Raw genomic sequence first — 144,179 nt, 5'->3', positions numbered from 1 at the left:
TAGAGTGCTGTGTGCTCAGTGGGCAGAGAGCTGTGTGCCTAGTGCGTAGAGGTTGTGTGCTCAGTGGGCAGAGTGCTGGGGTCTCAGTGAACAGAGTGCTGTGTGCTCAATGGGCAGAGTGCTGTGTGCTCAGTGGACAGAATGATATACGCCCAGTGGTTGAGTGCTGTGTGCCCAGTGGTTAGAGTGCTGTGTGCCCAGTGGGTCGAGTGCTGTGTGCTCAGTTGGCAGAGTCCTGGGGGCTCAGTGAGTAGAGTACTGTGTGCTCTGTGTTCATAGTGCTGTGTGCTCAGTGGACAGAGTGCTGTGTGCCCAGTTGGCAGAGTGCTGTATCCTCAGTGGACAGAGTGCTGTGTGCTCAGTGGGTAGAGTTTTGTGTGCTCAGTGTGCAGAGTGCTCGGGGCTCAGTAGGTACAATGCTGTGTCCCCAGTGGGCAGAGTGCAGTGTGCCCAGTGGGCAGAGTGCTGGGGGCTCATTGGGCAGAGTGATGTGTGCCCAGTGGGTAGAGTGCTGTATGCCCAGTGTTCAGAGTGCTGTGTGCCCAGTAAACAGAGTGCTGTGTGCTCAGTGGACAGAATGATGTGTGCCCAGTGGGTAGAGTGCTGGGGGCTCAGTGGGCAGAGTGCTGTGTGCCAAGTGCCACAGTGCTGTGTGCCCAGTGGTTAGAGTGCTGTGTGCCCAGTGTTCAGAGTGCTGTGTGCCCAGTGGGCAGAGTGCTGTGTGCCCAGTGTGCAGAGTGCTGTGTTCCCTGTGGGTAGAGTTTAGTGTGCTCAGTGGGCAGAGTGCTGTGTGCCCTGTCGGCAGAGTGCTGTGTGCCCAGTGTTCACAGTTTGTGTGCCCAGTGGGCAGAGTGCTGTGTGCTCAGTGTTCAGAGTGCTGGAGGCTCAGTGTTCAGAGTGCTGGAGCTTCAGTGGGCAGAGTCCTGTGTGCTCAGTGGACTGAGTGCTGTGTGCTCAGTGGGTAGAGTGCTGTGTGCTCAGTGTTAAGAGTGCTGTGTTCTCAGTGGGTAGAGTGCTGTGTGCTCAGTGGAATGAGTGCTGTGTGCACAGTGGGTAGAGTGCTGTGTGCTCAGTGGGCAGAGTGCTGTGTGCCCAGTGGGCAGAGTGCTGTGGGCTCAGTGGGCAGAGTGCTGAGTTCTCAGTGGGCAGAGTGCTGTGTGCCCAGTGGGCAGAGTGCTGGGTGCTCAGTGGGCAGAGTGCTGTGTCCTCAGTGGGCAGAGTTCTGTGTGCCCAGTTGGCAGAGTGATGTGTGCCCTGTGGGCACAGTGCTGTGTGCTCAGTGGGCAGAGTGATGTGTGCTCAGTGTTCAGAGTGATGTGTGCTCAGTGTTCAGAGTGCTGTGTGCTAAGTGGTTAGAGTGCTGTGTGCTAAGTGGGCAGAGTGCTGTGTGCTCAGTGGGCAGAGTGCTGTGTGCTCTGTGGACAGAGTGCTGTGTGCTCAGTGTTCAGAGTGCTGTGTGCTCAGTGTTCAGAGTGCTGGAGGCTCAGTGGGCAGAGTGCTGCGGGCTTAGTGGACAGAGTGCTATGTGCTCAGTGGGCAGAGTGCTGTGTGGCCAGTGGGTAGAGTGCTGTGTGCCCAGTGTTCACAGTGCTGTGTGCCCAATGGGCAGAGTGCTCAGGGCTCATTGGGCAGAGTGCTGTGTGCTCAGTGTTCAGAGTGCGGCGTATTCAGTGAGACGAGTGCTGTGTGCTTAGTGGCCTGAGTGCTGGGGGCTCAGTGGGCCGAGTGCTGTGTGCTCAGTGTTCAAAGTGCTATGTGCTCAGTGGACAGAGTGCTGTGTGCCCAGTGTTCAGAGTGCTGTGTGCCCAGTGTTCAGAGTGCAGTGTGTCTAGTGGGCAGAGTGCTGAGTTCTCAGTGGGCCGAGTGCTGTGTGCCCAGTGGGCAGAGTCCTGTGTGCTCAGTGGGCAGAGTGCTGGGGGCTCATTGGGCAGAGTGCTGTGTGCTCAGTGTTCAGAGTGCAGTGCGCTCAGTGGGAAGAGTCCTTTATGCCCAGTGGGAAGAGTGCTGGGTGCTTAGTGGCCAGAGTGCTGGGGGCTCAGTGGGAAGAGTGCTGTGTGCCCAGTAGGTAGAGTGCTGTGTGCTTAGTGGCCAGAGTGCTGGGGGCGAATTGGGCAGAGTGCTGTGTGCTCAGTGGACAGAATGATATACGCCCAGTGGTTGAGTGCTGTGTGCCCAGTGGTTAGAGTGCTGTGTGCCCAGTGGGTCGAGTGCTGTGTGCTCAGTTGGCAGAGTCCTGGGGGCTCAGTGAGTAGAGTGCTGTGTGCTCTGTGTTCATAGTGCTGTGTGCTCAGTGGACAGAGTGCTGTGTGCCCAGTTGGCAGAGTGCTGTATCCTCAGTGGACAGAGTGCTGTGTGCTCAGTGGGTAGAGTTTTGTGTGCTCAGTGTGCAGAGTGCTCGGGGCTCAGTAGGTACAATGCTGTGTCCCCAGTGGGCAGAGTGCAGTGTGCCCAGTGGGCAGAGTGCTGGGGGCTCATTGGGCAGAGTGATGTGTGCCCAGTGGGTAGAGTGCTGGGGGCTCAGTGGGCAGAGTGCTGTGTGCCAAGTGGCCACAGTGCTGTGTGCCCAGTGGTTAGAGTGCTGTGTGCCCAGTGTTCAGAGTGCTGTGTGCCCAGTGGGCAGAGTGCTGTGTGCTCAGTGGGCAGAGTGCTGTGTGCCCAGTGTTCACAGTTTGTGTGCCCAGTGGGCAGAGTGCTGTGTGCTCAGTGTTCAGAGTGCTGGAGGCTCAGTGTTCAGAGTGCTGGAGCTTCAGTGGGCAGAGTCCTGTGTGCTCAGTGGACTGAGTGCTGTGTGCTCAGTGGGTAGAGTGCTGTGTTCTCAGTGGGAAGAGTGCTGTGTGCTCAGTGGGCAGAGTGATGCATGCTCAGTGTTAAGAGTGCTGTGTTCTCAGTGGGTAGAGTGCTGTGTGCTCAGTGGAATGAGTGCTGTGTGCACAGTGGGTAGAGTGCTGTGTGCTCAGTGGGCAGAGTGCTGTGTGCCCAGTGGGCAGAGTGCTGTGGGCTCAGTGGGCAGAGTGCTGAGTTCTCAGTGGGCAGAGTGCTGTGTGCCCAGTGGGCAGAGTGCTGGGTGCTCAGTGGGCAGAGTGCTGTGTCCTCAGTGGGCAGAGTTCTGTGTGCCCAGTTGGCAGAGTGATGTGTGCCCTGTGGGCACAGTGCTGTGTGCTCAGTGGGCAGAGTGATGTGTGCTCAGTGTTCAGAGTGATGTGTGCTCAGTGTTCAGAGTGCTGTGTGCATAGTGGTTAGAGTGCTGTGTGCTAAGTGGGCAGAGTGCTGTGTGCTCAGTGGGCAGAGTGCTGTGTGCTCTGTGGACAGAGTGCTGTGTGCTCAGTGTTCAGAGTGCTGTGTGCTCAGTGTTCAGAGTGCTGGAGGCTCAGTGGGCAGAGTGCTGCGGGCTTAGTGGACAGAGTGCTATGTGCTCAGTGGGCAGAGTGCTGTGTGGCCAGTGGGTAGAGTGCTGTGTGCCCAGTGTTCACAGTGCTGTGTGCCCAGTGGGCAGAGTGCTCAGGGCTCATTGGGCAGAGTGCTGTGTGCTCAGTGTTCAGAGTGCGGCGTATTCAGTGAGACGAGTGCTGTGTGCTTAGTGGCCTGAGTGCTGGGGGCTCAGTGGGCCGAGTGCTGTGTGCTCAGTGTTCAGAGTGCTATGTGCTCAGTGGACAGAGTGCTGTGTGCCCAGTGGGTAGAGTGCTGTGTGCCCAGTGTTCAGAGTGCTGTGTGCCCAGTGTTCAGAGTGCAGTGTGTCTAGTGGGCAGAGTGCTGAGTTCTCAGTGGGCAGAGTGCTGTGTGCCCAGTGGGCAGAGTGCTGGGGGATCAGTGCACAGAGTGCTATGTGCCCAGTGGGCAGAGTGCTGTGTGCTCATTTTTAAGAATGGGGTGTGCTCAGTGGAAAGAGTACTGTGTGCTTAGTGGCCCCAGTGCTGGGGGCTCAGTTGGCAGATGCTGGGGGCTCAGTGGGCAGAGTGCTGAGTCCTCAGTGGGCAGAGTGCTGAATGCCCAGTAGGCAGAGTGATGTGTGCCCAGTGGGTAGAGTGCTGTGTGCCCAGTGGACAGAGTGCTGTGTGCCCAGTGGGCAGAGTGCTGTGTGCTCAGTGGGCAGAGTGCTGTGTGCCCAGTGGGCAGAGTGCTGTGTGCCCAGTGGGCAGAGTGATGGGGGATCAGTGTTCAGAGTGCTGTGTGGTCAATGGGTAGAGTGCTGTGTGGTCAATGGGTAGAGTTTTGTCTGCTCAGTGGGCCGAGTGCTGTGTGCTCATTGGGCAGAGTGCTGTGCCCAGTGGGTAGAGTTCTGTGTGCTCAGTGAAAAGAGTGCTGTGTCCTTAGTGGGCAGAGCACTGTGTGCTCAATGAGCAGAGTGCTGGGGGCTTAGTGGACAAAGTGCTGTGTGCTCAGTGGGCAGAGTGCTGTGTGCTCATTGGACAGAATGATGTGTGCCCAGTTGTTAGAGTGCTGTGTGCTCAGTGGGCAGAGTGCTGTGTGCCCAGTGGGCGGTGTGCTGAGGGCTCATTGGGCAGAGTGCTGTATGCTCATTGTTTAGATTGCTGTGTGCCCAGTGTGTAGAGTGCTGTGTGCTCAGTGGGCAGAGAGCTGTGTGCCTAGTGCGTAGAGGTTGTGTGCTCAGTGGGCAGAGTGCTGGGGTCTCAGTGAACAGAGTGCTGTGTGCTCAATGGGCAGAGTGCTGTGTGCTCAGTGGACAGAATGATATACGCCCAGTGGTTGAGTGCTGTGTGCCCAGTGGTTAGAGTGCTGTGTGCCCAGTGGGTCGAGTGCTGTGTGCTCAGTTGGCAGAGTCCTGGGGGCTCAGTGAGTAGAGTACTGTGTGCTCTGTGTTCATAGTGCTGTGTGCTCAGTGGACAGAGTGCTGTGTGCCCAGTTGGCAGAGTGCTGTATCCTCAGTGGACAGAGTGCTGTGTGCTCAGTGGGTAGAGTTTTGTGTGCTCAGTGTGCAGAGTGCTCGGGGCTCAGTAGGTACAATGCTGTGTCCCCAGTGGGCAGAGTGCAGTGTGCCCAGTGGGCAGAGTGCTGGGGGCTCATTGGGCAGAGTGATGTGTGCCCAGTGGGTAGAGTGCTGTATGCCCAGTGTTCAGAGTGCTGTGTGCCCAGTAAACAGAGTGCTGTGTGCTCAGTGGACAGAATGATGTGTGCCCAGTGGGTAGAGTGCTGGGGGCTCAGTGGGCAGAGTGCTGTGTGCCAAGTGCCACAGTGCTGTGTGCCCAGTGGTTAGAGTGCTGTGTGCCCAGTGTTCAGAGTGCTGTGTGCCCAGTGGGCAGAGTGCTGTGTGCCCAGTGTGCAGAGTGCTGTGTTCCCTGTGGGTAGAGTTTAGTGTGCTCAGTGGGCAGAGTGCTGTGTGCCCTGTCGGCAGAGTGCTGTGTGCCCAGTGTTCACAGTTTGTGTGCCCAGTGGGCAGAGTGCTGTGTGCTCAGTGTTCAGAGTGCTGGAGGCTCAGTGTTCAGAGTGCTGGAGCTTCAGTGGGCAGAGTCCTGTGTGCTCAGTGGACTGAGTGCTGTGTGCTCAGTGGGTAGAGTGCTGTGTGCTCAGTGTTAAGAGTGCTGTGTTCTCAGTGGGTAGAGTGCTGTGTGCTCAGTGGAATGAGTGCTGTGTGCACAGTGGGTAGAGTGCTGTGTGCTCAGTGGGCAGAGTGCTGTGTGCCCAGTGGGCAGAGTGCTGTGGGCTCAGTGGGCAGAGTGCTGAGTTCTCAGTGGGCAGAGTGCTGTGTGCCCAGTGGGCAGAGTGCTGGGTGCTCAGTGGGCAGAGTGCTGTGTCCTCAGTGGGCAGAGTTCTGTGTGCCCAGTTGGCAGAGTGATGTGTGCCCTGTGGGCACAGTGCTGTGTGCTCAGTGGGCAGAGTGATGTGTGCTCAGTGTTCAGAGTGATGTGTGCTCAGTGTTCAGAGTGCTGTGTGCTAAGTGGTTAGAGTGCTGTGTGCTAAGTGGGCAGAGTGCTGTGTGCTCAGTGGGCAGAGTGCTGTGTGCTCTGTGGACAGAGTGCTGTGTGCTCAGTGTTCAGAGTGCTGTGTGCTCAGTGTTCAGAGTGCTGGAGGCTCAGTGGGCAGAGTGCTGCGGGCTTAGTGGACAGAGTGCTATGTGCTCAGTGGGCAGAGTGCTGTGTGGCCAGTGGGTAGAGTGCTGTGTGCCCAGTGTTCACAGTGCTGTGTGCCCAATGGGCAGAGTGCTCAGGGCTCATTGGGCAGAGTGCTGTGTGCTCAGTGTTCAGAGTGCGGCGTATTCAGTGAGACGAGTGCTGTGTGCTTAGTGGCCTGAGTGCTGGGGGCTCAGTGGGCCGAGTGCTGTGTGCTCAGTGTTCAAAGTGCTATGTGCTCAGTGGACAGAGTGCTGTGTGCCCAGTGTTCAGAGTGCTGTGTGCCCAGTGTTCAGAGTGCAGTGTGTCTAGTGGGCAGAGTGCTGAGTTCTCAGTGGGCCGAGTGCTGTGTGCCCAGTGGGCAGAGTCCTGTGTGCTCAGTGGGCAGAGTGCTGGGGGCTCATTGGGCAGAGTGCTGTGTGCTCAGTGTTCAGAGTGCAGTGCGCTCAGTGGGAAGAGTCCTTTATGCCCAGTGGGAAGAGTGCTGGGTGCTTAGTGGCCAGAGTGCTGGGGGCTCAGTGGGAAGAGTGCTGTGTGCCCAGTAGGTAGAGTGCTGTGTGCTTAGTGGCCAGAGTGCTGGGGGCGAATTGGGCAGAGTGCTGTGTGCTCAGTGTTCAGAGTGCGGTGTGATTAGTGGACAGGGTGCTGTGTGCTTAGTGGCCAGAGTGCTGGGGGCTCATTGAGCCGAGTGCTGTGTGCTCAGTGGGAAGAGTGCTGTCCGCTTAGTGGCCACAGTACCGGGGGCTCAGTGGCTAGAGTGCTGTGTTCTCAATGGGCAGAGTGCTATTTGCCCAGTGTGCAGAGTGCTGGGGGCTCAGTGTTCAGAGTGCTGGAGGTTCAGTGGGCAGAGTGCTGTGTGCTCAGTGTTCAGAGTGCTGTTTGCTCAGTGGGCAGAGTGATGCGTGCTCAGTGTTCAGAGTGCTGTGTTCTCAGTGGGTAGAGTGCTGTGTGCTAAGTGGGCAGAGTGCTGTGTGCTCAGTGGACTGAGTGCTGTGTGCTCAGTGGGCAGAGTGCTGTGTGCTCATTGGGTAGAGTGCCGTGTGCTCAGTGGGCAGAGTTTTGTGTGCTCAGTGGCCAGAGTGCTGTGTGCTCAGTGGGTAGAGTTTTGTGTGCTCAGTGGGCAGAGTGCTGTGTGCTCAGTGGGCAGAGTGATGTGAGCTCAGTGTTCAGAGTGCTGTGTTCTCAGTGGGTAGAGTGCTGTGTGCTAAGTGGGCAGAGTCCTGTGTGCTCAGTGGACTGAGTACTGTGTGCTCAGTGGGCAGAGTGCTGTGTTCTCAGTGGGTAGAGTGCTGTGTGCTCAGTGTTCAGAGTGCTGTGTTCTCAGTGAGTAGAGTGCTCTGTGCTAAGTGGGCAGAGTGCTGTGTGCTCAGTGGACTGAGTGCTGTGTGCTCAGTGGGCAGAGTGCTGTGTGCTCAGTGTTCAGAGTGCAGTGTGCTCAGTGGATAGGGTGCTATGTACTTAGTGGCCACAGTGCTGGGGGCTCAGTGGGCAGAGTGTTGGAGGCTCAGTGTGCAGAGTGCTGTGTCCACAATGGGCAGAGTGCTGGAGTCTCAGTGGGCAGAGTGCTGTGTCCTCAGTGTTCAGAGTGATGTGTGCCCAGTGGGCAGAGTGATGTGTGCCCAGTGGGCAGAGTGCTGTGTGCTCAGTGGGCAGAGTGATGTGTGCCCAGTGGGCAGAGTGCTGTGTGCTCAGTGGGCAGAGTGCTGTGTGCTCAGGGTTCAGAGTGCTGGAGGCTCAGTGTTCAGAGTGCTGGAGGTTCAGTGGGCAGAGTGCTGTGTGCTCAGTGGGCAGAGTGATGTGTGCTCAGTTTTCAGAGTGCTGTTTGCTCAGTGGGCGGAGTGATGTTTTCTCAGTGTTCAGAGTGCTGTGTTCTCAGTGGGTAGAGTGCTGTGTGCACAGTGGGCAGAGTGATGTGTGCTCAGTGTTCAGAGTGCTGTGTTCTCAGTGGGTAGAGTGCTGTGTGCTAAGTGGGCAGAGTCCTGTGTTCTCAGTGGGTAGAGTGCTGTGTGCTAAGTGGGCAGAGTGCTGTGTGCTCAGTGGACTGAGTGCTGTGTGCTCAGTGGGCAGAGTGCTGTGTGCTCAGTGGGCAGAGTGATGTGTGCTCAGTGTTCAGAGTGCTGTGTTCTTAGTGGGTAGAATGCTGTGTGCTAAGTGGGCAGAGTCCTGTGTGCTCAGTGGACTGAGTGCTGTGTGCTCAGTGGGCAGAGTGCTGTGTGCCCAGTGGGCAGAGTGCTGTGTGCTCAGTGGGCAGAGTGATGTGTGCCCAGTGGGCATAGTGCTGTGTGCTCAGTGTTCCGAGTGCTGTAGGCTCAGTGGGCAGAGTGCCGGTGGCCCAGTGGGCAGAGTGCTGTGTGCTCAGTGGGCAGAGTGCTGTGTGCTCAGTTGGCAGAGTGCTGTGTGCTCAGTGGGTAGAGTTTTGTGTGCTCAGTGGGCAGAGTGCTCGGGCCTCAGTAGACAGAGTGCTGTGTGCTCAGTGGGTAGAGTTTTGTGTGCCCAGAAGGCAGAGTGCTATGTGCACAATTGGCAGAGTCCTGTGCCCAGGGGGAAGAGTGCTGTGGGCTCAGTGGGCAGAGTGCTGAGTTCTCAGGGGGCAGAGTGCTTGTGCCCAATAGGCAGAGTGATGCGTGTTCAGTGTTCAGAGTGATGTGTGCTCAGTGTTCAGAGTGCTGTGTGCTCAGTAGGTAGAGTGCTGTGTGGTCAGTGGGTAGAGTTTTGTGTACTCAGTGGGCACAGTGCTGTGTGCACAGTTGGCAGAGTCCTGTGTGCCCAGTGGGCAGAGTTGTGTGGGCTCATTGGGCAGAGTGCTGAGTTCTCAGTGGGCAGAGTGCTTGTGCCCATCTGGCAGAGTGATGTGTGTTCAGTGTTCAGAGTGCTGTGTGCCCAGTAGGCAGAGTGCTGTGTGCCCAGTGGGCAGAGTGCTTTGTGCTCAGTGTTCAGAGTGCTGGAGGCTCAGTGTTCAGAGTGCTGGAGGTTCAGTGGGCAGAGTCCTGTGTGCTCAGTGGTCTGAGTGCTGTGTGCTCAGTGGGTAGAGTGCTGTGTTCTCAGTGGGTAGAGTGCTGTGTGCTCAGTGGGCAGAGTGATGCGTGCTCAGTGGGCAGAGTGCTGTGTGCTCAGTGTTCAGAGTGCTGGAGGCTCAGTGTTCAGAGTGCTGGAGGTTCACTGGGCAGAGTGCTGTGTGCTCAGTGGGCAGAGTGATGCGTGCTCAGTGTTCAGAGTGCTGTGTTTTCAGTGGGCAGAGTGCCGTGTGCTCAGTGTTCAGAGTGCAGTGTGCTCAGTGGATAGGGTGCTATGTACTTAGTTGCCACAGTGCTGGGGGCTCAGTGGGCAGAGTTTTGGAGGCTAAGTGTACAGAGTGCTGTGTCCTCAATGGGCAGAGTGCTGGAGTCTCAGTGGGCAGAGTGCTGTGTCCTCAGTGTTCTGAGTGATGTGTGCCCAGTGGGCAGAGTGATGTGTGCCCAGTGGGCAGAGTGCTGTGTGCTCAGTGTTCCGAGTGCTGTAGGCTCAGTGGGCAGAGTGCCGGGGGCCTAGTGGGCAGAGTGCTGTGTGCTCAGTGGGCAGAGTGCTGTGTGCTCAGTGTTCAGAGTGCTGGAGGCTCAGTGTTCAGAGTGCTGGAGGTTCAGTGGGCAGAGTGCTGTGTGCTCAGTGGGCAGAGTGATGTGTGCTCAGTGTTCAGAGTGCTGTTTGCTCAGTGGGCGGAGTGATGTTTGCTCAGTGTTCAGAGTGCTGTGTTCTCAGTGGGTATAGTGCTGTGTGCTCAGTGGGCAAAGTGATGTTTGCTCAGTGTTCAGAGTGCTGTGTGCTAAGTGGGCAGAGTGCTGTGTGCTCAGTGGACTGAGTGCTGTGTGCTCAGTGGACAGAGTGCTGTGTTCTCAGTGGGTAGAGTGCTGTGTGCTCAGTGGGCAGAGTGATGCGTGCTCAGTGTTCAGAGTGCTGTGTGCTCAGTGGGTAGAATGCTGTGTGCTAAGTGGGCAGAGTGCTGTGTGCTCAGTGGACTGAGTGCTGTGTGCTCAGTGGGCAGAGTGCTGTGTGCACAGTGGGTAGAGTGCTGTGTGCCCAGTGTTCAGAGTGCTCTGTGCCCAGTGTTCAGAGTGCAGTGTGCTCAGTGGATAGGGTGCTATGTACTTAGTGGCCACAGTGCTGGGGGCAGTGGGCAGAGTGTTGGAGGCTAAGTGTACAGAGTGCTATGTCCTCAATGGGCAGAGTGCTGGAGTCTCAGTGGGCAGAGTGCTGTGTCCTCAGTGTTCTGAGTGATGTGTGCCCAGTGGGCAGAGTGATGTGTGCCCAGTGGGCAGAGTGCTGTGTGCTCAGTGTTCCGAGTGCTGTAGGCTCAGTGGGCAGAGTGCCGGGGGCCTAGTGGGCAGAGTGCTGTGTGCTCAGTGGGCAGAGTGCTGTGTGCTCAGTGTTCAGAGTGCTGGAGGCTCAGTGTTCAGAGTGCTGGAGGTTCAGTGGGCAGAGTGCTGTGTGCTCAGTGGGCAGAGTGATGTGTGCTCAGTGTTCAGAGTGCTGTTTGCTCAGTGGGCGGAGTGATGTTTGCTCAGTGTTCAGAGTGCTGTGTTCTCAGTGGGTAGAGTGCTGTGTGCTCAGTGGGCAGAGTGATGTGTGCTCAGTGTTCTGAGTGCTGTGTTTTCAGTGGGTAGAGTGCTGTGTGCTAAGTGGGCAGAGTGCTGTGTGCTCAGTGGGCAGTGTGCTGTGCGTTCAGTGGGAAGAGTGTTGTGTCCTCAGTGGGCAGAGTGCTCTGTGCCCAGTGGACAGAGTGCTGTGTGCTCAGTGGGCAGTGTGCTGTGCGTTCAGTGGGAAGAGTGTTGTGTCCTCAGTGGGCAGAGTGCTGTGTTCTCAGTGGGTAGAGTGCTGTGTGCCCAGTAGGCAGAGTGATGTGTGCCCAGTGAGCAGAGTGCTGTGTGCTCAGTGTTCAGAGTGCTGGAGGCTCAGTGTTCAGAGTGCTGGAGGTTCAGTGGGCAGAGTGCTGTGTGCTCAGTGGGCAGAGTGATGTGTGCTCAGTGTTCAGAGTGCTGTTTGCTCAGAGGGCGGAGTGATGTTTGCTCAGTGTTCAGAGTGCTGTGTTCTCAGTAGGTAGAGTGCTGTGTGCTCAGTGGGCAGAGTGATGTGTGCTCAGTGGGTAGAGTGCTGTGTGCTCAGTGGGTAGAGTGCTGTGTGCTAAGTTGGCAGAGTCCTGTGTGCTCAGTGGACTGAGTGCTGTGTGCTCAGTGGGCAGAGTGCTGTATTCTCAGTGGGTAGAGTGCTGTGTGCTAAGTGGGGAGAGTGCTGTGTGCTCAGTGGACTGAGTGCTGTGTGCTCAGTGGGCAGAGTGCTGTGTGCTCATTGGGTAGAGTGCCGTGTGCTCAGTGGGCAGAGTTTTGTGTGCTCAGTGGCCAGAGTGCTGTGTGCTCAGTGGGCAGAGTGATGTGTGCTCAGTGTTCAGAGTGCTGTGTGCTCAGTGGGCGGAGTGATGTTTTCTCAGTGTTCAGAGTGCTGTGTTCTCAGTGGGTAGAGTGCTGTGTGCACAGTGGGCAGAGTGATCTGTGCTCAGTGTTCAGAGTGCTGTGTTCTCAGTGGACTGAGTGCTGTGTGCTAAGTGGGCAGAGTCCTGTGTTCTCAGTGGGTAGAGTGCTGTGTGCTAAGTGGGCAGAGTGCTGTGTGCTCAGTGGACTGAGTGCTGTGTGCTCAGTGGGCAGAGTGCTGTGTGCTCATTGGGTACAGTGCTGTGTGTTCAGTGGGTAGAGTTTTGTGTGCTCAGTGGGCAGAGTGCTGTGTGCTCAGTGGGCAGAGTGCTGTGTGCTCAGTGTTCAGAGTGCTGTGTTCTTAGTGGGTAGAGTGCTGTGTGCTAAGTGGGCAGAGTCCTGTGTGCTCAGTGGACTGAGTGCTGTGTGCTCAGTGGGCAGAGTGCTGTGTTCTCAGTGGGTAGAGTGCTGTGTGCTCAGTGGGCAGAGTGATGCGTGCTCAGTGTTCAGAGTGCTGTGTTCTCAGTGAGTAGAGTGCTGTGTGCTAAGTGGGCAGAGTGCTGTGTGCTCAGAGGACTGAGTGCTGTGTGCTCAGTGGGCAGAGTGCTGTGTGCTCATTGGGTAGAGTGCCGTGTGCTCAGTGGGCAGAGTGCTGGGGGCGAATTGGTCAGAGTGCTGTGTGCTCAGTGTTCAGAGTGCAGTGTGCTCAGTGGATACGGTGCTATGTACTTAGTGGCCACAGTGCTGGGGGCTCAGTGGGCAGAGTGCTGTGCGCTCAGGGGGAAAAGTGCTGTGTGCCCAGTAGGTAGAGTGCTGTGTGCTTAGTGGCCAGAGTGCTGGGGGCTCAGTGGGCAGAGTGCTGGGGGCGAATTGGGCAGAGTGCTGTGTGCTCAGTGTTCAGAGTGCGGTGTGCTCAGTGGGCAGAGTGATGTGTGCTCAGTGTTCAGAGTGCTGTGTTCTCAGTGGGTAGAGTGCTGTGTGCTAAGTGTGCAGAGTCCTGTGTGCTCAGTGGACTGAGTGCTGTGTGCTCATGTTCAGAGTGCTGTGTTCTCAGTGAGTAAAGTGCTGTGTGCTAAGTGGGCAGAGTGCTGTGTGCTCAGTGGACTGAGTGCTGTGTGCTCAGTGGGCAGAGTGCTGTGTGCTCATTGGGTAGAGTGCCGTGTGCTCAGTGGGCAGAGTTTTGTGTGCTCAGTGTTCAGAGTGCTGTGTTCTCAGTGGGTAGAGTGCTGTGTGCTCAGTGGGCAGAGTGATGTGTGCTCAGTGTTCAGAGTGCTGTGTGCTCAGTGGGCAGAGTGCTGTGTTCTCAGTGGGTAGAGTGCTGTGTGCTCAGTGGGCAGAGTGATGTGTGCTCAGTGTTCAGAGTGCTGTGTGCTCAGTGGGCAGAGTGCTGTGTTCTCAGTGGGTAGAGTGCTGTGTGCCCAGTAGGCAGAGTGATGTGTGCCCAGTGAGCAGAGTGCTGTGTGCTCAGTGTTCAGAGTGCTGGAGGCTCAGTGTTCAGAGTGCTGGAGGTTCAGTGGGCAGAGTGCTGTGTGCTCAGTGGGCAGAGTGATGTGTGCTCAGTGTTCAGAGTGCTGTTTGCTCAGAGGGCGGAGTGATGTTTGCTCAGTGTTCAGAGTGCTGTGTTCTCAGTAGGTAGAGTGCTGTGTGCTCAGTGGGTAGAGTGCTGTGTGCTAAGTTGGCAGAGTCCTGTGTGCTCAGTGGACTGAGTGCTGTGTGCTCAGTGGGCAGAGTGCTGTATTCTCAGTGGGTAGAGTGCTGTGTGCTAAGTGGGGAGAGTGCTGTGTGCTCAGTGGACTGAGTGCTGTGTGCTCAGTGGGCAGAGTGCTGTGTGCTCATTGGGTAGAGTGCCGTGTGCTCAGTGGGCAGAGTTTTGTGTGCTCAGTGGCCAGAGTGCTGTGTGCTCAGTGGGTAGAGTTTTGTGTGCTCAGTGGGCAGAGTGCTGTGTGCTCAGTGTTCAGAGTGCTGTGTTCTCAGTGGGTAGAGTGCTGTGTGCTCAGTGGGCAGAGTGATGTGTGCTCAGTGTTCAGAGTGCTGTGTGCTCAGTGGGCGGAGTGATGTTTTCTCAGTGTTCAGAGTGCTGTGTTCTCAGTGGGTAGAGTGCTGTGTACACAGTGGGCAGAGTGATGTGTGCTCAGTGTTCAGAGTGCTGTGTTCTCAGTGGACTGAGTGCTGTGTGCTAAGTGGGCAGAGTCCTGTGTTCTCAGTGGGTAGAGTGCTGTGTGCTAAGTGGGCAGAGTGCTGTGTGCTCAGTGGACTGAGTGCTGTGTGCTCAGTGGGCAGAGTGCTGTGTGCTCATTGGGTACAGTGCCGTGTGTTCAGTGGGTAGAGTTTTGTGTGCTCAGTGGGCAGAGTGCTGTGTGCTCAGTGGGCAGAGTGATGTGTGCTCAGTGTTCAGAGTGCTGTGTTCTTAGTGGGTAGAGTGCTGTGTGCTAAGTGGGCAGAGTCCTGTGTGCTCAGTGGACTGAGTGCTGTGTGCTCAGTGTGCAGAGTGCTGTGTTCTCAGTGGGTAGAGTGCTGTGTGCTCAGTGGGCAGAGTGATGCGTGCTCAGTGTTCAGAGTGCTGTGTTCTCAGTGAGTAGAGTGTTGTGTGCTAAGTGGGCAGAGTGCTGTGTGCTCAGTGGACTGAGTGCTGTGTGCTCAGTGGGCAGAGTGCTGTGTGCTCATTGGGTAGAGTGCCGTGTGCTCAGTGGGCAGAGTGCTGGGGGCGAATTGGTCAGAGTGCTGTGTGCTCAGTGTTCAGAGTGCAGTGTGCTCAGTGGATACGGTGCTATGTACTTAGTGGCCACAGTGCTGGGGGCTCAGTGGGCAGAGTGCTGTGTCCTCAGTGTTCAGAGTGATGTGTGCCCAGTGGGCAGAGTGCTGTGTGCCCAGTGGCAGAGTGCTGGGGGCTCATTGGGCAGAGTGCTGTGCGCTCAGGGGGAAAAGTGCTGTGTGCCCAGTAGGTAGAGTGCTGTGTGCTTAGTGGCCAGAGTGCTGGGGGCTCAGTGGGCAGAGTGCTGGGGGCGAATTGGGCAGAGTGCTGTGTGCTCAGTGTTCAGAGTGCGGTGTGCTCAGTGGGCAGAGTGCTGTGTGCTCAGTGGGCAGAGTGATGTGTGCTCAGTGTTCAGAGTGCTGTGTTCTCAGTGGGTAGAGTGCTGTGTGCTCAGTGGGCAGAGTGCTGTGTTCTCAGTGGGTAGAGTGCTGTGTGCTCATGTTCAGAGTGCTGTGTTCTCAGTGAGTAAAGTGCTGTGTGCTAAGTGGGCAGAGTGCTGTGTGCTCAGTGGACTGAGTGCTGTGTGCTCAGTGGGCAGAGTGCTGTGTGCTCATTGGGTAGAGTGCCGTGTGCTCAGTGTTCAGAGTGCAGTGTGCTCAGTGGATAGGGTGCTATGTACTTAGTGGCCACAGTGCTGGGGGCTCAGTGGGCAGAGTGTTGGAGGCTAAGTGTACAGAGTGCTGTGTCCTCAATGGGCAGAGTGCTGGAGTCTCAGTGGGCAGAGTGCTGTGTCCTCAGTGTTCTGAGTGATGTGTGCCCAGTGGACAGGGTGCTGTGTGCTTAGTGGCCAGAGTGCTGGGGGCTCATTGGGCCGAGTGCTGTGTGCTCAGTGGGAAGAGTGCTGTGTGCCCAGTGTGCAGAGTGCTGTGTGCTCAGTGGGTAGAGTGCTGTGTGCTAAGTGGGCAGAGTCCTGTGTGCTCAGTGGACTGAGTGCTGTGTGCTCAGTGGGCAGAGTGCTGTGTTCTCAGTGGGTAGAGTGCTGTGTGCTCAGTGGGCAGAGTGATGCGTGCTCAGTGTTCAGAGTGCTGTATTCTCAGTGGGTAGAGTGCTGTGTGCTAAGTGGGCAGAGTGCTGTGTGCTCAGTGGACTGAGTGCTGTGTGCTCAGTGGGCAGAGTGCTGTGTTCTCAGTGGGTAGAGTGCTGTGTGCTCAGTGGGCAGAGTGATGCGTGCTCAGTGTTCAGAGTGCTGTATTCTCAGTGGGTAGAGTGCTGTGTGCTCAGTGGGCAGAGTGCTGTGTGCTCATTGGGTAGAGTGCCGTGTGCTCAATGGGCAGAGTGCTGGGGGCGAATTGGTCAGAGTGCTGTGTGCTCAGTGTTCAGAGTGCAGTGTGCTCAGTGGATACGGTGCTATGTACTTAGTGGCCACAGTGCTGGGGGCTCATTGGGCAGAGTGCTGTGTTCTCAGTGTTCAGAGTGCTGTGTGCCCAGTGGGAAGAGTGCTAGGTGCTTAGTGGCCAGAGTGCTGGGGGCTCAGTGGGCCGAGTGCTGTGCGCTCAGGGGGAAAAGTGCTGTGTGCCCAGTAGGTAGAGTGCTGTATGCTTAGTGGGCAGAGTGCTGGGGGCTCAGTGGGCAGAGTGCTGGGGGCGAATTGGGCAGAGTGCTGTGTGCTCAGTGTTCAGAGTGCGGTGTGCTCATTGTTCAGAGTGCTGTGTTCTCAGTGGGCAGAGTCCTGTGTGCTCAGTGGACTGAGTGCTGTGTGCTCAGTGGGCAGAGTGCTGTGTGCTCATTGGGTAGAGTGCCGTGTGCTCAGTGTTCAGAGTGCAGTGTGCTCAGTGGATAGGGTGCTATGTACTTAGTGGCCACAGTGCTGGGGGCTCAGTGGGCAGAGTGTTGGAGGCTAAGTGTACAGAGTGCTGTGTCCTCAATGGGCAGAGTGCTGGAGTCTCAGTGGGCAGAGTGCTGTGTCCTCAGTGTTCTGAGTGATGTGTGCCCAGTGGACAGGGTGCTGTGTGCTTAGTGGCCAGAGTGCTGGGGGCTCATTGGGCCGAGTGCTGTGTGCTCAGTGGGAAGAGTGCTGTGTGCCCAGTGTGCAGAGTGCTGTGTGCCCAGTAGGCAGAGTGATGTGTGCCCAGTGAGCAGAGTGCTGTGTGCTCAGTGTTCAGACTGCTGGAGGCTCAGTGTTCAGAGTGCTGTGTTCTCAGTGTTCAGAGTGCTGTGTGCTCAGTGGGCAGAGTGATGTGTGCTCATTGTTCAGAGTGCTGTTTGCTCAGTGGGCGGAGTGATGTTTGCTAAGTGTTCAGAGTGCTGTGTTCTCAGTGGGTAGAGTGCTGTGTGCTCAGTGGGCAGAGTGATGTGTGCTCAGTGTTCAGAGTGCTGTGTGCTCAGTGGGTAGAGTGCTGTGTGCTAAGTGGGCAGAGTCCTGTGTGCTCAGTGGACTGAGTGCTGTGTTCTCAGTGGGTAGAGTTTTGTGTGCTCAGTGGGCAGAGTGCTGTGTGCTCAGTGGGCAGAGTGATGTGTGCTCAGTTTTCAGAGTGCTGTGTGCTCAGTGTTCAGAGTGCTGTGTTCTCAGTGGGTAGAGTGCTGTGTGCTCAGTGGGCAGAGTGATGTGTGCTCAGTGTTCAGAGTGCTGTGTGCTCAGTGGGCCGAGTGCTGTGTTCTCAGTGGGTAGAGTGCTGTGTGCTCAGTGGGCAGAGTGATGAGTGCTCAGTGTTCAGAGTGCTGTGTGCTCAGTGGGTAGAGTGCTGTAGGCTCAGTGTTCAGAGTGCTGTGTGCTCAGTGGGTAGAGTGCTGTGTGCTCAGTTGGCAGAGTGCTGTGTGCTCAGTGGGCGGAGTGATGTTTTCTCAGTGTTCAGAGTGCTGTGTTCTCAGTGGGTAGAGTGCTGTGTGCACAGTGGGCAGAGTGATGTGTGCTCAGTGGACTGAGTGCTGTGTGCTCAGTGGGCAGAGTGCTGTGTGCTAAGTGGGCAGAGTCCTGTGTTCTCAGTGGGTAGAGTGCTGTGTGCTAAGTGGGCAGAGTGCTGTGTTATCAGTGGGCAGAGTGCTGTGTGCTCAGTTGGCAGAGTGCTGTGTGCTCAGTGGGCGGAGTGATGTTTTCTCAGTGTTCAGAGTGCTGTGTTCTCAGTGGGTAGAGTGCTGTGTGCACAGTGGGCAGAGTGATGTGTGCTCAGTGGACTGAGTGCTGTGTGCTCAGTGGGCAGAGTGCTGTGTTCTTAGTGGCCAGAGTGCTGGGGGCTCATTGGGCCGAGTGTTGTGTGCTCAGTGGGAAGAGTGCTGTGTGCCCAGTGTTTAGAGTGCTGTGTGCCCAGTGTGCAGAGTGCTGTCTGCTTAGTTGCCACAGTGCCAGGGGCTCAGTGGGCAGAGTGCTGAGTCCTCAGTGTTCAGAGTGATGTGTGCCCAGTAGGCAGAGTGATTGGTGCCCAATGGGCAGAGTAATGTGTGCTCAGTGTTCCGAGTGCTGTGTGCACAGTGGGCAGAGTGCTGTGTGCCCAGTAGGCAGAGTGCTGTGTGCTCAGTGTTCAGAGTGCTGGAGGCTCAGTGTTCAGAGTGCTGGAGGTTCAGTGGGCAGAGGGCTGTGTGCTCAGTGGGCAGAGTGATGTGTGCTCAGTGTTCAGAGTGCTGTTTGCTCAGTGGGCGGAGTGATGTTTGCTCAGTGTTCAGAGTGCTGTGTTCTCAGTGGGTAGAGTGCTGTGTGCTCAGTGTTCAGAGTGCTGTGTGCTCAGTGGACTGAGTGCTGTGTGCTCAGTGGGCAGAGTGCTGTGTGCTCAGTGGGCAGAGTGCTGTGTGCTCAGTGGGCAGAGTTTTGTGTGCTCAGTGGGCAGAGTGCTGTGTGTCCAGTGGGCAGAGTGCTGTGTGCTCAGTGGGCAGAGTGATGTGTGCCCAGTGGGCAGAGTGCTGTGTGCTCAGTGGGCAGAGTGCTGTGTGCTCAGTGTTCAGAGTGCTGGAGGCTCAGTGTTCAGAGTGCTGGAGGTTCAGTGGGCAGAGTGCTGTGTGCTCAGTGGGCAGAGTGATGTGTGCTCAGTGGACTGAGTGCTGTGTGCTCAGTGGACAGAGTGCTCTGTGCTCAGTGGCCAGAGTGCTGTGTGGTCAGTGGGTAGAGTTTTGTGTGCTCAGTGGGCAGAGTGCTGTGTGCCCAGTGGGCAGAGTGCTGTGTGCTCAGTGGGCAGAGTGCTGTGTCCTCAGTGGGCAGAGTGCTGTGTGCCCAGTAGGCAGAGTGATGTGTGCCCTGTGGGCAGAGTGCTGTGTGCTCAGTGGGCAGAGTGATGTGTGCTCAGTGTTCAGAGTGATGTGTGCTCAGTGTTCAGAGTGCTGTGTGCATAGTGGTTAGAGTGCTGTGTGCTCAGTGGGCAGAGTGATGTGTGCTCAGTGGGCAGAGTGTTGTGTGCTCTGTGGGCCGAGTGCTGTGTGCTCAGTGTTCAGAGTGCTATGTGCTCAGTGGACAGAGTGCTGTGTGCCCAGTGGGTAGAGTGCTGTGTGCCCAGTGTTCAGAGTGCAGTGTGCTCAGTGGGCAGAGTGCCGTGTGCTCAGTGGGCAGAGTGCTGTGTGCCCAGTGTACAGAGTGCTGTCTGCTTAGTTGCCACTGTGCCGGGGGCTCAGTGGGCAGAGTGCTGAGTTCTCAGTGTTCAGAGTGATTTGTGCCCAGTGGGCAGAGTAATGTGTGCTCAGTGTTCCGAGTGCTGTGTGCCCAGTGGGCAGAGTGCTGTGTGCCCAGTAGGCAGAGTGATGTGTGCCCAGTGGGCAGAGTGCTGTGTGCTCAGTGTTCAGAGTGCTGGAGGCTCAGTGTTCAGAGTGCTGCAGGTTCAGTGGGCAGAGTGCTGTGTGCTCAGTGGGCAGAGTGATGTGTGCTCAGTGTTCAGAGTGCTGTTTGCTCAGTGGACGGAGTGATGTTTGCTCAGTGTTCAGAGTGCTGTGTGCTCAGTGGGTAGAGTGCTGTGTGCTCAGTGTTCAGAGTGCTGTGTTCTCAGTGGGTAGAGTGCTGTGTGCTCAGTGTTCAGAGTGCTGTGTTCTCAGTGAGTAGAGTGCTGTGTGCTCAGTGGACTGAGTGCTGTGTGCTCAGAGGGCAGAGTGCTGTGTGCTCAGTGGGCAGAGTGCTGTGTGCTCAGTGGGCAGAGTTTTGTGTGCTCAGTGGGCAGAGTGCTGTGTGCTCAGTTGCCAGAGTGCTGTGTGCTCAGTGGGCAGAGTGCTGTGTGCTCAGTGGGTAGAGTTTTGTGTGCTCAGTGGGCAGAGTCCTGTGTGCTCAGTGGACTGAGTGCTGTTTGCTCAGTGGGTAGAGTGCTGTGTGCTCAGTGTTCAGAGTGCTGTGTTCTAGGTGGGTAGAGTGCTGTGTGCTAAGTGGGCAGAGTCCTGTGTGCTCAGTGGACTGAGTGCTATGTGCTCAGTGGGCAGAGTGCTGTGTTCTCAGTGGGTAGAGTGCTGTGTCCTCAATGGGCAGAGTGCTGGAGTCTCAGTGGGCAGAGTGCTGTGTGCCCAGTGGGCAGAGTGCTGTGCTCAGTGGGCAGAGTGATGTGTGCCCAGTGGGCAGAGTGCTGTGTGCTCAGTGTTCAGAGTGCTGGAGGCTCAGTGTTCAGAGTGCTGGAGGTTCAGTGGGCAGAGTCCTGTGTGCTCAGTGGACTGAGTGCTGTGTGCTCAGTGGGCAGAGTGCTGTGTTCTCAGTGGGCAGAGTGCTGTGTGCTCAGTGGGCAGAGTGATGTGTGCTCAGTTTTCAGAGTGCTGTGTGCTCAGTGGGCGGAGTGATGTTTTCTCAGTGTTCAGAGTGCTGTGTGCTAAGTGGGCAGAGTCCGGTGTTCTCAGTGGGTAGAGTGCTGTGTGCTAAGTGGGCAGAGTGCTGTGTTCTCAGTGGGTAGAGTGCAGTGTGCTCAGTGGGCAGAGTGATGCGTGCTCAGTGTTCAGAGTGCTGTGTTCTCAGTGGGCAGAGTGATGCGTGCTCAGTGTTCAGAGTGCTGTGTGCTCAGTAGGTAGAGTGCTGTGTGGTCAGTGGGTAGAGTTTTGTGTACTCAGTGGGCACAGTGCTGTGTGCACAGTTGGCAGAGTGGTGTGGGCTCATTGGGCAGAGTGCTGAGTTCTCAGTGGGCAGAGTGCTTGTGCCCATCTGGCAGAGTGCTGTGTGCCCAGTGGGCAGAGTGCTGTGTGCCCAGTGGGCAGAGTGCTGTGTGCTCAGTGTTCAGAGTGCTGGAGGCTCAGTGTTCAGAGTGCTGGAGGTTCAGTGGGCAGAGTCCTGTGTGCTCAGTGGACTGAGTGCTGTGTGCTCAGTGGGTAGAGTGCTGTGTTCTCAGTGGGTAGAGTGCTGTGTGCTCAGTGGGCAGAGTGATGCGTGCTCAGTGTTCAGAGTGCTGTGTTCTCAGTGGGTAGAGTGCTTTGTGCTCAGTGGGCAGAGTGATGCGTGCTCAGTGTTCAGAGTGCTGTGTTCTCAGTGGGTAGAGTGCTATGTGCTAAGAGGGCAGAGTGCTGTGTGCTCAGTGGACTGAGTGCCGTGTCTCAGTGGGCAGAGTGCTGTGTGCTCAGTGGCCAGAGTGCTGTGTGCTCAGTGGGTAGAGTTTTGTGTGCTCAATGGGCAGAGTGCTCCGGGCTTAGTGGGTACAGTGCTGTGTCCCCAGTGGGCAGAGTGCTGTGTGCACAGTGGGTAGAGTGCTCTGTGCTCAGTGGGCAGAGTGCTGTGTGCCCAGTGGGCAGAGTGCTGTGGGCTCAGTGGGCAGAGTGCTGAGTTCTCAGTGGGCAGAGTGCTGTGTGCTCAGTGTTCAGAGTGATGTGTGCTCAGTGTTCAGAGTGCTGTGTGCATCGTGGTTAGAGTGCTGTGTGCTCAGTGGGCAGAGTGCTGTGTGCTCAGTGGGCAGAGTGCTGTGTGCTCTGTGAACCGAGTACTGTGTGCTCAGTGTTCTGAGTGCTGTTTGCCCAGTGGGCAGAGTGCTGTGTGCCCAGTGGCAGATTGCTGGGGGCTCATTGGGCAGAGTGCTGTGTTCTCAGTGTTCAGAGTGCTGTGCGCTCAGTGGGAAGAGTGCTGTATGCCCAGTGGGAAGAGTGCTAGGTGCTTAGTGGCCAGAGTGCTGGGGGCTCAGTGGGCCGAGTGCTGTGTGCTCAGTGGGAAGGGTGCTGTGTGCCCAGTAGGTAGAGTGCTGTGTGCTTAGTGGCCAGAGTGCTGGGGGCTCAGTGGGCAGAGTGCTGGGGGCGAATTGGGCAGAGTGCTGTGTGCTCAGTGTTCAGAGTGCGGTGTGCTCATTGTTCAGAGTGCTGTGTTCTCAGTGGGTAGAGTGCTGTGTGCTAAGTGGGCAGAGTCCTGTGTGCTCAGTGGACTGAGTGCTGTGTGCTCAGTGGGCAGAGTGCTGTGTGCTCAGTGGGCAGAGTGATTTGTGCCCAATGGGCAGAGTAATGTGTGTTCAGTGTTCCGAGTGCTGTGTGCCCCGTGGGCAGAGTGCTGTGTGCCCAGTAGGCAGAGTGCTGTGTGCTCAGTGGGCAGAGTGATGTGTGCTCAGTGTTCAGAGTGCTGTTTGCTCAGTGGGCGGAGTGATGTTTGCTCAGTGTTCAGAGTGCTGTGTTCTCAGTAGGTAGAGTGCTGTGTGCTCAGTGGGCAGAGTGATGTGTGCTCAGTGTTCAGAGTGCTGTGTGCTCAGTGGGTAGAGTGCTGTGTGCTAAGTGGGCAGAGTCCTGTGTGCTCAGTGGACTGAGTGCTGTGTGCTCAGTGGGCAGAGTGCTGTGTGCTCAGTGGGTAGAGTGCTGTGTGCTCAGTGGGCAGAGTGATGCTTGCTCAGTGTTCAGAGTGCTGTATTCTCAGTGGGTAGAGTGCTGTGTGCTAAGTGGGCAGAGTGCTGTGTGCTCAGTGGACTGAGTGCTGTGTGCTCATTGGGTAGAGTGCCGTGTGCTCAGTGTTCAGAGTGCAGTGTGCTCAGTGGATAGGGTGCTATGTACTTAGTGGCCACAGTGCTGGGGGCTCAGTGGGCAGAGTGCTGGAGTCTCAGTGGGCAGAGTGCTGAGTTCTCAGTGGGCAGAGTGCTGTGTCCTCAGTGTTCAGAGTGATGTGTGCCCAGTGGGCAGAGTGCTGTGTGCCCAGTGGGCAGAGTGATGTGTGCTCAGTGTTCAGAGTGCTGTGTGCCCAGTAGGCAGAGTGATGTGTGCCCAGTGGGCAGAGTGCTGTGTGCTCAGTGTTCAGAGTGCTGGAGGCTCAGTGTTCAGAGTGCTGTGTTCTCAGTGGGTAGAGTGCTGTGTGCTAAGTGGGCAGAGTCCTGTGTGCTCAGTGGACTGAGTGCTGTGTGCTCAGTGGGCAGAGTGCTGTGTGCTCAGTGGGCAGAGTGATGCGTGCTCAGTGTTCAGAGTGCTGTGTTCTCAGTGGGTAGAGTGCTGTGTGCTAAGTGGGCAGAGTCCTGTGTGCTCAGCGGACTGAGTGCTGTGTGCTCAGTGGGCAGAGGGCTGTGTGCTCAGTGGGTAGAGTTTTGTGTGCTCAGTGGGCAGAGTGCTCGGGGTTTAGTGGGTACAGTGCTGTGTCCCCAGTGGGCAGAGTGCTGTGTGCACAGTGGGTAGAGTGCTGTGTGCTCAGTGGGCAGAGTGCTGTGTGCCCAGTGGGCAGAGTGCTGTGTGCTCAGTGGGCAGAGTGCTGTGTGCCCAGTAGGCAGAGTGATGTGTGCCCTGTGTGCAGAGTGCTGTGTGCTCAGTGTTCAGAGTGATGTGTGCTCAGTGTTCAGAGTGCTGTGTGCCCAGTGGGCAGAGTGCTGTGTGCTCAGTGGGCAGAGTGCTGTGTGCTCAGTGGGCAGAGTGTTGTGTGCTCTGTGGACCGAGTGCTGTGTGCTCAGTGTTTAGAGTGCTGTGTGCTCAGTGTTCAGAGTGCTGGAGGCTCAGTGGGCCGAGTGCTGTGTGCTCAGTGTTCAGAGTGCTATGTGCTCAGTGGACAGAGTGCTGTGTGCCCAGTGGGTAGAGTGCTGTGTGCCCAGTAGGCAGAGTGATGTGTGCCCAGTGGGCAGAGTGCTGTGTGCTCAGTGTTCAGAGTGCTGGAGGCTCAGTGTTCAGAGTGCTGGAGGTTCAGTGGGCAGAGTGCTGTGTGCTCAGTGGGCAGAGTGATGTGTGCTCAGTGTTCAGAGTGCTGTTTGCTCAGTGGACGGAGTGATGTTTGCTCAGTGTTCAGAGTGCTGTGTTCTCAGTGGGTAGAGTGCTGTGTGCTCAGTGGGCAGAATGATGTGTGCTCAGTGTTCAGAGTGCTGTGTTCTCAGTGGGTAGAGTGCTGTGTGCTCAGTGTTCAGAGTGCTGTGTTCTCAGTGAGTAGAGTGCTGTGTGCTCAGTGGACTGAGTGCTGTGTGCTCAGTGGGCAGAGTGCTGTGTGCTCAGTGGGCAGAGTGCTGTGTCCTCAGTGGGTAGAGTTTTGTGTGCTCAGTGGGCAGAGTCCTGTGTGCTCAGTGGACTGAGTGCTGTTTGCTCAGTGGGTTGAGTGCTGTGTGCTCAGTGTTCAGAGTGCTGTGTTCTCAGTGGGTAGAGTGCTGTGTGCTAAGTGGGCAGAGTCCTGTGTGCTCAGTGGACTGAGTGCTGTGTGCTCAGTGTTCAGAGTGCTGTGTGCCCAGTGGGCAGAGTGCTGTGTGCTCAGTGGGCAGAGTGCTGTGTGCTCAGTGGGCAGAGTGCTGTGTGCTCAGTGTTCAGAGTGCTGTGTGCCCAGTGGCCAGAGTGCTGTGTGCTCAGTGGGCAGAGTGCTGTGTGCTCAGTGGGCAGAGTGCTGTGTGCTCAGTGGGCAGAGTGCTGTGTGCTCAGTGGGCAGAGTGCATTTGGTCAGTGGGCAGAGTGCTGTGTTCTCAGTACTGTTGGATGATGACTGCCCATCCTCTGGCTTCACTCATCCAGGTGGCCTCATCCCTGTCAGTATCCCCTGGCATGACCTAGAGAGCATGGAGGTCAAGTGGGAACCTGCCCACCACTAGGGGCCTGGTGGTGAGTGATGTGCAGTTGGCTCCACCCCTCCCGTGACTCCCCGCCCCCACCGTGGTGCCCCTACCACTCCCATGGTCTCACCTGTCAGTTAACCCTTGTGATTGACAGCTCTCCCCGCCTCCCGCTGTGAAGCCCGCCCCCAGGGGAATGCTGTGACTGACAGGTCTCTGCTCTGCAGGGGAGCCCTGCACCCAGGGCATGTGGTGACTGCCAGTTGTCTCCTGCCCACAGTGAATGCTGCCCCTGCAGGAAACATGGAGTTTGACAGTTCTGCCCTCACGCAGTGACGCCCCGCCCCTAGGGAACACTGGTTGACAGCTCTCTCCCATCCACAGGGAAGCCCCGCCCCCAGAGAATGCAGTGATGGGCAACTCTGGATTCCTGTCCCCTGGGAACCTGACCTAACATTGGCTGGAGGACACTGTCCAGGTCACATGTGGTGGTTGGCATCATTCCCAGCATGCCTTGGGAGAGGAGTGGGTGACATTACCAGGATTGCAGCATGCCCTCAGAGGGAGTGGGTGATGTCAGCAGTTCCCAGCATGCCCTGGGAGGGCAGTGGGTGATGTCACCAGGTTCCGAGCGTGCCCTGGGCCCAGACCCTAGGCCCCCGTACCCTGTACCCCTACTTCCAAATAGGCCCAGGGCACCCCACACGCTGGGGTTACTTCCAGGTGGGCCTGGAGTGACTCAGGGCACCATCACGTGACTGTCTGACCATAGACCCCTCAGTGACCTCCTGTGACCTCATGGTGGGTGGGGTCCACCCCCGGAGCTGCTAGGACGTGGGGGCCCAGCCAGGGGATGCTGCCAAGCCACTGGACCCACGTGGTCCACTGAAGGGTGGGGTGGTGCGTAGGTGATGTCACGTAGAGGGAGGGGCCATGATGAAAAGGGGTAGGCTGTCACTGGAGAGGCCAGGGGTGACACTGGAGGGTCAGGGGACACAGTAGAGGTCAGAGATCGCAGGAGTGGTTCAGAGGTCATGGGAGACAAGGTCAGGGGTCATGGGTGTGGGTTAGGGGTTCACTCTCGAGGTCAAGAGTCACAGGAGAGAAGGTCCGGGTCACAGGAGAGGTCAAGGTTCACAGAAGAAGTCAGTCATTCACCGGAGAGGTCAGGGATCCTGGAGCAGGTGACCAGCAGGCAGTAGATGGTTGACAGGCAGGTAGACAGAGGGATGACAGACAGACACACAGACTCTTAGTGGGCTGCAGCTGTGACCCCATGACCCCCATGCCCTCCCTCCCCCCAGAGAGTCCTGCCAGGAGCGCTGCTCCTGTCATTCCCATAGCTCCTGGCGGCATGTGGCCTCCTCATGCTGCTGATGTCACTGCTACTGCTGCTGTTGCTGTGGAGGCTATGGAGGTCAGGGGGTGGGGCCACGGGATAGGGGTGGGGCCACAACAGGGGTGTGGTCACAGGGTGGAGCAGGACCAAGTGTGCGCATGGTCACAGGGTGGGAGCAGGGCCAGTGGCAGGGGGCGTGGTCACAGGGTGGGTGGGGTCACATGGTGAATGTGGTCATGGGTGGGGTGTGCCCCAGGGCAGGAGGTGTGGCCAGGGTGAGGGGCTGGGGCCACAGCTACTGAGGGTGACATCACCACTGACCCCCAACCTCTGACCACGCCCCCTCAGGGTCAAGAACATCTTCAAGTCCTGTGTGCCCATCCCCAAGGGCACCTTCCTCGGGCTGTTTGAGACTTCCAGGTCTGACTTCCGACCCCTGCCTCCCCCCCATGATCATTCATTCCCTGCATCCTACTTCCCGTCACTCCCTTCCGTGATCCTTCACTCTCCCTCCTACTACCAGTTCCCGGTGACTGATGTGTCATGTGGCCCTTCCCTTTCCATGATGCTCTGCTCCCCCTCCCATGATCGTTCACTTCCTTCCAACGCCCTTTCCCTTCCATGACCCTTCACTCTCCTCCGCCACTTCTAGGCACTCCCTCCCATGATCCTTCACTCTCTAACCCACTCCCAGGCACTCCCTCCCATAACCCTTCACCCACCCTCCCACTTCTGGTTCCTGGGTGACAGGTGTTACCATACGGTACCGCCCCTCCCGTGATGCTCTGCTCACTGTTCCATGATGCCTTGCTGCCCAGGAATGCATCGTCATGTACATGTAGCTTGTGGCCCTGATGGCGAAGGTGAACGTTGGGAACATGGTGGGGCAGGCTCCTGTCATGGAGCCTCCTGGGAAGCAGGTGGAGCATCACAGGAAGGGGGAGGCTGACTCAGCTGCCAGGTCTCCCAGCCTCCCACTTGAGGGCCCAAGGGACAGAGGCCTCCTATCTGCGGGCAGTTCACATTCATGATGGACAACAGAGTATACATGATCTCGGACCCCCACATGACGCTGGGAGCCCTGATGGGTTCAGGGTCAAGGTGAGTGTCTACCTGTCAGTCATCCCTCAGAATGTGCCCACAGCCCTCCTGTGTCAGTCTTCCCTCCCCAAGACACGCCCACAGTCTTCCTGTGTCAGTCATTCCCCCCTCAAAACACACATACAGCCCTCCTATTGGTCATCCCTCAGGACACACCCTCAGCACTCCTGTGTCAGTCATCTCTCAGGACACGCCCACAACATTCCTGAGTCTGTCATCCCTCCTCAAAACAGACATACAGCCCTTGTGTGTCTGTCATCGCTCAGGACACACCCTCAGCACTCCTGTTAAGTTACACCTCAGGATATGTCCACAGCCCTCCTGGGTCAGGCATCCCTCAGGAAGCAGGACAAGAAGGGGAGGGCATGGGCAGTTAGCCTAGGACAAAGAAGGAGAGCCACACAACAGAAGATAGTGACTTGGGCGGTTAATGGAGGACTATGCAGGAGTGTAACCAGGAGCAGTTAATGGAGGACGGCACAGGAGAGGGTGTGGGCAGTTAGTGGAGGACCAAACAGGAAAGTGTGGTGGAGGATGGTCTCCCTGTAGGATGTAGCAATCCTGTCCCTCACCTAAACAAAGCTGAGCTGCGTTCTCTTCTCCTAAGGGAATGTCCTGGCAGAGTTAACAGCTTCTTCGGCCCTTCATCAGCTACAGTTTGCTGGAGGGGAAGCCCCTACAGATATGTAGTCATGTCCTCTGGGTATAGCAAAAGTTGTTACTTATGTCTGCTACAGCCTTGCTCAGTCCCTAAGAGAATGTCCCAGAAAGTTGTTCTGTTCTTCTGAGCCTTGCGCAGTCTGTCCCATAAGGGACTATCCCTTATATTCTGTGCAAGTTCTTATATTCTGTGCTGGGAAATGCAGATCTTCCCAGACTCCGTTGATAAAGAGATTTATTAGGTAAGGAAGAGTCCAGGAGAGTGGCTGCCTCTGCCAGGGTGGAGAAGGACAGACAGCTACGGACCGGGATTCTTAGGAATGGAGTTTTCCCAGAGAGAGGTTTTTCTGCTGAAGGGTTGGTTAGTTTTCCTGTTGATGGATTGGTTGATTTTGTGTCACTGGCCAAGTTGGCTGTGATTCTAGGGACAAAGTGTATTTCTTTGGCTCTGGTTTGAGAGTCTGGGTGTGTTTCTTAGAGTCTAGGTTCAGTGATAAAAAGTGTTTCTTTCACTGACTCTGGGTTCAGAGCTCGAGTGGTTTTAACAGTTCTGGCTGTCTTGAAACTCACTTTGTAGATTGTGCTGCCTGAAGTCACTGAGTGTGCCTCTCAAATGGTAACATTAAAGGTGTGTGTGACCTCCACCCAGCATGGATTCAGTCTTTTTTGGAGACTTCAGAGATCACATTAAGTCAGATTATTTCTTTTCTTGGCAATTTTTTTCCAGGTAGTTCTCCCTTCCTCTTTGGATGCTTATTTGTCCAAAGGTCTTAAATTCTTCAAGATGGTTGTTTCCATTTTCCTGAAAAAAAAAAAAAAACACTTTGCCAACCCTAAATTTGTAGCGGTTCCTAATCTAATCCTTATCAGTTTGGTCTACAGATTCTGGTTTTTTATTTGAGCTTGTAAAGCCCTCCTTTCATCCAGAACAATGGGTGTTCTTTCAATAGGCATTAGGTTATTTAAGTGTTCTGGGAAGGAGTTTCATCCACAATGGCAGGAAACAAATGAGCCCATTTTGGCTTAGGGGCTTTCAGTAGATCCCTCGAGGCATTTCTTTGCTACAGAGGAAGGACACCATCACCAGAAGTGACAGGAAATCAGGTGCCAAGACATCTTTTAAGATGGGAAAGACTTGTTCAGTAGTCAGTTTCCACTTTGCCTTAGCCTGCTAGCAAATAAGTGAATAAAAAATACAAGCCACCACATACCATTCTCATCATGATGACTGTGAAGAGGACAAGCTACTGATGCTATAAGCAGCACATTGGACCTGCTGATGGGACTGCAGTCCTGGACAGCTCCCTGACCTTGCTTGCTTGAACCCAATTTAGATTTTGTTATTGGGACCATATATTCATATAAAATAAATTAATAATGTATTTAATATTACCTACTTACTGAGCCATTCCCACAACCTAGGGCAGTAACAGCATCATTATCTAAACCTTGTAAGGTTATATATAATAAAAGTAGCAATGCTTATCAGTGATGAGGGTGACATTTGGAATTCAACAATTCTCAACAAGATAATTAACAACTATTACAAAAAAAAGTGGTCAAATTTATTCTCCAAATTTACATCCTAGTCTCAAGTTTATTGCTAACTTTTATAACATCAATTCAGCTCTGAGTATATGGGCTTTCTAAAGGCAACTCAGACAGACTGAAGCTATTTTTCAGTATGTCGGGAAAACACAAAGGAACAGATACTTGAAGTCCAAGATGGTCACCACAGATACTTAGCTGAGCATAAGCTGAAGACCTGAAATGAACACTCATTGATACATTAACAATGGAACAAGCCAATCTGACATTTTCCTTTATAGGAGCTGTTGACTGCTATAAATCCTGAGATGTGGGCTTTGGGAGGCTGGCTACAGGCTGTTTTTGTATGTCCACCCAGGAGCCGATGTGTTTTCTTTTTTGTTTTTCTTTTTTATTTTTTGTATATTTGAATTACAAATAAGATTGAATTACATGACGATCCCAGTTCCCTTCTCCCTCCCTTCCTCCTCTACCATGACCCCCCCCCCAACTAAGTGTTTTCAACCTGAGTCCTCAGGTTCCTGAATCAGAGCATCACCCTGCCTTATGTGATTTCCTGATTCTTCTCACTACTGCCCTATACATGTTAAAAAGAAACATGGAAAAAAAAGAAAAATTATCAAAGTACACTGGTGCATACCTGTGATCTCAGTCTGAGGCAGAAGAATTACACACTACAGGCCAGTTTGCACAGTAAGACCCTCTTAGAAGGAAAGAAATGGTGTGAGCATTTGGTAATTTACTAGTTGAGCAGCTACTGTGGAGTTGAGTATTTCAGATACTTCATGCTCACTATCCACTCAGCACTCAGAACTTGCCACGTTACATATTATTTTGTTATACACAAAACAGGCTGCAAGCATCTTGCTTCAGGTGTCAGATCGAGGAACTGGCAGAGCGGACATCCAAGCTGGTGCCAGCTAGCCTTCAATTCAGCTCTCTTTGCTCTGCTCTGCAGCCACCCCATCTGCACTTTCAAATGGAAGATAATGGTAATTCTTCAAGTAAATTTCAGGACTTCTTTTGATATCCTGTTTGCTGCCAGAGCTATGTTTTATTGTGACTCAGAGTTCTTACGAATTCTTTTCCAGCAGCATAGTATTTTACTTGTTAAAGAATATACTGAATTTTCTATTAAGAGTTCTGAGGTTTTTTAGGCAGGCAGGCTGAATGTAACAGTGTATACTTGTATTTTCAGCACTTGGTCTGAATGCAAGAAGATCAGGAGTTCAAGGCCAGTTCACTACATAGCAAACTTGAGGCTAGTCTGGGCTATGTGAATCTCTATGCCAAAACAAAAAGCCAACCGAATTAAAATAGCAAGTTAAAAAGCATCAAAAGGAGACAAAGGTGCCCGTGCTTTGACTGGACTCATCTTCCATTTCAGGGGTATCTCAAAACCCTAATATTTAGATGATTCTAAGAGATTATGTCCATTCACTGTTGAAAGCAAAGCTCAATTCTAGAACAATTACCACTAAGAAAGGGGAATTGAGAAAAAGAAAATACTATAGTCAGACTACTGATAAAGACACATAATCTGTATTTATGTGTATAGATTCTTACTGGCACACAACCTGTGTAATGAAGATGTTATATCTACCAATAAGCACACCAGAAAACACTCCGTGCCCTGCAGGACAAGATTTTTAGCATGGACAGCCCAAGACCACCACCCACCCATGGCCTCAGGCTCTGAATTCCTATGAGCTGTAGGGAGTACCACAAGCAAGGAGTTGTGCTGGCTGCCTGCAGTGTCTCCTATGGATCCTGTCTTAGTGGCTGATGCAGTCATGGTATATCATCGCTCATGGAGAAAGCTTAACTCCAGTGCTCAAGAGGACCAGAAACATCAACCAGCATGTTTCTAAGCCACCAGGAAAAAGACAGCAGCAGAGTCCTGACAAACGTGGGCTGACAAGCGTGCACAAAACACCTGTTCCCCATCTCTGTGCCTCCCACAGGCTCACAAGCCTCGAAGCAGCTTGTTTTCCCCTTTTGTAGAAGACCAGAAACTCACAGAACTTAATTCTGTGTCATATCCTTACTCTTACTGCAGTTCTGGGCTCACAGTGGTCAAATGTTTGCTCAAATGTGTGTAGCTAATTGTTCCCCATTAGAATCTTAACATATTATTCAAATAATTGTTGAACAAGTTGTCAAGCATAATATTACAGATGCTCTGTTTCTCCCTGTAGTGCATTTCCTGATGCAGCATGAGCTCCCTGATGTAGGAACACTCCCTCATGGATGATAAATAGCAGAAAGAATTCCAGTCCATTAAGCATAACTTTCAGGCAAAGTCTTACAGACATGCCACCTATCAGTTAGCTACGCTTTGCCTAACAACAGCCTTCAGAGGTAATGTAACCTTATGCCAGAGCATTTCCTTCCAGGCAGAAAATTCACTTTAGTGTTTTACAAATGTCCTGAATATGTCAGACAATTGCATTCCCCCTGTACTCAATTTAAGAAGCTGGACAGATGAGATTTTAATTGTAATAAAATGTGGTGAATTTGTAGAACAGAGCACTCCTTTGTGTGCAGAGGCTTATGCAAATATGTATGCTATTTTAAAACATGAGTTTAAAATACAGTACAAGATATGGTACATTGTGGTGATGATATCTTGCTTGTAGAAATAAAGCCTGTCTGAGGGTCAGAGAATGGAGCTTGCCACTAACTAACCATAGAGATCTGGAGGTCTGTACAGACAGACAGAAAGTGAGGTAGCTGGGCAGAAACAGGATATAAGCAGGAAGGAAACAGGAAACACCCTCTTATTTGCTGAGATGCCAAGGAGGAAGGTGTGGCAGTATGTTGCTCCTTCTCTCTGATCTCTCAGCATTTTCCTCTATATCTGACATGGGATTTTTATTACTTACACCAATTAAGAACTCTATTTATGACATGAGGGAGCAAGAAGATTGAGTTGGGGAAAGAATAGAAGAGAGCAAGAAAAGAGATACCTTAATAGAGGGAGCCATTATAGGTTTAAAGAGAAATCTGACACTACAGAGATATACAAGGATGACTCCAACTAAGAATTTAAGCAATAGTCGAGAGGCTATCGTAAATGCCCTTCCCTTATAATGAGATTGATGACTACCTTATATGCCATCCTAGAGCCTTCACCCAGTAGCTGATGGAAACAGAACCAGACACCCACAGCTAAGCACTCAGCAGAATTGGAATCCAGCTGCAGACAGGGAGGAGTGATGAGCAAAGGGGTCAAGACAAGGCTGAGGAAACCCATAGAAACAGCTGACCTGAACAAGGGGGAGCTCATGTGCCCCAGACTGATAGCTGGGAAACCAGCATAGGACTGAACCAGGCCCCCTGAAAGAGAATGTCAATTAGGAGGCCTGGGCAGTCTATGGGGCCTCTGGTGGTGGATCAGTATTTATACCTAGTATATGAATGGACTTTGGGAGCTCATTCCCCATAGAGGGATACTCTCTCAGCCTAGATACACAGGGGAGGGCCTAGGCCCTGCCCCAAATGATGTGACTTTTGATGATTCCCCCCAAGGAAGGCCTCACCCTCCCTGAGGAGCAGAAGGGCAATGGGATGGGGGTTTGGTGGGAGGATGGGAGGGAAAGGGAACTGGGATTGATATGTAAAATAAGATTGTTTCTAATTTAAATTAAAAAATCTAGGGGAAAAAAGGTAAAAAAGAAAGGAAGGAAGAAAGAAAGAAAAGAAACTCTATTTACAGTACATGCCTGTAATCCTTGCACTCAGGAAAATGATGCAGTAAGATCTTGAGTTAAAGGCCAGCCTTCTCTGTGCTATATATCAAGATCCTGTCACACATGCTCACACAGAGGGGAAAAAAAAAAAAAAAACCTTTTTAAGCAGTACTGTATAATTATGGAGGTGATGGCTGTATTCCAAACCTGTAACCATATGCCTGAGAATATCAAACTATACAAAGGTAATATTGAAGGATGTGGTGGCAAAAGCCTTTAAGCAATGCTCTAGAGATATACTCAAGCAGATCTCTGCAAGTTCAATGCCAGCCAAAGTTATATAGAGAGATGTATTGTCTTAAAAATTACTTTGCTTAAATTTTGTGTTCAAAGAAGGTTACTGCTGACTTTAAGTTTTGGTTTCAGATGTTCAGTCTGTGGTTTTATGGTCCCTGCTTTTGGCCTATGATGGCATAGTACATCATGGCTTTGGACATATGGCAGAAGAGGATAGCCCACTGTAGTTTGTGGTTTCAGCAACCTACTTCTTCCTACTAAGTTCCACGTCTAAGGTCTCCACCAGCTGTCTCTACTGACAGCTTCATCAGTGGTGACCAACCTTCAGCATGTGGGCCTGGAGGGACATTTAATATCCAAACTATAGCAAAAATATAGATAAAGCTTCTTGGATGAAAGTGTCAGGGGAGTTTCTTACATAAATATTGGAGGGACTCTAGCTAGCCTAAGCATGACAGGCCTTGCCCTTCTCCCCCATTCCCTCTGCCTTGCTTTAAATCATTAGATTGCATTCCTAGAGCTAGACACCAAGGCCTATTATCTTATTTGGCCACTTCCTCCTCCCAAGGCTGACTACCAAAGTCCAGGTATCAAAGTATTGAATGGCAATCAAAAGAACCTTTTAGCTCACCTAATTAACATGCCCAATTAAAATTAACACAAGGTTTTCCCTTTTCTCTTAATAAACTGTCTTTTGCCTATGGGCCACATCAGCCTCCTCTCTATCCAGAGGCCACTGCCAAATATCCCTTCCCCCTCTCCCTTTTTCCCTTCACTTTCTTCCCTTGTCCTCTATCTCCTGTCTTTGGCTCTTAGTCACTGACCTTTGTCTCACTAAGGCAAATGAATCTCTTTTGTGCTGCAAACTTGATCTTGAGGGTCCTGAGCCAATACTGGGGTCCCTACACGTAGAGTTGAGCTGGAGATGACCTGGGGTTTGACTCCAGTTTTTTTTTTTTTTTTTTTTTTTGCTAATAGAAGAGTTCCTAAGTGAGCAGTTGGCACTTAGAACTGTCTGGTCCCAGGTAGCTCTGCACATCCCCAACACTAAGCAATAAAGTGCTTTATTATATATGAAGTGTGCACAGCCAGTATATTCCTGGAAACTGCTGAAAATCTTTTTAGGTTGCTGAATCCAATAAGACTTAATGCCTTTTCTAATAGAAAGTGAAGTGTTTTGGAATAGTTGTCCTGAGGCAATGAACAGAGAATGGAAATTGAATAGTTTACCCTGGATGTGGAGAGCTGCGATGCGCCTCGCCAGAAGATGGTGACGGTTTCCGCCTTCCACCATCCCGAAGGTGAGCGCTCTCTGGAATAAACAACTCCTTATTTGGCTTGGTCTAAGATTCAAACTTACATCAGCAAATGCGAGCCTATCCGCCTTAGCCACGTGGCGTTCTGGGTCTGGCTGGCAAGAGTGCTTTTAAGCTGTGGGGGTTCTTTCCCCGGAGTCAGAAGATTGTTTCAGTTTCATGAATAAACTGCTTAAGGAAGAGTCTCAGTGGTGTTGCGTCTTCCTTGCTGGTCGAGGCGGTAGTGACAAGTGGTGGCCCGTATGGGGAATTCCTCCTCTGAAGAGACTCAGAACCTTCTGCATCCAGGGCAGTGCACTGGTAAGTCCCAGGTAAGAGGGATAAAATTAAGGGCCCGTGAAGAGGGTAGGAAATCTACGGACCACGACTAGAAGGGTGATAAAGTTTTCCTTTCTCTGTAGGTAAAGAGAAAGGGGGAAAAAAAATCTACAGACCGAGACTAGAGTGGTGACAAAGTTTTCCTTTCTCCGTAGGTAAAGAGAAAGGAAGAAAGAAAAATAAAATAAAATAATAAATAAATAAATAAATAAAATAAAATAAATCTACGGACCGCGACTAGAGCGGTGATAAAGTTTTCCTTTCTCCGTAGATAAAGAGAAGGGGGGGGGGTTATGTTGTGCTAAATATGGGCGCGTCGATCTCGCACCCAATTTTTGTGGCCCTAAATGAGTTGCTTCGCTCAAAGGGCTTAAAACTAAAACAAAGCACCTTAGATAATTGTTTAGAGCAGGTGGATAGCTCAGTTGATACTTTTGCCTAGCCTGCATGAGCATTTTGCTGCACAAGATTTGATGGAGATATAGACAATCATTATCCTAAACATCCATTATTGGGGTTTTTTAGGGAACATCCCGTGATATTTCCAAGGATAACCTCATCTCAACCAATTGTGGAAGCCCCGAATGTGTTTACTGATGGTTCTAAGACAGGTTGTAGAGCCTATATGATTAAGGGGCATAAGCCTGTGTTACACCAATTTCAACCTGGCTCCCCTCAGATTATGGAATTTAAAATAGTATTAGAAGTTTTTAAGACCTGTCCTTTTGCCTTTAGTTTACTCTCAGATTCAGCTTATGTTTTTAATGCTGTTAAGACATTGGAAGTGGCTGGGCCTATAAAGAGTGCCAGTCCAGTTTGCCTTTTATTTCAACAACTTCAAAATTTAATTTGGCAAAGGAAAGCTTGTTTCTTTGTGCAACATATAAGAGCTCATACAGGTCTGCCAGGACCATTAAGTGAAGGTAATGATAAGGTCGATCAGTGGACCAGAATGGAATGTATATTTTTAAGCTCCAACTTGGAAAAGGCAAGAGATTTTCATAGGACCTTTCATGTGAACGCTAGGGCACTACAACAGAAAGTTCATCTCTCTCGAGCTGATGTTCGGCAAGTGGTTCTAGATTGCCCTCAATGTGTAATTTTTCAACATCCACCCAATGTAGGAGTGAATCCAAGAGGTCTACTCCCTTTGAGAGTGTGGCAAATGGATGTGACACATATATATGAATTTGGAAGTCAAAAATATGTACATGTGTCTGTGGACACCTGTTCAGGCGTCATGCACGCCACGCCTCTAACAGGAGAAAAGGCACGTAATGTTGTCACTCATTGCCTGGAAGCTTGGGCTGCTTGGGGTAAACCTCAACAGTTAAAAACTGATAATGGGCCAGCTTATACGGCTCAGACTTTTGCTTCATTCTGTCAGCGCATTGAGGTGCAACTTCTCCATGGATTGCCGTATAATCCTCAAGGCCAAGGCATTGTTGAACGTGCCCATTGCATGTTAAAGGAATGTCTGCAAAAACAAAAAGGAGGAATAGGCCATGGCCATACTCCTAAAGAGAGGCTATCTCTCGCCCTATTTACTATTAATTTCTTAAATTTGGATGCTCAAGGCCGTTCTGCGGCTGATAGATATCAGGATCCACATGGCCCTGCTAAAGGGATGGTTAAATGGAAAGATAATTCTGACAGGCCTCTGGCAAGGGCCTGATCCCGTGCTGACATGGGCACGAGGTTCTGTTTGTGTTTTTCCACAGGACCAACAGGATCCGGTGTGGGTGCCAGAACGATTGATCAGGAAAATCCAACATGAGGAACCATGAGTGTCAACGTGATGATGCTTCTGCTCCTTCCCATGATGAGTCAACTGGGGATGGTGAAGCAGAGATGGGGGATACTGTCAGTGTTCCCAAGACCTATGCCGGTGATGTATAATGCAGGGGTTTCCCCACGCCTTTTTACCACCAATCGAAGTTTAAAAGATTATCTCAGTTTCTATTATAGAATTGGTCATCCGAGTTTGAAGACACCATGAGAGAACTCAGGATGGCTATCGTGCATGTGAATTCCACCCAAATAGACCTATCCCTTGCGAGCGACCTGACTTCCTGGTTGAACTCTGCCATGGATCATTTGAAAGAGTGGGCGGGCATGGGAGCGTTAGCAGGCCTCTTGCTTATGGTCTCCCTGGTCTGCCTGTGGTGTATATGCAGGATTAGGGCTACGCAAAAGCTCGATGTAGCTATGATTATTCAAGCATTTACTGCCATAGAGGCAGGGCAGTCCCCCCAGGCCTGGTTGGCCACTATTAAGAACTAAAATGCTCTCTTAAGCGGGGTGCGAGGCTAAGCACTGCACGAGGGTTTGCTTGTATGCGGCTAGGCTGCCCTCGGAAGACAAGCCCGATTGCATGAAGGTTGTACCCAAGATCCTTCCCCTGGGAAAATAGGTACGGGATGGGTTTGGGTCACTGCAGGCGTAGAGTTTGTGGGTGTCACCAATACATTATCCCATGTTTGCACACTGGGGATCAGGCCTCTATCTTCACCCGCTCTGTTTTTTTAATAAAGAAGGGGGAACTGTGGAGAGCTGCGATGCGCCTCGCCAGAAGATGGCGCCAGTTTCCGCCTTCCACCCTCCCGAGGGTGAGCGCTCTCTGGAATAAATAACTCCTTATTTGGCTTAGTCTAAGATTCAAACTTGCATCAGCAAATGCGAGCCTATCTGCCTTAGCCACGTGCCGTTCTGGGTCTGGCTGGCAAGAGTGCTTTTAAGCTGTGGGGGGTCTTTCCCCGGAGTCAGAAGATTGTTTCAGTTTCCTGAGTAAACTGCTTAAGGAAGAGTCTCAGTGGTGTTGCGTCTTCCTTGCTGGTCGAGGCGGTAGTGACACCTGGATTATGTTTTTCTTAGCCTGCTAGAATGTTCAAACTATTAAAACTATATGGAATCAGTAGCCAAAAACACAGCACAGGATATTCTGAACTCCCATGTGTTACACTAACTGAAACCCACGGAAATAGCCCTAGTGTCCTAGATATGAGATAAGTACAAGAAAAACGAACATTTCTCTGGGAGTAGAGAAATGAAATGTGATACACATCTAGATTTGGTTCAAAAGAGTCTATGAGGCAGGAAGAAATTCCATAGGCTGTAAGAATTCTGAGGCAAAGTGATTTGATTGGCAGAGAATCCTGTCTGTGAAGTAGCTGTTTTAGGGAAACTAGAAACAGTTCCTTGGGAAGGCAGTGGTGACATGGACTAGACACACTGTAAATGAACAGTGTGCAAATTATGAGCCTTAAGTAATTTTGACACACCTGCTTGTCTTTATGTGCACCTTTTGGCCTGTGGAAGCCGAAAGAAGGTAATAGATCTCCTGGAACTGGAGTCGTGGGCAGTTCATGGGCTGTACAGCACTGGTGCTGGGAAATGAACCACAGTTCTATGCAAGAGCAGCAACTGCCCATCTCTAGCCTGGGACTACATACTTGAGATCTCAAAGTAGTGACATGGCACTCCATCTTTCCTGGAAGATGCATGGATTGTGTTTAAGTATTTTCTTTCTCTTAGTACATTAGTTTAGAAAACATGTAAATTACCAGTCACTTGTTAACAATATCAATAGTGACGTAATGCAAGTGCTGGGAACCCTCTGTTCTACAGCTCTTTGATTAATGAACTGGGAGGCCCTGTGAGACCAAATCTTTTTTCTGTTTTCTTTTTTTCCAAGGCAGGGTTTCTCTGTGTAGCCCTGGCTGTCCTGGAACTTGCTCTGTAGGCCAGGATGGCCTCAAATATAGAGAATCACCTGCCTCTGCCTCCCAAGGCTGGGATTAAAGGCATATGCAACCACCATGAGACCAAATCTTTAAGAAGCTCCTTTTTTTTTTTTAAAGTAAGAAGTACCCACTGTTATAAATAATTCTGCAATTTCTGTCAGCTCTTGAGAAGGCATTTCAATGAGACATCACTTCAGTATTTATTCATGTGTGAAAATTTCATGTAAAACTACCCAAGAACCAAACTGCACATGTTACCAATCAGAATGTAATGTCTTCTTGACAAATTGTGTTTTTTGTTGTTTCTATGAATTCATAGCAGAATGGGATGTGATCTTATTTGTAGATTGTGTATGCTTTGTTCATAATTGTTCTAAAGACCTTATAAAAAAAAAAACATTGTAGTAGGAAAATAATCCAGGGGCCTTTTGACTATGGAAAGCATTAAATATAAAACAAGACAGGCCGGCAGTGCTTTTGAAGTGCCCATCTTATCAGCATCCTTCATCTTTTTATATATTGGAGTCCCTCCTAATTGCCTCAATATTATATGAGAACAAATAAAATTCACATGTAATAATAAAAGACAAAGACACATACAATAAGTAGTATCTGATAGAGATGTACCTTTTAGAAAGCAAAGAAATTCTTCTAAGCAGGTACAAACCACCATTCTGCATTGCCCTCCCCACCCCACAATGCTACTGTAATTTCAGAGCAGAGGCTGAAACAAGTAGAAAAACTAATATGCTGCAGTATCTAAAACAACAGAAAAGATAAAATGACTTATATAGTTGCTCTATTGCAGCAAGGCTTATATTGCTACTAAGATTTAAATAGTGTTTATCTTTTCTTGTTAAAATAATGCAAGTGCAAATACAATGCAGTGTTGCTATCATCACAAAAGCATAAAGGATCAACCAATATACATTTCAAACATTAATTTCTATATCTTCCTATGGTAGTTTAAATGCAAATGCCCCCCATACACTCATAGGGAGTTGTACTATTAGGAGATGTGTTGTTGTTGGATAGTTGTAGCTTGTTGGAGGAAGTGTGTCACTGTGGGGGTAGGCTTTGAGGTCTCCTATGTTCAAGTTATACCCAGTGTGGACACAGACTTCTGCCGCCTGTGATCAAGATGTAGAACCCTCAGCCCCTTTTCCAGCACCATGTCTGCCTGGATACTACCATATCCCACCATGATGATAATGGACTGAATCTCTGAACTGTAAGTGAGCCACCCCAATTAAATGTTTTTCTTTGTAAGAGTTGCTGTGGTCATGGTGTCTCTTCACAGCAATGGAAACCCTAACTAAGACACTTCCTGTCAGGCAAACTATGCCAGATGAGAACCATCTAGAGCACTGGTGGAGCTGACAATTTTAGATGGAGCCAGCTGCTTCTAGCTTGCACTTGAGCACTCTGATTCATGCTCCTTTCAAATTCAGTATCTACTGACTGGCAATATAATGCTAGCCATTACTAGCAACCAAAGGCGTAGTTTGCCTGACAGGAAGTATCTATCAAGGAAAGGTTAGACCAGTGTGTGTAAAAACTATCAACTACAGCTTGGTCCTCAGGGACAACTGCAACCTGAGACCTGCTCTCCCCCAGAGTCCTCCTACAGAGATGAACTAAAGCAGGCTCCTTGTTGAGCTGTGTACAATAAAACTGCCTCCTTGGTAGAGACATATAAAATAAAGTGGAGAAGATTCAGGACTGATGTTGGTGGTATCCGAACACCCATGGCCCACCCTATCCCAACTCTTTTGTGTTACTGTGTGTCTGTCCCTTTTTCATTCCTTGCTTCGGTCAGATTTCCAGGATTAAGCCGTGCAGCCACAACGTGTCTCCATATTATTTATATGTATCCAGCTAGCCATCAGCATCACCATCTTCAACTGTAACCTCTGTGGTCGCGTCAGAGTAACTCTACTGGTGTCTCTGCATAGCTTCCCAGCCAACTATAACTAGACAAATATGGCACTTTACAACCCACTCTAGATCAGAGAATTGCCTGCCTGATTCTTTGATATCATCTTAATAACAACCAATTAATTACTGGCCAACTGGGAAGAAATTTCTTTTGTGCACACATATCTGTGCCCATCTTTCTTACCTAGTTTCTACCTGCTCTTGAAAGCCCCACTCTTGAAAGCTCACACTGGTGAGCCAAAATGAACCCTCCCTTCCTTACATTCATTTTGTCAGGTATTTTTTTCACAGAATTGAAAATCAACTAACACTATCTCCCAGTAGACTGTATGCTGCAAAACTAAATCTATCTGCCTTACCTCTGTCTCCCAATGTTTGGGGTGTGTATTTGTATAGTAAGACTAGGTTGTTCTGAAACATTACTGCTGTCCAGAACATAATATATTTATAAAAAAGTTTCTGCTAACAAAGTGTTAATGAGGTTTGATGTTTTTGTTTTTGAGACAGGGTCTCACTTATGTCGCCCAGGTTTGCCTTGGTCTCATGACCCTTGTGTTTCAGCCTCCTGAGACAGGGATGTGTCACAATGCCTGGCTAATATTATTTTTCACTTCCAGGAAGTCTATACTATCAAACTAAAATTTAACAAATTTCAAATAAACAACTCATTTGTTCAAGTTATTTCTAATGTACTGAATTCTATGAGATCACTTGTGGATAACTAAATGTAATATGTGTAAGAAGCACAGCATAGCTTTATGGGCATAGAAAAGAAAAATGACTGAATTAGACAGAAGCAAGGGAAGGGTTCACCAGTTGAATTTTCCCATTTTAATGGCCAGATTTTGTGCAACCTGTAATCTAAAAGGAAATAGTATATGCAGACAAATTTAGAGGAAAAAAGAAAAGCAAGAAGAATCCTTGTCAACTATACTTGCAAAACAATCAATTCTCAGTCACTGTAAAGGGTAAAGTCTCCCCTATTATCTAGGGGAGGAGGTTTGTAAATATTCAATTAAATTCAATATTCAGGAGGAAGTGTAAATATTTAACATTAAAAACATACATTGTTTTTAATATTAGTCCTTAAATTTTTGCCTCCTTTGTTACTGCTTGAGTGGAAGGTTCTACTGTGTTTTGATATAAAATAGAAAGCCTTTCTTTCCCAAGGCTGGGTTTTGAGCACCATTCCTGCCTCAGGATGGCACCACTGTTGTTCTCTGAAGCAAAGTTCTAGAATTTTTCTCTTCCTTTCTGTGCACATAAAACAATGCATGTTAAAAGCTCTTCCTATGAGATCCTGTCCTGTGTACTCAGGTACAGAGCTTCTGGCAAGGCAGGGCTTGGAACCAGGAAGGAGACCCATCCTCCTGGTGCCTGCTGAAGGACAGAGTAACCAGGAACCAGGAACCAGGGAAGCTACTTTATGCATACAGTTGAGGACCATTTGGGAGAGCTCCAGCTTGGCTCCATCATTACCATCTGCTAGATCTTGGGCTTTAGAGGTCTCCTTCCATACCCAAGAGCAGTATCTAAGACATTGGCCTGGGGTGGCACAGCTTCCTTTGCAACTAGATGAGGCCATGCTGCTCCTCTTGGTGGTGAGGTGGCCTCTGAATTCTGTCTGCTTGTCTCTGTTTGGTGTTCCCACTGGGTCCGAGGATGATTGGGGGGGGGCGGGGAAGGTTCATTTCCTCATTTTTTATATATAACAAACACTCTCACCATAGTGAGACCACTCCACACTAAAGGGACCAGCCATGACAGCCGAACACGTGCTTGTCTGACCTTGCCGTAGTCACTAGGAGGTCAGATGTCTGCCTCGTGACAATCAGAAGTTAGCTGATGGCACTGTGCTTTACGACCCTGGGTGTACTTTACGGACAAGCGCACAGCAATGATGCACAGAGCATAGCAACCACCCTGGGAGGGCTTATGGGCCATAACAACCAGTTGACCAATCTACACAAGGCAAGCCCTCCAAGCCTGGAGGCACACCAATCCTGAGCCTGTGTGTACCCCTAGACACTCCCCTTATGCTGCCCTACAAGATCTCTCTCTGCAGCCAGTTCGAGCTATCTTTTTCGAGCCATCCGCCATGGCGGGTGGGTGAAAGACCCGAGCTAACATGGGGTTAGTTGGTTAAATTACAATAAAGCCTCATGCAGTTTGCAGCAAGCTCTCGAATCTGCCTGGTGATTGGGGTGACCGCGGTCGTGGTCTGGGACCCCAGATACCTGAGTTTTCCAGGGGTCTAACACACACAAACAGACAAACCCTGCCATCCTGCTCAGCTCTCGAAGACACTCTGAATAGTCTTTACTATGGAAAAAGGCTCCACTGAGCAGGTCCCAGCAAGAAACAAGGACCAAAGCCCAAACTGTAACACATGGAGTAACAGCAGAACCTGCCCATTCCCCATTAACCTTGTTTGTTTTACAGAGACTGATTCCAGCCAGAGATGGGTACAGTTTTCCTAGCCTTCAGGGAATCCTAAGACAGAACACGCATGATGGAATGTGTGGTTCCATGACGGGCCCCTTGGTAGGTTGAAGGGAGCCACCTAAGCCAGGCACAGTTGTCTGTCCCATTGCAGAAGCACAGGTTTCTTTTTATTAATTTAAGAGAGGGGAATTGTCGGGAGCCAAATATTGTGCTACTAGAAAGTGTCTTGGGGTCCAAACCTCTAGTTATTACAGTAACCGGGAGTTCCAGTCTACAATTGTATTGCAGATGCTAGCTAATCTGCTATTGAATGGCATAGCCTCAGTGGAGAATGCCTCCTAGTTTGCATCTCTACAGAACTAAGCATTTGAATAGGTCTGCACCAGGGTGGAGGGCTAGGTGGGCATGACTAGTGAGGACAGAGTTAGGAGGTAGCTGGCAGAGGGGTCGACAGGAAGAAAGAGAAATGGCCTCGTGGCTAGAGAAGCACAGTTAGATTACAGCCAGGAAAATGCTGAATAAAGAAGAGACTCCAGTTTTGCAGCATGGAACTGAGAGATCTCTAAAGATGACAAGATGCCTGTGTTTGGTCTTTATTGCCATTGGGTTGCTAGGAATTCCCAAGTTCACGCTCACCCACTCAGGCCGGACCTCATGGCTTCTGTGGTTTGGGGCTGAGACATGTCAGGCCATGACACCATTTCCCATCAACCTCCAGGCCAATAAGAATTGCTGTTCCATGGAAGGTATCATCACCCGGAACTTGCAGCATCCCACCTTCCTCAGCTTTGGGAGTAGCTTGAATGATAGCAAACACTAACATTTTCTCATTAATAGAAGTGTTTGATAGTCCTTTGTCTCGAAGACACTTGTGCTCCTTCATTCCCCTCTGCTGTGACTCAGAATTCAAGGATCCTCTATATCCTCAGCTTTTAATGTTACAGAAAATAGTAAACAAATACAAGTGTTGACTAAAGTTATACACGCTACATCTTAGTAAGTAGGTAACAGTTCTGTGAAAGTTTGAAAATAACATCTTTACAAATGAAAAGTACTTAGAGAAAAGAGAGGGCTTTGAGACAGAAAGCATTAGATACTGTAGTATGCTTTGTTTTGATTTGTTGCTTTGAAGGGACCAGCTCCCCATTCGGCAGCCATAACAGCTGAACATGTGCTTGTCTGACCTTGTCTTAGTCACTAAGGTCAGATGCTTGCCTCATGGCAAGGAACCAATCAGAAGTTAGCTGGTGGCACTATGCTTTACCGCTTTGGGTGTGCTTTACGGACAAGTGCACAGCAATGGCGCACAGAGCATAGCAACCACCGTGGGAGGGCCTATGGGCCATAACAACCAATTGGCCAATCAACACAGGGCAGGCCCTCCAAGCCTGGAGGCACACCAATCCTGAGCCTGTGTGTACCCCTAGACACTCCCCTTACACTGCCCTACAAGATCTCTATGCAGCCAATTTGAACTGTCTTTCCTAATCATCTGCCATGGTGGATGGATGAAAGGCCCGAAAACACGGGGTTAGCTCATTAAACAACAATAAAGCCTTTTGCAGTTGCATCAAGCTTTCGGCTCCACATGGTGATTGGGGTGACCGGGTCCTGGGCTGAGATCCTGGAGGCCTGAGCTTCCGGGGGTCTTACAGGTTTATTCCAGCATCATCTTAAATAACTTTCCAAAAGTGGGGGTATTGGCAGAAGATATCTATTATCATGTATAGAGCTGATATCAAATATGTCCTTTAATCCTAGAGACACTCCCAAGCCACGTAAAGTCACTAGTCTTCAGGGTGGGTGTAGGCTTACCAGGCCTAGGTCTTTTGTTATACAAACTAGTAGCCATTCCCCACCAGGCCAGGCACCCATCTAAAAGATAATAGGAATTCTGAGTTCCTAGAATTCTTGGCTGGGCAGAGCATATTTCTGAGATATAACATTTGGGCCCCCGACAATGCTAGAGCCATGGGAGCTGCTAACATGGAGTGGAACCAGCCCAAAAGACAGAAGTATGTTACAATCAACAAAGATGAAAAGAATTGGAGATCTGAAGAGCATTTTGACATAAGACATGGAGATGCAGAGTTTGGAGTTCACCCAGCAGGTTTTCAGTCTTGCTTTGGTCCTATTAGACCCCCGGAAAACTCAGGTATCCTGGGTCCCAGGCCACGACCACAGTCACCCCAATCACCAGGCGGATTCGTATTTCCTCATTATGTTCCTTTCCCTATGTTTTGGAATGATAAGGCATGCTCTGTGCCATTATATTTTGGAAGTATGTAGTCTCCTTTTTTGTTTTATAGGGGATTACAGCTAAGAGATTTCATGAGTCTCAGGAAAGTCTTTGAACTTTGGACATTAAAACGATGTTGAGACTGTGATAGACTTTATGCAATTGGACTAAATGTATTTTTCACTATGGTATTGTTACATGCTTATGGACACCAAGAAATGGAATGTGGTAGTTTGAATGTAATTGACCCTCAGATGTTTATAGGGAATGGCACTATTGGGAGGTGTGGCCATGTTGGAGGGAGTGTGTCACTGTGCAAGCAGGCTTTGAGGTCTCATATATGCTCAAGTCATGCCTACTATTTTTAATCACTTACTGTTGCCTCTAGGTCAAGATGTAAGAACTCTCAGCTCCTTCTCCAGCACCATGTCTGGCTGCATGCCACCATGTCCCATCAATACAATAATGGACTACATACACCTCTGAACTATAAGCCATCCACCCCAATTAAATATTTTCCTTTATAAGAGTTGCTGTGGTCATGATGTCTCTCCACAATAATAGAAACCCTAAATAGGACAGAACTGAATTGTAGTCCTCTACAAGAGTAGCAAGTGTTTTTACTCATGGATTCATCTCTCCAATCCCCTCAGCTTCAAAATATAATGATTCTGCTCAGGCCAGAATATAATCCTATGTCAACAACATCTAGTGGCCCTGGGAGCAGGGAAGCAGTTTTGACTAGCTTTCCATTTGTGTACTAGGCTTCATTAAGCTAAGGTTTGGGACTAATAAGCAACCTACAGGGAGATGTGATTGGACTTGGATATTTTTCCCTTTCAGTATTTTAAAACATGATTGGCATCTATATTTTGACAAGATCATAGTAAGATTATTCACACTGAGCATGGATGTCACAGTACATTGGCCAGATGGTACTGACTAATCTTTGCAAGATACACCTCTAATTAATCACTGTCTCCATGCTTCCAACCATGTCCACACCTTACAGTGGAGTCAGTGCTTCTACATCACCCACCTCGCACCCTCATCCTTTAAATACCAGAAGCCTGGTTCTCGGAGGTTAAGCGTGCAACTCTTGTGCTGTTTGCGTGGTTACACAACTTCACACCTATTAAAATGCAGCACTTCATTTTGCTTTCAAAATGGCCAGTAGAATGACTGTTAGGAGAACACATATTTTATAGATGAGGAAACTGAGAAACCAAGATGCTGGGAATTCTCTCAAGGCAATACTCCTGTGGTGTATTTACTCACTGATTCCCAGACAGGAATCTGGCTCAAAGCTATAATTTACATGCAGATGAAGGGTCCTCCCTGAGATAGCCACATGTATCCTCAGTTTTCAGAAGTGTGTGTGCAATGGAGGTAACTCACATGACACACAACAAGGCAAGTTTGGGTAGCAGTTAAACCTTAGGTGGCATTTTGTTGAACTTCATGGTGTTTGAGACAAGTTGCTCTAAGGTATTGCTGTTCTCTTCAAGAAAACTGTCACTACAAAACCAAGAGGGACTGGAAGCTACAGAGCTCTGTTTGCATGGCCATTGTAATGCTGCCAGTATAGGGAATCAATTCTATATATTTTGATAGTAAGGCATACTTTATATTTACATGCATAAAAAGTTAACAAAGTGTTCCACAACAATGAAAATGTGTGGACCGTGTATGCCATTTTCTAGGCATCTTGGACTTCCAATTAGCAAATAGCATCCTCCTTTTATGATTACAACCGAAAAGTCTAGTGATCCTCCTAAACATTTATATTCTAAATTCCAGAGAGAGGTCTATTTTGATTTAACCAAGAGTAAGCTGTAAGCACTAAAGTGGGCTTTCCAAAAAACGGTCAGGGAACCCCTTACCCAGCATGGTCATTCAGATTTACTTTTTTTTCTTTTCTTTTCATTTCTTTTTTTTTTCTTGTAGCTTAAAGTTTGCAAATTGTAACAGCAGACTTCACCTTCTACTTCTTTAATTATCTAATAGACCTTTACTTTAAATAACAGCTAAACTATAGGGGGTTATTTTTTCCCCATATTGAAGATGATGAGGTTAATCTGAACTCAATTGTTTGGTTCTTACATTACACTTTATTATGTACCCTTCTAACATCTCCTCAATGCTGACTAGTCTAACAAGTTTTTAGGCACCTAGAAGTCTACAAGGCCATTTGTTGGTCTGCTGAGGGCAAGGACATCCTATTCCTAAAGGTACAATTCACACATTGTCAACTATTGCCATGTTCTCAAGTTAAACCTATTCTTTTCAAATGGAATAGATGCATTCTGATGTGACTGAGAGATCCAAGGATTTGGGAACTGAAAATTAAAAGGAATAAATCAAGAAAATATTGCAGAAAAATTACTGAGGATAAATATAGGATTTTCTGAGGTTAAATTCTCAAAGATACTAGAGAAAACAACTATATCTATAAGAAATACAGTTACATCAAATCACATTTAATTCTGACAGAGTCAAATCATGAAGCCTCTTTTTGGAGCTGAAAAGTCTCTTCCAAGAAGGTAAGAAGGGAGAAAGGATCAGAAGCCCTGAATTAGGAGGCATGCCTTGGTACTAGCAGGGAGCAGTGGTGTACACATAGAAAGAGGCAGAAAGTCTGGCTAACTTGCAGAGCTGTGTCCTGTTGGGGGTATAAGATGAATGTGGCCAAGTATGGTGGTTTTCAACCTGTAGGTTCTGACATTTTGGGGGGACTGAACACAACCCTTTCACAGGGGTCTCATATCACATATCCTGCAATCAGATATTTGCATTAATATTCATAACAATAGCAAAATTACATTTATAAAGTAGTAACAAAAATACTTTCATGGTTGGGAGTTACCACAACATGAAGAATTGCATTAAAGGGTCACAACACGAGGAGGGTTGAGAACCACTAGTCTAATGCTTGCTGTAGTGGTGCTCTTAAGTGCAAAGACACCATCAGGGACAGGACATCACTGGCAAACACCAGGGGAACAATAGAAAGCAAGGGGTCCAGCCCAGCAGCTTGAATTCCATCTTTGCATCAGATGCTAGGCAAGAAAGCCTGGCTGGGACTGGGCTGAGACACGTTGGGAAACAGGGAAACCACTTCCAGAGAAAATGAGCCCTGGGGCCAATGGACTGGAAGGGAAAGTAGAGTAAAGGGGGCTGTGAACACAGCAGCTCAGCCCTCTTCAGAAAGAGAAATGAAAATCAAACATTTTCCAAAGGTGCTTCTGCTACACTTCTGATGCAAGGCCAAGCTTCATAGCCCTTATCCGTCCTTTTGAAGCTCAATCAGTTTTTTATTGAACCCATGCAAAAGAGCTTTTCTCCTTTATATATGGTAACATTACCAAATCCTAAAGGGTAGGCAGCTATGATTAATTAGTTGTTCTAGGTGCACATGTATCCTCCTTACTCAAAACCATGTTGTAAAAAAGTGTCTCATTTCTTCTTCTATTCTACTCCAGAAAGCCATGCATTTGACTCACTCACATCTTAGTCAAACTGACCATATCTGTTTGCCTATCTCATTGTTTATGATCAACAGTTATCAGCTTAAAAGCATGAGCTCCATCCTTGCTTGTAGAAAAGCCACCTGACTGATATCATACGTGTAAGCCTCAAGCAGTGATGAGCAGGCTCCATGGAAATACCAGAAAAGTGGTCTCTCTGCAGAAGAATAATAGCTGACCCTGAAAAAAATATGCCTTATAGCTAAATACTGTTTATTGTAATTTATTTTTAACTACATAAAAACATATTTAAAGACTAAAGGTCTCTGTTTATAGTGTGTTTAATTATATAACATATACATATATGATATATACATAAATTATGGTGTGTATATTAAAAACACCATAAATTACATATATAGATTAATACATAATTTCATATATATTTATAATTAAACACCCCATAAATATCTATGCAAAAGGAAAAGTGGGATACTCAATCCCGGATAAAGAAGGATAATTACACCCATGAAACCACAGGAAATAAATAATGTCATACCACAAAAACCAAAAGAAGGGAAGGACACACACACACACAGCACCAAGAACAACAATAAAATTACCAGAACTAACAATCATTGGTCACTGATCTCTCTCAAAATAAATGAACTCAGTTCCCTAATAAAAAAGACATGGGCTAACAAGACCACCATGGATTAAAGCTGTATTTCAACAATAAAACAACAGAAAGCCTTACAATCTCACTGCAGGGTCAAGACAGAAATAAAGAAAGAAATCAGGACTTCCTAGAATTCAATGACTATGAATGCACAACATACCCAAGCATGTGGGACACAATGAACGTAGTGCTAAAAGTTCATACTACTAAGTGCCTACTAGGAGAAATTGGAAACATCTTATACTAGCAAATTAATAGTACACCTGAAAGCTCTAGAACAAAAAGAAGCAAAGACATTCAAGAGGAGTAAATTGCAGGAAATAATCAAATTGAGAACTGACAACAATAAAATACAAACAAAGACAGCAATACAAAGAATCAATGAGACAAGGAGTTAGTTCTTTGAATCAGCAATATAGACAAAACTATCCAAACTAAGGAAAAGATGGAAAAAGAATATATAAAACCAGAAGTGAAAGGGGGGATATAACAACAGACACTGACATTGAGGAAAAACAAAGACTCATTAGGTCATACTTAAAAACCTATAATTCACAAAATTGGAAAATCTAAAAGCAATGGATAATTCTCTAGATACATATCACTTGCCAAGTTAAATCAAGATCAGATAAACAATTTAAATAGACCTCTAGCACCAAAGGAAATAGGAGCAGTCACTAAAAGTCTCCCAACCAAAAAAAAGCCCAGGAACAGACAGTTTCAGCACAAAATTCTGCCAAACTTTCACCTCTAATCCCTTAGGAAATAGAAGCAGTTTTTAAAAGTTTTCCAAACAAAGTAAGCTCAGGGCCAGACAGTTGTAGCACAAAATTCTACCAGACTTTCAAAGAAGAGCTAATACCAATATTCCTCAAATTATTCCACAAAGCAGAAACAGAAGGAACATTGCCAAATTCATTTTATAAAGCCACAGTCATCCTGGCACCCAAATCACACACACAAAAAAAGAATTATAAACCAATTTCCCTCATGAACATAAATGCAAAAATACTCAATGAAATACACCAAATCCAAGGATATATGAAAAAAGATCATCCACTATAGTCAAGTAGACTTTATCCCAGTGATGCAGGGATGGTTCAAGACATGAAAAGCAGTCAAGGAAATATAAACAAACTGAAAGAAAAAAAAACACATGATCATCTCATTAGATGCTGAAAAAGCTTTTGACAAAATCAAATACTCCTTCATGATAAAAGTCTTGAAGATATAAGGGATAAAAGGGACATACCTGAACATAATAAAGAAAATTTACAGCAAGCCTAGAACTAAAATCAAATTAAATGGAGAGGAATTCAAAGCAGTTCCACTAAAATCAGGAACAAAGTAAGTCTGTCCATTCTCTCCATATCTATCCAATATAGCACTTGAAGTTCTAGACAGTACAATCAGAAAACTGAATGAGATCAAGGGGTTACAAATTGGAAAGGGGGAAGTCAAAGTATCATTATTTGCAGATGATATGATAGTATACATAAACAACTCCAAAAGTTCTACCAGAGAACTCCTGACGCTGATAAACACCTTCAGTGAAGTGTCTGTATTAACTGAACTAAACATTAACAACAACAACAAAAAAGTAGGCCTCCTATATGCAAACAACAAATGGGCTGAGAAAGAAATCAGGGAAACACCTTTCACAATAGCACAAACAATATAAAATATGTTGTTATAACTCTAACAAAAAAAGTGAAAGACTGCCAGGACAAAACTTCAAATCTTTGAAGAAAAAAAAATGAAAATGATATCAGAAGATAAGAAGATTTTCTTTACTCCTACATTGGTATGATTAACATAGTAAAAATTGGCCATCTTACCAAAAGTAATCTACAAATGGGACATAATCTCCATCAAACTTCTAATACAATTCTTTGCAGACCTTGAAAGGACAATACTCAGCTTCATACAGAAAACAAAAAACAAAACGGGTAGTTAAAACAGTCCTGTACATTAAAAAAGAAAATACTGGAGGATCACTATCCCTGATTTCAACAGGTACTACCAGGCTACAGTAACAAAAACTGCATGGTATTGGCATAAAAACAGAAGAGTTGATCAATGGACTCAAATCAAAGACCCGGACATAAATCCACATACCTGTGGACACCTGATTTTTGATAAAACCAGAAAGAGTCTTCCACAAATGGTGCTGGTCTAACTGGATGTCTGCATGTAGAAGATTGCAAGTTGATCCATATCCATCACTCTGCAAAAAACTCAAGTCCAAGTGGGTCAAAGACATCAACATAAAACCAGGTACATGGAATCTGATAGGAGAGAAAGTGGGAAATAGCCTGAACTCATTGGCACAGGAGCTGACTTTCTGAACCGAACACCCATAGCACAGGCACTAAGACTGAGAATTAATCAATGGGATGTCATGAAAATGAAAAGCCTCTGTAAGGTAAAAGACATCATCAATAAGACAGAACAGCAGAAATGGAATAGATTTTCATCAACTCCACATCTACCAGAGGGCTAATATCATATATTTCAAGAAACTAGACATCAACAAACCAAATAATCCTATTTAAAAATGGGATACATATTTAAACAAAGAATTCTCAACACAGCAATCTCAAAGGGAGGAGAAGCACTTAAAGAAATATTCAACATCTTTAGCCATCAGGGAAATGCAAATCAAAATGACCCAGAGATTCCATCTTATACATGTCATAATGGCTAAGGTCAAAAACACAAATGAAGCTGGGTGGTGGTGGCACACGCCTTTAATCCTAGCACTCGGGAGGCAGAGACAGGAGATTTCTGTGAGTTCGAGACCAACCCAGTCTACAAGAGCTAGTTCCAGGATAGCTTCCATAGCCACAGAGAAACCCTGTCTCAATCCCCTCCTCCCCCAAAAAAACCCACTAATGACAGCTCATCTTGGTAAGGTTGTGGAGCAAGGGGAACACTATTGTATTGCTGGTGCCAGTGCAAACTTGTACAGTCATTATGGAAATCAATATGTTGGTACCTTAGAAAAGTAAGAATTAATTTAGCTCAAGACCCAGCTGTACCACTTCTGTGAATATAACCAAAAGACCCTTGCAATAACTATGTTCATAGAAGCTTTGTTCATTATAGCCAGAAACTGAAAACAACCCAGATATCCCTACACTAAAGAATGGGAAAATGTAGTACATTTACACAATAAAGTATAACTCAGTTGTTGAAAAAAATGGCATCGTGAAGTTTGCAGGAAAATAGATGGAACTAGAAAAACAAAACAAAACAAAACAAAAAATCCTGTGTGAGGTAACCCAGACCCAGGAAGACAAACATGGTATGTACTCACTTGTAAGTGGATATTAGCTGTTAAGTAAAGCATCACCATGCTACAAACCTAAAGAGGCTAAGTAACAAAGAAGGCTCAAGTGGGGTGCATGCATCTCCCTGGGAGGAAAAGTAGAATAAATGTTGAGTGTGTCCAGAGGGTGGGTGGGGAGAACAGGAGGGATCAAGTGTAGGGGTAGAGGGAAAGTGTACTGGGAGAGATGACTGGAATTGTGCGGCATTGGGGGTGCAATGTGGAAACCTAGTGCAATGGAAACTTCCTGGAATCTACAAAGGTAACGCTAATGAAAACTCACAGTAATGGAGTATATAGATCCTGAGCTTGCCATCTTCTGTAACCAGGCAAGACTTCCAGTGGTGGGACTGGGACATCAACCAAGCCACAAAACCTTTGACCTACATACAATTTGTCCTGCTGGCAGAATGTGCTTAGGTAATGGTGCTTTTGAACTTTTGGGAGCTGCCAACCAATGACTGGTCCAACTTGAGGCCCATACCACGAGAGGGAGCCTACACCTGACAGTGCCAGGATAGCTGGGATAGCCAGGGATCAGAGGATGGACAGTTCAAAGACCCAGGATAGAACCAAAATGGCTAGGAAAAAAATTATTGAAATGATTACTGATAATATTCTACAATACTCATAGATCCATAATGCCTAGCCCAATCATGAGAGAGGCTTCATCCAGCAACTGATTGGAACAGATACAGAGACCCACAGTCAAACATTAGTTGGGACCCCACAGAAGGGGAGGATGATTATGGAGCCAGAAGTGTTGAGGACACCAGGAGAACACTGCCCACCGAGTCAAATAAGCAGGGCTCATAGGGGCTCACAGAGATTAAAGTGACAGTCATGAAGCCCTTATGGGTCTGAGCTAGGTCCTTGGCATATATGCTATGTTTGTGTAGCTTCCTATTTTCCTGGGACTCTTCACAGTGGGAATAGAGTGTGTCTTGGCCCTTTTGCCTGTTCTTAGAACTTTTTTCATCATAAGGGGTTGCTTTGTCCAGCCTTGATATGAGGGTTTGTGCCTAATCTTAATGTAACTTCTTAGGCCCTGTTCAGCGGATATCCCTGAGAGGCCTGCTATTTTCTGAAGTGAAATGGAGGAAGAGTAGATCTTGAGGAGAGGGGAGGTGGAGGGGACTGGGAGGAGTAGAGGAAGGGGAAAATATGTGAGAGAGATAATGCAATGTGTGAGAGAGATGAATAAATAAAACAATTTTTAAGAATGATATTCTCTTCCAGGGCACATTTAGAAACATTTACACTGTTTAAATGCATCGAGGCCATTTATCATTGAGTTCATCCCTATCCTTTTTCAATTCATTCAGAGATGCTAAGAGTAAGTGACCAGCATCATCATTTTCCTTATTATTCTCAAAATGTCAAAAGTTTCATATAAAAGGTCAACAAATCTGTTGCTACCCACAACTGGTAAATCAGTTCACTTATCTCCATAAATTCGTAAAATAGTTCACACCATGGGCTTTTAATGTTTCTGAGCTCCTAGAAGAGGTTTTAGTAATTGAAGAGTTGGCAAATTGGAAAGCCTATTCCAGATACTTAAAAGATTAACCTTTATACTTCTCTTTCTCTATAATCACTTTTCATACCAAAATCTGCATTAGTTAGGTTCTCTAGAGTAACAGAAGTTTATAGAATGAATGTATGTATATAATTCATGGGAATATATGGGTGTGTGTGTGTGTGTGTGTGAATTTATTAGAATGACTTACAGGCTGCAGTCCAGCTAATCCAATGATAGCTGGCTGTGAATGGAAAGTGCAAGAATCCAGTAGTTGCTTAGTCAATGAGGCTGGGTGTCTCAGCTGGTCTTCAGTATTTTCTGGAATCTGAATATGTTGGCTCTAATGCCATTGAAGGAATGGATCTGCTAGCAAGGTGAGAGCAAAAGGAGGTGAGGTTTTCCAGCTCAAATTATCTATATTAAAGGTATGTCTTTCCTCCTCATGACCCACATTAAAGGCCTGTAAGACATACTGATAAATACTGACACAGATGTTACAGGAGTAACCAACCACTTTCACATTCAATATAAGGACCACTCCATCAGAAGAAACCCATACCTGCTAATGTGGGCACGAGCCTGAGACTATATAGGTCATGAGCCTAGAGGAAAATCTATTACTATTATTCTGGAAAGGAATGTAGCAAACAAAATGACATATCACTATATCACTATAGATCAGTACCTCGCCCATCAGAGAAGCTTCTTCTTGCAATTGATAAGAATTAACATAGAGACCCACAACTGCACAGAAAGTGCAAGACTTTGGAGCATGCAGTCCTAAATGGGATGACTTTATCAAACCCTTCCTCTCAAGACACAGGGATCTAGATGGAAGAGAAGTAAAAAGATTGTATGAGCCAGAGTTGATGGATGATTCCAAGGAAACAGTGTCTTCTGGACACAATAGGAGATGTACATATGAACTCACAGTGACTGTGAAAGTAAGCGGACTGCCGGCACATGTTCAAGCCTGGCAAAGTCCCAGCAAGGAAAAGGAAAGGTAGACAAAGACCCCCACCCTAACCAAGAAACTATCTGCAATTTTACTCACTGCCGAAGGGAAAATCAGTTTTCTCCAGCAGAGATGGCCCCTTGATGTTGTGCGTTCTTGGTCCCTTCAGCAGGTAAACATTGGGACCCCCATGATTTCCTTCTTTTTTTTTTCTGTATTTAATGAACATTTATTTAAATTGAAAACAATATTACTTTACATACCAATCACACTTCCCTCTCCTCCTGTCCATTTACTTTAGCAGGAGAGTGAGTTCAAGATCATTCTGGATACTTCCTGTGGACTAGTGCTATGCGTAGAGTGGAAAAAAGCAAGAGTATCTGGGCTGGGTGGTGTCATGGCTCTTCCCAGCTCCTTGAAACCCTTCTAATGACCTCCAATGTTTTCTTTTTATTAGTTCAAATTAGGAACAAGCTTGTTTCACATGTCAATTCCTTCTCCCTCTCCCTCTCCCTCCCCACACCCACACCCCTCCTACCTCCCACGCCCCTACCCCCCACCCCATCCACCCTCCACTCCCCAGGCAGGGTAGGGCCCTCAACGGGGGCTCCGCAAAGTCCACCACATCATCCTGGGCTGGGCCTAGGCCCTTCCCCATGTGTCCAGGGCCAGAGTGTATCCCTTCATGTGGGATGGGCTCTCAAAGTCCCTTCTTACACCAGGGAAAAATACTAATCCACTACCAGGGGCCCCCTAGAGTGCAGAGGCCTCCTCATTGAATCCATGTTTGGGGGATTTCCTTCTTTTATGCTGTCTGTTATGTTTGTCTGCCCATCCGGTTAGGAAGGCACACACACACACACACACACACACACACACACACACACACACACACACACATTGTTCTACTCATGTTGACTGTCATATTCTATTTGACTGTTGCTCAACTGTTGTCTCCCTCTACAAAATGGGTAACCTCTCTTTCAGCTCCACCCTTTCCATGTCTGATCTCTCTATGGCATCCTATGATGAGAAAGCAGACAGTTCAGGCCCTGCACAACATGCTAAGGAGAGAGTGGCCATAGTTAGCAACATGCCACTTCCCCATCAGGTCCACTCCCCCCACTGGAGGCTATAACTCCATCTCAATACCCTTGAAGAGAAGTGTCACAATGTCCACCAGCCCCTAAAGTCTCAAATTCCATTGTGCTGCGGTATGACCCGTAGCCACTGCAGCCCCCCCTCCCCATGTCAGGCCTCAAAGGCCAGCAGAAGCCTTTTCTGGTCAACCTGGGACAAAATGACAGCTGGAGAGATCCTATCTCTTTCCAATTGCAGCTGCCAACTCCCTGATAACCCTGATAAACACACAAGGGTATTCTTGTGTGTTTTTCCTCAGACTGCCACCTTGCCAATATGGGTCCCGCTAAGAGATGTGCTCTGGCCATCGGTCAGCCTGCTTCCACCAAAGAGGAAATAACCCAGGATGTATGTACTCCCCTTTCTTGCTCTCATTGCCCCTCAAACAAATCAATTTATTAAGGGCAGAGGTTATAGCCTTTGACTCTTCATTTTTTGAAATAGTTTGGCATAATATAAAAAGCATCCCTCCTGGATGCTCACATATGCCTTAATTGGTGGGATGGTATTGTTAATCCTTATTCTCTTTAAGTGTCTCCTACAGCATATTTGACAGCAGTAGGGAGCAACTGAGGCAACTCTTCAGGTGCTAATGGCTCTTAGACATCCCTCTCACAGTCCTCTGCAGGATGTTATGCATGCCTGGTTATCCGAAATTCAAAAGGCTACCGCCTAATCCCCCATCCCCCACAAACTCTGGCAGCTCTCCAGGAATGGATGCTCTTTGAGGGCTGATACTCAATGATGTATAAGAGCTTGTTCAGCAGACCAACCTAAGACAAGCACAGGCCAGTTGCTGATCTCTCCTGAGGTGGGGTCAACAAGGTCTGAGCAAAGAACTCTGGCTTCCGCTGAGCGCCCAAGTAATAAATAAAAAAGGGTGGATATGTAAGTAGATAAGACCTACTAGGCTGAGAGATGAGCCAACCTGGAGTCTGCCTGGTGCTGTCAGAGGTCCTGATCATGCCAACGAGGGCCAATCACACAATGCCGACACATCAGAACACTTGGGTTCTGGGAGGGTATATAAGGTTCTTCCCATTGCTAAATAAATGAGTCTGCTGTTTTTCCTTTCACCCGACTCCTGGTGTCTGTGCCGTTAACACTGGGCATTCTCACCCCTTCTCCCAAGGAAGCCAATTAAGACCCAGCAACATAGCTCCATTTCTTGAAGATGCTGTCTTTTTTGTGTGTGTGTTTCTGGCTTCTTTATCCAAAATCGGGTGTCCATAGGTATGTGGAGTCATACCCAGGGTTTCAATTATATTCCATTAATCAATGTATCTGTTTTTATGCCAAAAGCATGTATATTGTTGTTGTTATTATTATTTCTAGAGTTCAAGGATATTGTAATTTAACGAGCTAACCCCATGTTAGCTCGGGTCTTTCACCCACACACCATGGCTGACAGCTAGAAAAGACGGCTCCTAGGGGCTCCCAAAAGTTCTTATAGGGCAGCGTAAGGGGAGTGTCTAGGGGTACGCACAGGCTCACTTTTGGTATGCCTCCAGGCTTGGAGGGCTTGCCCTGTGTTGATTGGTCAACTGGTTGTTATGGCCCATAGGCCCTCCCAGGGTGGTTGCTATGCTCTCTATGTCATTACTGTGCGATTGTCCATAAAGCACACCCAGGGTCGTAAAGCATAGCGCCACCAGCTAACTTCTGATTGGCTCCTTGTCACGAGGCAGGCATCTGACTTTCTAGTGTCTAGGACAAGGTCATAGAAGCACGTGTTCGCCGTTATGGCTGCCAAAAGGGAAGCTGGTCCCTTCATTCCCCATTTTCTTTTTTGGAAATTCCAATCATGGAATTGCTGTCTCTCTAGCATCCCCATCAGGGAGTGATAGATATTGGCATCCCCATGCAAGGGAGTCCCTCCTGACTTAGCATTTTAACCAGGGAAAATGGGTGGCGAATTCTTTTCAAAGTACTTATCCTGCTGACTTTGGGGCGAAGTTAGGGACCCCAGAAGGTTGAAATGCAAGTCAAAAGCAAAAAAGGAATTTAGGCAGTGGGGATTCCATCAGGAGCTTCTGGTTAGCAGACACTGTTGCAGAGACAGGGGGTGTCCATATCAGCTGGACTGGTTCACATCCACAGCAAGTCCAGGGCTCGAAGTCTACTTAGAACAGCCTGTAGTCAGCAACTGATACTCAGATGTCTGCCAGAAGCAGAAACCTGTTTAAGACATGTTTAAACTAGGAACAGAGGTTAAAACTTATTTACTGAAGCCCACAGTGCAGAAAAAGCAGACATTTGGATATCTGTTTAAACAGCAGGAATATATTTATAACTTTGAGTCCTAGCAAAAACTACAGATTTGGGCTATAAGAATGTACATTTTTCTTCTGTCCAGAGAGCAGGTATGGATTGGACAGAGGTGCCTTTGGCCTGATGAAAAGCCCTTTAAGTTTGTACTTAGATGACAACCAAAATAAACCTAAAAACCTTGAACTTGTACCTGAACAGTATAGTCATTACTTTATCAGCTAACATACTGACTAGTCTATAGTGCATCTGACTGCCTGATGCTGTCAAGCTGACAACCAGTAATATTTCAGAGATCTGAGAAGGGTATATTTTATCCGAATCTACTAAAAAGTGACAGAAGCCAGTCTATATACAGTTAGCCACACCCAAGTTTCTCCATTACCGCTGGAGGCAGCTGTCTCAAAGAACAGCAATCTTCGCCAGGCCTATACTGTGAGAGTTTTTTTTCCTCTCTGTGTAAGAGGGACATGGAAAAGACTGACCTTGTTTTGTCTAGGCAAAGGGGGTGCAATCAATTTTCCAGTGTCCAGCAGCTTGGTCCACAGTCTCAGCCAGGTCCTGGTGGGCAGCAGGTATCATATCTGAGCATCTTGCTCACTGGTCCAGGTGTAGGAACTGAGGTGCCTCATAATCTTCTTTGGAGGCTTTGGGTCACTGTCAGGATCTGGCAGTCTGTCTGATATTATAAACTTTAAAGATAACAATTTAAATGCCATATTCTGAAGATCTCTGAAACATTAGAGGTCTGTTTGTCTATTTTAGTCACTTGCCTTAAGCACACAAGAAGCATACAGGTGGCTAGGTAAGGTCTTATTTCTGTAATTAATTTTTAGCCTGACAGTAGCTGGTTTTAACTTAGTAAAATATTTGAAACTTAGCACAGCTGAACTTAAAACTGCATAGAGCTAACTTATATTCCTTAAATAGTAGCTTAACTTCTTTCTGAGGCAGGGTTTTTCTGTGACTTTGGAGCCTGTCCTGGAATTCGATCTGTGACCAGGCTGGCCTTGAACTCACAAAGATCCACCCGCCTCTGCCTCCCGAGTGCTGGGATTAAAGGCATGTGCCACCAACGCCCTGAACTTAAAGGCATGTGCCACCAACACCCTGAACTTAACTTCTGAAAACACAAACTGTAACATCTTATAATAGATAAAACAAGAACTTTACATTGTCAGGCTTTGCTTAAAAAATAATTCTAAATTGAAGCTCTTTAAGTACAAACATTAATAAAAACAAACATTTAAACTGGTTTTAAAAAGAAATTTAAATTCCCTTAAAGTCTTTCTGTAATATATAGAAGCGTTAACATTTTAAATCTTAATTGAAAAACTTGTTTCTAAGATGGTACCTCTCATTTCCATGCAGTCACCTTTAGTCAAGATGGCGGTTTAAGTATCCTTTTTTAACTTTAGCAAAATGGCTACCAGTCGGCCATGTGACCAGTTTGCCATGTGGCTGGTTACAAAATGGCCATAACTTGCACCCTTTGTTTAACATGCTTGTAACAGAACTTAGGTTATACCAGGAAATAGAACATTTTAAAACAAGTATACATAAATTACTTGAGAAATAAACAGGACTTTTTAAAAACAGAATTAGCTTAATATGGTTAAAATTTTAACTCATATTACCATTTTTAAAATTTACTATTTGTAGACATGAGAAATCATAGCACAGTTTACAGTTTACATTTTTCTCTGACTTGTAACAACCTTTCTCTGACCTTCTACGACTTGCTTTAACTCTCTATAACCTTTTAGTTCATTTCTCTGACTTTCTTAGACATTTTTAGACAAATTTTTTCTCTATTATTTAAATCTCCTACATTTTCCCTCATTTTTTAGTCAACATAAAAATTTTATCAAAGTCCCTTTTACAGTTCTTAATAACTTTAAGCCGTTTTTTTTTTTTTTTTTTTTTTTTACAAGTCCGGATCAGGCCAGATAAGTTCATATGCTCGAGCTCCCATGTGCTCAAGACAGAGAGACCTGGGGTGAGGGTGCTGCTGGTAACCCCAGACCCTTGGCCAATCAAGGGGTGGGAAAAAGAACCCCGTTGCCCCCCTGCATACCATGTGTGTGGAGCACAGAAAGTCAGGCAGCCAGGCAGATGGTGGCCTTGCAGCCATGTTCCCTCAGAGCAGGGAAACCCCTGCCTCAAGCCAGGACCCATGGCAGGATGGCAGCTGGGGCAGAAACAGCCCCACTTGGCATGCCTCATAGACCCGAAGGTGGGGATAGAAACAGGGTGGCGTGGTGGATCCTGAATTAAAAACCAATGATGATAACACAGAATAGACAGGAAAGAACAGATGACAACCCAATCCGCCCGCACTGCTTATAAGGCAATGGTGCCGGGAAGACGGGTGGCAGAACCCCGCCACCAACTGAGGCGGGTCCAAGTGGCCTTGGCCCCCATCCGTACCTCCTGGGTCCTGGGTGTCCTCAGAGCAGCAGTCTGTCCTCCGGGCACATCTGCCGATCGCAGTTGAGGTGGCGCCACGTGCTCAGAGCACCAAGAATAAACCCCTGACCCATGCATGCCATGTGCGTGGGCAGTAGGGACAGAAAGAGATGTTTAACACAGACTAGGTTCCTATTCGGAATTTCAGATGGCTAGCCCCATGGAGATCAACTTGGTTCGAAACCAAGTTTCCCCTATAGATTTCGGGAAGGCTGCCACCCAAACCTCTGCCCTAAACAATTCTTGTAAACCCTAATATAGGACCTTTACATTTACAAAATTAACAAAAATAGTAAAATTGACACACAAGAAGGCGGTTAGGGCGTGGGCTGCAACAGATCAGATAACAGATAACAAACCTGTTTCTTAACTGTTCAGTCACCCAGCCCATTCCAATCCTCCAGGCTTAACAGACATTAGACAGGACAGACATTAGACAGGACAAACCACGGCAAACATATGGTGCCCCAAACCAAAATTACAAACAACCCTTGGACTTTCGTCCAGGGCGGAACCAAGGGTTCCAGAAATACGTCTATTTCTGGGCCCGCATGTCTGCTTACCCTATGGTTCAATTCAAACGACCCTCAGACTTTCGTCCAGGGAGGGACTTCAGGGTCTCGAAATACGTCTATTTCCCCTTGAGGTCCAAATTACAAATTCCAAATACCAGTACAAATTACAAATACAAATTACAAATTCTGCGCAGGCTCAGATCAAATTCAAATCATGGCACCAAACCAACAAAACAGCAAATTCAAATTCAAGTCATGGCACCAAACCAACAAAACAGCAAGAGACATAACAAGCAAACATATAACATTGAACATATAAGTTGCGAGCTCGAATCATCTTACCTCCAAGATCGAATCCACTCAGGTGAAGGGTGGTCGCAAATCCTGGACGAGCCCCCAAATGTTAGACCCCCGGAAAACTCAGGTATCCGGGGTCCCAGGCCACGTTCGAGGTCACCCCAATCACCAGGCGGATTCGAGAGCTTGATGCAAACTGCACGAGGCTTTATTGTAATTTAACGAGCTAACCGCCATGGGTGAAAGACCCGAGCTAACATGGGGTTAGCTCGTTAAATTACAATAAAGCTTCGTGCAGTTTGCATCAAGCTCTCGAATCCGCCTGGTGATTGGGGTGACCTCGAACGTGGCCTGGGACCCCGGATACCTGAGTTTTCCGGGGGTCTAATAGTGTGGGTCCTGAGATATGGGTTCCCCACCCATCCCCAAATGGCCTTTGCACACCGGAGGTCTCAGAATGCAGAGGAACTCAGGAAACATTGTGTCCCTATGGGCAGAGTTAAGCACAGTGTAAAGGACCTGGAGACTTTGGTGGAGGACAGGAGAGACTGTGTTGGAGGACAGTTCATTGTGTGTGTGTTGGGGGCAGGGGACCCTGACAAGGGCAAGAGAACAAAGGAAAGCACCTAATTTGCATATGCAGACCCAGGGCAGGCAAATGTTAGTGACACATCTTAATGGCAAAAGAGAGTGCAGGGAGAAGTGCTGCGCAGCTAGCAGAATTCAGCTAGCAGACTGCTGGTCACATCATTTCTGAGGAGCCAGTTTTCTGATGGGAGACAGAAGCTTAACTGACTCTAACATGACATGGCCTTTGTTTCTATGGAGTTGAGTGAGCCCATGCCTGATTTGGGAAGGGACCAGTCTGGGGTATGCTCAAAGCTCTACCATCTGGCCTCAGGGCCCACATTCATTTTATAGAATGGCTACTGGTGTGTATTAGTTTTGTATCCTGCTGCTTTGCTGAAAGTGTTTATCAGCTGTGAAAGTTTCCTGTTGAAAATTTTAAATTGTGTATAGTCATATCATCTACAAATAAAAATCCTTTAACTTCTGCATTTCCAATTTGTATACACTTGATCTCCCTTAACTGTCTTATTTCTCTAGCTAAGACTTCAAGTACTATATTGAATAGGTATGGAGATAGTGCACAATGATGTCTTATTGCTGGTTTTAGTGTATAAGCTTTGAATTTTTCTCTACTTAGGCTGATGTTAGTTATGAGTTTCCTTTAAATAATCTTTAATATGTTGAGGGATGATCCTTGTATTCCTAGTCTCTATAAGACTTATCATAAAAGAGATGTTGGGTTTGTCAAAGGTCTTTCTGCATCTAATGAGATGATCATGTGCTTGGTCTTTCACTCTGTTTATATGATAGATCATATTTATCAGTTTGAATATATTGAGCCATCTCTACATTTCTGGGATTAAGTCTATTTGATCATGGTGGGTGTAAGGAATATTGGTCTGTAACTCTCTTTGTTGTGTGTTTATGTGCTTTAGATATCAGAGTAATTGTGGTGTCATAAAAAGAAATGGGAAGGGTGATAACTGTCAGAATGAAGGGAAGGGAGAAATGTCCTGGTTGTACAGAAGAGGCAAGGGTGAATGAGTGAGACAGGAGAGCAGATGTGTCCTTCATTGGGACATCTTGGAAAACCGGATTCCAACCAGAAACCAAACGGTTTCCACTTAAACCTGGAGAGGTAGTACCAACGGTGAAGTCCCAGGAGCTGGTGCAGGGGCTGGTGTTATCTGGAGGACCCTCTGTAGGTTGGCTTTGGTTCAGGCAGGAGGAGTGAAGCTGCAAGATATGCTTGAAAATGGGTGGGGTAAAGCTGGGTTCTGGAGACTGCTTTTAACCAGAACTTCTCCCAGGATATTGCAGGTATCGTGAGACAGCTGGAACAGATTTACATCTTGGTGTCATATCAAAAGGCTATGAATTTAGGTTAAAGGCATGAATGTTTTAAAAAAAAAAACCGGAGGAAATTTAAAACTCTGAACCTCTGAAGTTACATCTGAAACCTGTTAATTCCTGACTATGATGCCTGTAAAGGGGGACACCTGTCTGTACTTTCAGCAGGAAACTTAACTTAATGAACTAATGAACTATCCGTACCCTGGTCAATCAAACACCATCAGATCTGAGAGGGATAAGTAGATAAGAAGAAGTGAGACAGCTTTGTCAGTTAAAGAAGTCCCAGGTTTTACTGAAATGGGAAGGAGGGTTCCATCCATCCCCATGACAAGAATTGGAGAGGGAACTGTGGGACCCAAGAAAGAAGTCAAAGCAGAGTAGGTAGCTCCCATGTCTAAAAGAAAAGTAAAGGACTTGCCTGCTCCCTGCAGTGTTACTTACTCCAGGCTCGGAGAGGGCAATGGGAGTTGTTCTTTTGTAAAAGTTTAAAAATTAGAAAAATAGAAGTGAGATGGGACCGGCACGGTTGCAATGGATCATGAACTATAGAGAGCATAAAGAGTATATTAACCATAGGGTTTTATAACCGGGTGGGAGATCCAGAGGAGAACTTACCGGATCGCAGCGAACTGGCAGATGAGTGAGTTGTTGGTTCGGAAAGAAGGATCTCTGTAGGGGAAATGTCAGCCATGCCCTCTTGGGGCTAGCACAGGTGATGCAGAGCATGCACACTTGGGTGTGATCAGAGTGACGTAGCAAGACCTTAAATATGAGGGTCGCATGCAGGCGGTTCTCTCTATTCTCTCTCTATTCCCTGACCTGCCTGGTGGTATAAGACTGACTCCAGCCGGGCGTTGGTGGTGCACGCCTTTAATCCTTGGGAGCAGCACTTGGGAGGCAGAGGCAGGCAGATCTCTGTGAGTTCGGAGCCATCCTGGTCTCCAGAGCAAGTGCCAGGATAGGCTCCAAAGCTACACAGAGAAACCCTATCTCGAAAAACCAAAACCAAAAAAAAAAAAAAAGTCTGACTCCATCTCGTGAGTACTTTCTTAATAAAACATCTGCTCATCAAACTTGCTGTGACTCCTTAGTGATCTGCATATATTGCATTTAACAATATTTTGGTGTCGGAACAGGATTTTTATTCTGAACACGTGGGCAGGTAGTGGCTTTTGTTGGGATTTATTCCCCTGCCCCATTGGCGCCCAGGTAATTTTTCATCTTCGCCCATGGCACTAACTGCCACAGAGTGTTTCTGACACTGTTTGTGCTGAGAGGAGCCCACGCAGCCCTCCACCTGCTATCCCCGGGCAACTGCACATCCTTCGCAGGGACTGCTCACTGCCAGACTCAGCCCATGTCTAGTCAGAGCTGCATCAGACACCCACCCTGCCACTGTGCCATCACAAACGGCCACCTGCTGGTCAAACACAGTTACTGCAGCTTTGCGGTACAGGTAATCTTGCAGGATGGCAGAATATCTGAGCATGCAGAAAGTTGGGAATATTCTCGATACTTACATAAATTCAATGTTAGAGGAGGCTTATGAATTTCCAGTGATAATACCTATATCCAGTGTTAGCAATCAGCTTTATAGTTCATTTGACATCTCTAACCAGAGGACTGAGACACAGGAAAATGGACAGTCTAGCAAATTGGATGCAGGACATAAAAGCCAGCCAGGAAAATTTGATTTCCAAAATAGAAGCCATGGAACATTTACGAAAGGACGTTGAGAATTACTGTAGCTGTAATACATTACTAACAAGAGTAGAAAAGACAAATACCCAAATAGAAACTAAGATTTGTTCATTGTCTGATGATTTGAATGAGAAAATAGCTAGGAATCAATACAGGATTAGTGACCTAGCACAGGCGGTTGCTCCATGTCTGAGGAATCTACCGCAACAGATGACAGGCTGGAGTCTAGGACTGGATATTTGGAAGGCAGTTTACATGCCATTCAGATACTATCTAAGGATGAGAACATTAAATTAGAAGTATAGGTAGATGTAAAAATACGGAAACTTACTGATTCTGTGAAACTTTTAGAATCTAACATGTCTCATGAAATTCAATCTCTACATGAGCCTATGGTTGCCAGGTTACAAGCTATGGATGACACAGGATCAAATTACTCCCAATCCGATGCACCTACTCCGTTCAAAAGTCAGAAAAACTTTCCTAAGGTTATTCATACACCACTGGTGTTCCCAGCAATCATGACAGAAAAACCGCCATCTAAGAAGCATTCACATGGTCAGATGGCACATCAGTGGGAACCAATACAATTGAAAGACCTTAAGGGAATTAAGGAGTCAGTTGTTTTGTATGGTCTCCAGAGTACCTATGTGAAAGAAGTCATTGGTGACCTTTAATAGCATGACACCCATGGATTGAGAACGACTAGTATCAGCTGTACTTGAAAATTCATCTTAGATACACTGGAGGGCTCTTTTCAGGGAGGAAGCCAAGGCGTTAGAACTTCAAGGCATAAAGAATGCTTATAACCCCCCCCCAGGCTAAGATCCTGGGTGGGGGCATTTATGTTAATCTACAGGTTCAGGCTGAATATATGAAGACCATATATTGTCCTTATGCAGGACAGCAGCCTTGAATGCCTAGGACAAGGTTTGTGAGCTAGGAGAAAGGGTAGAAACTTATACCAAGATAGAACAGGGACTGACAGAACAGTTTCACAACTTTTTACAAAGGTTAACTAGGGCACAAGAATTACAGGTAACAGACCCAGAAACAAGAAAATCAATCATATACACAATAGCTTATGAAAATGCAAACCCAATATGCAAAAGAATACTTTTGCCTTTAAAGCTCAGATCAGCTCTGCTGGAAGAATGGGTTTTGCATACAGCTAACCTCAACTATAATGTACGAGATACAGGAGCTTGGGTAGGAGAGGCAATCTCAAAAGGTTTAAAGAGATCCCAAGAGGTTAAATGTTAACAAGGTAATGACACAGGAGCTTGGGAAGAAGTACCTTACAGAGGTAAACATAGGTACCAAAGGGCAGAAGTTATCACTACTATGAACCAGGACCTGGGGTAAGAAGAGCCTTCTGCCAGGAGGGCAAGAAGGCACCAGGAACTTAGATGTTTCAGCTGTGGCAGAATGGGACATATAAAGAGAAAATTGAAGGCAAAGGAATTCTAACAATGCCCATACAAGAGGTCACCACTTTCTGGATTGTGTAGAAGACGTGGTAGGGCAGACACTGGACCAATGAATGTAGATTGACCAGAGACATGCAAGGAAACCTGTTACTATTAGGAAACACTTTGAGGGGACTCTCAAAGGCCCCCACATCAAGAAAGGTCCGGTCATTCCCAGTCACTATGAAGGACAATCTTTCACAGGATGGATAGATGGTAAATTGACTCTTGAAAAAAGTGATACTACCCTAGATGGTAGTTTGGCTAGTAATGAGGAATCAAACGTGACTGGAGATGATAAACGCATATTTTGGCAAACTACTATTAATGATAAGAGATCTCAGTTGAAAGTAAGAATTAATAATGAAGTTATTACAAGTTTAGTGGACACTGGGGCGGATGTGAATATTATTACCCAAAAGTCCTGGCCTCAGAGATGACCTCTTAGAGAGGTGAATTTCAATTTTAAAGGGATTGGACCTCTATCTAGAATTCAACAGAGTGTTAACTGGGTGGTCTGCATTGGACCAGAAGGACAGAAAGGATGGCTAAAACCATATGTCGCAGACAAAGCAATAAATCTCTGGGGTCCTGATCTGTTACAGCAATGGAATACTAAGATTAATGTTCATCCAGTATCGAATACAAATAATGTACAATCTTTAGATGGTAGAAAAAAATTGGCAAGACGCTATGGAAAACTGTTACCAGCCATCCAGGCTGTATAGAATCTAAGTACAAATGATAAACCTTCAGAGGAGCCAAAGGCCCTACCCTTAAAGTGGCATATAGATGAACCAGTTTGGGTAGGACAATAACCTATGACCTCTGAGAAGCTAGAGGCTTTAGAAAAGTTAGTACAGGAACAACTTGAGGCTGGGCATATAGAAGAATTTACCAGCCCTTGGAATTCTCCTGTATTTGTCATCAAAAAGAAGTCAGGTAACTGGAAAATGCTGACAGACCTGAGAGCCATCAATAAGGTAATTCAGCCAATGAGCTCTCTGCAGCCTGGAATGCCGTTTCCTTCCTTGATTCCTACGGGATGGCCGATCATAGTCATTGATCTGAAAGATTGTTTCTTCACTATACCATTACAGGAAAATGATAGAGAAAAATTTGCATTTACCGTACCAACTCTTAATAATTCACAGCCAGTTAAGAGATTCCAGTGGAAGGTTTTGCCACAAGGAATGCTAAATAGTCCTACTTTGTGCCAGCACTTTGTACAGCAACCTTTGGAAATAATTCATATGAAATTTCCACAATCTCTTCTTTACCATTACATGGATGACATTCTTTTATCAGATTCTAATAGGGAAACATTGGAACGTATGTTTGAAATGGTGAAGTAAGTTCTGCCTCATTGGGGGTTACAGATTGCCCCAGAAAAGATACAAAGAGGAGATTTGTTATTTAGGTTACAAGATAGACTCACAAAGAATCAGACCACAAAGGTACAAATTAGAAGGGATCGTCATCAAACTCTTAATAGTCTTCAGAAGCTGCTAGGGGAAATTTCTCAACTACAGACGATTATTGGTGTGGAAGGACATGACTTAAAGCATTTAAAAATGGCCCTTAAAGGGGACAAGGACTTAAACAGTCCATGAATATTATCCACTGAGGCAGAAAAAGAACTACAATGGATGGAAAGCAAAATACTGGATGCACATGTAGATCATGTAGACCCTAAACTAGACTGTATTCTGGTCATATTACCATCTAGAGAATATCTTTCTGGGATTCTCATGCAGAGAGAAGACATTATATTGGAATGGATATTTCTGCCACACAAACAGACTAAAAAGCTAACAACATATATAGAAAAGACCTCAGATTTGATTCTAAAGGGCAAATTAAACATTAGGGTAATCTCTAACTCAGATCTACTTTCTGGCTGGTCTCTATTGGGCCTATCATGGCAGCAGTGTAGCCAAGTTACCCTGGGCACTACATTTTCATTTTCATTCAATTCTAAAGTTTTAAATTTCTTTCCTAATTTGTCTTTGCCCATTTTTCATTCAGAGTTGAATCGCTCAGTTTCCTTGAGTTTGCAGGCTTTCTGTTGTTTCAGTTGTTGACATCTGGCTTCAATCCATGGTGGTCTGATAGGATATAGGTGGTATTTTAATTTTCTTGTATCTGTTAAAATTTGCTTTGTAAGTATGTGGTCAATTTTGGAAAAAAATTCACAAGCTGCAGAGGATGTATGTTCTTTTGTGTTTGGCGAAATATTCTGTAAATATGTTAGGTCATTTGGTTTATGATTTCAGTTAGTTCCAGCATTTCTCTAGTTTTTGTCCGTGTGACCTCTCTATTGTTGACAGTGAGGCATTGAGACCACCCACTATCAGCATGGGAGGGTCAATGTGTAATTTCAGTAGTAGTGCTTTCCTTTTTTAAATTGGGTAACCCTTGTGTTTGGTGCATAGGTGTTTGGTAGATTATTCCTTTTAATCAATATATAGTGTCCTCTATCTCTTCTAATTAGTTTTATTGTAAAGTCTATTTTGTACATATTAAAGGGACCACACCTAAGTCCATTTGTTTGGAATATCTTTTTCCATCTTTTTATCCTGAAGTGATGTCTATCCTTGGTGTTAAGGTTTGTTTCTTGGATGCACAGGATGGACCTTGTTTTCACATCTATTCTGTTAGTCTGTATCTTTTTATTGAGGAATTAAGACAATTGATGTTATCAATGAACAGCATTTGGGGACTCCTGTTATTTTGTTGTGGTGGTGTGCGTTTTTTCCTCCTTTGATTTTCTGGTCTGAGGTTATTTAGTTATTCTTTTCTTGGGAATAATTAACAATTTTACGTTAAATTTCTTTTCTAGTGCCTTCTCTAGAACAAGGTTTCTAAATAAATATTGCTTAAATTGGGGTTTATTATGGAATGTCTTCTTTTCTTCATCTATTGTGGTTAGAAGTTTGTCCAGGTATAGTAGTCTGGACTATCTCTTCTGGCTTTCATAGTCTCCATTGAGAATTCAGGTGTTGTTCTAATAGGTCTGCCTTTATTTGTTACTTGCTCTTACTTCTTGTAGTTTTTAGTATTTTTTCTTTGTTCTATATATTCAGTGTTTTGATTATTATGTGTCATAGGGACTTTCTTTACTGGTTAGGGAAGTTTTCTTCTATAATTTTGTTTTAAATATTTTCTATGCCTTTGACCTTATGTTTTCTTCTTCCTCTATTCCTATTATTCATAGATTTGGTCCACTCACATGGAAGAAGGAAATAGGAAACAATATGGCTGGGCAGAGAGAAAAAGTGATAAGGCAGGGCAGAGACAGGTGCTTGGGCCTTTTTAGGTTGAGAGTTGGCAAGGTACGAGGCTTGTCCCTTTGTCTCTCTGACCTTCCGGCAATTAACCATCTATCTGACTCTGGCTTTTTATTATTAAGACCAATTAGAACTCATTTCATAGTAGAAAGTGCTGAGAATAAGAGACTGTTGGTTACTCAGCCTTAAATGGTCATCTATATCATTTCCTCCAAGGTTCAAGAAACATCAACAAAAACAGGGCAGAAATAATTAAGACCTGAAGTGTGAGAAGTACTACAGTAGTCTGAATGAGAATGGCTCTCAGATTTGAAGGCTTGGTTCCCAGTTTGGCAGAACTGTTTAGGAAGGATTAGGTGTGGCCTTGCTGGAGAAGTGTTACTGGGGGGTAGGATTCGAGGTTCCAATAGTCTACGTTATTCCCAGTTAGCTCTCATGATTATGGATCAGATGAAAGCTGTCACCTATTGCTCATGTGCCATGCCTGCCTGCCTGCTGCCATGCTTCACATCATGAAGGTCATAGACTCACCCTCTGGAACTGTGAAACTCCAAAAAACTTCTGTAAGTTTCCTTGCTTATGGGGTCTTGTCATACCAATTGGAAAGTTATTAAAACAAGTGCTATGAAAAGCTATCTTCTGGACATGACATGCCTTAATAATAGATATCAATGGTATTCAGAAAATCATTAGATCTTGTATAAAAACCATACTTCACCACACTGAAATATCTAATAAAGAATGGATGCATTTCTAAGAAACATATTATCTACAGAGACTAAATCAAGGTGAGATAAACAACTTACATAGATCTAAAGCAGGCTGTGAGACCAAAGTAATTTAAAATGTTCCAAATGGAAAAAAAAAAAAAAGTACAGGTCCTGATGGATTCACTGATGAAGTTTATTAGACCACTAAAGAAAAACTAACACAAGCTGGGCAGAGGTGGCACACACCTTTAATCCCAGCACTTGGGAGGCAGAGGCAGGGGGATCCCTGTGAATTTGAGACCAGCCTGGTCTACAAGAGCTAGTTCCAGGACAGCCTCCAAAGTCACAGAGAAACACTGTCTCAAAAAAACAAACAAACAAAACAACAAAAAAGCAAAAACAAAACAAAAAAGCTAATACACCAATGGTTTTCAAACTGTTCCATAAAATAGAAAAGGGGGAAATATTACTAAGCTTTTTAAATGCTCTTATAACAAAACCAGATTAAAGATATTACTACAACAACAAAAGACTAATCTCCCTTATTGACACAAAAATTTTCAACACAGTACTTACAAAACACACTCAAAGAACACATAAAGGAAGTAAGTCACCACAATCAAATTGGCTTTATTCCTAAGATACAGTGATGGGTCAATAAACATACATCAATGTTAGAAATTATATAAATGGGCTCAAAAAGAAATTACATGATCATCTTGATGAATGCAAAAAGGCTTTTGACAAAATTCAACATCCCTTTACATTAAAAGTCCTGAAGAAATTCAGAATAGAAGGATCATATCTAGGTATAATAAAGGATATATATATATATATTATATATATATATATATATATATATATATATATATATATGGCAAACCTACAGCCACATAACTTTTATGAGAAGTCAGCATTGCCAATAAGACCATAAATTCGAGAAGGATATCTACTCTCCAAACTCTTAGTCAATACAGCACTGAAAGTATTAGCTAGTGCAGCAAGAAAAAAGAATTGAAAAGATATAAATAGCAAAATAAAAACTAAGTATCTCTATCTGCAGATAATATGAGTATACATATATTTCTGAGTATACAGAGGATTCCCTAAAGACTCCACCAAAAAACTCATAGACACGATAAGCACTTTTAAAAAAAGATCTATTATGTATACAACATTCTTCTTCCATGTAGGCCTGCACATCAGATAAGGGCACCAGATCTCATTACAGATGGTTGTGAGCCACCATGTGGTTGCTGAGAATTGAACTCAGGATCTCTGGAAGAGCAGCCAGTACTCTTAAACTCTGAGCTATCTCTCCATCCCCAACAAGCACTTTCAGCAGTGATTATCATTAAAATTAACACACAAAAAATCAGTAGCCTTCCATATACTGGATAATAAACACACTAAGAAAGAACTCTATTAGAGAAGTAATCTCACTCACAATTATACATTCTATCAGCCCCAAAATATCATGACTGGAGAAGGGACTAGTAACGCACGTGAGAGTCATCTTCTCATTTTTCTACCATGCAGCCTTGTTGCTGGGCTGTATTGTCCGGTGACAATAAGGTCTTCTGTAGTCTTCCCACCCCAACCGCTGTGCTTGAGGATGGTTATAATCGTGTCAAGTTCAGCAGACATTGCTTAAAATGTTCTAGACCAGCCCAGTCTACATAGCAAGCTCCAGGTCATCCAGAGACACACACAGTAAGACCGTGACTCAAAAACTTAAGAATTCTGCTCTTAGTTATATCCCTCAGAAAATTCTGAGTGAAAGAAAATGCCATGAGATATGCAAAACAGAATTTCAAAACAAAGATCTGTCAATGTAAAATGGTGAACACTAAACTTAACCATATACAATGTATCCCTGAAAAGTAATGTGTAGGGTATGATTCTAAGATATGTGAATACAAATTATATATGAGTATACAAAACAATACATGGTAAAGGAAAATACCAGAAAGGAAGGCTGTAATAAGCACAAAGAGCCACCCCAGAGAAGAAAGAAACTCCAAAGACTTATGACAGGAAAGAACCAATCCTACGCACATGCAACGATATGTACACTGAATTCCATTTCTCCTGCTTTGGTACACTTCATATTCTAGTATTTTGCACTTAACAAAACTCTGTATCTTCAAGGTTGGCAACAGTCAAAGGAAGTTAGATGTCCAAAGATAGATACCCACCGACATTTTTCAACGCATCTCAAATACTTACTTAGAAGTTATTCTGCAGCACGCTACATGGCTTAGTGGGTAGACACGCTCCCACAGCAAGAGAAAAGAAGCAACTCCCTATCTTGATTTCCACATATATGCTGTAACATAAGCAGGCCCACTCATACACACACTACACACACACACACACACACACACACACACACACACACACACTTTTGAATGTCTGCTTTTGCTGAAAAGCCTTGCCTCCTTCCTTGGCCACAGAAGTCCCCCGAAATAGCAGAACAATCAAAGTTAGAGAGAGACATCCACAGCACTCCAGCCTCAGAAGGGAGCAACTACTGGCAAAAAGGCCACGACTGGAAAAGTAATCACCTTTGAATGCTTCTTTTGGCCACCTTTATCCAGGACTGCTCAGTTATGCCTACCCATGATCCCTGCCCGAATTCTTCTCAACCCACAGCTCATGTTGACACATTAAAGACAAGACAGGTGAAGGGTCACCAGATTACTGTGTTCTTGTCACCTATGTGGCCATGCTGAAAGGCCATGCTGAATAAATATCTTTCTGTTTTCCTCAATGCCCACTTCCCTAACTGGGGTGTTTAGATAGGAACCGAGTGTCACCACAGGGGTCAACAGTCAGGACTTCTGCCCTGAAAACTGTTGCTAAATATCTATATGCACAGTAATTGTTTGAACTCAAAACTAAGAGAAAAAGAAAAGGCAGGCCACTGGATAATTCTGTGTAATGAAGTGATTTATTTAAAATGGTTTTCCAATTTGCCCAATGATTTAGCAAGCTTTCTTTCACTTTCAACAATCAACACACTTCGTATTTCATTTTATTGTAACCATGTATGCTATTTTAACATTTTATTAATACCAGAGACCATTGCTGACCAGTGAGTAGTGCAGATTTCAATTAGACCCTTGGTAGCTATGGTGTCATGGCTGGATTCTTGGCATTTTGGTGATGGTGGCTGCTCCTTCAGGCCCTTGTCTCCAACCTGCTGCAAGACTTAGCACACACCTCCACTCCATGATTCTTTGTTGTCTTCAAAAGATAAACACAATGTATTTTTGTCTGTGTGCAATGATCAAGACAATCTACTGTATAATTTATCAAGGTCAACCCAAGACAGTATTAAAAAGCTACCTTCAAATACATCATTAACAACACTTTCCAAGAAAAACAAAACAAAAACAAAAGAGATGTGGTGGACAGGATGGGAAGACAAGATGAAAACTTTCCCCAGATAAAACCACGTGGGCATCAGAATTCAAGACTAAACTTCTAAAACAAAATTTTAAACATAACAGTTTGTTGGTCTGGGGATAAACTCAGTCACAGAGTGCTTACTTAGCATGCATGAGGTCCTAGTTCTGGGCTTTAATACCCAGTACCAATTCAGGGGGCAGGGGGAGAGTCTTTTTTCTTTTTTCGATAGAAACAGGATAGGACATTTCTTAATAATAGTTTGCTAATTATGTTAAGAATAATTGGACTCATCCATTCCACCAAGAGCCAAATGAGTTCTTCCCATAACACTGTCTTTCACATTACTAAGACACTATCCATTATTTGGGTCAATTTCCTGTTTCAACTGATTCAGGTTTGCAGAATTATTGGAGCTCAGTCATTTAAAACTATTTAAATCATCATGATTAGGCAAATCTTAGCAGCTGCTCTGACAGTGATGTGATAAGAATAAGTGAGACATTTGAAATCTTCCCTTTAAAAACACATCATCTATGTGATACTAAGTAGTAAGTAGGTCACATCTCACACGTGCTTAACAAGGAAGAACTGTGTGCAAGCCTTATGAGGAAAGATCTAGTAACAGCACGCACTGGTGATTTTAACACTGATACTCTACATAGCCTAAGAATGTAACATTAAGTAAAAAAATGAAAGCCATTATCATTTTACCAAAGAAGCAAAACACAGAACAGAGGAAATGAGCTTGGTGTGGGTCCCAGAGATCCCACGATGATGCTGAACCAAATTTTAACACAAAGGCATCTACATACAGCTTCCATGACAGTTTCTACTAGAAAGGTTCAAAATAGATGAGGTGAGTGTGGCCTACATTTTCAAAGACAAATATCCACATAATTAAAAGTCCCAAGAAGTGTCTCAGCTGGCCACATCATCTTCCCTGCTACTGAAGGTTCCTAATAGGTGAGGGTCACCTACCACGGCTTACTCACTATCTGCACTCAGAAGCAAATGGGACAATGAATGTCTTTTCAAATCTAATACTATATAATTACAGAAAAGCAATCCTAAACACACTACCTTTTAAAATTCTAGAGTTAAGATAACCTCATTATCTTAAATACTGAAACACAAAAGGCCCCACACAAACTAGCTGTGTTAAGTAGCCATTTCACTTGCTGTGCTCTTAAAATCTCTATAAGAGAAGTGGGAATTTTCTGTTATCTTTTGGCAATAGACTGAAAAGCAAAGTTTCAGGCCTGCAAAATTTCATGAAGTCGGCAGCTTTTAAAGCTAAATTATTTAATATCATGAATTATTATTGCACTCATATATTGCCCGGAATATGTCTACAACAAAAATAAGGTAAGCATGTCTACAAGCATTTGCTTTCCTTATTAGATAAGCGTGCTCTCACAAAGGAAATGCAAACTGCAATTTAAATAAGCCTATATGACAAAGTATCAACCTCTTATAGAATGAAACCAAACCCCCCCCACTACAAATCTACTGTCCACAAAGTCCTGACTTTAGATGCATTTCACTTTGAGATTCACTGAGCTAAAACAGCATTTCCTCAAGATTTAAGAAAAATAGATTTTAGGAAAGACTCTTTTAAATCACTGGATACATCATTTCTGCCATTAAGAGAAATAACTTAAGCTTCTGTCTGCAATAATTCATTCTAATGAAGTAACTCTCTAACTCCTAATAAACAGTACATTTACAAGAGTAAGGGAATTATCAGTAGGCATTCTTCCTTGTTTTAAGTTATTTGTCTCTAAAATATGTCAGGTAAGCTTTTAAAGACTCAGGGAGCGGCAGCTTCATGATCTTTTCCCTCAGTAAGTTCTGAGGTGGCTCCTCTTGCTTCATGGCTTCACTGTGATCTTTCTCTTCTTCTTTGCTGTCTTCTTCCATTTTTTCATCCTCCTCGCTGTCTAGAGGCTGAGGAATAAGCTGATTACCCACAAATACATAAGTGTTAATTCTCTGCTTAACTCTCTTTCTTTTCCTCTTAGGTGGAGCCCTTTGCGGAATTCCCTTGGCTTGCATCTCATCATTGATGAAGTTTCTAAGTGTGCGTCGAATATAAATACGGGCCAAGTCTTGAAGATTCCTGACAGCACATGGGGCTAAAAACAAATGCAAAAATGAAAACATTATAGTCTGGTTTTTTTTTATATATATACAAACTATAGAAAATGGCAACTAGCCGGGCGATGGTGGCGCACACCTTTAATCCCAGTAGAGGCAGAAGCAGAGGCAGGCGGATCTCTGTGAGTTCCAGACCAGCCTGGTCTACAACAGCTAGTTCCAGAACAGCCTCCAAAGCCACAGAGAAACCTTGTCTCAAAAAAAAAAATGGCAAAATATAAAAGACTATATTGAGAGCACTTAACACACAATGGCTTAAAGCACACTGAGCAGGACAGGCAGTTCAGAAAAATGAGCTCAACATCCTTATTGCTATCTATATGCATGCAGAGTCTCAGGAAGAATAAATAATAATTTAGAAACAGGGTAAGGACAAAATGATAAGTATATAAGAAATTGTGCCCTATATATTACTTTATATTTTTTTTGTTGTTTGTTATATGGAGGGGGTTGATCACAACCCCATTCATAACTCCAAACCCAAAGGATCAGATACCCATTTCTGGCCTGCGAGGGACCAGGTATGCACAAGTTGTACATGTGTACATGCAGGCAAAACACTCACAGAAATAAATTAAACATAAATGTAATTTTTTTTTGTTAAGAAAAAGAGTAAATCATATGGAGACAAATACTTACTGGAAAACTCAATGCAGTGTTTCAATAGCTGCCTGAACTCTGAAGCTGTAGGGGTGCTCACATGTGTGTGTGTGTGTGTGTGTGTGTGTGTGTATGTGTGTGTGTGTGTGTGTGTGTGTGTTGGGAGAGAGAGAGACAAAGAAAGAGGGAGGCAGAAAGAGTAAGCAAGCACCCACTCTGGTTCATGGTAAAGGACCATCAGGCATGAGCTGTGAATACGGACAGACCCCCAATACAAGAGGCACTGGTTTAAGATGCTAATGTTTACTTATATCAAATGTATCACAAAATGGAGGAAGAAGGACCATAAGCTTAACTGTACAAAACACCAAGTATGCCTTCGATCCAAAATTGTTCAACAAGTTACTTAACAAAACACTTGCTAAACAATAGGCCTGTCACATAAAAACTCATTTAGATACATGACTAGTTTAAACTAGAGAAGTCCCTGAATACAGGTAGCCCACATTTATGGTAGAGCTAGGCTAAAAAGATGGAGAAAGAATGAAAAGGAAAGAAAGAAAGAAAGAAAGAAAGAAAGAAAGAAAGAAAGAAAGAAAGAAAGAAAGAAAGAAAGAGCAGGGGATATGAAGAAAACAAAAAGCAATCATGGATAGACAGCAGCTTTCCTCTAGTTTAAGGGCAAAGGCCCCCCTGAGGAGACAGCTCTGCCAGAGACTAAAGGAGCTGAACCCCTTCTAGCCGTGAAAATGGTCTGGGGCAGAGACAAGCAAAGTCCTACTACGTGAATGGGACTCATGTGCTTAAGGACTAAAAACTGTGTAGGTTGTGGTGTTTGGTCAGCTGTACACTTGAGTGATCACATGAGCTATGGCCACACTGACAGGAAGGGGCAGGAGAGAAGATGAGAGAGACAGACAAAATATCGATCTATAAGAGAGCACAGAAACAAAGTGCCTATGGGGGTAAAAGCAATAATATCAACTAAAGCATACAGTGTGCACCCTGAGTTCTGGGCAGGTGCCAGGGTCATATACAAACAGGGCAGCCACAAAGGCGAACAGGACAGGAGGAAACACAAGTATGTTTGCTTGCACTGAATCTGAGAGAGCCATTGCTATCAAAGGCCAATACAGGAGCAATGTCACAAAGTACCAGAGACAGGGAGGTTGCTGGGACTTCCTCCAGCCACGGCATGTGTATGCACAGGCACATGTGTCTCCACACAGTGTATGCACATAACATACACAAAAAATACCATTAAAAAAAAAAACCCTGTCTTTGCAGAGCTATTGAGTGACACCCTGTCTTCATGAAAATAAACAATTACAACAAGAAGGGAAAGACTGAGAAAAGTCATTTATTTAGGTTGAACCACACAAAAACATTTGACTCCCCCCCAAAAAACAACCAACCCCCCCCCCAAAACACTAACTTTAAATATTAAATACAATTCATAGAAACCAGTGTAAGATTTTACAATTATGGATTCTCTGCCCCTGCCTGAATTTAAACAATATACCCTTCTTTTTGAAAATTTAAATCATATTTCTATGGTTTTATATGCATATTAATCACATACACATAAAGTCATGGAAAAATATGATTTTAAATAAAATAAAATTGTGATAAATCAAAGGAAAAATTCATTTTAATAAGCTACTGAATACAAGCAGTTTTATTCTTAACAGGCATTTGGTACCGAGTTTACACATGTATTGTTTTTAAGGGTTTTGGGGATCAGTATTCTAGTCTTCTAATTCCCTGTAATTATCAGGGCAATGTTCTATGAAAAAAAAGATACTGTGACTTACTTTACCAGAAACAGAAACTTGTTTGTATTCCCCATTCTTTCATGGAACTTTAGCAAATAGCAATTTCTAAAACTTTTTTGCTGTGTGATTATTATACAAATTTTGGGCTGGGGGTAGCAACTCTCAGAATTCCTTACATGTTTTTGGGGACCATGTTTATACACACAAAGATTTAATAACAAAAATGTGCCCTGGCCCTGAGATGAACATCTCTTCATGCCAATCCAATTTCATCAACCTTCCCTCTTTTCCATCCCCACCAAAATTATTTCTATTGAAAATGTATTTCAGGGGAAGATGGATTGTTTTAATTTGGGCCTCTACATCCCAGATGATCCTATTTCACTAAGTATCTGTCTGTCTGTCTTCTTGTTTTGTGTATCATGATGATGTGTCTGCATGTGGGCACACACATGCCACAACACATGTATGGAGGTCAGATGATAGATAGTTGGTTTTTCTCCTCTGTGAGTTCCTGGGGTCAAATTCAGGTCATTAGGCTTGTTTTGCAAATACCTGTAGCCACTGAGCATTCTTGTTGGCCCCTGCTGAATTTATTTCCACTTTGTATTCATATATACTCAACCAAATATCCAATAGCTGACAGTCTTGTTTCTATTTTTTATGAAGGGGATGGAAACAGATAGCCTGGAGCACACTGCCCATGCCAATCACCAGTGAATTAGCTTGCAGCCATACTTACAGCTAAAACTCATAAAAGCTAACCTAACAGAAGTGTCAGATAAAGAAGATAATAGCTATTGCTACAACTGGGAAGCTTTCATGAGTAAAGCACTTCCATGGCTACTGCCCAAAACTGCAGAGCCAAACAGAATGTTCACACATACAAAGTGCCTGCGGTGCATGCCTAAGGACACTGCCACAGGCAGAACGTACCACAGAGGTTTTTATTACTTTCTGTGGGGCTATGATAAACTTGTGGTCAAAAATAACCAGAAGTCTGTTCTTTAAAAATGAGAGGGAAATAGCTATATGTTGTTATTTCTTGTTAGCTAATAATTTAAGTCAGTTCAGTTAGTACAGAATGGTGTGGATATGCAGACTTCATAGGTACAAGGACACCCATGTGATTCTGATGCGGAAACCCAGCACAATTCTTGCTTTAAGTAGTCAGAAGGGTGCGAATGTTGCAACCCAGTAACTTCAAATTTCTAACAGAACGAGTCTTCCTGTTTTCTTTGACCATTATTTTTAGTTTTCCTATTGTATGTGGATGTTTTGAATATGCTTTGTCTCTTATACTTTGTAATTACCAAAAGCATATAGTCATTAACACATTTAAAAAAATCTGGTTAAGAATACTTTCTAAATTATGAAAATTTCAAATATTTTCAGCTTAGTCTCTTTTTAAATGAGATGAAAAAAAAAACACAGGAGTAAAAATGGATGAATTTTATAAATTCTTTTAAAAGTAGTAACCATATCTCCCAAGCACTCTCCAGGGTCCAGGTGAAGAAACCGTCAAGCCACTGACACCCCCAGAGAGTAATACCTCAGGTCCCACAGGTCTCTGCATCTTCTTTTACTTTTCCCAGGTAGAGAATAGTTTGAAGTTCGAGTGTTAAAAACAAATTGCTGACCACCTATGTCTATGATGCTGCAACAAAACTCATACACAACAGCTGGGCTTTGCTCACCCATGTGCATGGCTCCTCTCACTGGGTGGATAAGTCTAACAGAACTACTATGCAAATGTAAGCTTTTTTCCCCTGTTCTTGTCATTGACCCTGCTTGGTAATCAAGCTGACACAGAAACATTAAGCTATCTGACCTTGGGAGTCCATCCCTCATATGGTGAGAACAGGGAAATGATGTAATGAATTTCCCAAGACTCCCAACACTGCTTTTTACTAACCATTATTACAGGCCACACACTAAGCCAAGAAATTTAGAAATATACTCCATAATTTTTTGAAGCCATTTCAAGAAGTTCCAACATCAGATGGCTCAAAAGAAAATCAAAGAAATACTGACAATAAAATGAACTTTCTGTATAAAGTCACACTCCCATGAAATAAAAGCAAATTAAATCAGGGGTCCATTTGCAGTGAAGAATTCTATTTAAAGGTTGACAGAGCCATGACTTATTCAAAGCTTGTTACCAATAGTCTTCCTCTTCCTCTCAAGGCCTTCTGTGTCCAGGTCAGATGCCCGTCATACTCTCCTCGAGACTATTTTCTTGGTATCCCACATCCCATACACCTAGATTCCTTCTTAACCATTGAGTCTTCCTGTTTTATTGATAAATTTGTGTGTCACAGGTACAACTTAAACCCCTCTCCTCTATCTATCTCTACTCTCCTGATGTAATTTAATCCAATTGGTTACCAAGCACAGTTGAAGACATCATCTTTATATTGAAGATTCTCAACTGATACTTCGGTTGTATAGGTTTGCACCCAAATGGTTTCCTGATACTTGCAGACATATAGGTAACTCAAAAACAGTCTAAAAAAAAATGTCTGCTCTCTCTACACCTCATTCCAAACAATGTAACACAGACACACTCAGCTAGCCCTCAGAGGGGAAAACAATTCTTTTCCCCCACCCACACTCCCCATAATGTGGTATTTTTCTGCCTTCAAACAATTCTATCCACACCAATTCTATTCAGCAACCTTCACATTAACCAGTCTACCTCTCCCTTTCCTGGTGATAATCCATCATCTACGGCTCCCAAACACGCTTCTCATCTTGACCCTCTCAGGCTCTTCTTTAGCCAAACACCTTTATAGTTACTATATCTGAAAGATGCTGCCATTCAGTGTAGTGGGCTTGCCTGTATATAGTCCCAGCACTCAAAGTGGAGGCCTAAGGAGCAGGAGTTCAAGGCTATCCTTGGCTTTACAGTGAACAGGAAACCTTGACTCAAAAAAAAAAAAAAAAAAAAGCAAAATAAATAAAAGATGCTGTCACAAAATCTTGACCAAGTAGGTGCTCTGACTGAATTCTAATCATAATTCAAATATGCCGCAGCAGACAAGCCTTCCTTCCCACCACCCTTAGACCAGATACTGTTCCATAACCAGTTACTGTCTACCACATTGCAAACTAGTAAGTTCACAGTTGGTATGACCCAATTCTTGTTTCCAGAAAGGAAGCCACAGTGCCTAATACAATATAGACTTACTTTTTTCCCCCAATGGAAGAATCAATCCATTCATTGCATTACCGCTGTATTTAACTCATTATAGTTATCTGATTCCCTAAATCCAAAACGTGAGTGAAATACCAACAGTGACAATTCATTCTTTGAGTTCAAGGATCTACTTACGGAGCCCCACAGAATCCGGTGTGCCATTATCATTCTTACTAGGCTGTACTAGTGGAGCAAAGGAAACAGCAAGGATATTTTTGCTTTCCCAAGTGTTTTGTCCAGTCCGCATAATCTGTGTTAACTATTTGGAGTAAAACAAGAAAGAAGCAATGCGATTACCTTCATGTCAAATGTTTACAGGAATAATTGCCAATGAGAAGATAACATTTAAATGCAACCAAGTTATTTCCATTTAAGTATATACAAGGAATCTACCACTCACTCCACAGGAAGTGCATGCCTGGTACTTTCAGTCTGACCAGGATCTGAAGTTGGGGAGTTCTTAGGACCCTGGGGAGGATTTACTACTATTACTTAACTAAATGGATACAATATTAAACTGTCCATCATGAGGAAAGCTCTCAGTCCTTACCCAGAGAACGAGTATCTGTCGATCACTCAGACATAAATGGGACATCTATTTCATACCTTTCCACACTCCCAAGGCTCAGGGATCATCACAAAAAGGTTAGAAAAACTGTAAGACCCAGAGGTCATGGAGCCTTACTACAAAACAGTGTTTTCTGAACCTGACTGAGCCATGGCACCCTTGGTTCTCAGTACCTGCAGGTCAACATTCAAGCACTGGGGGGAGGAACTCATGAAGTCCCACCCATAGCTGAGGTAACTAAAAAAAAGGAAAAGTCAGTTTTTTTTAGGGATGGAGTCCTTGCTAGGTAGGCCATGCTCCAACGGGTGGCTCTACACCCATGTGTATATGAGCAACACTAACTGGACTCTTTAATTATTTTTTTAAAGGATTTTTTAAAAGGATTTTTTTAAAGGAGGGAGACATGAGAATCTAGAAGTTGTGGATGGGGCAGTGAATGGAGAATATGATCAAAATACAGTTTGTGTGCATGAAATTCACAAAGAATACGTTCATGTACATATGCCAGAGTCTTCCTTTTTAAAAAGGACTTATACATATGGGGCCTAGGACGGAAGGGGGATCCGCATGAGCATATGTGCTCAGGCACACATGTGGAAGCCAAAGGAGGAAGCTGGAGTTACAGACATTTGGAGGTAGCCACCTTGTACTTGAGTGCTAGGACCCTGACTTTGATCCTCATGATTGCAGCCTCGACCTCACAGAAATCCGCCTGCCTCTGCCTCCCAAGTGCTGGGATGAAAGATATGAGCCACCACCGCCCAGCTGCACAAGCATTCTTAACAAGCGAACTGTGTCTCTAGTCTCAAGGTGGAACCCTAACCACAAAAGGAATACTCAAATACAGCAAAGTCAAGTCTGTATGTTACACTCAACATCTGATGGCCTCTACAGGTACCACCAGTGATCTGGACATTATACTGCCTCCCAAAATAAACATGGGAAATAGGTCCAGTTATTTGGTTAAAGCATTGTCAACAAGAATACCAGTGGACTCACTTTATACTCTGTGATAAAACAGATTCTAATCTAATTTGACGCCACAAATAAAAACAGTCAGGGCCAGAGAGATGGTTCAGCTGATTTAAGTGCTTACTGCCAAACCTGACACCTGGGTTTCATCCCTGAGACCCACAAGGCAGAAAGAGAAACCAACTCCTACAAGTTGTCCTTTGACCTCAAACATGTTCTGTAGCATTCCCCTACATACCATATGTACATAATAAATAAATATAAGAGACTGTTTTTAAGTCCTGAACTACAGGTTAGCTTGAGATAGAGAGCAAGAGTTTGAGTCAGGAAAAACAGATCTTCAAACCCATTATTAAAGGAAATCAAAAAAAGTGAGTTATTTTAAGCATAAACCTCAGAAGTGTTCATGTAAATCAAGGAAAGTGTATGGATTCGTGCATACGTATTAAAAACAGCGCACACTGTACTACTCTCATTGCCACACCTTCACACCAGGCTAGGCATATCCATTTTTTTTTTCTTTTACTATAAATGCCATGTGCCTGCCTGCGTGTTGCTAGAGATAGAACTCAGCCTTCCCTGAGAGGCAAGCCCTCTACCACTCAGTCACATCCCTGGTCCTTCCAGAACCATTTCTAATAATTTTTTAACACTCTTATCTACTGAGCCATCTTTCTAGCTCCTCAATGCAAATTCTTTTTAATTCCGTTTTGTTTATGAGGCTAAGCACTTGAAGCCAATCACAAACCAGTCCATATATTCAACTGAGTATGTTCCAGATGAAGAACCAGGGGCAGCAAACTGACTGCCTGAGTGAACTGACTGATCAAGTGGGCTCTAGTCTCTCAATCACACTCTCTACAGCTGCATCACTTTGAAATACTTAAGGATCTCTTTCAAGCTTTTTTATATGCAGGTATGTAGAACTACAAGGACTTCATTTCTGCTTCAAAAGTTACAATGTATCTTTCCCCGTCACAGAACAGTAATTCCCAATCTCACAACTGTATGGTCTCTCTTGGGACAAATGCAGAACAGAGAAGGTACCTGATCCTCTATAGGCATGACCAGTATTCCCCCAACTTTGAGCAAGATCTTCATGTAGTTTTCGTGATCTTTCTGGACTCCAGCTCCACAGTAAATTCGATCATACTGATGACTGTCAGAAGCTATCTGAAGGCAATTACCCACCACAAATGCGGGTTCACAGAATTCAAATCTGTGTGAGAAAACAAACATTTTTCATTTGTTTAAACAAAATATTAGCTCTCTGACAATTCACCATAACCCTGTCCTTGAAACAGCAAGGTCACCAAAGTTAATTTTAAGGACAAAATACAAGTTGAAAATTTGATGTAAAATATGTGTGAAACTTAACACTGATCAAGTATATTGTTTTGTTATTCATGATACAAAACACAAAGATTTAACCTATTCTGGCCATACTGAAACCTTACATAGGGCATATAAATGAATATAATGAAAAGCCCATCAAATGACAATTTTCAGATGCTCCCATAATGTTTGAAGATGAGAGTTAACAATAGGGAAAGGCTTCACTTTCTACTCTCTTCTCAGAAAAGAGGGCTCTTCAAGGACTCCTCTCTGACACTGTTGCTGACAGAAGCAGCAGCATAGCTTTGGCCAAGAGAGCAATCGATCGGCCACTTAGTACTTTCAGCTACTAAGATTAGGTTGGCTTTAAGAAAAATGTGGCCAGGCAACTGGCAATACTGGTACAAAGCAAATGGGTGGTGCTTTCTTAAAAGCAGCATTGGTCCCTATGATTTTCTTAAGCAACACAAGAGGAGATGAGGTTTCTGGATTCATCCAACCAAGTCCTCCTGGTTACAATGATGGCTCCTGGTAATTTTATACATCAGTAAACTACCCTATATAGACTCTGACTTGACTTCTTAAATTCTGTCAAAAAAGTGAAAAACAGACTATCATACAACATAAAATTAAAACCTCAATGCAAAGGCAATCCTTTTTCCCCTTAGACCTTGAACTCACTGTACAGCCCAAGGTGATCTCAAACTCCTTCAAGTCCTGCCTCAGCATCTCAAACTATAGGTGTGAATCACCACTCACAACCACAGTCAATCTTTTCAAACTAATTCTTAAGCTTTTAAGTTGATAGTAATAAAATCATACCATAAGATTAAGCCATTATTTACCAATGAAATAATTTACAGGAGTGTGGCATACACTGTAAGATGACCAAATGATTTCCACCAGAGCTAATTTTAATTTATAAAGCATATCCTGCCCTTGATAATTAATAGTGAACTTCCTTCATTTTAAATTCTCATTAAAATTTATTAGCATAGAGATACATCAATGGACATACATTTAAAGGAGTCCACCAGCCTTGTGCCCTGAAAGTAGGGAAGGGTTAAGTTGGAAGGTAGGAGTTAAAAACAGTGTACACTGTCCTCTCATCTCTATAGCTTCACACTGAGCCAGGCATGTCCAGTATTTCTTTTACTGTGAAAACCATCTCACATACATTTTTTTCAGAACTCCCTTCAGAGAATAAGGGGTTGCTATGTTCCAAATTTACTATAAGTGTTTCCTTTAAAGAACCTATGTGCTATAAGCTGGCCCAAAGTATGGCAATGTTGACAGGCAGTTAAGTCTTTAAGAAGGGAGTCCTAGTAGGAGGTAACTAGATCATGAGGACACATCTCAAAGGGATTAATTGCCATGTCACAGGGGTAGGTTAGGACTCATCGCACCAATCAGTTGTTACAAAGCCAGACCACCCCCAAATGTTGTACAATATCCCCAAACACATGCTCAACATGAGATGCTGTCTGCCATGTCCTGATGCATGGTAGCTTGTGTTCTGTTACAATACAAACAGGCTTCTAGTCCAGCTGCAACTTGTACACACTTCGCTGAAGGCAGACTGAACCACTTGCCTCTAATTACACGTGAGAACCATTACAAAGTATTCCTGTGTCTGTGTGTGCTGTTCCTTTGCCCTAAATTCCCCTCACTGGCCACCTGTATTAATGAATGTCTCCTATACTTTCAAGTTACACATAAAATATCAACTTTACAGTGAAATGTTAATCTGTTTTAGCTTTCCTACATTGGGATATTTTAGTTTCTCTCAGAGACAAGACTACATAAACCAACTTCTGTTTAAGATAGGGTCAAAATATATTTTCTTTTTGTTTATTTTATTATTGAATGTATATAGGTGTTTTGTCTGCATGTATGTATGTTCCACATGCATGCCTAGTGCCTATGGAGGACAGAGAGGGCATTTGGATTCCCTGGACCTGGAGTTACAGGTGGCTGTGAGAAGCCTTGTGGGTGCTGGGAATCAAACCTGGGTCCTCTGCAAGAGCAACAAACTCTCAACCAGTGAGCCATCACTCCAGTTCCAAAATGTAATTTTTTAATTTTAAATAATCATGTTGTGAATCATACAGTTTAATTATTTTTATTAAATTTACAATAAGTGCTCTTTTAAAAAAAAAGTTATTCTAAGTAAGTTCTATCTGGAAAATCATCATTCTTATAAAAACTCATTTTAAGTAGTAATTTATATTAGTCTTATAACTTATAGATGACAAAATCGTCAAAAAATCAGAAGGTTTTGAATTATTAAACGTCTTTTACAAATCTATTAAATCAACTAAAAACATACTTTAATGGTTTTGAAAACTTTCTACTTACAGAACTAATACCTAACAAAACACCATTAGAAGTGAGCAACTTACAATTAAAACCACAGATAATTATTCAAGAATTTTGTGCCTGATATTCAAATTAAGTGTATGCCGCTGCACAAGTTCCCCAAAAGCAGTTCCTGCTCCTCTAGTCAAGTGGAGTCTAACTTTAGCTCTGGGTGCTCACTGCAAACACAGCGAATGGACAAGACAAACAGTAAACAATTCACTCATTGCAGTATAATTTACATTACGGCAAGTGCTTTGGCATTTAGGGGAGAGGAATATGATTCCTTAAGTATGAAGGTAAGAGGCATCACACAGACCTGGAGATTGGAGGCTTCCTGTGAAATTAGAAGCTGTGATCTGAAAGGTCAGACAGGATTGTCTAAAGCCACACTATCCAAGGTGGCAAACACTAACCACATGGACCCTGAGATGGTAAAAATGTGGCTAGCCCAATGATTTGCACTCTATGTATGAAATTTATATAAATTTTCAAAGACTTTGTATGAAAAATAAACTATTCAAATAATTCTTTTACATTGCATACCAATAGACAAAGTTTACATAGTTACATCAAAGGACAAAATACCACACAACTGGTCACTTGCTTTTCTCAGGCACTCAGGTGGTACAAGAACTTTCTTCTTAACATACTGTTTTCCCTTTGGAATATTTTCCTGGTTTTTGGTTGTCTTTCATGTGTTGGTTTGTTTTGGTTTTTGTCATGTCTGAATATGTCTAAATTTAACTGCATCTCTATCACCTATTACAACCCCCACAAATGCATGTATTCAACTAAGGAAAATATGTAAGAAATACATTTGCTTTATAATACCTTTTCTAACCACCAACATTGAATAAGATCTCAAATTACAAACAAAATATGATCTTCACAAAAATCTCAAGATCTGAACAGAAATTTGCCTGGAAATAGTTATGGGAAAAGTATATGCCCACTGCATCCATAGTGATGTAATGGTTCACAGGTCATGATACTAGCTGGTACCTGCGGCATCATGTATACGCCCCAACACATGGAAAATCAAGGTAACTCTTGGCTTTAATGTCATATAACTGAGTGTCTAAAATGCTCACTATTCTAGTGATAATCTGAATGTTTTCTCTTCTGGTGGAGATATGATGAAGTCTATTTACCTCAATGTGTGGATAAAAGCATTAGTTTGGAAGATTCAATCTCTGATGTCCACTAATACAAATGAAATACAGAATCCTAATTCACTTACTTACTATACTTTAACATGCTAACTTCCTTAAATAGAACACTTAAATTTGAAATCCTACTGGAACTAGAAAATATTCCAGGATTGGTGAGATGGCTCAGAGGATAAAGGCACCTGCTGCCAAGTCCGATGACCTAGGTTCAGTCTTCAGGGTCACATGGTAAAAGAACAGAACTGATTCCCACCAGCTATTCTCTAACCTCCAAGTCTGTGCCCCGTCCACAACAAAATAAATAAAAAACAAAGAAAATTAAATTTAAATCCCAAAAGTACTGTACTATTTCTAGTAATAAAAACTTTTAAACAGAGACTTTAAAATTGTGGGATACTGTTGGCCATAAAAACATATAAAGAATTTGTAAGCCAAATACACAACAAAAAGTCACCACTAACTTAAAGAGTGTTAAATAAACATAATAAAAAAGAAAACCAGAAAAGAAATAAAACTTTCCCCAAAAGTATTCTTTATTAAACCATTATTTATTATAATTATGGCTTAATCTTTGCTACCTGTAATACATGAACTTTTCAAACTTGGTTAAGAAAAAAAATTTAAAATTGCTTATTGTTAAAATTGAAAAGTCTTACATATGTATACAGATTAATTTTCAAACAAAGCACTTACAGATCCTTCTGAGTAGCAAGAAGTGGAGAACTAGACATGCCTCACTAATGTACAGCACCTTTACAACGGCATCAATGAAATAAATTCATACCAGTATGCTTGAGAGTGACTAGGATTCTACTACTGACATTTCCCCCCAAAATCTTAGCATTTAAAATGCTCCCGTTAAATGGTGGAACATGTTTATAGATATACTCGTAGATAAGCACAATGAAATACTTAAATAACTGAATCAAGACATGGATGGAGGCTGTTAACAGTGTTATCTGTAACTGAGCAGTAAATTATAATTCCTATTGATTCTTCCAAGGAGAATAAAAAACAAGAAAAAAAATCTTAGTTCTTAACTTATTCCAAAAGCTGTGCTACACTGTTTCTTTAAAGACACAGAAAAAAAGCACACTTTAAACCTTAAACAATAATTTCCATGTAATCTAGAATACTGCAGCAATAAACTGTCCAAAACTTTTGTGTATAAAACAGCACTATGGATACTGATAAAATATACATGAAATTATATTTATAGGTTAGAATATAATGAAAAAAGGAAATCCAAATCCCATTTTTCAGACAAATCACACATCAAATGAAACCTGAGAAATGTAACTAATCTACCAAAATGATAAATACATGTGGTTATATTTAAGAATGGCTTAGGTGTTCTTTCCCTAGTTCTTACATTAAAATTAGATGTTCCTTAAAATGTTGTACCTATGTTGAAATTAGCAGATATTTTTATTGTTAGAAAAATCCCAAACAGAATCTCTGAAACTCACTTTCTGGAGTCCTACTATCAAATAAGTCATACTACCAGATAAAAGTTATCTGTATATAGGGAGGGAGTCTTGAAGCCTGTAAAATATCCAACAAATTCATTCACATGAGACTCATTAGCAATGCACCTGAAAATACAATGACTGTTGGGAGACTCCCACACAGTTTCACACTTTACTTGCTCTTAGTAAGTTGTGCACTAAAAACCATTATGGAAGAATGCAGAACATACAGACATTTTGGCTAAGGCCAGGATTCCAGTCACTTACCTCAGCAGTGGCTTTCTTTATGGGTGCATGCTGGACTATCTTCATCTCAGACGGACAGATGGCTTCCTTCACAGCCCGGGCCTTGCCAACTTGCCCAAATAATTCTTTTGAAAAGCAGCTAGGAGAGCAGGGTGACCTAGCCTTGCCCTGTAGCTTCCCTCTTAGACGGATAGTCTAGGTCTAGGAGCTGACTGAGAGCAGAAAAAACAACATTCCCCTTCAATACACTGTCAAGCGGGGGCCAGCAATTGCGCACCTAGTTTATTAGGTGCCAGAGGACACTGTCATTGAAATTGTAGACAATTATTCCAATGGAATAAAGAAATTTCAAGGACCTGGGAAAAAGTCCTACCGTGTTCTCACACCTCATGAAAATCAACCTGACAAATCACAAAATCTTTTTCTTAAAACATTTCATTAAAATACAGTTTGAGTCTTAAGAGCTATGATCATTTTGCTAAAAGACAAAACTTTAAACATTTCTACTGGTGTAAAAGCAAGGGAAGTATTAAACTCTTGACCTCCAAATTAAACCATTCAAATACCTTATAATCAGTAACTAAACTGGTAAATGAAAATTAGAAAAAAAAAGTTTTACCTTTTCAAATGTTTTCCCTTCCAACTGCATCAAACTCATCTTAGGACAATTCAGGATGAAAAGCAAAGTGTTGAAAGTAAAAGTTTGTTTGTTTGTTTGCATTGAATAAAAAGCATTGTAGAAACCCACAGTACTGAAATGGTTGCTAAATGTTTTCTAGAAAACCTGACGGTTGAGTCATTTAAAGCCATTAAATTTTTCCACATAGATGTTAGCATATACAATTGACAGACTTTTACTATTTCCAAGGACCCTCTCTTGGCATTTGATTGTTTATCACATTAAAATTTGACTAGCAAAGTGTGGTGGTTCATGCCTACAGTCCCAGCACTCTAGAACCGGAGACAGGAGGATCACAAATTTGAAGCCTATCTGCGCAATTTAACAAGTTCCCAACACTGACACTTGCATGCACTTGAGGGAAGAAAGGAGAGAAGGTGGGAAGCAGGGGGAGAGGGGAAGAAGGGAAGAGGGAGGGAGAACGGGAGGAAGGAAAAAATTAATTAAGAAAAAAATTAATGTTTCTGAGACAGGGTTTGACTCTGTAGTCTGGCCTAGGCTAGCTTGGAACACTTAGTAACTCTCCTGCCAAGTGCTGGGATTACAGGCACACTTCACCATGGCCAGTTCAAAAGCATATTTTAAAGGGGCTGAGGATGCAGTTTAGTGGTAGAACAATCTAGTATATATAAAGCCCTGGGTTCAATCCTCAGGACCCACAGAGAGGGGACAAAAAAACTGCTTACAACTTGCAATAATTTGTATAAGACTATTTAGATATACAAACATCGAAAGAGTATTGAGAAATACTGAGTATGATGAATTACAAAAGCAAAATGACTTCAATACAATTCTCTCAAGAATGACACAAGAGACTACTCAGTGATAAAACTAAGCTGAATAGAGAAGCACTAATTTTCAAATACAAATCACTTGTGGAAAATAAAACTGTAACTGTAAGTAAAACCAGGATACTAGTTGTTGCCATTGATCAATTATACTTTTGAAAACAAAGATGAAGAAGGCACTGTCTTTCATGCATTGTCCCCTCCAGTAAAGCCAGGCTGCCCTGGCCTGTGCAGTGTGTGTAAACACATCAACAGTGTTGCCTGACTCTTAACTGAGGGATATATGTGATATGTATAACAAACAATGCTGCTTTACATTTTGTAACCAGGGCTAAGTTGCTAAGCTACAGTTTATTGGTAGCAGCTTATTTGTAGGAAGAAACAATGAAAAAAAGCAATCAATTTTAACTGGCCGAGTTTAAGACAGCAATTCTTAACCACCCTAAAGCTGCAACCCTTTTATACAGTTCCACAGGTTGTGGTGACCCCCAACCATAAAATTATTTTCATTGCTATTTCATAACTGTTTTTGCTGCCGTTATGAATAGTAATGTAAATATGTGATAGGCAGGATATCTGATATGTGACCCCTGTGTTGAAAGGGTTGTTCAACGCCCAGGGGTCACGACCCTTGGGTTGAGAACCACTGGGCTAAGATGAAAGACTTACCGGTCTGACCACCCACTACTGTTTTCATCACGTATGACTCATTATGTGCTCAATTACATAGAAATAAGGATCCACACTCTGTAGGAAGAATATGCAGACTATGCTCATTTGGCTAAAGATAAAAGAACATTTCCAAAATCCTCTCTCTAGTCATTCTGAGGGAAATACAACCTACTGACTTTATAGAAACTCTAGGAAGTATGGTTCCAGAGAGTCAAATCAACTGTGCATGCACATATATACTAAGTAAACTCATATATAGTTATAAGTAAATGTGTTACTAATGAGCAGCTCTTCCATGAGGTCAAAGTTTATAGTTCAAGTTTCTTTAGTTGATACTTATCCAAGTACTCACAGCTAGAGAGATGCATTTTGTTTACTGCATAAATACTGAATTAAAGGAATTTGACTCTCTCAACTTCCTCCTCCTCTTGTTGACTAAATGGAGAGGGCACCAGGTCTTTGTGCTCACAGATAAGCGCTAGGGAAACCAGGAGTGTATATTGGTTTTCAGCCCAGAAAACTGGGAGTCAATGTAGTTCATAACCTGGTGGTCTGTGCTATCTGTAGGGCCAGGCTTTATCAGGCTCCCTCAAACTTTTACATTTATCTTAGTCACTCTCCCTAGACGCTAATTTTGAGCATGGCTTCTCAATCAATAGGACCCATCTTTATGGAAAAGGTCACATTTACTTTGTAGAGTTTCAATGTAAACATGCCTTAAGCTTTGTTGTACACATGAGACTGATTTAATTATCATCAGGAAACTTCTTTTCCAAAATTGTGCTGTGCTTAAATATGCCTCAAATAAATTGCCTGTGTCAGACTCTAAAGTTTGCCCCAGCACCAGCTACTGAGTTGCGCTAAACCCCATTTCGTTATCCCACTGGCCTGGTGTCTACAGAGACCCCACAACTAAGCACCTAATCTCCCCAGAATCCCTGCAAAGAATGACCCAATACTAGTCTAGATCAGAGTGAATTTTTACAAAATGAACTCTTGACTTGGTGATTAAAGTTTCTCTCTGAAAAATCTGACAGCTTGAGTTTGATACCCAGGACCCACATAATGGGAGGTAAGGATTAACTCCTGTAAGTAGATGTAATCAAAATATTCAATAAAATAAAAATGACATTTTGTGTATGTAAAAACTATTACAGGTTAATAAACTAGTAACAGCAGGCAATGCTAGAACATGCCAAGTCCATCTATTTTCTTGAAAGGAGAGTCACCTTCTCCTGCAGGGGTAAAAAAATCACTGTCTGCCGCCAGAGACCATTAATGAGCCCAGGAATCCTAAGAAAATCATCTGGTCATTTGTGTTTAGGTAGACCTTTGAAATCAGGCCAGTTCATAGGGAAGTTAGTGAACACCATCACTGAGGAGTAAGTCCTTTGCTCCAGTCTCCCATGTCCAATCAATTCTGAGGAGCTGCACTGAGCCATGCACATGTTCCTGCAGTGCTGACATAGCTCAACAGACATACATTAAGAACTCTTTAATTCAAAGAACAAATATGATTTAAGACATGAGGCCCCTACTTTGTACACACCACACATACAAACACACACACTTGTATTTCTATATCATGAATTCCATTTTCTAACACTGGTTAGTTAGCAGCTCTCTTGGTGAAGTGTTCACCCTGACCTCCAGCAGACATATATAAGGAAACCTTTAAAATGTAGCTTAAAACATACACAACACAGCAACATTTTTGAAGGAAGGAGTGGATGAGAAGGCTGTGGACTACAAAAAGAACAATTTTGTTAATAATTAATGTATGTCTTCATACCTCTATCCACTATTAAATATGAAACTGCTTAGAAGAGGAACTTTACATTTTGAAAATGTTTTCATACTTCTTAATTGAGAGAAAGTAGGAATAATATCCCAGATATTAAAGAAATAGAGTAAAAGATCATTAAAATACAAATGACAGGAAGAAAAATATCATATCCTCTAACTGATTACCAAAACTAAATTATGTAAAAAGAATAAAGCACTAACCCAATGAATAACCAATCAACTCTGATTACTTCCTACTAGTTGTTACTTTATGCAAAATGAAACAAATTTCTAGAACTAGCCACTCTTCTAGACCCATTTGCAATGTGAAATTGAATAGTAAGTAATATTTTATACCTGTTCTGATTAATTTGTCAGGCTGACATAAGCTAGGGTCATATGGGAAGAAGGAACTTCAACTGAAAAATGTCTCCACTCAACAGGTCTATGGGGCATTTTCTTGATTTATGATTGACGTGTGAGGGCCCAGCCTACTGCTGTGGAAAATGCCACCCCTAGGTTGGTGGTCCTGAGTTGTATAAGAAAGCAGACTGAGCAAATCACAGGGAGCAAGGTAGTAAGCAGCCCTCCTTGGCCTCTCCTTCAGTTCCTGCTTCCAGGTTCCTGCCTTGAGTTCCTGCCTGAGTACCTACAGTGATGGACTGTAAGCAGAAATAATCCCTTTCTTCCCCAGGTTCGTTTTGGCCATGGTGTTTATCACAGCAATAGAAATCTGACTATAATACCAAGGCCTAAGAAGTAAAATAAAAAAAATTGCCCCAACTGTCTTTCTTTTGAATGGATTAACATAAAAATGTTTTCAAAATAAGCGGTAACACTTTGGTAACTGTGCTAAACAGCTAGTTAATGGTTATAAGGAATAGCAAAGCCATTCAATGTCACAGCGAAGCATTTAGATAACTTCACTGACTGTTACAGATCATTTCAGGACTTAGTTTAAAAACATTTATAACAGCAATTAAAAAAATTCTTTTGAGAGACAAAGGGCTATAGAGGTATGTATCCCAGTGGATGAGATGCCTACCATGCAAGTGGGGACCTGAGTTCGTACCCCCAGAACCATGTAAAAAGTCTGGCATGGCAGCAGGCAATTAGCTGAGTAGATGAGCTTCAACTTGAGTGAGAAATCCTGTCTAAAAAATACAGATAAGAAGTGATGTAGGAAAGAGATCCCACATCAATCTCTGGCCTCTACACATACACACACCTCCATGCCCACACTCACATGAACAAGTATATAACACACACACACACACACACACACACACACACACACCATTAAATAATAAATGAGACATTTAAATAGCCTTTAAACTGATTTGTTATAAAGTAACAAACTATACAAAATAAAAATTATTGAAATCATATTTTACTTTTATCTAGAACCACTTGTTTAGTGACTCAAGTCTTCCTTGTTCTGATTAATGACTAGAAACGGAACCTTCATGTATCAACACATGAAATATATTAATAATATGTAACAGACCTTGCTGTAGATTTTGAGCCTTTGTTAATATTTCCTTTACACTTTCTAAGTTAAATGTATTCAAAAAGTTCTTATGGTCAGATTAAGTTTCAATATCAAAACACATATTTTACAGGCAATCAAACAACATGAAAAATCCCAATAATACATAAAAATTAATCTTGCCCACATCTTAAGATTCAGCAAGCACATTAGTCATTAAAGAGAAGAAAAACAATGAAGACAAACAGATTTTGAAGTATAACTACAATTTCTTATTATATAACTTGGGCTAAAAAAACTTCAATTTCTGTTAAATGTGGGTTTTTTTTTTTTTAGTAAATGCAGTAGATAATTGAAAATGGTTGAGAGTATGAATTAAGTGTTAAATATTCATAAAGAAAAGTAGTTCAGGGGTTGGAGAGATAGCTTAGTGACTTAGTTTACTTGCTACTCTTGGGGTTGGATTCCCAGCACCCACATGGTAGCTCACAACTGTCTGTAACTCCAGCACCAAGGGATCTGACATCCTCTCCTGAATTCTTTGTGTACCAGGCATGCATGGGTGCACACAAAAATATTTAGGAAAACACTCATACACATTTTGTGAAATGCTGAATAATAGACTACAGCCACACCTCTGGTGCACAAGTGCTGAATAATCCGGCTGCAGTCACACCTGTGTTGCACAAAAGCTGCCTGAATTCCAGGAGTCTCAGCTTTGTGTTCTTCAACTAGTTCAAGCATCATTCACACCAGCACAGACACAAACCCACAACAACGAAGGAGACAGAAATGAAAGGGCAAGGAAAGGAGCAAAGGGGCAGAAAAGGAATACATGCTAGAAGACATTTAGGGTGTTCTTGGCTTCTGGAACTCTCTCCTAGGTGTGCTCTCTCAAGCTGAAACCCCATTTGGTGGCCCAGAAGCACCTTGCCCAAGACACACACGCACGCAAGCACTCACAGCTGGAGTGGGTCAATTTTTACGTTGAAACCTTGTTATATAGTGACTGTGCTCTAAGCTTGTGCACGTTATACAGAAAAATGACATGCCAAAGTCCTACACATAGTGGACTTTCAATTTATGGGCTTTATTCTAATTCAAGCATAAGAGCCCTAGTTCCACAAAATTGTCAAGGCACAATTTCAATGTGGTTACAATTCAAATCTTCACTTTCACTGCTGGTCAAGTATCAACACCTAGGTAGTATGTCTTGAGAAGGGAAGCCTGGGTTCAACATATACAGTTCAATAAAAGGGCTATCTCAAACACAATCCCATAGTGACACACACAGATGTATTTTTGCAGTAATTATTATGAAGTAACTGAAAACTGTAAAGAGGGACCTTATATGCTGACATACAAATTAAGGTACAAACAGAGGACAGACTGTTAAACTACTACCCAAAAGTTTTAAAACCAGTTACAGCAAAGTACTGTGAGCACAAACATTGTGTTTTCTCTCCATAGGATACCAATGTGACGTTTAATAAGTGAAAGATTAGTAACCACAGATTATCTAATTTAATTAAAAAATTACATGTTAAATTTTCCTATTTTTTCTCACTGCATAGCATACAGATTTCAGCTGTATTCATTTAACTAGAATCAATAAGCTGATACTGTTCAAGAACAGGCATACTACACATATTCATTAACTGCTCTCTCACCAAAACTATAGGTATAAATACTTACTTATCAAAGCTATCGCTATTTTTGATGAAGCTCTCCAGTTTTTCCTTGGCATATTCCACCACATCTGAATGAAGTTCAATCCCATGATTTATTCCAAAAGGACCTGTAATTGTAGCAGCATTTTTTTTTACAAAAATATTAATGATGTGCTCCCAGAGTTCTAACTTCTGTGCACTTATCTATAGAGTAGCATTAAAAGAGTTCAAGAAACATGCAAACATGTACTAGCTGGATTGTGTTGACTGCAAACCTGTTTACATTGCTTTGATGTAGTAATGAGGAGGGGTGGAATTTACCTTTTCTGTGAAGAGAAAGGGGGAGCAAGCATTGAAGTGAGAGAAAGATTATAAGGTCAAAACCTACAGGTCCCTATGGTCAAATAATTCCATATCCCCAGGTTTAAGGGGTGGTCGTGTTGCTTTGCAGTTCTGAAACTGGAATTGGACCTTGTCCCAGTCAGCTCTCTGTACCTCCAGCCCACTGCTTTGCTAACTAGCTTACTCAAGTCATTATGTAGGCCAGGCTAGTCTCCAACTTTTGGTTCTCCTGCCTCCACTTCCCGAGTAGCAAGGGGAAATATACAAGCAGCTAAAGTATGAAGACCCAAGTCTTCACTTATCCTGTATTCAAAATCTGGTGGTTCTTGGATGGGCAGGTAGGAGTTCCAGCAAATTTCATGCTTTTCACATCATGTGATGACGGCAGGAGAGACCTCCTCAGAAAAGGGCTGGAGGGGAAGGCTTTCTCAGTGGTCCCAATGATACTTACTCAATATGATCTAGGACTTGGCATTTTCTAACGTTACCACTACTACTCATCCTGTGTGCCCACTATCCTCACAAAGGAAACCCTGATTGTAGCTGATGACACAAGTTCTCTTTATTGTCTGAAATGCAGCCAGCCATGTTTTATGTTCTACAATCTCTTACTGTAATCCGAGGGATTTCCTATGGAGATTGTGTTTTCTTCTTGTTGTCGTTTTGGAGACAGAGTCTCTCTATGTAGCTCCCATTATCCTTGAATTTAGAGCTTCTCCTGCTTCTGATTCTACAGTGCTAGGATTAAAGGTGTGTGCTACTGTACCCAGATTATTAATTTTCCTTATGGAATCTGTAACTGGAGGTGTCCTCTACGGTCTGTCACAATACAATCCATACCAGACTTGTCTCTATTAACCACTAAAAACTCTAAAGTCACAAGAAAAAGTCAACTACAATGACCAAATTTATATGTTCCAAGAGTACAAAAAAAAAAAAAAAACCACTGAAACAAAATACTCAGTCTTCAACCCAAATATCAAATGCATATAACACTTTCTCATGCTAGATTTCTATAATATTATATTTAGTTGTTTTAAAAAAGGAAAATTGATTCCTACCTACAAAATGTATTTAGGTACTAAACTTTAATCGAAAGAGAATTTGACTCAGCAAACATAACATTGTGACTTCCTTTTTTCTAGTTTGGGGGAGTTTTGTTTTGGGAGACGGGAGGGGATGCTGACACAAGGATGGGTGTAAAGCCCACGTTGGCACTGAACTGTTATGCAATGGAGAATGATCTTGTGAGCTGGTACTGTCACTACCTCTCAAGTAATGGGAGTACATCACCATGCTGCAGAACCTGAAATACTATGCTTTAAAAGTGAACAAAGTGAAGCAATCCTAAGCACTTCTTTTCTGTTTCTTATAAACTGGTAAGTTTTCACCTGGAAAATGAAACATGAGTTCATCATTTAATACTCCCTAATACTATAGACGGCAAATTGAAGATTCATTTAAAAAACAAAAACCTCCTCCCAAAATTATTCATAGAATCCTCTACATGGTAATGTCACTCTTTAACACACTCGATCTGAGCATCTTGAGAAATTCAGTTTCCAAAGGAATGAATACATGTGGGGGAAAATTCAGCTTAAAAGCTCAGAAGGAAGTCAAGTAGATAAAGAAGCGAATGCACTTAAAGTATATCAATCATATACATGAAAATGGCCTTGTGCAATCTACACGATGAAATAATAATATGAGCATTTGCTTTAAAGCTAGTTCAAGTTAGAGCTGCCTTGTAAACAGTCACCTATAATTGAACCTGGTGAGAAGAAAAGTGTTGGCTGGCGTTTTCCTCCACCTGTCAGAAAATGGCACTTTAACTCGACAGCTGTCAGTAGTTGAAATTGTTTGAAGTAGTCTTTACCTTGCCCTCCTGATCTGTCTATACATATGGGAGAACTTACATCTGCCACTTGCTTCTTTCAAGTACCATTTTCATTTTTAACTCAAAATAATTATTAAAAATTAAAATTAAAAGATTAACATCAAACTACAATCACTTAATAATTCATAGTGGGGAAAACATTGTTCCACCAAGTTAATCTCATTTTGCTTCTACCTTTTATGATCCACTAAGGTAAAATCTAAAAGAAACGTACCATCATTAAGATTTTCATTATACTTTTCATACATTTTATGCAAAAAATTATAGCTGCATACATAAGACATGAACAAAAATATTGCTGGCATTCTATATAGTTCATATAAAGCCAAATGCAAAGGCAAAGAATCTGAAAATGAGGGTTCCCATTCAGATTTCAAGCTGCCTAATTTACACAAGAGTCTAGACTTGAGACTAGGTCAAATGGACAAAGACAGGCAGCTTCTCAGTTAAAGTTATGTATTTTCTTAGATACATAACATAACCTCAGTTTACATAATGTTACTTGTATGTATGTTTTCAGAGCTGAGCATTTGGCACTGAATATCTGAATATCCATTCGGTGTGCTTTTCCCTGGGGAAGGCCATTTCACCTACTTTCAGCATTCTTTTTTTTTTTCCTTCCAGACAGGGTTTCTCTGTGTAGCTTTGGAGCCTGTCCTGGCACTTGTTCTGCAGACCAGGCTGGCCTTGAACTCACAGAGATCTGCCTGCCTCTGCCTCCCGAGTGCTGAGACTAAAGGTATGCACCACTTTCAGCATTCTTAAAAACTTTTTTATTTATTTTTATTTTATGTGCATTGCTCTTTTGTCTGTATGCACATCTGTGTGAGAATGTCAGATCCCCTGGAGCTAGAGAGCAGTGAGCTGCCATGTGGGTAATAGAAATGAACACAGGTTCTCTGGAAGAGCAGCCAGTGTTCTTGGCCACTGAGCCATCTCTCCAACCCATCTTAAGGAAATTTCTTAATGTTTCTTCACCCAACTTGTTTTTTGTATCATCTTAATAAAAGACAGTTAATAATTTCAGGAGTAGAGGGTGGGTTGGTATAGCTGTAACTCTAGCACTCAAGAGATTGGGGCTACAAGATGAAGTTTGAAGCCTCAACTACATAGCAAACCATACACAAAAGGTATTTTGTTTGATTTTATAATAACATATTGAGGACTATTTTCACAAACAACATAAATATACAGAGAATACACTATAATAGCTAATGCAGACATGTTTTAAAATGGAATTGTTTTATTTTAAAGTAACATGGAAGCATATCTTTATCAACTAATAATCAAGAAACCATTAAATCTTAAGTAATTTTAAAGGATAAAATACATTAATAAAGCAGGGCACCCCTTTAATCCCAGCACTCAGGAGGCAGAGGCAGGCAGATCTCTGTGAGTTCGAGGCCAGCCTGGTCTACAGAGCAAGTTCCAAGATAGCCAAGTGCATGTGTTGCTCTTGCAGAGGATCCAGGTTCAGTTCCCAGCACCCATGGTGAGCAGTTCTCAACCCTATAACTCAAGCTTCAAGGAGATCTGACAACTCCGGTCTCCACAGAAACCTGTATTTTCATATACATACCCAGAGGCGCGCGCGCGCACACACACACACACACACACACACACACACACACACACACACACACACACACACGCACGCGCGTGCGCACTTAAAAATAATGACAAAAAATAACAGGCAGTGCTGAAATAGCAATGCTACTAGATTCAGAAAGTGCACTCTTGACTAAACATGTGAAGTTTTCATGAACGTGGGATGGTGCTGATAGTCACAATTCCTTTGTCATGTCTTCAGAAAGAGAACCACAGGAAAATAAGACACAGGAAACTGTAAAGGCACCACCAGCTGCTTCTGAAAAGGAACTGAAAGATCCAGGGTAGGAAGGACCAGCTCATCACTGTACACCATTAAAACGTGTTTTGCCCCATATGCATGCATAGCCCATCAACAAAAGCAACAGGCTAGGGCTGAGAAGATAGTTAATAGGTAAAGTGTTTGCTGGGCAAGTGTGGAGAACCACTTCTGAATCCCTAGAACCCATGTTAGGTCCAGACTCTTTAGCTTTTCTGCAATCCTAGTGTTCCTACTGAAGATGGAAGGCAGAGCAAGAACCCCAGAAGCTCGATCACAGGCCAACTATCTGGCTATGCATCAATGAACAAGACAGATCCTACCTCAAACAGTATGGAACAGTGAAGACCAACAACCGAGGCTTCTGACCACTACAAGCATGCCATGGTATACACGCACCTCACCTCACCCTCACACAAAATGTTAAAGCAACTCATGGTTCAAGGCCATCTTTAGCTATAAGCCAAGGCCAACATGGGTTACGTGAGATCCTGTCACAGAAGAAAGGAAGGTGAGAATAAAAGAAATGGGGGGGGGATTTAGATTTTTTTTTAAGTATTACCATATACAAGCACAACAGTACAAGTTGCCAATGGGGAAAAAAGAAACAGAACATGAGATGAAATATAAATGTGATTTTGTATTTAATACATCTTTATGTTATTTATTCACATGAGCCAAGGAAGAAAGATTTCTATGAAATAATTAAGGCTTCCATTACTAATATACAGTCTTAAAGAGAGAATACTAACAGTTGATGCAACCTTTAACAATTAACTTTTAAAGAGAAAATAGGGAGAGAGTCAGTTTATTGAAACAAATAAGAGTTACTAAGAAATATCTAGGTATTCTATATATTAGAAATTATGTTTAAGATTGCCTAAAGCTCATTTACCATAAATAACAAATGTAACAAAATTCTAATACAATAAACTCTAAAGGTCAATTATCTTCCTTTAACAACTGTATCTAGCCCTAACTAGCTCATTTATACAACAGTTAGTCAATAATTAAATTGCACATGTAAAGGTCAGTAACACTAGGTAAAATACAGTAACTATTTTTCCAGAAAGCTAATTCACAGAACACAGCCCAGACAAAAGGACTTCCTAATACATCCGTGGAAGAACTGAAAGGTAGAAATGATGAGACCTACAAGTTTAGCTAAGAATACTAATGCCAAACAACAGCACTGCATGGTTGTTCATCCCCACAGAGCAACCTAGAATTAGTCTACCACTTCCTGAAAATGATTTTTCACTCTGAAAGGAGTTCTGAGGATCCACCACTGTTTACTTAAAAGAGCCTCATTTATTATGAAGTGTAGGACAGGTAACAAACCATGAAAAATTATGATGTGCTGCAATCTCCACTTACAGACCTGGTAAGCACTATAACCTAAAATATAGTTCTCAGTCACGATGGCACAGGAATAACCTGGGAACTTAAAAGCAGGCAAAACTTGACCTGTTTAAAGCCACCAGGCCTGGGTCCTGCTGAAGACAGGCCATCCTCTGGGGTGCGGTCTGCTCAGGCTAAAGTAATGCATGTGGCACACACACACACATTCTCTCTTTAATGAGTTTTTGTATACTAATATAATTCTAAGATTATTTTTGTTGGAAGATACTGTATATATGTTTCTACTTTTATTTAAGGTATTGTACCTATGTAGCTCATTTAAAAATGTAATGTTCTAGTCCTTAAAAACTATTATTGCAAATTATTTAGGATAATTAAGAAATTCAGGTTAGTAGTTGGTCATCTATACCAATCAAACCTGTAGTCATGTAAGGTAGGTTTTCAAGGTCAAACATATTTTAGATAGGTGGTCTTCAAACACTTCAGAGATCAATAAAATATGGCATTTAAGATGTTTTAGTAACAAGGCTTTTCACGTCAATGAGATACATCTGCTCCTAGCAGCACCAATCTACTTCTGAGAAGATGATGGGCATAAAAGAACCTCCACATGGACTTTGCTTTCTACGTGCCAAAGTTTGCCACTGGGGAAAAAAAAAAAAAAAACTTGCCTTGCCTCAACTTAAACTGAACAAAGGACACACTTTGCCAAGATGGAAGGACAGTCCTTCAAAATCCCTGCTTCACAAAATGTGTGCCAGATATTCTAGATATTCTAGACCTGCAGACTGAAGATGAATGCTCCAACGTTGTAGAAGAACCTTGGGGGACCTAGCAGTCAGATGTCTCTGTCACTTCTATAGGTTGGGGCATTGTTTGCTCTGCACTTCCTGTTTACTCAGGTAATATTTTATCCTTCTTGGATCTCTGATGATATTGAAGACGAGTTAAACATTTCTTTGTTACTAAATTTAGAAAAGAAATCTACAAAAGAGATGTAAAGCTTATAAGGTTGATAAACAAAAGCTTAAATTGTTTAAGAAAATGTTTTAAGGTCTAAGGATATTTTTAGGCTGGTAATACAAGTTATGATGGAAAGTGGTTTAGATATAAAACTCTGGACTCATCAAGATAGGACAGATTAATAGTTTCTCCAAATTTGACAAATACAAATGGACTGGACAATCTGAATGCAATCCTTACTTGATAATTGCTCTTATTGTACATAACTCTACTGTGTCAAACTTTCCTCTTTATTTAGACAAAAAAAAAAGGGGGGGGGAAACATGTTGCAGGATATCTGAACAAACTGTGTAAAGATGTGTTGCTTTTTACCTTGCCTGCCTAACGCACCTGACTGGTTTAATAAAGAGCTGAATGGCCAATAGCTAGGCAGGAGAAGTTAGGCAGGACTTATAGACATAGAGAAGAACTTGGATGAATCCAGGCATGCAAGGGAGATGCCAGCGAGACACTGTGGAGTTGGGCATACAGAATGGCAGACAGGAAAGCAGTCATGTGGCAGAATGTAGACTAATAGAAACAGGTTAATTTAAGTTATAAGAGCTGGTTGGGAACAAGCCTAAGATAAAGGCCAAGCTTTCATAATAATAAGTCTCTGCGTCATTATTTGCAGGTTGGTGGTCCAAAGAAAGTCCAATGAGCAAGCTTGCTACACTCAAGGCCAACCTAGACTACATGGACTATTTCCTACCCAATAAAACCAAATAATATAGATAGGGGTGTGTGTGTGCTTCGCCAAGTCCCTCACATGCTGTCTAACACTGATTAAGAGACAGCTACTGCCAACTTGTCCTAAGTCTTGTCCTGAATAGTTTAGTGATTCAGAAGATGAGACACTTAATTCTCTCCTAGGTTTGGGAACAGCCTCATGAAAAGGTTCTAGACCTGGCCAGTAACATCTTGAAAGCAACAAACTCATTTCTAAGTCTAGGGATATAACTACTTTTTTTTTTTTAACTTTTACTTTAGTAATTGCTTCTTAAGACAGTGCCTCATGAGTTTTTGTTTGTTTGTTTGTTTGTTTGTTTGTTTTGTTTTTGGTTGTTGTTGTTTTTGGTCTCGTAGTTCAGGCTGGCTTTGAACTCTGAAATGTGCTATGTAACTAAGGATTTTCTTAAATTCATGATTTTCCTGCCTCTATCTTACATACACAATTTATGCCACTTCAGATCTTGATCCAAATTATTTTTAACAAAATAATTTCCCCCAAATTCATTTTCATTGGCTAGTTTCCATTTCTGTGAGACAGGGTCTTGTAATGAAGCTCAGGCTGGTCTTGAACTTTAACCCTCCTGATCTGTGCTGGGATTACAGGAACCACTACAATGCCCACCTCACATTAATGCACCTGAAGGCAGCTATGGCTAGCAACGTGGATTTGCTGAGCAGAATGAAGAACAGCTAATGAGCACTGCTATGGTTCTCTCTAGGGCACTCTCAGCAGCTGGCATATGATCTAATGTAAACACTTCATGAAGGCATGATAAATGACAAAGTAAGTACAGCTTACAAATGAATATATTAGACTCGGAGCTAATCTAGTAGAAAATGCTTTAAATAGATTAGTTTCTTTTTATCTCTAAAAGATTTTTTCTTCTCACTTCAAGTCAACTATCATTCCTATAGACATCCATCACATAAATATCATTTAAAAATCAAGATATCCTTGGGATGTCATGTTACTGGGGAAGCAGGGAGGTCATTGAAGCAAATGGAAGAAAAGGGAAGCTACTTCAAAGCAAGGTTTTTGACACTTTGGAATTCTGAGCCCTAGAAACGAGTCTGCTGCCTCCTCAACTGCCTAAGATTAAAGAGGCTGATATTCAAGTCTCTGCCTTGAGTAGCTGAGAAGAAAACTGCACCTTTCCCCAAGAAAGGGGACAGGATGAAAAGAATATAATGAGACTTTCGTGCTCTGTGGAGAAGAATTGAGGGAAGGAGCTGAGGATAGGGTAATTTCTTGTGTACACTGAAGAAGGTATAGGATGTGGATTACATGTGTAAGGATGAAGATTGTGAGTACTCTCCAAAGACCACATCCCGACCTGGGTAGGTATACCTGAAGTTGTGGAAATTCATGGATTCTTCACATTCAAAGATACTCAAAACAAAAGAGAAAGCCATCCTTCAGTATAGTCCAAAGCCAAAAAATAAAAAATAAAAGTTTTTTAAAAAGGACAAAGCATTTACAAAAACAACAGACGGAGATCTGGAAATCAGACATCGAAGGGGATGGGGGCGGGTGTTATGAAACCCTGCCTTCAGGACATGTCCTGCCCCTGGCAATCATAAACACACAGCAGCTGTGGATGCCTGTATAAGATATATGTATGACTGTTCTCATCACCATTATGTTATGGATGAGGGAGAGGATAGTGCTCCTTTGGCCCCAAACCTCTCTGACGAGTTATTAGCAGGGGATGGCTATCATTTTCTTCAGTGCTGTAGCCACTGGTAAGTCACCCATGCACAGGTAAATAGATCCTACTGTGCTCACACACTTAACAATAATTAAACTCAGTGTGGAAAAAAAGAAAAAAAACAATGAGAAACAAACTCAGAAAGAGAGAGGAAATGGAAAGAAGGGGCTCAACGGAGCAGAAGGGAGGGTAGAACAGTGAATGTTATCACAATAGATTGCATGAGTATCTCTCTCTCTCTCTCTCTCTCTCTCTCTCTCTCTCTCTCTCTCTGTGTGTGTGTGTGTGTGTGTGTATTTGTCTCTCTGTCTCTGTCTCTGTCACACTCACACACACACACACACACACACACACACACACACACACACACACACAGAGAGAGACTGTCGGAAGGCAGACTCAAACAGAACGTGAAGACCGGTTCCAGAGAAGACAAAAACCTCCCAGCAGAGCAAGCATGTCTGTGGATTACAATCAACTTCAGCCTCTACTTGACCTATTCAGCCCAGCATTGAACCCAGCCTGAGGACAACTGAACCACAGGGGAAGAAGCAATACTACATCTGTGAGCTTAGATACTACTAGACTGGCTCACGAATCCTTTCATACACGGATACAAAAGGGCAATAATTTTCTGAAAGTATCTACTTTGTTCTGGCAGTTATGTTCTGTAAAGTCTGATAAAACTGAACCACTGTCCCCAGGGGACAGACACTCTGTGTGTGTGATAAGTTACAATCTTACATACTAAAATCTCATCCTGGTAGAATTCACTTCATTTTACAGTTAAAATGAGCTCAGAATGTGACTTGCCTAAGAGCCCCAGGGACTGGTGCCATATTTAAGATTGAAACTCTGCTCACCAGTCTCTGCACAATGCAGTTTCTTTTCTTTTCTTTTTAAAGATTTATTTATTTATTATATATGCAGTATTCTGCCTGCATGTACACTTGCATGACAGAAGAAGGCACAAAATCTCATTACAGATGGTCATAAGCCACCATCCGGTTGCTGGGAATTGAACCTGTCCTCTGAAAGAGCGGCCAGTGCTCTTAACCTCTGAGTCATCTCCAGCCTACAATGCAATTTCTTGCCAACAAAAGTAAGAGAAGAGAGGTTGCCTTGTTATACACTTCTGCTAGAACACACAACAGGGACTCAGTATCTCTGCTCCTCTGCACAAGGTCTGCAAACGACACCAAAAGTACTGAACTCATGGAGGGAGTCACAAAAACGCTACTCTCATAGGGGCCAAAAAGGCACTGAACTCATGGGGGTGGGGGAGGTCACAAAAATACTACTCTCATAGGGGCCAAGAAAGCGCTGAACTCATGAGAGCTATAAAAGCATTGCATTTGCCAGGCCACGGTGGTAGCACTTGGAGGCAGAAGCAGGTGGATGGATCTCTGTGCATTCAAGGCCAGCCTGAGAGAAACCCTCTCAAAAAAAACCAACCCCCCTGCTCCATCCCCCCCAAAAAAAAGAAGAAAGGAAAAGAAAAGAAAAGGAAAGGAAAGAAAAGGAAAGAAAAGAAAAGAAAAGAAAAGAAAAAGAGCATTGCATTCACAGGGCTACAAAAGTCATGGGGGTTGGAGGCTATAAAAGCACTGCACTCATGGGAGGGGTCACAAAAGCAGTACACATGGGGTTTATGACTAAATTTAACCAAACAAATCTCCGAAGAATTGGCAAAAAAGCAAAAAAGGTCCATTTGCTATGTAGATGATCCAGGTTGGGGAGATGTTAATCCCAAAGATAGTCAGGTGAACCATTTAGAAAACTTTGCACTGGAGAGATGGCACAGAGGTTAAGAGCACTAACTGCTTTTCCAGAGGACAGGTTCAATTCCCAGCACCCATCACTAAGGCGATTTCCTCACACTTTGTAACAATGTTTAATGTCATAAAACTGAAGAAGCAGTTACTCTGAAAATGAATTATTCCATGATATGCTATCTATATATTCGTTGCTGCTATTATTACTGTGAAGGACAGCAGCAATAACCATTAAGAACATCACCAGCATACCCACTTTTAGAGGTAGCAGCAATAACAAGCCCGGATGATTCCAGATGCTACTAGAGACACTTACACATCTCCAGTCATTGATGCTCTAGTCACAAAAGCAGGAAAATGGAACCAACTTAGACCTCCATCAACTTATAAACAGATGATAAACGTGTGGTACATACAATGGAATAGTATTCAACTGTAAAGAAAAATGAAATCTATAGGAAAATGGATAAAACTGGGAAAAGTATAGAGCAAGGTAACCCAGGATCAGTAAGAAATACTGTGTTCTCTTGTACAGGTGGCTCTTAGTTTATAATTGTTACATCTATGCATCTAGGTAGGAGAATATAGGCTCTAAAATCCTGTCTATCAGACAGGAAAATTGAGGCTTTAAGCGGGGAGTAGAAGACACTAGAACACAGGAGATTATAAAGTGAAGAGAAATGCCAATGGTAAAAATGCACAGTGAGAAAAGAAAAGGCAGGAGCGTGGGCTGGAAATCAACTAAAAGGAAATAGGTATGAACATGCCAGAAAGAGGGCTGGAGATAAGGCTCAGGGGTCAAGAGGTCTTGAGTTCAATTCTAAGCAACCACATGGTGACTCACAACCATCTGTAATCAATCTGGTGCTCTCTTCTGGCACGTAGGCAGAACACTACATACATAATAAATAAATCAATCTTTAAAAAGAAAGAAAGAAAAGAAAATGCTAGAAAGAAACCTTCTTTGAAAACTAATTTTTTTTTTTTTTGGTTTTTTTGAGACAGGGTTTCTCTGTGTAGCTTTGGAGCCTATCCTGGCACTCGCTCTGGAGACCAGGATGGCCTCAAACTTACAGAGATCCGCCTGCCTCTGCCTCCCAAGTGTTGGGATTAAAGGCGTATGCCACCAACGCCCAGCTGAAAACTAATTTTTAAATTTAAAAAAAATCATGTTAATAATTCAATTAAGAGTGTTAGGATAGAAAACAAGAGGCACAGATGCTAACATAAGACAAAACAGTGAAGAAGCGATTAAGAGAAAAAAAAATTCTCAAGAAATTTGTTCACAACCAAAAGAAAGTCACTTATCAAGAACTGTCTTTACAATGGCTAAAAAGACAAAAACCTGTTCTTTCACAAAAATTGTTTTTATTTTATGTGTATTGGTGCTCTGCCTGCATGTGTATCTGTGTGAGGTTGTCAGATCTTGGAGTTACAGTTGTGAGCTGCCATGTGGGTGCTGGGAATTGAACCTGGGTTCTCTGAAGAGCAGTCAGTGCTCTTAACCACTGAGCCATCTTTCCAGCAACCCCCCTGCCCCCGCCAGAAATCCTTTAAAACATAGGATAGAGGATCAAGACTAAAAAACAATGCTTAGTGCAGAAAACAGAATTTCCCTTAGTACGAAACATAACATCTGCAGAATTTGCTCTCTATCTCACTAGGAATGGGACAGACCACTTTGAAGAGGTCCTTACAAAAACCTGAAGAAACAAAATCCTATGCTAATAAATGCTTACATTCAAAGCATAAAAGAATACAAATGATTATAATAACATGCAACAGATAGGGGAAAGCTTTGCACAGACATTACATCAAAGCTATGCAAATAACCAACTAGTACTGAAGAGATGTTCACTTCATTAATTATGAAAGTGCCAAACTGGAACTCCAAAGAGATGATGATTCACATCCACTTAGATGGTTACTAAAAGATAAATAGACTCAGAGTCTCAGAATAAAGGCATAGCTCAGTGGTCGAGTAAACTCATGTATAGCATACCCAAGGACGTAAGTCTGATACATACCTGTCAGATATGAAAATACAAGACCACTGACATAGATAGAACACTGAAACCAAAACCTCATACCATGTTGGCAGAAATGTAAAATACTGAGGCCACATTTTATGTCTGGCAATTTCTTTAAAAGGCAAATATAATTTTACCTTCAGCCCAACAATTCCAGTTCTAAGATCTACATGGGAGAAACCTTCCACACAAGAGTTCCTACAGGATTCCCACAGCATTACTATCAAACAGCCAAAAACAGTAGCTCTAACACCAGTCGACTGTGAATTGATAAAAAGAAAAAAAAAAATGCAGTGACACTTGTTACTCAGTCACAGACTCCAGCATGTGAACTGTGAAACTACGACTTGGTGACAGAAATAAGATGCAAAAGAACACTGTGTGATCCCACTGCTAATAAAGGCCCAGAAAGGCAATTATGTAGGAACAACTAGCTGCCAAGGCTATGGTGGGAACCGAGAGTGGATACTATTGAATATAACAGGTTTTTAAAGATTAACTCATGGTAAAGTTTACAACCCTTGAGTCAGTGACTTAAAAATGGGTAAAAATCGAGGCTAGAGAGATGGCTTGGGTAAGAATACTTACTGCTCTTTGAATTCATTCCCACCACACACATGGCAGCTCATAACCATCTATAATGACAGTTCCAGGGGATCCAATGCCGTCTTCTGGGCTTCAAAGATACCAGGCACATATGTGGTGCACAAAAATGCATGCAGACAAAACACTTATATGCATAAAATAAAGGGGGAAAATACTATGCTTTCCAGTACATAAACTACACCTGATTAAAGCAGGAGGAAGCAGGAGAGAACATGCACATTTACAAAGACAGAGAGAAAACAGAGTGTGAGCATCTAAGGGCAAAGGCAGTATAAGCATTCTGATTAAGGATCATTTAGCATCCCGTGATAAGAGCGTGTAGACCAAACAGGATGGCAGCACACACCTGAACTAGCTAGTCCCTTTGAAGAAGCTGTTGCTGAGATCCTGCTTGTGGCCTGCTTCACCTTTAGGAATACATATTGTAGCAAAAACCACAGTGTCAGTATCCACAGCCCTGGAATGACTCTGGGAACTCCCCCAGTCAGTTCTGCTTATTAGACAATTAGTCAAGAAACTAAGAAAGAAAAATCTTTAAGTTGGATAAATATATGTATACATTACATTATATTATAGGTTCTATCAGTTAAACAGGAATATATCCTCAAGTCAAAAAGGAACAGAATAGGGAGGAACCACCCCTAACTGAATCAGCAGTTATAAGAATAACAGTAATGGTGATACTTTGGTATTTAATTCAATTTTAAAAGGTAAAAGATTTGGGAGGCTTCTTTTTCTCTTCTCTCCATCTTCAAGGTAATTATACAGGAACAAAGACAATGCTGAGATGTTCTTTGTACAAATCCTGAGCTCTGGGAAGACAGTCAAGAAGTGAGCAGAACAGAATTTATTTTGAATTTGAAATTGAAAATGATATTATCGACTCTCCAAGTCTGGGGCAAAATTAAATTTATGGGTAACTGCTTCAAGTATACTTCAATAGTAAAAAACATTCTGAAAAAAACAAACAAAAACCCTCTAACTTCCCCTTGCTAAACAAGAATGCTCTATACTCCAGTTTCTGAAGTGAGACAAGAATTCCCCAAGGGGCATCTTTTCCCTTGACTGCATATTACCAAATCAAAGATGCCCTCTCCCAGCTTCTTCCTGGATCCCTGTAACAGAACCATGGTAAGCACTAGCTGAGGAGAGGGCTTCTGTAAGTGTGACCGCTCTGCAGGGCAGGACCAAACACAGCTCACAGCCTCAGAGAATTACAGGCTATGTGGTGTAAGCACCACCCCAGACCCAAGTGACTCTTGCGCTTGCCCTCCCTGACTTAATACATAGAAAACAAATCAAAGTATAGAGGTGTAGTGTGGATTAACACTTAGCTATAAGCACTGTTTCACACATGCTCTTTCTGTCTTCCTTTTTAAGTATTACCCTTTTTACCAATTGAACAGTTCTAATAAAAAGAAACACAATTGTACTTTGGTTTTAATTATGCAGGATGACAAATACATCTTGAGGCAGTATCTAGTAGCTGTGGCCATGTAGTAAACTACAGGTCCATGGCTTGCTGGACACCAAGAGGAAAATACCTAATGCACTGTAAGGGTCTCTTTCCTCCACACTGGCCCTGGCCATGAATTAAAAAACAAGATAACATAGTTAAGTTTGCTTAGTAGTACATATAGCCATAAAAGGTAATTATTGCAGGTGGCTGGGGCTGGTCAGCCTGATAATAATGAAACACACCTCACACTGCCTTTGATTGGACTAATTCCTTTAGCAGGTGTCAGAAAGATAGAACATGGGGAAAAAAACAGATCAACTGTCTCAAAACCTAGAGATCCTTTTCTCAATGAGCCTGTACTAAGCAGAAGTAATAGACACAAACTGTTTCCAACAGAGTACAGAAAAGAACATCAAACCATGTAAGGATCTAAGTTTCTCTTTTGTGGTTAAAAAAAGAAAGTGATTTGACACCATTACCAGCTGAGTTTCAAAAACTAATTCAGTTGTAGAAAAGACCACACTTGTTTAAATGAAACAAATCACAGGTTCCATGACTAAATCACACGAGTAGGAAAGCATGGGACAAGCCACTGCCTGGAAAAAGAGATTTCAGGCTTGAAAATGCCTGACAGTGACAAACTGTGACTGTGTTTACCTGAGCACAGTGGACAGAGTCACCATGACTATGTGTGCCATTCAATACTCTGCAGCCTTCAACTACTCCCCACTACTGTAGCATGACTCTAACACAAGTCTTAGCCCTCTAACTTTGGCATACACCTCAACTGCTGCATTAATAGTAACATGTTTTTCAAATGACTCTTGGGAACACTGACTGAGTTGCAGAGCCTTGTACAATTCTAGCACTCATTTTGAGTGCCCACTAAGCTCTTCAAAGGCAAAAATCTTGGTCCTTTTTGATCCCTGCTCTATACCTACACCAGAATCAATGCCTGGTACAACAGACTCAAAATATGCTGCAATGTGCCTTTTCCTGTTATTTTTCCCCAGTTTCTTGCTTTGGCCCACAAGGCCATCTGATCTAAGTCCCACACTCCTGTCTCCAAGACTGACAATTAATTACCTTTCATTTGAAATAGGACTCTGATAAAATGGTCAAAAAGTATGTATCAGTAGACAGAACACTTTGCATAGTCCTAATACACCTGGGCTTCTTGCCTACCAGTTGTTTTTGGGGGGAAGGGGTAGGGGAGTCTCAAGTTTCCCAGGTTGGCCTCAAACTCACTATGTAGTGTGTTACTAAGGATAACTTTGATTTCTGATTCCCCTACCACAATGCTGATATGTGAAGTACTGAGTCAAAACCAGGGCTTTGTGCATGCTAGGTTATGTATCCTACCAACTGAGCTACAGACCCAGCTTCAGTTGCTTGATTTCAAGTGCTGACATACTGCTGTATCTACTATAACTAAAGTGACCACCATTAGGCTTGGGGCTAGGAAAAGGAAATCACAACTGTGTGTTTTTATTACACCTAAATAAAAACTATACTGCTTTAAACAGACACATTCAGACATACTAGATGCAGTTACAAACATTGTAGGTCATGAAAAGCCATGAAAACTCAGCTCACTTTATAAATAGAAATTTACAAAAATAAAATTACCTAAAATTAAGCCCACCATTGTACTTAAATATCCGGTTCCACTTCCCAGGTTAAGAAAAGACAATCCTGGTTGAAGTTTCAAAGCTTCCATAACTTCGGAATAAATGCAAGGTGCTGACAAGTGTATGTTCCCGTGCTTCCAGGCTAAGTCTTTGTAAGCATTGTCTCTGTAGCCTTCCAGATAGTAATCCCCGCGGTCAATGGCTCTGAAGGCTTGCTCTACTCTCTCAGTGCGGATGTACTGAGCTTCTTTAAGGTTATCAATTAAGTCATCATTATCTTCCCCAGCACTCACAGCTCCTCCCATGACAGTATTCAAATCAAATCATAAGTTAAAACGCATCGGAATTAGTAGAAATGGCTTCCAATAATGTGTGCTTTCTCTTTTTAATATTGAACTTGATTTCCAAAAATAATTAAACCTGGAAAAGAGTAAAAATAAATAAGTTTAAATTAAAATGTGTCACAATATTTTACTACCATTTTCCATGAATATATTCTGTTCCAGCCACAGTGTTAAAAAAGATTCAAATAGACTATTTTAATTAATTCTTGTAACAACCATGGAAGGTAGAAAACTGGGGTTAGGAATTTAAATTAACTAGTACTGGTCCTATATGGTGACCATGATCATATGTGCAGAGATTAACTGATCATATAATTACATGCAATTTAAAATTCAATTAGTCAACTTTAGTTAGATATCATGTGCTTAACAGCTAGCTACCTGCCGCAGCTGTTCCAGGGAATTGCCAGGTGGCTGCAACACCAAACAGTGCTGGTGTGGAGACTGAGACTACTGCATTTTAGTACCAGGCCTTTCTGATTCAAAGCATGGCTCTAAATCACTTAGCCAAATTTATAATAAGAGTAATCCTAGTTTAATGATTTAAAACTCCTAACCTTAGAAGCTAATAATTTTACATGATATACATCTTAAATACTTAAAAAAATATTTTACAATATTACATATGTATATATATATGCATATCCTAAGCACTAAATATAAACATAAAAATAGAAAGGAAGTAGGCATTGTGACAAAGCATTTCTGTAATTCCAGCACTAAGAAAACTAAGGCTGGAGGTTCATAAGCTCAAGGCCATCCTGGCCTCTCAAAGTAAAAAAAAGCAAAGCAAAACAAAACAACAGATTCACTGTTTTGACACATGCATAAACACAATCACTGCTTTGATACCTTTTATAATAATAAGTATTACGACTACAAGCTTTTATTAACAAGTTTAATAGTTTAGCACTGGAACACCATGCACACATACACATTTAGAAATAAAAATAAATATTAAAAAACTCTTGGGGTGCTCATTTGCATCTGGCATGTCTAGACACTTGAGATATAAAGGTTTCCAGAATGAGACTTCTGGAAGTTAACAGCAGATTAACATCTCTTCATTGCAATAGCACACTACAAAGCATAATCTCTGTGGGAAAGGATGATGTAAACTCACAGTACTTTTTTTTTGTTCGGTGGATGGAAGTGGGACATGGACCATCCATTGCTATACAAATGAGTTTGAGTAAGTGACAGCTGAATGACATACTTCAACATCTCTCCAGGGAGCAATTAGGACACCATTTAACATGACCCCGCCCACTACCCAGATTGCTTTTCTACTTTAACAAGATCAGGGGTCAATATTACAGAGGTTGGCTGCCATCACTTCTTTGGGGACACAGTTTTTTTTTTTTTAATTTTTCACTATTTCTTTCTTTCCCTGGCATTCACAATTCAGAAACTGACCCACGAGTTTCTCTGAACTGAATATACTCACTGAAAGACCCCTGGAGGCTCAGGCCCCCAGGATCTCTGCCCAGGACCTCGGCAACCCCAATCATAAGGTGGAGTCGAAAGCTTGATGAAAACAGCATGAGGTTTTATTGCAGTGTTAGCTCGGGCCTTTCATCCATCCACCATGGTGGAGGGCGGAGAAAAGACTCTGAGAAGCCACAGAACTGAGATCTTATAGGGCACCATAGGAGGTATCTAGGGGTACGCACAGGCTCAGGATTGGTGTGCCTCCAGGCTTGGAGGACTTGCCCTGTGTTGATTGGCCAACTGGTTGTTATGGCCCATAGGCCCTCCCAGGGTGGTTACTATGCTCTACACGTCATTACTGTGCACTTGTCCATAAAGCACACCCAGAGCCGTAAAGTATAGCATCACCAGCTAACTTCTGGTTGGTTCCTTGCCACAAGGCAGGCATCTGACCTCCTAGTGACCAAGGCAGCATCAGGCAAGCATGTGTTAGGCTGTTATGGCTGCTGAAATGGGGAGCTGGGCCCTTCATCATGACTGTATACAACTTACATAATATACTCAGTATGATAAATTAAAATTCCCTATCAAGATCCACTCAGGTTTCCACTCAAAGATGCTGTGGTGATTTGAATGAAAATGACCCCAAAGACTCACAGGGACTGGAACTATTGGGAGGCACCGTCTTGTTGGAATGGGTGTGGCCTAGCTGGAGGAAGTGTGTCACTGGGAGTGGGCTTTGTGGTTCCAGGCGCTCAAGCCCGGCATAATGTCCCTCCCTACTGTCTGCCCATCCAGGTGTAGAACTCTCAGTGCAGTGCCCTCTCTAGCACCATGTCTGCCTGCATGCCACCATGGAGTAAACTTCTGAACTGTAAGCCAGCCCCTATGAAGTTTCCTTTATAAAAGTTGCAGTAGTCTTGGTGTCTCTTCATTGCAATAGAAACCCTACCTAAGATACTCAATTCCCTGGGAAGGCCACAAGAGGACATCAGGTACCTTGCAGCTGGAGTTACAGGCAGTTGTGAGCCATGACATGGGTGCTGGGAACAAAACTCCGATCCTCTGAGGAGTAGAAAATGCTCTTAATCATTGAGCCACCTCTCCAGTCCCCAGGTTTGTTTTACGTTTTAAGTGACATAATCTGCAAGTACATCAGTTAACTTTTTCATCTTGTACTCAAATGAATCACTTCTCAAAACAGAAATTTAAGTGACTATGTTAGACAGGGAAGCAGTCTCTATTGGTATCTAATGTGGCACTAACCAAACAAGTTTACAAGAGTAGTTTGGATTACAAATACACATTTAACAAGTGTCTTGACTTAAAGGCTACAATTTACTAGAAGAAAAAATGACTTCCTAATATTAGTCCCAAGGCTTAAGAGGAAGCAACCTTCTTAATTTATCATGAAATCTACCCTGTTCAAAATGATCTTAACCAAACAAACGTCTTTATTACACAGCTCACACTTTTTTTTTTTTTTTTTAACAAATAAGATGTGTTTTGTCATGGACCACATGGTAAACATTGCTGCTTGTCAAGTTCTAGCATTTCAACATTGCAGACCACACTTCTCCAGCACCTTTTTACTTTCAATTTTAATGATTCTCAGTATTAATGCCTTTCCCTTTGGAGAATTTTGTATGTGCTTTGGTAAAGGATAAAATGTGTACAACGGTATTCTCTCTAAACAAATAATTCTTTGGGGAAAAAAAAAAAACAAAAAACAAAAACAAACCACCGCCACCACATGGAACCAGGAATTCCATCACAACCCCCGAATTACAGCAAGAAGAGGAATGTTAGTGATTTACTAGATACACCTGATCCCAAGGATGAAATGTCTACAATTCAGATCCCAATTCAGATTCAAAGCCAGAGGCCATAGGGAGAAATCAGAAAGGTAAAGTACAATGGGAAAAGATTAGGACATCAGGACCTTCCCTTTTGGGCACCTTATGAGGGGAACAGGCCCACACAGTAAGACTAAGAAACTGTATGTAGTGTAATGTCCACTCCCCAGAAATCCTTTTCCCAAGGCCAGGCATTTGGATAAGACTCTCCATTCCCTGGGGGGCTTGAGGAAAGTTCCTGCTTGATAAAGCAATCATTCTTATCTCTAGCAAGAGGAACTTGTGGCCCTTCATTAACATGACTGGTGCCCCTTGTGAAGGTCAATGCTAACTTCCTCAACCCCTGATCTAAGTCACAGCCAAGCTCACATGCCCCTTGTTTCCCAGTTAATCCTATGTACATAAGCATAAAATGTGTAGTTTTTTTTAATTAAATGCTGCTTGCAGCTATCCTGATTCTCCCTCAAACAGTGTCCACCCCCCACCCCCCCCCGCCACACACACCTTCAGCACACACCTCTTTGAGACCTGAAGCCTGCCAAAGTAAGTCTCCAGCAGTGTTTTATTTTTATTTTTTTTTAATTTTATTTATGTGGTATTTTTTAGTATTATTTTCTCTTTGGGGGCCCACCAGCCACCTCCCAAATATGTACACAGAGACTTACTCTTACTTATGAATGCTGAACCTTACTTAGATTGGCTTATTTCTAGCCAACTTTTCTTAAATTACCCCATCTACCTTTCATCTCTGGGCCTTTTTACCGTTTTTCACTTCTTTATACCTTTCTTCTGGCTGGCTGGCTGGCTGGCCCTTAGTGTCCTCCTCTCCTCCTTTCTCACTCCTTCCTCTTCTCATTCTTCTTGTATTTACTCTCTCTACCTAGCAGCCCTGCCTATCCTCTCTCTCCTGCCTAGCTATTGACCATTCAGCTCTTTATTAGGCCAATATTAGGTGTTTTAGACAGGCAAAGTAACACAGCTTCACAGAGTTAAACAAATGCAACATAAAAGAATGCAACACATCTCTGCATCATTAAACAAATGTTTCACAGCACAAATGTAACACATCTTAAGTTAATACTCCAACACACACACACACACACACACACACACAAACACACCACACACACAACACACACACACACACACACACACGGGCCTGGACCTTGGGTTAGAGATGGCTGTGAGCCTCCATGGAATCCAAACCCCTAGGATTCTCAGCCAGAGCAGCCAGTACTGTTATCTGCTGGGCCTGCTGAGCCATCTCCAGCCCATCTCTTGCAGAGATAGAGGTGAGTATAACTACCACTATTTACTGGCAGATACATTTCATAACGTTTTATTACTAAACATCACAATAAGCCAATGAGGAAGGAAGGAAGGCTATCACTATGTTCACCTTTAAGAGAGAAATCATACATTAAAGGATGAAGTGTTGCACTTCAAAGGAGTCTGGATGAGCACCAAATGAAACCTGGACCCAAAGTGGAACTGAACACCGCTTCCTTGAAGGCATACATGTGGGCTGGGGTACTCAATCACAAGAATAAGACTTTTGAGAAATCACCTACAGCTCGCACTTTCTAGAGCCTTAATAATCTTCCCCTGTAGACCAGAGATTTCCTCTCCGCCTTTTGTTTTCTTTCTTTCTTTCCTTTTTTTTTTTTTTTTTTTTTTTGCATAGACCCTTTTACATGGTCTCACCAAATTTATGGACCTTCTTTCTCCTATTACATTATTATAATGTAATAATAATAATATAATAAACTTGCTCTCTATAGTCCATGTCCATCTCTCAAATTTCTAAGTTAAGCAAAAGAATAACACTAGGATTCTTCCTTTATGTTCTAGTAGGAGATCAGATGTGAACAAAAGGTAACAAGGAAGCCCAGGAAATGGCCGTACAGTGATCTTCCCTCATCTGTTGTAGGTATTTTCTTTCTCCATGATTAATTGTTACCCATCATCAAGCACAGGCTGAAATAGTAAGTGGAGAACTCCAGAAATAAGCAATTGCCAAACAGCCTGATAAAATCTAATACTACTATGGTCCAGCCCATTCAAGATATAAGCCATGACTCTGCCCAGCTATCAACACTGTACCTGCATCTGGCATCCCTGTTGTGGCCCCAAATCACCTGTATTAGAAACCCTAATGCATTAGTAGAAGGTATGCCAACATTCATTTTTCCTTCATCTCATGTAAATCCATCACTCATTTTAGTCTTAAGAACATACATAACCAGGAATGAAAGGCTGGAAAAATACTCCAGGCAGATGGTAACCAAAAGAGAGCAAACAGCTCAGCTTATTGATTCACGACTGTAATGCCAGCACTCAGGAGGATCAGGAATCATACCAAGTATGTTTTGGAGCATAATAAAGTAAAAGCAAACTCAGAAGACAAATTCTGTAAAAGTCACAGGTGCTTGAAAATGAAACATTAAATGTTCCCTAACAACCCTCAGTAAAAAAACTCAAGAATTTTTAAAATAAATTCAAAAAATGAAACTGAAAAATCAACATACCAAAACCTATGCATCAAATTAGAACCAGGCCTTATGGTAAAGGCCCACAAACCAAGTTACTCAAGAAGCTAGGGAGTCAAGTCTACCACAACCACAAGATCCAGCAAATCCAATCTTAGGCATAGACCCAAAAGATGCACATTCATACAAGGACATGTGTTCAACTATGTTCATAGCAGCACTATTTGTAATAGCCAGAACCTGAAAACAACCTAGATGCCCCTCAATGAAGAATGTATAGAGAAAATGTGGTACATTTATAAGATGGAGTACTACTCAGCAGAAAAATAAAAAACAATGGAATCTTGAAATTCGAAGGCAAACAGAATTTAAAAAAAAAAAAATCCCGAGGTAACTCAGACCCCAAAAGATAAATATAAATGTACTCAGTCATAGAGATTAGACATAAAGCAAAGGATAACCAGCCTACAGACCACAACCCAAGAAGCTAGGTAACAAAGAGGACCCTAAGAGAGACACACATGGAAAAAAGACAAGATCTCCTGAAGAAATTGGGAGCATGAGGGGCAGGAGGCAGGGTGGGAAGGGTCAGGGGAGTAGGGAAAAGGAGTGGGGTAAAAAAAAAGTATAGCTCAATTTAAAAAAATTAGAAGAAAAAAAACAAAAAGCTCAAGGACAGCCCTCTTGCCTCATGCAAATGTCCTTCAGGTAAATCCCCAGTGGCTTGGAATCCCTTTTTTTCCTAGTGGCTCAGGTGGTCCTGATCATCATGAGAGAAGAAATATGTATCAAACCAAGTCCATGATCCCTGCACTGGAGCAGGGTGGGAAGGTGGTATCAAATACACCACATTGCTTAACTATGATGTTTGAACCTTACCCTCATGTTAGGGCAGGAAGACATACTAGGGGAAGTCACTGGATCTCAAACCAATGTCCTTCTCCCTAATGTAGCCATACTGAACAAACCCTCTTTCCCTACTTCTCACTATTAACTTGAATTTACTTGGATTATTGTGATGATTAGATTACCCTGGCCTCTTAGGGCTGTGAGGACACAAGCACTAAGCTTAACTCCAACGACATTCGGAATAAATTTACCACTTAAGAGTCCAATAGGTGAAGGGCAACCACCTCTCCCTGGAACACTAAAAACACTATCCATGTCAATATTAAGTTACCGAAGTTCTTACTAAAAGTACTCCTTCTGGTACTCACTTTTTCTGCAAAGAAGTAGAAACCCTAGGGCAAGGAACAATCTAACTCCCTAATTAGTAGCTATTGGAAAAGTCCTAGCTGCCTGAGCCAAAGGGCTATCAACCAGTCTGCCAACAGCAGCTGTTGTGAACATGTATATGTCTTTAGAAAATCATATTGCTGTGGGGAGACACCATGACCAAGACAATTTATAAAATAAAGCATTTAATTAGGGGCTTATTTAGTTTCAGAAAGTTAGTCCATGAACATCACGGTGTGCAGCAGGGCAGCAGGCAGGCATGGCACTGGAGCCCTGACCAAGAGCACATGGAGAGAGACAGAGACAGAGACAGACTGAACCTGGTATAGGCTTTTGAAAGCCCACCCCCAGTGACATACCTCCTCCAAAATGCCACACCTCTTCCAACAAGGTCACACCTCCTAACGCTTCCCAAACAATTCCATTCACTGAGGACCAAGCATTCTAACCTATCAGCCTGGGGGCCACTATCATTCAAACCACCATACAGCATACAGCATACTATTACAGTTCCTGAATATGCAGCCTCGGCCAGCACTGACCAGACTGTCACTACCACAAGCCTTGGTGACGTTAGATGACCCTGCAAGGTCTTACATTATATGGAATCTACAAATCAGCTATATGATTATTATTAGAAGCAAAGGAAATTCATGGGAAACAGGAAAATGTTGATCAAAGTATTTGATAGGATGGTAATGCCCCATCACATAAAATGATATGTATTACTAAAAACAATGTGGGCCAGGAAGATGGCTTAGCAGGTAAGAGAGCTTGCTATGCAAACTTAATAACTTGAGTTCAATCTCCAGAACCCACGGAAAGAAGTGTGGAGTAGTGACGCATATCTATACCCCACCATTTCTACACCATGATAGGAGACAGACAACGAAGAACTGCCCAGAAACTCACTGGTTAGCCAGCCCACTGTACACAGCACGTAAAAACAAGACTCTTCCCCGAGACAGTGTGTAAGGAAAAGAACTGACTCCTAGAAATTATCCTTTGACTACACACATACACAGAATCATAATATAATGAACATATACTTTACACTTTAAGTATATGAAATGACAAGTTAATTAAGTAGCCTGGTTTTATCACCCCATATCACAAATACCAAACTGACATATTGTAACTAATAGTAATTTCTTTTCCTAGTGCTGTGACCAAATAACTACATGGTTTGAGGAAGTACAGGTCACCCTGGCCAGGGAGTCATGGCACTTGAGCCCCTGCAGGCCATGGCTGCAGGGCAAGAGAAGGCTACTGCACTGGGCTGAGAGGAAGTGGGAGCTAGAGAAGACAAGCAGGTCAAGCCAAAATCTCTAAAATGTACCCCATTTTCAGCAACCTACTTCCTCCATGTGGGCCCCACCTCCCAAAGGTTCCAAAGCCTCAAAACAGCATTACCAACTGCATACCAAATGTCTAAGCACATGAACCTGTGGGGGACATTTCACACTCCAAGCAGAACAACCCATAGACACACATAACTACCTCTTGCCCATTAAAAATAAAAATGTTTAATAAAAACTGTTAAGAAAAAAAAAAAACAGAATCATCAAAAACAAGGAAAACCATGTCAATGTGTTCCTTGTAGGAGGGGGACAGTCTCACTGCTTATGTAGCATAAACAGTGGAAACTCAGCAGCTGGTTTAATGTGGACTCCTTCTCAGCACAGCCATAGGAGGAGAGTAGAATAGAGGCAAGGAGGGCCACTGAAAACTGAAACCTCATCAATGACCACAGATGGGAAATGCTATCCAAAAAGAACAGCTGGAAGAAAACCAGAAGCATGTTCATTATCGATGCTGAAGTAAATAGCTATAAAACAGATAAAGTCAAGCTCCCTCTAGTGTGTGTGTCAAAGGGCACACACAGGAAGGAGACATGATGTGTTGAAACAATACTGGGAAGTCGAAGAGGTCACATGGAGAAACTAAAAGGGATATAATAAAGGAATGTGGAGAATAACTTATGGCATATATGTATCTTTAACAAGTGTCTAGTGCAGAAAAAAATCAGTAATGAAAAATAGTATTAGGACCTCCAAAATGTTCTTTTTACACTATTCTATGAATGTGTATAATTATAAATTCCCTAAAACAGCTACTGTAAACATCTTCATAATATTGTCTAACCTTAATGGAAGAGCACTTCTACAGAAAAGTGAACACCAGGGTTCCAGAGCCACTTCTATTGACTTTCTAAGCACCTACATGCTTTAAAAAAGACCCTTTACTGTTGTTATTGGGGGGAGGGCGTGGGGGTACCACAGTACATGCTTGAGAGATCACAGGACAACTTTTGGGAGCTGGTTCTCTCCAACAACCCATGGAATACTATGGATGTTTTCCCTGCTGCACAGTCCTGCTGGTCCTCCATGCTTTTTAAACACAGCATTGAGAGTATACTGCTTACACAGCCAGGTAGCTGGACGGGGATCAGGAGCCTTGGAGGTCACTGATGATGCCCCTCTGATGGTAGGCTTTGTGTCCTCCTTTAAGAATTAATCCAGTAAACCAGGTAGGTACTGTGGCAAGGGCCTTTAATCCCAGCATTCGGGAGACAGGGGCAAACCTGAGGGCAGCCTGATCTACAAACCGAGTTCCCAGACAGCAAGGACTGAAGAGAAACCCTGTCTGGGAAAAACAGAAAACAAAGCAAAAGGGAGGAAAAAAAAAAAAAAAAAAAAAAAAAAAAGGAAAGAAAAAGAATCTTGAATTGGCGGTGGTGCACTCCTTTAATCCCAGTGCAGGGGTAGGGGTGGGGGCAGGGCAGGGGCAGGGGCAGGGCAGGGCAGGGGCAGGGGCAGACAACCTGGGTCTATAGATGGCGTTACAGGACAGCCAGGGCTACAGAGAAACCCTGTCTCGAAAAACAAAATAAAAAATGTAAAAATGAATCTTGATTGAGTCTATCAATCACCTGAAGATGCGCTATGGAGATGGAAAAAACTGGAGAGGGGTGACTATCCTTATAATGAAATGAACTTCCCCAAAGCCTCTCTGATGCCATCTTCATTGATAAGTTTGCCCACAGTTTGAGTTCTAACTCCAGAAAGTGTAACTGCTCTGTCTTTCTGTGCCTTTTTCTAAAAGCCCGAGCATGCTTTTCCTGACACTGGGCTTTTTTACTCACTTTTCCCACCTGTTAGAGAACATGCCGCCTGCTTTCTTGGACCCTAACTCAAAAGCCACGACTATCTCTCTCCCTTTTCTCCACCTCCCTCCTCTCCACAGATGCAAAACTGGCGGCTCATCTATTCTGCTGTTTTTCCTCAAACACTAATGAAATGGTCCTCAAGCTTCCAAGTCCATTTTTAAGTTATTAAGAAAAGGGAACCCAGGTCACCCACTAACACTATCATTTAGGATTTTCACTTAATCGAACATATTTTTTCATACCATCAAATATTTGTCCAAAGTCCAAAGGCATCATGATCTGTCACATGTATACACAGCAGGACATAACAATCCAACTGCTAGATAGTGGCACTGCGAACTGATTACACCAAAGCTTGTCCTGCCTATATTAAAGTTTCAATAATAACCCTCTAACTTGAACAGTATTAAAAGGTCAGTACTATGTGTCATTTATTAATTCTTTATGAATCATCTCAAATATACCTCAAAAGCGACATCTGTCTGTGGGCAGTGGTAACTCCCCAAGTCTCCAGGGAGTTGGCTCCACACCCCAGAGCGGGCAGTTTCCCAGGACTTCCTGGATGTCTTTCCCTGCTGTATTACCAGCTGTCATGGTTAAGTCTCCTCTGCACAGGGACCTACACCTTGTATTTCTACTACTATGGTCACAACTTGCACTGTCCCCTCCTGCCATTTTTCTCTTCTGTGGAGAACAAAAAGTTTTTTTTTTTTTTTTTAAATCCTGTTAAACGAAAGAAAGAAAGAAAGAAAGAAAGAAAGAAAGAAAGAAAGAAAGAAAGAAACTGCAAAGAGAAAGCTGTGAGAGAACAGAAGACTGAACAGTTTACGCACTTAGCAGTTACGTCTGCTGAGAAAGTCATTTACAAGTCACAAATCGCTGGTTTTCCTCTCCAGCATTTTCTCTCTAGCATTGGAAGGCATGGGAAACAAAGCTCCTGTTCACACATTCTCACCTGCTATTCTTCCCAAATTTAGACCTGTGGATTAAATTCATTTGGTCTACAGAAGAACTGTTGAGGGTCCACTCAACATTAGGGTATCTCTGGGGCTGCTTGGGGAGGTCTTGTGGAGGGAGAGTCAAGTGCTGACAAGTCAGAGTAGGTGGAAAGTAGATGTAGCGAGCAGGAGAACAGACTGCTGACTCACTTTCCTTCCCCCTGAGCACCCTGGAAGGAGGAGCCAATTACTGCTCCTAGCTGCTCCCTTTCTGCAAAAAAGGAGACAAGGCTCAGCAGGCCTTAGTGCAAACAAGAATGCAATCCAAGAGAACACGATGTCTGAAGAGATAAACAAAGAACACTCCCAAACCCAGAGAGCTACTGTCCTTGGCACCATGGGCCAAAGGCAGCTTTGAATTTGGTGGCAGCTGCACCAGAAAAAAAACTTTTTTTTTTTTAAACTGAGATAGGCAAATTATAAAGAATTGTGAAGGAAAGCAAAGACTAGGCTGTTTCACTACTGACTTACCAAAAGCATCAAATTAACTTTGATATTCAATGATAAACACAACTATGTTTTTAAAGATATATATATATATATATATATATATATATATATATATATATATTATCTGCCATAAGTATAGTTACCTAGAGGCCAGAAGAGGACATTCGATTTCGTGGAGATGGAACTACAGACAGTTAGGGGCACAACAGACTATAATAATGCTTCAGGCTGTAAAGCTAACTGCTAAGGTCATCTTAAAGCATGAATGTGTCATCAGTGGTTTAATGAGTCTACTCAAATGATATTCATTTAGAAACAATCAAAATATTTGTCAAAGCTATTTATCCATCCATTCATTCATTTATTTATTTGTTTTGGGGACAGGGTCTCATTATGTAGCCCTGGCTGTCCTACAATTCCACACAGAGACAAGGCCGACCTCAAGACTCACAGAGATCTATCTGTCTCTGTCCTTGTCCTTCGGCCTCTCTGCCTCCATAGTGTTGGGATCATTAAGGCATGTGACACCACACTCACACTGTCAAAGCTGTCTATTGTGTTTAGTATCTTCCACAGGATGGGTACAGTAAGTTGAGTAGAATACAGGCTCACGAAGAAAAGCATTTCTGATGATTTCTGGTCTTCGTTCTAGAAAATTAGTGTTACTGTAAAAAGAATTATTTTGTATTAATTTGACTGGTCTTCAAACAACATGTGGCAAAACTACTCTTAACAGTAAACTTTAAAATTCTGAATGTGCCTTCAGTGAAAGTTATCTAAAACAGTTTCTAAAAGGATGTAATTTTAAAAATAAAAAGGGAAAGCAATTTTTAAAATAAATAAAGATATTAAAACTTACCTTTTATTTGGATATTTGAAGTGTTTTGCATAGAAAAATTTCTCCAGTTTTCTTACCCAACAAAGTGACTTCCTATTTATGCTTCAGGAACATGCCCTGTAAAGACTCAGAGAGCACACAACCAAAGCTAAGCTCAATTTGGAGAGTCCTTGAAGGTCAGAACTAATTGAGTTAATGAGCAGTTTCCTTGTCCAAGATCACAGGAAGTTTATTAGGTATAAAATAAAAAATCCAATCTTTGCAAGTCATTAGAAGACATCCTAATATAAGAGAAGGCCTAGTCAACCAGTAGAACACAGGAATGTAAGGCAAGTTCCAATTACTCTTTCAATTTCTTAAAGCTGTGTGTGTGTGTATGCATGTGTATCTGTGTGTGTGTATGCATCTGTCTGTGTGTGCATGTGTATTATTGCAGAAGCTGTAACAGGAAGCCACTCTTTTTCTACTTTTTTTTTAAAATTCTGATACAATTATTGTACAGAAAGTTTCTGGATTATCAAGCTCCAAAAGAAAAAAAATCTCAATTTATTAAGTATATCTCAACTGCATCTATACAGGTTATAGTAGAGCGACAACACTCAGCAAATGTAAAAGTTTGGCAAGAATTTGGTAAGATTTATGTCAACAGAAATGTAACTTTACTGATTTGCTAGACCTATTAGACCAGTGGTTCTCACCCTTTCTAACACTGAGACCCTTTATCACAGTGGTCCTCAGTCTCCCTCAGTAACCCTTTAATGCAGTAAGTTCCTCATGTTGTTGTAACCCCAATTATTTTTGTTACTTCATAACTGTAATTTTGCTGTTATTATGAACCTCAACATAAATACCTGTTTTCTGATGATCTTAAGCGACCCGTGTGAAAGGGTCTTTCAACTCCCAAAGAACTGCTGTCTTAAATGACTGTAAGTGCATCAGATTATATCTTCCCATTGAATTTTCTGTTCATTATGCATTATGTTCTAGCAGAAAGCACTCATTTCTACATAAATAAAACAAACCACCCTTCAAACAATAATTATACAATGTTGTATCTAGCTTAGAGCATGATTCCACAAGTTGCTAGATGCCCAAGTTTAGGAAACAAAATTTATATTACATAGGTCTTGACTGGCATGTGAAAAACAGTATGTGTATTAATAATAATAGCTATCCCTACTGAACAAACTGCAGCAGTGTACATACAAAGCATATGCTTTTTTGTCAAGAGGAAACCTTAACTGAGAAGATACCTCTCTCAGATTGTCTGCAAGTAAGGCCCTGGGGGATTTTCTTAATTGGTGATTGATAGGGAAGGGCCCAGGCCATTATGGGTGGTGCCATCCTTGGGCTGGTGGTCCTGGGCTCAGAAAGTAGGCTGAGCTACAAGGAACAAGAGAATAAGCAGCACCCCTCCCTTTATGGTCTCTGCATCAGATTCAGCCTCCCAGTTCCTACCCTACTTGAGTTTCTACCCTACTTTGACTTCCTGCCCTTGAGTCCCACTTTTGATGATAAACTGTAATATGAAAGATTAAGTAAAATAAGGCCTCCCTTCCCCAAGCTGCTTTTGGTCAAGGTGTTTCATCACAGCATTAGAAACTCTAAGGCAGCTACCAAGCTCTATGTCTGACTTAACACTCTTCTGACACTATGTAAAACTTTGGATGAACTGTTAAATTTACCAGCCTACTAGCTTCCACCAAAAAAAACAAAACAAAACAAAAAACTAAGGATGTTGTAAGATTCTCCCAATCTACTAAGCCCAATGCCTCTCACCAATATATATAGTTAATACCAAATTATATAGCCATTCTAAAGTGGAGTACAATGTTCAAATCCACATTAATGGGGCAACACCACTCATATTTGCTCAGAATAAACTTCCTATTGTTCCTTGGAAGCAAAAGCAGTGTTTATGTCATCACAATTAATGTTGTAAGTAATTTTCAAGGTTTATATGTGAGCAATGAAAGACTGCTGTGCAGATGCAAGAACCCCCAATACAGGCAGGAGAGTTAGCAGTTCTGTGTCCTCTAGCTCACAAGTTGATCGTTATTTCCAGCAAAAGGTACACACAGAGATACACATAAATATAAAGAGAAAAGAAAGTCAAAAGATTTCACAGAACAACAATACTGGAGTTCTGCAAATTACTCTAAGCATAAAGAATACACAAAACTTACAGGAAAGTGCACAGATTTAGAATGTGCTCAGACACAAAGACAGGAGTAGTCTCTGTTATGATAAAGTGCAAGAGGAACCTTGTCAGATTCCATGGCAGGTGAAAGTGACCGAGGAAGCGAACAAACATGCTAGGCAGCCAGAGCTTAGTGAGAAGTTTTATTAGAAAGAGAAGCGGGGGAAGGAAAGAGAAAAGAGGTGAAGAGACACAGAGATAGAAGGCAGAAGAGGAGGAGACAGGAAAAGTCCTGTCCTAGGGGAACAGAGGGAAGATAGGGAAAGAGTGTAAGTGGGCGGGGGTCTTTCTTTTAAAGGGGTCCATTACACCCTTGCGTGCAGATCATGCAACCATGGACCCTGGGCTGACCATAGTACTGTCTGAGTGCATTCTGACAGGTGACAGGGACAGGCCAGCATAATGCCTGAATCCTTACAGTCTCTACTTTCCATCCTCTTACCTACCTGCCTTAAGGTCACAAACTTTTTTATGGCACATGAATTCTTTGTTGTTGAATTACGATGACAATAGCAATAATATGAGACTGTCAAAAAGTTATTATTGACATTTTGAAACTGCTCTCTTGAACTTTGAAATCAACTGCAGCACAAAGGAAAAGCTATTACCCATTACTTCTCTGTGTGTATAAACCAAAATAGAGTACTGTAACATTTCTGAAAAGTAGGTCCAAAAGGATAACCACAAAGGGGAAAATATGATCCGGACACAAGGGAGGGCTCAGAGGTTATAAGTACTGGCTGTTCTTCCAGAGGACCCAGGTTTGATTCCCAGCAGCTACATGATGGCTCACGACCATCTGCAATTCCAGTTCTAGGAGATCTGACACCCTATTCTGGCCTCTGCAGGCACCAAGCACACACATGTTGTACAGATAGGCAAACACCCAAACACATATAAAATAAAATTAAAAATATATATATTTTTACTCTAATAGTTTTCTCTCTCTTCGATTAAAACTACTCATTGAAGGTCATACTGACAGCACCAACTGCCTACAGTATCTTGGTTTTCTTTTCAATTCACTGTCAAATAAAAGCCACAAAAAGTGGTATGGAAAGGTCTTTTTGTTTGTTGTTTACTAAACAACAAAACACTTTTTGTTAAAAATAACTTAATGATGGGTATAGTACCTTGATGTGGGGGAAGAAATCGATAGTCAGTGGTTAAGAGCACTGGTTGCTCTTCCAGAGGTTGAGTTCACAACCATCTGTAATGAGATCTGGTGCCCTCTTCTGGCCTACAGGGACACATGCAGAAAGAGCGCTGTATACATAATAAATCTTTAAAAACAGTAATGTCCTAATACTATGACTATTTTTACATATGATGTGTGGGTATACAGGAGGCAAATGGGAAATAAGCTGTAAATAAGAATGGGAACAACCTAATGCAAAGGAGAAACTGGACTTTAAATCAAAAGGAGTCTAGCATAATTCTACCCAGAAGCAAAAGGTACAAAAGATATGGCGACATGTTTCAAAGAGAGCCTACAGCAGGAGCATGCTACTTCATTCCAGGTAATTGGGGATTAGAGGAGTGGTTCTCAACCTGTGGGTTGCAACCCCTTGACAAAACTCTATCTCAAAAAATGTTCATATTACGGTTCATAGCAGTACCAAAATCATAGTTACAAAGTAGTGAAATAATTTTACAGTTGGGGGTCACCACAACCTGAGGAATTTATTAAAGGGTCACAGCATTAGGAAGGTTCAGAACCACTGGATTAGACAAAGGAAAAATACACTATTTCCTACATTAGTGGCAACTTGTAGTTACTGTTTAGCAGACAGCACTGAAAATACTAAGGGAGGCAAAAGGCTTTGCTTCCTGGTTAGGGCAGCAGACTTGGCAGGCGTTTCAAACCAAGGCTCCCACAATGCACCAAAGCCCACAATCTCCCCCTGCACCCTCCCCTGTGAAGTATGTAGAGGAAGTACTCAGCAAATTATCGCTACGAACAACTGTTTCTGCTACTACCACCGGCAAATTCCTGACGAATTCTACTCCCAGCTCATCCAGTCAGCCAAAAGCAAAGTCTCCAAGGACTGGAGCTCAGTCCCTTCATTAGCTTCTAGCTTGGGGCTCAACCACAGGCCCCAATTTGTGATAGATTTGAGCCAGGTAAGGTTGCACCTTCTTGTTATTCAGAGGATCGAAAGGAGTATGAGGCCAGCCTGGGCTACATAGCAGTATGTCTCAAAACAAACAAACAAACAAACAAACAAAAAGGGAGTGGTTATTGCTGCCCCAACATCTCTCTTGCTTCTTTCTGTTCCACCCACCTGGACTGAGTTCCATATAATGTAGGACAGCTCCAACTCTACACTGACAAAGATTGCCTTATGCTCCTGATCCTCCTGTCTCCACCTCAGGTAGGTGTCCCCACCCCCTAGGCACTCTGTATTAGCCAATCCCTTAAAATAAGAAATTCTCCAAATATTCTTTGATCAAGTTATTATGATTTCTCCTCCTTGTCTGGAGCCAGAGAAACAGAATCTGAAAACCAGAATGATAATTATTCAACACACACACACACACACACACACACACACACACACACACACACACACACACACACTCCCTTTGTCTTGTTAAACATAAGTACTCAGGGTTTGTCTCAAATCCTGGCAGAGTTCTAAACACCTGTAGCCAGCTTCCATCTTAAAAGACCTGTCTGTCTATTCTGATATTGGAAAGGTAGATGCCCAGAGTTTTACTACCAAAGCAACCACCCACTGAGTCAGGAAGCTCTAATTCAGAAAGCACCCAGACAGATTTTATGAAAAATACCATAGGGTTCTCTCTCATCAAGTGACAGTAAACTTGAACAGTGCTGACTGAAGTACATGATTTTTCTGCTGACTTTGTCTCCTCTACAGACCTCCATAATCATTAGGACAAATGGAACAATTAACAACAGGCTGAACCAAGATAGAAATCTCAAAGGAGTATAAAGGAACAGGGTAGCAATCTTAAATTCTTGACACAAACACCAATCATAAACAACAGTAACATCTACATGAGAAGTTTCTTGTGACATTCCAAGCTGACAGACAAAAAGAACAAAAAAAACCAAACAATTCCACAGAGGTGTGCTAAGTGCCAGAAAGTCTAGATCACACATGGGGTGGGTTCTACTTGTTCTCAGTGAAAAAGCACTATGTGCTTTAGAGGAAACAAAAATATGGAGTTTGGGGTGTTCTTTTTGTTTTTCTCTCTGAAGCAGGGTTTTTAGGTCCCTAAAAACACTGTGTAGAGCAGGCTGACCTCAAACTTCCTCTTTGCTCTCCCACTGCCGGTATTACAGGCAGAAACCACCATCCCTGACTAAACAACATGCTTAAAGAGAGCAACTTAAAAAGAAAAGGATACCTTTTAGTAACTTGTGATATTCAACATCATTGCTGCAAACTAGGTATCTTGTCTTAAATGTAACTGGTGCATGACTACAGCTCACACAATAGTTTCTTTTTCTTTAAGAACAGTGAATATGTGCAATTGCTTCCAGTACAAACTTTTTCCTCCAAAATGGGATGACTCCTTAAAAGAAATTCACAAGAACTGTGACTTTTATCTGCAAGAAAGGCAATTTAAGCAGCTGTGGGTTTTTGTTTGTTTGTTTGGGTTTTTGTTGTTGCTTTTTTTTTTTTTTCAGCCTCCAACACTGTCTGGGATAATGATTCTCAAGGCCTATGAGGCTCAACCCCTTTGGCAAACCTCTATCTTTAAAAATATTTACATTATGATTCATAACAGTACCAAAGTTACAACAACACAAGAACCTTTATTGTAGAGTGGCAGCATTAGGAAGGCTGAGAACCACTATGTGAAAGGTCACATCATTAGGGAGTCCAAGGACCACTGTGTCCAAGGGTCTCAGAGTTAGGAAGGGTGAGGACCACTGTGTCCAAGGGTCTCAGAGTTAGGAAGGGTGAGGACCACTGTGTACAAGGGTCTCAGAGTTAGGGAGGGTGAGAACCACTGGTCTGGAAAGTCTCAGGACAGAATAACTACTTCTGGCTTACTACTTGGACAAATATTCCAATGTAGTTAGTAAATTACTAGATTAATTCATGGGGAAGGTGGATCCCGTCTATTCTTTGCAATTATTTCCCACTGGCTTTGATAAAAGTTTCCATAACAATTTTTGCTAGGTTATGACTGAAACAATTTTAAAGATAATCTTACAGTTCTCCCAATTTAAAGCATTCTGGACCATTCAGTTTCCTAAGGAATGAAATGTTTACAATATACTTAGTAACAATAGTTTCCGATCACTGTCTTAATCAACTACCAAGAACTTAATGGCTTAAACACCATGTTGTAGTTGTTGCAGTCACAAGTCTTGACACTGGTCTCCCTAGAGTAAGATCAGTGTCACCAGGGAAACAATACCAAAAGACAGGCCTTAACTCCAGGAATTGCCAGCCACTCAGAAACTGTCATTTTTCCTGAAGAGCACAGCAGTGAGGCTATTTCCATTGTACTCTGTGTGCGGTGTGTGTGTGTGCGTGCAGTGTGTGTGTGTGTGTGTGTGTGTGTGTGTGTGTGTGTGTGTGTACACGTGAATGTATGCGCACACATTCAATTAGTGCCAACTACATTTACTTTGTTAAGTGCTTTCCTGATATAATAAAACCAATAATTACTAACTACCAGTAACACAAGTTACTAACAGGAAAAAAAAAGCAAGCTTCTTTCTCATTTTAAGTAATGAAGCATTTCAGCTACAGAAGCACAGCGATGTCACTGTCCCTTTTTAAGAGCCAAGACAATTTCATAACAAGTTATGATACAATAGATAAACCACTGTGGAAATGTTTCTGCATTTTTAATTTCTCTGGCTCACAAAAGAATGAGATAGAATCACTCTATTTACAAGAGAGAAAAATCAATCCCATTAAAATGGTTTAGAAGGACTTAAAAGTTAACTCCTTTAGGATAGGATTTACAATGCATGTTAAACCATCAGAAGCTACTGCATGCTTTTCATACTAAAACCCTACTGATTACTTTTGTCTCCTAAAGTTTGCTCTGATGCCTGAATATGAAAACTAACCAAGATTTTTAAATTGACTCTAGGGGTCAGGGATGTAGTCAGCTGGTGGGTTACTTTCCTAGCTGGCCTGAAGGTGTGGGGAAAATCCTATTGTCATATAAACCATGCTGGTAACCACAGCACTCAAGAGGTAGAAGCAACAAGGTAAGAAGGTGAAATCAGGCTCAGCTTCATAGTCTGTCAATGCCAGCCTGGGCTACATGAGACTGTCTCAAAAATCCAAAGCATGCATTCGTGCAGACATACATGCAATCTAGCCACCAAGAAACAGTAATGAGTTGAGTGTGGTGGTACACACCTGCAATCTCAGCATTTAGATCAGAAGGTGGGGAAACAGAGAGCTTGAGTGTTAGGGTAGCAAGCCTAGATTATAGAGTAAGTCTCTGTGTGCCCACACACACATACTCACACACAGAATATACTAATGAAAACTGAGTCCCAGGAATAAAATTACCTGTCCTCCCAAATATCATAAACTAGTTTTTGGAGCTAAGGAATTTCTAAATATTCCCTTCTACTAAACTTATGGCAAGATACAGGTACGTATTGGCAATGACAGCAGAGCAGTGAGTGATCTATCTGCCTGTGGCTCCATAAGTGACACCTCAGCCACCAAGTGGCTGACAATGCATGTGCAGAAATTTCCCTGATGTCAGTTGAAGGTCTCAGCACAGCCTGGACTCTGAAAGTACCATTTCTTCATGCACAAAGTTCCACATCAAAGAAAATTATAGTGCTTGCTTTCCATATCACCACATCCATTTGCCTTAAATGGTAGCTAAATGTCAAGCTGAGGTCCCTCATAATTACCTGGCATGCTACCCCCATACAGTAACACTGCTCCAGTCACCTGTGGCTTCTTTATACTTTCTAATGTTTCTGCAAAGATTACCAACCAACATACTATGTGGAAGCAAAACCAAACAAATGCCCTTTACAGTGTCTAAAAGAGAATAAGTGATGATAAGAAAAGCAACAAGCCAGGCAGAGTAGCATCTGCCTTTGACCCCAGCAAGAGACCAAGGCAGGTGATGTCTGTGAAGTTGAAGCAAGCCTGATCTCCACAGGGAGTTCCAGACCAGCAAGAACTTCAGTGGGACCCTGTTTCAAAAGAGGAAACAAAAGAATGGAAGTTCAAAGTGCACAAGCACAAATGAACCACATCTTAAACAAACTAAACACAAACCATATAAACCAAATCTAGACATACACAGCACTCTAAAACAAAATGGCATAAGCAACAAACTTCTACAAATGATTGGTATGAGCTGGGAGACAGATCAGTTAGCAAAGTACTAAAATACCATGAATGAAGCCCTATAAGTGGTGGAGGGGCACACCTACAACCCAACACACCAAGGAGCAGAGGGGAGAGAGAAGATCACAAGTTCAAGGTCATTCTCTACTACATGGGGAGCTTGAAGCCAGCCGGAGATATCTGATACCTTGTCTCAAAAAAGAACAAAAGTCAGGGCTGGAGAGATGGCTCAGAGGTTAAGAGCACTGGCTGCTCTTCCAGAGGTCCTGAGTTCAATTCCCAGTTCAATTCCTACATTATGGCTCACAACTATCCATAATGAGATCTGGTGCTTTCTTCTGGCCTGCAGGCATATAAGTAGACAGAACACTGTATACATAATAATTAAATCTCTAAAAAGAAAATCTTAACAAAGTTAAAAAGCTAATTTTTTATATCTACCAGAAAAACTTTAAAATTCCTATTTTTAAAAAAATTAGAAAATATCCTATAATCTTTATTCAAGAAATCAAACTACTATGTATAAAATTATGCATGAATAACTTGGGAAACCTTAAATTCTTGGCATTAACTGACAGACCAGAAACAGAATCTAAGAAGCTGCTGTGATTTACACAAATAAAAGGTTGGAAGAAATGAAAGACTGTTCATTATCTACCTTTTGCCACAGTATCACTGTAGCCACTTGTTTGGGGGTTTACTTCATTGAAATAAATGACCTTGAACTCTGAATCCTCCTACCTTTACCTCCCAAGTACTAGAACTATAGACTCCACTTTTATCATTTGTTTGTATGATATAGATACTCACTGTTCTTCACTCCCTTACCATTCAAGAGGATCCTGACATTATGTGTGTTTCAGAGTGTGTGGTGTACATGTATATGCAAGCATTTATGAACATGTATGTAGAGGTGTCCATGCACACACATGAATAAGATGGCCAGAGGTAAATCTGGAGTGTCTTGGTCAATGCACCCTACTGAGAAAGGGTCTCTCACCGAACCCATGCTCACCAGTTCAGCTAAACTAGCTAGCCAACAAGCCCCTGGGACCCTCCCATCTCCTCCCCAGTGCTAAATTTACAGGCATGTTACTACTACCCAGGGTTTTCACACAGGTCCTCAGGATCTAAATTCATCTCATGCTTATGCAGAAAGCTCTTTGCCAACTATATTGTCTCAGCCCCTTTCATAGTCTTTAAGGTGCACAAATTTCTTGCTTATACATCAAAAGCCTGAGCAATGAAAGACTCTATCAACCCATGAGCAGAGAAAGGCCTACTGAAAGAGAAACTCTAACTTCACTTGTTTCAGTAGTTTAAATCTCTTATTTGAATATGCAGTAACTTTACAATTAAAACATTGATGGTCACATACAAAAAACCACTCAGAGCTGGTGCACACTTTTAGACCCAGCACTTGGGAGGCAAAGGCAGGAGGATCTGAGTTCAAGGCTAGCCTCGTCTACAGAGTGAGTTCCAGGACAGCCTCCAAAGCTACAGAGAAACCCTGTCTCGAAAACAACAACAACAACAACAACAACAACAACAAAGAAAAAAAGAAAAAATAAAGAAAAACAAACAAAAAGACCATATGATCCTAGAGGCCATGGCATTTTCTTGTTGATACTACTGGGAAATCTTTGCTCCATAAAAAGGTTTTCAGTTAAATATACCACAATTCATTTCATTTGTCAGTTTTTCAAGATATCAGACGTGAACTTTGTAAGAACAAAACTTACTACCTGCAGACTTTGCAAAGTTAAAGCTATGCCATGGCAAGCTCTCAGTTTTCAAACCAGCTCTCTTGCTTATATCGCATGGTAGTAGGTGACATTCAAGGGAGCAGTGTTGGAGAATACACACCCAAACAGGAAGCTGGAGAGCCAGGTGGTTGGGCTCACTTTTTGAACTGTCTCTTGCTAGAACTACCTCTTCTGAAAATTACCCAGAAACCACTTGAGCACCACATTAATGCCTTCCCAAGGCCTGAACCCCACTAACCTAAAGACCTTCCTAAGGCCTCCCTACTATCAGGCATTTCTTTCAGTCCCTGTCACCCCTCAAATCACCATGCTTACAGCACATACATGGTTGTGACTCGTTTCTAGGTGTTAAGGATGTCTAAACACTGAACTACTAAATATATTCAGTGAAAAACTGGCATGCAGGCTCTTGACATCTCATTCTCTCAATTCTTACAAATTCTAGAAGTGCAGACGTGTGATCCCATGCTCTTCACTCACCGGCCACGAACCATCAAGTCAGCAAAAGAAACAGGAAACCTCTGCTCGGGTTCAAACACACTGCACCCCAAAGCATGGGGCTTCAGTATGAGGACTACTCTGAATATGAAAAACATACTGGAAAGGGCCTCACGACACAGTGGCAGCAGGCCCTCAGAGTGCCCACCCTCATTCTCCTGCTCCATCTCCCTCCAAAGCAGCCCACAGAAGTATTCTTCTTCCCTAAAGCGCGTCATAAAAATTATAGTTCCCACCCCTAAAAGTGGCCATAAAACCTAGCCATTTTGTCTTAATCCTCTCCTGCCCTCTTGTATTGAGTTTGTAATGAAGAAATTCTGACCAGCCTTTTCTGAAAGATCCAATCGCCTTCATTCAGGCATATCGACCTGTACCAAGTGGAAGACACACAGACACCAAGAAGAATCTTCACAGACAAGCTTGCTTGGCTTGTTCCCTCCATCACTGCACCTGATCACCCCTCGTGTCTAATCAGACTTCTATAGGGCTATCCATTCTTCAAATCTAAATAGTCATCTAGTTTTTTGGCCTCCAAATGTTCACACCTCCTCTGTCACATCACCTACTAAGTAAATACATGCACCTCTCTTTTCTCCTGCTAGCCTGTCTTGCTACATGTAAACAAAAGTGTTCACTCCTACAGGCCTATTTCAGCTTTCTTCCTTCCTTTCTTTTCTTTCTCTCCCTCTCTTTCTCTCCCTCCCCCCCCCTCCCTCTCTCTCTGAGTCCATGGGGTTGAGATAGGGTCTCATTGGTGTATTGTTTGCTGTTTCCTAGAAGTTGATCTGTAGACTAGGCTGCCCTTGAACTCAGATATCCCCTGCCTCTGCCTCCCTAGCGCTGGGATTAAAAGCCTTCACCACCACCACCACCACCACCACCACACCACACCACCACTCTCTATTAAACTTTTTTTTTTTTTTTGGCCGTGTGTGTGTGTGTGTGTGTGTGTGTGTGTGTGTGTGTGTGTGTGTGTGTATGTATGTATGTATGTCATCTATTCGTTTGTTTGTTGTTTTGACGGGGAGGGTAGGCCTAGGGATTGAACCCACAGACTGATGAAGCATGCAATCTGTGTGAGCATGCACATCATAATGAGTTTCCAGATACAAAAAAATGAAAACAACAGAACACACATGATTTTGCTCCATTTTTTTCTATATACACACAGAAGAAACTGTGAAGGGGGCTCATGAGAATACTGCAGTTCATTAGGAAGTGATGCCTTACAAATTTAGACACAACACCAAGAAACCAATGATGTAAATAAGCTGATTTGTATATATGCAATTTACCATTCCCTGATAATCTGAACAAAGAGTTCACTCGATCGACATAGCTAGAACAAGAAAATGGAGCTGTTTGACACATAAAACTCTAGTTATGCTGTAGTGTGTGTGGTAGGTATGTGTCAGGGAAAGAAAGAGAAACAAAAACGTGGCAGCCAAAAGGAAATCCTTCTTATACGTGAAAGCAGGGGTTTTCCACTGCTGCTCCCTCCAAGTCCTTCACAATCCAATCCCAGGGGCTAGTGCTGGTGGGTGGGGCAGAAACCGAATCACATCATCCAGATCTGAACAGGCAGAACCCACCACCACACCCACACAGCAGAGGGTCAGAGCTTGTCTTTACACAGTACTTACTTTTAAACATAAAATTAAAAGAGATCCTAAGAAATGAGCAATACATGAGAAAAAAAATAGAGTGGTAAAACTTAAGTTTACACTGTTTTGGGGGGACCAATGCTCAAGTCTGTTACTATACAAATTAACTTTTTAAAAAGCACTGGGGCCCTTTAATAGAGACAATGAAGAGGAATGATGCCTGCAGCATCAATCCCAGCCCCTCCACGTAACAGCGGCTCCTAACATCCATCACAAGGACCAAATGAGAATAAAGCACTCACTGGTGGCGCGTGCGCGTGTGCGCGCGCACGCGCACACACACACACACACACACACACACACACACACACACACACAATGTTTTGGGTTTTTATTTGTCACCTGGCAAAGAACACATGCAGGGCTTTTTAGGTCAGTGAGTATCAGTAAACCGGATGTACATGACTGCTGGAAGAACAAAATAAAAAGGCATGGTGACAGAAAATACTACTGAGGATAACAGAGTGAAAAATCTAGGGTGACCTTTGATTTGGGGCCTACATGACTGAGAAAATATTAAGGTTATTAAAATAAAGAAATGAGAGAGATATAGCAATCCAAAGTATAGACTGGCAGCCGGTGAGAACTGATGAGAGAGAGAAGCAGAAATGTCAAGGTTGAAGAAAATGAGCTGGTGAGGAAAGATGCAGACAGGGTTGACAGGGGCAGGCTCAGCTAGAAAAGTGAGAACCAAAATCAAGGATACTCAAGACAGGCAGGAGCATTTGGGGGTGCTGGCTCAGAGCAGGTCCAGATTACAGTCCTTCACAGCACTTCACATGGGACAGTTCAAATGCAGTGTAACTTCCAATTATGAACTAACAGACATGGGACTGCTACAGGAAGTATAACAAAACTTGCAAAGGGCTGAAATTTACTAAGTATTCTAATTCAATTCCCAGCAGGACACAACTAATAAAGAATGCTTATAATTAGATATTATTCACTATCTCAAAACTAAGAGAATTGTAACTTCATATCCTTCTGCACCCACAGATCTGATTCTAAGAAGTCTTTTTTAAAAAATCTTTTTTCTCCCTTTGTTTACTGATAGTTAATTCTCAATTTCACACCCTCTTCCCCCACTCTGGCTTCTTCCTTAAATCCCAACTCTGGAAAAACAACAACTGATGAAATCTGAAATGGCTGTTCTTTAACTCCCTAAGTGCGATTTTAGTACTCTCATGCTTTTGGTATGTAATAAATTTTGTGTTCTTTACCCTGACCAAAACAAAACAAAAAGAACACACAAAGAATGAAGATTAATAATAATTTAAATTGGAGATATAATCCCTTGTGCTTTTATTTCAAAAAAAAAAAAAGATGCTGGGCGGACAATGGCACTAGGAGGCAGAGGCAGGCAGATCTCTGTAAGTTTGAGGCCAGCATGGTCTACAGAGCAAGTTCCAGGGCATGCTCCAAAGCTACACAGAGAAACCCTGTCTGGAAAAAAACGAAAGAAAGAAAGAAAGGGGTGGGAGGGAGGGAGGAAAAAGAAAGGGAGACAGAGAGAGGGGGGGAGGGAGGAGAAAGAAAGAAAGAAAGAAAGAAAAAAAGAAAGAAAGAAAGAAAGAAAGAAAGAAAGAAAGAAAGAAAGGAAAAAGGAAAAACACAAGATCCAAACCAGAGTTGATTTACTTCTGACTACTCATAGGGATGAGTCCCCAAAAGAATTTTCAGGTTAAACTAGAAAGCAAGCTTTCCCATAAATCACAGGGCTGCTGTGTTTTTGGTACTAGGAATTATGGAGGGCTTCAGGCATGCCAGGAAACTACTCAGCTCCAACTCCCGACATTGCTCTTAATTTCTGAGCATACACACTTGGCACATTCCCTGACCCTCCCTGCTTCAATAACTAAAAGTGAACAGATCTTATATTCTAAAATATAAACATATTTTCCTAGGCTGAAATAATGTTGTGCCCCACAAATAGGAGACATAACCTATACAGACTGTCTAAAGGATAATGGATGGCAAATACTTCACTAACTTGTTATCTGTAACAGACACAAAACAGCTCTACCCTTTGACTATACAAGGGTTACATAATAACCATACTTTATTTACATGTTACTATTGGTCACATTTCCTTAAACTACAATAGTTGCACCTGACATAAATGAAAAGGTTAATTTAATATGCCATAAGACACAAACACCAGTTACAGATTTTTAACACTCACGAAAGAAGCAAATTTTAATCTTAACTTCTACTTTGTATTCTTTTCAACATACAGAGGTTCTGCTATTTTAATATCAAATCACCAGACACCTTATCTTTCTTAAGACATTTTTTGATAAGGTGGTTTCCATTCAGGAGGACAAGGCAAAGCGAAAAATGCAGTTCTAATACTCAGAACACTCACTTCAGAGAGGCCAGACAGGTGCTCGGGGCACTGACCAACCACAGAAGCAGGAAGACACGACTGAGGCCTTATGAAAAATAGTACCAGCATATTGTTGCCAGAAGCAATTACCACACCACAGCTCTATTCGTGTCTTTTAAGCCCATTTCCTACATCAAATGCTCACAATTAAGTCTGTGACCTAAGGAGAGACCTGTTTAGAACAAGCCGGTTGCCTGTGATTTTATCAACACCTGCACAATAATAAATTTTTAATAAATACAGTCAGTTGCAGTGCGAACCTGCTACCTTTCAGTCTTATTTACTGGCAAGTTGTGCAGTACCAATATTCTTCCACTTTCACACTTCTCTTTAGGGTTCGCCTAGCAAAATACTAATTTAGTCCCTGATTTTTTTTTTTTTCTTATTCGAGTACAAATTTCTAGGCACTGATTTTCTACCATACTTCTTCATCAAAAGTGACCTCCTGAATTGTAAAGAGTTAAACGCTGCCATAAGGCACTGAAGCTTTAAAAGGCGCAATAAAGAAAAAGTAAACTGTGTCATATTCTTCAGGCAGCCATTCCCTCTCATGTCAACTCTGACTGCGCTCTATGTAAACGCTATTAGACCTGCTTCATAGGAAAGTATCAAATGGGGCCTTAGATGTTGTGAAAGCGTCAACATATTAAGTTGCAAAATACTGGCTTGGAGGCCAGGCACGGCACGCTCATGTTTGATCCCAGCACTTAGGAGGCAGAAGCCAGAAGTTCAAGGTCAGCTTCCCCTCCACAGGAGGTTCTGGGACAACCTAGATTGTGTATTATAAGATACACAATCAGCTTTTAAGGGCTATTGAAAACGTGAAGCCCATGCTCCATAGTGACATTTAAAAATAAAGTCTGAAAAAAAGTGGAGGGATCCGTATACTGTTGGCCCAAACAAACAAACAAACAAACAAACAAAAAATCGACATTCTATATACGACTCCAATTTGTGTCAATAAACACACTCACATACACCTATGGACAAAACCCTTAATGGCTGAGTAAATATTGGGGCTGGGGACCAGAAGCCGGAGAGAAGGCAGGGGAGTCTCGGGCTTTCATTGTTTGGCAACTCTTTTCTTTTTCTTTTCTTACAGAGCACGCTGAGGGCACCCCTGCTCCTCCGAGCCCGAATTCTCGATAACTGCAGAAGCACTGCTGCGGCTTCTCGGTTGACACGCAGGAGGACAGGCGGAGCACCCTGGCTCTGCAGGACGACGGCTCGCCCCGCGTCTCCCGGATCCCCCCTGCCTGCCGTGTGCACACCGCCGGCCGCGGTCGCACCGCACCGCACCGCACTCACCGCAGCTGCCGCGGACGCTCGGGTCGCCGAGCCAGCCAGCTGGCGTCACCAACTGCGTCGGGGGAGCCCTGCAGGCCGAAGCAGCGGACGGCGGGCGCAGCGCGGCACAGAGAGCCGGCAGGGCGAGCACCACCGCCGCCAGCGCCCGCGCGAGGGCGGGCCGACCCCACGACCCCGCGACCCGCGCACGACCCACGGACCCCGGGGGCTGCACCGGCCCGGCTTCCACCACCGCCGGGGAGCTGCGCATGCGCGGGGCGACCCCGGAAGACAGACGCCAGAGTCAACACTCCCGGGCACGCCCCCCACCCTCACCGGCTGGACTCCGCCCCCTCGTGGGTAGCCCCGCCCCTCGACCAAACAACGCGACGCTTGAGGAGCCGGCCGCCCGGCCGCCCGGCTGCTCTCGCCAATCCCGCGAGAGCTCCGGCTCGGTTGACTTTGCTGGCGTTCCGCTGGCCGCGTCGATTCGGATCGGTGGGTCTGGCGACCCGGCGTTGGCGTGCCAGCCGCGTCGGTGACGTAGCGTCCGGGTGGACGGGGCCGAGCCGGGGCAGGGAGCGGGCTCTTCGTACTTGGAGACTTAATGGTTCTTTTCCGTCGCGATGACTCGGAGCCCGTAGGTTTCCTAAGGAAAGCGAGCGCCCCGCTGGGTGCCCGGTGTCCGCGCTGCGTGCACACAGCGAGTCCCTACCGAAAACCGTAGCCCTGACGGGAGATCAGTCGTGTGCAGATTTTAGAAAGAGCAGGCCAGTCTCAGCGCGGCGACAAACGCTGTGTTCTCTGGGCTGCATCCCTGAACTGGGGCCGGCGTTGCTCTGTACCTGAGGCTGAGGCTCGCATTCCCCGGTCTTTGCGTCTCTTGCCTCGAGTTAGAGCACTCCACGTCCTGATGGGATCGCCGTCTTTCTTTCAGGGTTAGCTTTCTGATACTCCCTCCTGCAGGCAGGAATTTTAGCACGTGAGAAAACCTTACCAAGTGAGTAAGTGCCAGCTGCTCCCGCAGATGAAAGCGGGTCAGGAATCCAAAGTCAGGGTAACTCTCAAATTAGGAAGGGGTTCTTTGACCCAGAGTCTCCAAATTTGAAATCCACTTGCCACGCCTCAGCCTTGGGAGAAATTACAGATGTGTTCCACACCACCTGTTTTAAAATAACCGTAGCTAGAACACAGTTGGCGTTCCCATTTCTCGACTTTTCATCCCAGTCCCTGTGGGAGTTTTTTTTTTTTTTAAGTAGGCCTTTTTTAATGAACTAGAGTTGGACACGCCTTTTTTATTTTTTCTTCTCTCTGCCTTCCAAACGCTGAGATTACAGGTGTGTACCACTGGTCATGTTTAATAAGAGGAATAATAAGCACTTTGATAATAAACAGGACAGGGGGGAGGGGGACTGTGCTGAACTGCAGGTGATCATGCGGTCTACACCTCACGACACTCACCACCTGCCCATGTCTTTGGCTTTTTTGCCTGTCATTTCTTAAGGGTGCACACATCTTTCCACTAATTTATAATCAAGGATGGCTGGGTCCTGTGGGTGCCAAGTTGCTTTTGAATCTTGATATTTGTAATATTGGTCAAATTTTAATTTTATCATCTAGATTTACTTAAAGATTTTAAACTACATAGCCTACAGGCAATTTGTTCTTAGCATTCTTGGTCAATTTTTGGAGTAAGCGTAGTCCTGGGAATAATAACACTTGCTGTAATAACTTCATTTTCACACCAGGTGGCTTCAACTTTGTTATTAAGCAGAAAATACCACAATATAGTAGATGGCATTGCACTCTGTTCACAAAACAGTGTAGGCAGAAGCTTTGTTATTTCACAAATGTACAGCTTGGTGTGGTACTGAAGGCCTCTAATTCCAGCACTAAAGAGGTGAAAGCTACAGGACCAGTGTGGAAGCAGTGGCAGGTGGCCCTCTGAGAGTTCAAGAGCAGCCTGCTCTACATACTGAGTTCCAGGACAGCCAGGGCTACACAGAGAAATCCTGTCTCAAAAGGGGGAAAAAAATAGTGCAAGGCCAGGAGATGCAAAGATGACTTAACTTAGT

The 144,179-nt window shown here is 43.6% G+C and overlaps 1 protein-coding gene across 6 annotated transcripts; it reads right to left on the bottom strand.

Moving 5' to 3' along the window:
* Nucleotides 1-73,346: 73,346 nt before the first annotated feature.
* On the bottom strand, nt 73,347-142,378 carry Pcmtd1 (protein-L-isoaspartate (D-aspartate) O-methyltransferase domain containing 1). 6 transcript variants are annotated; one of them, XM_035440037.1, is made up of 8 exons: nt 142,126-142,378; nt 125,683-125,810; nt 124,653-124,906; nt 113,171-113,592; nt 96,786-96,888; nt 84,145-84,316; nt 81,693-81,816; nt 73,347-75,961 (listed from the first exon to the last, which is right to left on the bottom strand). In XM_035440037.1, the coding sequence occupies exons 4-8, from the start codon at nt 113,475-113,477 to the stop codon at nt 75,597-75,599; spliced, it is 1,071 nt and encodes a 356-aa protein (XP_035295928.1). In that variant the 5' UTR covers nt 113,478-113,592; nt 124,653-124,906; nt 125,683-125,810; nt 142,126-142,378; the 3' UTR covers nt 73,347-75,596. The 6 variants fall into 6 exon arrangements, with proteins under 6 accessions (XP_035295928.1, XP_027254746.1, XP_035295930.1 ...); XM_027398945.2 differs by lacking the exon at nt 124,653-124,906; XM_035440039.1 differs by lacking the exons at nt 124,653-124,906; nt 125,683-125,810; nt 142,126-142,378 and adding exons at nt 89,699-89,889; nt 91,814-91,891 and having other exon boundaries at nt 113,187-113,320.
* Nucleotides 142,379-144,179: the final 1,801 nt, after the last annotated feature.

This window comes from Cricetulus griseus, chromosome 2 (genome assembly GCF_003668045.3).
Source record: "Cricetulus griseus strain 17A/GY chromosome 2, alternate assembly CriGri-PICRH-1.0, whole genome shotgun sequence".
Lineage (NCBI taxonomy): Eukaryota > Metazoa > Chordata > Mammalia > Rodentia > Cricetidae > Cricetulus > Cricetulus griseus.
Note: the sequence above shows the minus strand (reverse complement) of the source record. Positions and strands in the feature narration are given on the sequence as shown.

Bases quoted from the DNA above. Each gene is read 5' to 3' on its own strand.
- Pcmtd1 (XM_035440037.1), bottom strand. From the start codon at position 113,477: ATGGGAGGAGCTGTGAGTGCTGGGGAAGATAATGATGACTTAATTGAT. The intron at 96,889-113,170 runs GTAATTTTATTT...CTACAATTACAG, and splicing joins AATGGTGGGCTTAATTTTAG to GTCCTTTTGGAATAAATCAT. The intron at 81,817-84,144 runs GTACCTTCTCTG...TACTCCAAATAG, and splicing joins TCATGCCTATAGAGGATCAG to TTAACACAGATTATGCGGAC.